This window comes from Stigmatopora argus, chromosome 3 (genome assembly GCF_051989625.1).
Source record: "Stigmatopora argus isolate UIUO_Sarg chromosome 3, RoL_Sarg_1.0, whole genome shotgun sequence".
Lineage (NCBI taxonomy): Eukaryota > Metazoa > Chordata > Actinopteri > Syngnathiformes > Syngnathidae > Stigmatopora > Stigmatopora argus.
In genome coordinates, this window is record NC_135389.1 from 12,698,868 (window position 1) to 12,833,604 (window position 134,737).

Sequence of the window (134,737 nt, forward strand, 5' to 3'; positions counted from 1 at the left end):
GGTTGCTGGAGCCTATGATGAGGTACTCTTGCTAGGTATCAGGGTTTCAAACAGTGTGAAGGATTAGAATTTTCTTGACAATATATTTTAAATAATAGTTTTTCATCATAGAAATTGTAGTAAAGGCGTCCGGTGGGTGAGTGGTTAGCGCATGGGCCTCACAGTTCTGGGCTCCTGGGTTTGAATCGAAGTTATTCTATCTGTGTGGAGTTTGCGTGTTTGCCCCAGGCCTGCTTAAGTTTTCTCCGGGTACGCCGGTTTACATTCCAAAGACATGCAGCGTAGGGTGATTGGACACTCAAAAAAATATGCCCGTAGGTATGAGCGTTGAATGGTTGGTTGTCCATCTCCTCGTGCCCTGCGTTTGGCGAGCCAAACAGTTCCAGAAGTTTCCCACTTCGTGCCTCAAGTCGGCTGGCAAAAGCTCCAGCACCACCCACGACCCTTGTGAGGATAAGCGGTTCAGAAAATGAATGAAATTGTAGGAAAGGTCCTATTATATAATTGTGGAATTTGGGGAGTTAACACAAGATATTGAAGGTATTGCATTTTTCCTGAAAAGACACTACATTCTATTGTTCTTTCAAGAAGGCTTTCAACCATTTTAAAAATACGAATAAATGTATAAGCTATTCACATCAAGATTTTATAGATTCCGAGACACTGTTTTAAATAGAGTAGAGTACATATTAAGTGGGACTTTCTTACATTTTCTGATAGGAAGTGTTTCTAGCATTTACTGACTGGAGCAAAGCAGCAAGCATCCATTGGCTCATTCTTCAGCAAGCCCTGACAAAGAAGGACTGTTGAGAAAATAAATATTGCTACACTCTGCTGTTAATGGCTCATCCTGAAACTATTTGACTCCCTTCTGATAAAGTGGTTGTGAATGTGTTGCACAGTTCAAGGAACTGTGTAGCTGCATCCACTTAAATGACGTACAAGGGAGGAATGCAAAATGATTTTTTTAAACCAAAACAAAACCCTCAAATCTAATACAATACTTATTTAGACTGATTTTTTTTTTAATTGAAAGAAGAATTTGTGGCCAAAGCGCTTTTGTTCAAATCCGCTAAGAAAAGGTGTCAGAGGTGACTGTCAAACCAAGCTGTTAAGCCATCTGTTTATGTGCTGTCTTGCTTCAACAGAAAAAAAAAATGTCTATAAATTAAAGAGTAATCCATTGTCCAACTCAATCACGAATCTACCGTTTTTTTGTTTCGTTTTTTGACGAGCCCTTTGAATCACCCTCAAATCTCACTAATGTCAGTACAGGACATGTCAACACGCATGATATCTTACTTTGGGAATTAGTCTTCAATAATCTGCGCTGTTATTATTCAACGTATGAAACTACCTGTTCCATTTTCAACCAAAAAGTTACTACACCCATATGAAACAACACTCGGTTTTCCAATAGTAACGTCAATTGATTCTATCAATGCAAAGTGGTTCGGCTCCATATAGTACTCTGAGAACATTTTGTTAAGGGGAACACAGTGCAGGTACCAAAGCAATAAAGGCGTTTATATTTCACTGTTAAACAATGGAAGTGCATTTTTTTGCCTGTAGAAATAGGTACTGTACAAATGGAATGTTAAACCATGATCTGGCTTGTGTTTTGACCACAGGGCATGCAGGGAGATGAGCGGCATCAGTTACATAAATTGTGAAATACCAGAAGAACAACAGTGTAAGCTGTGAATTCATCAAGGAACCATTCATTATGCAGTATTCAGTCATTTGGCTTCCCTGTAAGTGACTATAAAGTCAATTGCAAGAAGACAACTTTTTTTTTTTGAATTTGTCGATATTTAAACCTGACACAATCATGACATACTTCAATTGCTCCTTTCTTGGACTGCAATCTATCGAGCTCCAAACAATCAGTGTGTATTGCACATGAGCATAGACAGAAAAACATGCATTAAAAAACAACAACTGGGTAAGTAATATTTTTACTGTCTGGGATTGACTCACATTGTATTTTTGGTCTACTTCCTTTTTTTTCCAGAATCAAAATGAGATGTTTTACAGGGTATTTTTAAGTTATGTTTTTCCATCTGTTTCACTTATGGGTTCTTCTTTAGGCTTCTTTAGTTGACAGTTCAATCTATGTGTGTGGGTTTTCTCTGAGTAATCTGGTTCCAGCAACACCCATGACCCTTGTGAGGATAAGTGGTATGGAAAATGAATCTCAAAGTTCCTAATTTTTGGGTCCGTTTGTTCCATGACTCACATCATTTGTAGAGACAAATTCCAAAATTCTGGGTCTGAAGGTCAATTACTTTCAAGTGTTCCTTATTTGCTACAAGGGTTGGGATAACAAAGATATTCTTGTATTTTAAAACCTCAAAATCTTTGTCAGGGGGCGGTATTCAACAAAATGGATGTATTCAGCAAAAGAGTAGGTCAACTCTCCACCAGGACAATTATAAATGAGCAATAGTCTGTTGCTATCCAAATCCATTAGAGGCTTCCTCTGGTTCTCAGGGACAGATGTACCCAAGAAGCTTTCAGTCTCATCAACTACCCACACAGCACAAGAAAGGGACTAGCTAAGTGTTCTCATGTTTATCTATCCTTAGAGTTTTTTTTCTACCTACTCATTTGCGCTGGACGCCTGCTCTTACCTCACCCACCTACACATCCACGTGCTCTTCTTTCTAAGTCAAGAACAGGTTGTTACCTACTAGTGTTAGGGGAAAAACAGCGGCAGACAGCTGGGCTGCAGAAGTAACGTCATTGTAAAGACAAAATTAATTTAACAGAAAAAAGCAGTGGCCAGCACATTGTGGGAGCCTCTGTTCCTACTAAGCAATGACTCAAGAATAAAAAATGCATATATTTTCCCAGTATAAGCTCATCCTCAGGAAGCAAGTGACAAAGTGAAATGATGTAATCATCCTCTGGTTGTGTTGCTATGAAAATAAAATTACTCCTGTAATTCTAGGTTTGTGGTGTCCTCTGTCCAGTATAAAGGGGAGAAAACTTAACTTTATTATAAAGGTCAGATCCATCAAGAAAAACATGTATTTTTCAACTTATGCCAAACATATTAAACTGAGGTCATGTGAAAACGGAAGATTCCACAGTGTAACTGTAATTCATATTCTTATGATTTCTCATTATTTTGATTTTTTTAACAATTTCTAAGAATACTGCACAAATCATGTTTTAGGGCACATAAAAATCAAAGCAAACATTTAATGAAGTCCAGGAAAGTTGGTGCACAGTTCTTCAATTGAAATACAACATTGGCCATTCTCAAATCATGCAAAAAACACATACGTATCACCCTAGAACACCCAATGCTCTAAAACAGGGGTGTCAGACTCGGGTTGGTTCGCGGGCTCCGTTAACATCAACTCGATTTCATGTGGGCCGGACCATTTTAGATAGAATATTTAGATTTTTATATATGGATTAAATGAACTGGATTAAAAGCCCTGAATATTCCGTTTTTTATAGATCTAAAACAATGTTTATTTTAGCTTTTTTATATATTTTTAGATTTTATAAAATGATTTTTGAACTAAAAACAGAAAAAAATGGATTAAAAAATTACAATTATTGATTTAAAAAGGGGGAAAATCAGGAAATTTAATATACATCTATACTCTTCATTTTAATTTGATCCTAAAACAGAAAGTCAGCACTCATGATTTACTTTCCCGGGCCACACAAAATGATGCGGCGGGCCAGATTTGGCCCCCAGGCCGCCACTTTGACGCACATGTGCTCTAAAAGAATGAATAGTGGTATTCAAAGTAGCAATGCACATGTATTAATGTGACTTAGGATAGTACAAAACAGTAATCATTTCTTTTATATATTGTTAATAAATATTGTTACACTCCCCCTAAAAATACAGGAAATGAGTGCCCAGTTTCAACTTCAAAACAGCTGCTAATCTATAAAGATGTCAAGCAAGCATGAGGAACTGCGCTCTTCATTTTTGTTGTGGTGCCACTAATGTGGAAAGCCCATGCAGCACACACACAACATTGCAGTTGTATTCATCTTTTTTGGGGGGTGTACTCAATGTTTAGGAAAATACTTCAGCTGACAGGCTAATTAAATGTTGAAGAGGAACGCTGCTAATTTTTCACAATACATGAACAAATCAAGGAGGAAGACAGTCTCTACCGAGCCCCTGGTAGGGGATATTTTAGTCTGCTGTTACCCTACTGACGATAATTACATGCAGTAGCTAAAATCCCAGTGCTAATCACTCATTGAAAATCAATGGCCTGTAACCAGGATTTGAAACACACTGACAAACAATGCAGGCCCCCAAAAAAAGAAAAAAAAGAATGAAAGCACAGTAAATGTGTAGTTGCGAAATTTAACAAAGCTTCCAATGCACTTTTTCTTGCCAGTGGTCAGAAATGTCAGACTCCCCACTTTCCTGGAACACAGCGTAAAAAAAACTACAGGGACAGTGCGTGAAAATGTACGCCCTGGTTATTTTTGAGTTGAAACTGTGACAAGTATGTAGAGTCACTTGTGGTTATTACAGAATTTGTGGAAATCTTCATGACTTCCCCCAGCTTTCACATCCAGCTAGAAATAACATTTTCTCACTAAAGCAATCAAGCCAGTGCTCACACTCATTTTCAGATTCTTCAGATGACACGTGTTCAGCGTTTCTCTGCGTCTAATGACTCATCAACTCTTGTATTTGGCTGTAATTAGCCTGTAGCGGGTTATATGATTGATCTGAAAAGGGCAAACCCTATCATGAACCCATCAAGACATAGGTTTATGGTTCCAGTGAAATGGAAATATCATTTTAGCGGAAGAAACATCAGTTATAATACTTTTGATAAAGCTATACCAAGCAGAGTCAGTGGCTGGTAATGTCTCCCACAGAACAGAAGTCAAATTTACTTTCATTAACATTGATCTTTCAATGAAATCCACAGGGATTTCCATCCAACAACTCCCACACCACTGGAAGACAAAGTAGTCTTCCAATCCTCAATGACTAATTTTCCACAATCTGTTCAGTTTATCCCGAATTTCAAGATGTGAAGATGATCATTTTACAAACAACACAGTGGAATGCAAACTTACTTGCAGATTAAAAGCCTTTTCTTGTCTTATGTTGCAGTTGACACAATATTTGAATGTGACCATGTGTGAAGAAATAGCAGAATAGCACAATCCTACCAGGCAGCAACTAAGGGCATTGTGAAATGGGAGGGGAAAGAAAAAAACAACCAAACAAAAAAAAATGATTCAAAATGATCTTCTCTGGATTGACGATTTCTTTAAATACTACATCTCTCCAACACTTGAGTCAGATAAAAAGTCAATTTCTCATTGTGACATTTTTGAAGGATATTGTAAATGTATTTTTCCCCAAAAGGAAATTGAAAACATCTCAAACGATTCAAACCTCCAGCTTCATCACAACTTGTGATTTGGACGCTCGTTGGTCATTATGTGGTATAAAGAAAAATGCCTTAAAACTGCTTTGCCAGATGGAAAACCAACCCAGGACTGGTGGTAGACCCTCGGCTCTATGAAAAATTGGCTTGTGTTAAACAAGTGGTACAAAAAATGTGACCACAGCTGTATGCTATTTACTTACTTCCAGCATATTTTATGAACAAACCATTTTTTCCTCAAGAAAAAGGCACAAAAAAAGGGAAAAATACAGCTTTACTAACTCCATTATGGAGGCTGAGGAGTGACATTTTGATCCACCACTCGCCTTTGGCAGTTATGATCATGCTCAGTCGGACAGCCAGAGGACAGAAGTCCTGCTTTGGCCTACTTGTCCGAGGCACATAATGTCATGGAAACTGTCTTTAAAGTGAATGCGTGTGTGCACTAGTGACGCTACGATATGCTTGCCTGGCCTCAATCAGGGAGCACGCCACCATTCCATCAACCACAGCTTTAAGCAAATACATATTTCACTCTTGTGAATGATGCCATTGATCCATCTTCCAACTATATACAAGCACACTGCGGTTACTGGATTATACAAACAAACACTACTGGGTGGGGACAAAAGAAAACATTTCACTAATAAGAGCAATGAAGGGTCTGTTAAGCTCTATTTCCTCAAGACCCCAGGCTTTGCTAGTGAGCGTGGGGACAACCCACCCCTGCACACATTGACTCAACTGATAAAACGATGACCAACAGAAACGGGTCAACCATGAGTGAGGCACACTGCATAACGCTATACTAACCGAGTGGCCACAAAAGAATGTAAAAATAAGAGGAAATTACACGTACATACAAATGTAAAGGGGGACTGCAGAATGATCAATGATTACCGAATGATACAAAAAAAAAGACAGAACACTGATGTCACACATTATATTACACATATCGCACGTGTCCTATTGATGCAGATGAGTAAAGCCCTACTTACAGCTGGAAAGCAGGATTTCTAAGTGCTGTAGGAGCGCAGTGAAATTTGCTAAGTGTCATTATCTTGAGAAGCACAAAAGCAATCTGGGCCTCCACTGCTGTACACCGAATAGTCCATGTACATCTCTTCCGCTTCCATAAGGGACCATTATCAGTACTCATACACTCTCAACTCAATAATGTGAAAAATGAAGAGTTTTAAGACCCTTTTCAGCTTCTGTATTACAGAAGACAGCTTAAGCCACTAAAGCAGAATATTTTCATCCTGCCACAGGTATAAGCAATCATCACGTTAACATGTTAATGTCAAATATTGTCATGTGCCAGGTGACAGCAAACGTCAAAACAAACTGTTTTAACATTCTGATTTATCAGCTACGTGTTTGTTGTTTAAGCACATTGGCTTACATTTTGGATGTGCTCGTTTCTGCCATCTCGGTTCAAAAAAATTAGATGTCTATCGCTGTCAATCGCAGTGCATGCACATCAAAAATGTAAAGTTTGAGAACATGAGATTATTAGGCAATGAGAGTTACGAAAGTTCACATTGAAACTGGAATGCAGTTAAAATAGTTTTGCACATCATGATGTGATGGTGTTAGCAGATTTCAGCTAATCCATATTTAAAACGGGGGCAAATCAATGCCACGCTACAACAAGCACTAGGCGGTCAAAGAGAAATGCACAGATGACAAATTGAGGACAGCTTTCAGAGCTGGCCAGTGAGTAACTCAATCCAGTGAGAGAACCACAGAGGGAGCACAGAACATTCTAGCTTTTGTTGTGATGCTTGCCTATATTTTCCACATTTACACTAGATTTAATGCATTAAAACACTGAGGATTCCTGAAAAGCATCAGTCAGATACTGATGCTGATACTCCTTGCTTGGACAAAATTTGTGTTTCTATTTTAAATACTTCATTGGAGTAAAAACAAAAAACCACATTCGGGCAGTTTTCAAGGGAGTGTCTGCTCTTAAGTCGCCCACTGCTGTTTTTGTAGGTGGAGCTGCATTTCTCAAATCCACTGAGAAATAGAGAAACAAGTTTTTCGTTTTGATTAAATCATGTTCCCTTGCAGCTTGGCAGCCAAAATCACAGTTGTCTATTCGACATGTTTATTGATTAGGAGAGTTGCCATTCCACATTTAAACAAGCGACAAATTCTGTTAAGAACATAAAGGTTACTGCCCTTTGACAAACTATTGTAACCATGTATCAATGCAAAGTACAATTAACACGAACATTCACAGTTCTGTGGTATTTAGAGTCGACCATTGACCTAGCATGCATGTTTTTGGAATGTGGGAGTAAGGAATGTGAAAACGTGCTTAGCACTCTATAATGGATATCCACTGTCCTGCCCATAAGGGATCAAATATCAAAACAACTTTATTTTTTCCTTAGGTGATGGAAAGCATTCCAACTCTAATGTGCCTTAAACTGACCACTCAACTGTTATATAACTGAGAAATCAATTATACAAAAAACAACAACAACAAGTTTGAATTAAGTCTAAGAGTCACAAGGAACAAAGTTGGAAGAAGATGGCCACATTTTTGGACACCAACAGCACTGCAGACACAAGTACATCATAATAAAACCTGCTTGTCAATCCTTCCACTTCAACCAAGAACGCTTTTGTGGTCACTCTAAATTTAAAATGCACGAAGGTATATTTTATGTGGTGCAATAACAGAAAATGATAAAAAGGTGAGGCATGGAGAGGGTAATGTGATGGTCCACAAACTCAATTAATTTCTTTTTAATGGACCTTTTCTTCCATACGGTTGGATTTGTTTGAAGTGACACAATACTGTCCTCTTGTGGTTTTTATGGACGATTACAATAACATTCTACATCAGGAAAATGATGTTTATCACTTTGACACGTTGTGAAAGCTGATTCACCACTAATCAAAAAATAATGAGCCAGATCTAAATTGAATCGGAATTAAGTTGAAATATTTTTCACCATATAACAGCTAAATTTGTCATGCTCTAAAGCAACCAAACACGCACAAGGGACCCACAGTACACGTGCCGACTGCAAAATATAAATACCATTTTTTTGGTGTATGGGTCTGCTGTACAACACTGATAAAAATCTTTGTCCATCATCAATATTGTTGTTTCAACAATGCACCTAACATTCACTATGGCAAAGAATTCACAGACTTGATGGCAGTCTGGGGGATTTCTAGGTAATATTTTGACCTGGCAAGAATCTGTGACTTAACTGTTTGGGTAAGTGGGAGATAACATCCCACCCTTTTAAAGCTTGTTAATGCGCAACCTTCTTCTTGGCAAAGTGCAAACATCTTGTGCACATATTAGCATTGGCTCGGTGAATGACTAATGAGCCACTCTTCTCCATAAATACACAAAAAAAACCCTCACCGGCACAGAGGCAAGCAGAGTTCCTTTTACATAGCCTGCTAGAGCTGAGATTCAATGACCTTCTTCACTATTGTTGTTTTCTGGTTAAATTGACACAAAAGTCATGCACCAAAATATCACCATGGGAAGTTGTATCAGAGCTGTAATAGCCGCACAGTGAAACTTGCTTCTTTTACACAGTTGTGTTAAAAGTAAGGTTGTTGTCTGACAACTTTCAATTTTCACACTATTAGGTGGTTTTGTCATGCATGTCTAATTAAAGAAGCCACAGCACCACGTGAAAGCACATCCAGTTCCAGTCTTTAATGTGTCAAGGCGATAATTTATTCAGTTCCAATCCAGTTGTTATTGAGGATCCCTGTATGACATAAAACTGTTGAAAATAGAATTTTAAATCATTCATTGGCAATGTTGTCAAATGCACTTCAACGAGGAGGGTCGACAGTGAATGATCTCAGTGGAGATAAACTTGACATCCAAAATCGTCAGTGGGAGCCAATGTGTTAACCTTACCTAAAACTTGGAATTCACAGAACGTCATTCTTAGACATTACTATATCTTTCACCAGTTAAGAAAAAAAATAGCAATCATTTTATTCCATTCAAAGCTGGTGCACCAGCAGGAGTTTGAGTGATTGGGTTTCCACAAATCTGAAGCGGTAGCCTGCCTCCTCACACTGATTTGTGAAGCACAGTGGTGAGGAGGCCTCTTTTATTCATGCATTCTTAATAATCAACTATACTTGATATCTTGCAAGGTTGTCTCACTGCAAGCTGATTGCTCAGAGCTACAACTGCACTAATGAAGCACCTTGTCAGCTCACTTCACTGACATGTGCATACACAAACACATAATACTCATTTCAGTTTGTGTTTTTTTAAATAAACACTGTTATGATTTTAAAAGACCACATAAATAAGCTTGAGTACTTGACTGCTGGATGCAGATGTTAGACTCAAGGCAGTACTCTCCCTTTGCTACCTTCCTTACCAATAGAAGTTAGTTTTTAAAAATAATTTTCAGTGTGAATACCCCCGGAAACTAAATAACAGGCACTGAATAATGAATGAGCAATTTAAAAAGGTTAGCCTATCTAAAAGTTAAAAGAAAATAGACAATTTACTTCCTTGCTAGCTTCAAAAAATAAATGAACAAAAATAGATAAATGATTCATGCCATTATTTCAGGTGCATTGAGTTCAGACAAGGAAAAAAAACAATCAAATACAAAAAAATAAATGGCAAACAAATTCAAACCCGCTCAATAATCGAGTAAATTAAAACTCTTTCAACTCTGAGCCTTTGATGGTCTCTCAGAACAAAGAGTTCAAATTTACAAATATAATTTGTATCATATTTATGATTCATGAGTTTTTAATCAGAGAAAAATATATATCATATTGCTTAAATTTCATCCATTCATTTTCAACACCGCTTGTCAGAGTCACGGGGCGCTGGAGCCTATTCCAGCTGACCTTGGGCGAAAGGTGGACTACAACCTAAATTGATCCCCATTCAGTCGTAGGGTGCACACATTGAATGAACCACTGTACTATCGGTGACTCGCTCAAAATTCATGTATCAAATGCATGACATTTGGTCATGTCAGGTTAAAAAGGTAGGTATTCAATCTGTATGGAATAGAAACTGGAGAAAGACAAAGTAAATGAAGTCAGCCCTATGTGCATTTTTGCTTTACATCAGTTCATGTACTCATGTTGTTGATTCTCTGAGAATTCAATACTATCTTAAGGCATTCTTTCAGTAACTGCTGGTGATGCCGTGGTGAGAAACAAAAGGTACAATATCAATCAAGAACACTAGTGCACAGAGCTCAAATATTTGTTCGGCCAGGGACATCCAGATCTGGCGACAGAGCGTGAAAGACTCACACAGCAGGGACGTTGCCCTCAGCTGGGCAATAAATGCAATAGAATATTACCCAGCAAGCCTACTTGTCACAATTAATCCCTCACCAAGATTGGAAATAGTTCATGTATACTATGATATCTAAGTCGTGGCAAATTTGAACTATACAATTCTAAATAATGTATATCTGATTTTTTTTATATGCAGCAGTGAAGATTAATATGGACCTATTCATGAATGACCAGCAGCAAAATGTATCATAATATAATAAATACATTTATAAAACCTACAGAAGTAAATGGATGAATAGATGCAAAATATAACATAAAGAGCTGCATTTGTAACAATTTGTTAGAGGAAACAGTTGACTGCACCAAATTGCTTGGTGGACATTTCAAGACAGAGTTCCAGAAGCTCACAGCTGTGGAGTGTTTTTGCAAAGTAACGGCATCCAAAAGCTCCCTAATCAACACAGACCATCTGGAAAACAAATAGGCTATGCACTGTCCATTGGACCACGGGAAACATGGATGAGAAACACGGAAGAAATAAAAGAGCAAGTGTAAACATGGTAGGTTGTCAAGGCCAACTAGTACAGCTGTGTTAAGTTACAGACACATTTGTTACCCAGATCGTGTCAGAGCAGATGGTTGAAACTTGGGGGGTGGGACACACAATCACATGAACATCCATGGAAAGGTGCTTTCTACAAATGCACTTTAAAGGCAGCCAAGCCTGTGGGTGTTATAAACACGACAGAAGAGAAGACAAACTAATCCCAGATTTGTCAAACAAACACAGTTTATGATTAAATGCTGCACATTGATGCTTTCAAATATAATGCTCTGCTGAGCACCAACCTCATATACCAAGAAATGAAGTCCTACAGAGAAGATACAGCACACCCAAAGCAGCAAAAATTACTATATTGAGGAATGACATCAATGGTGCCAAGTCAATCAAATTCTTAAAAAAAAACAATGAATTTCTTGTGAGTGACAGTCAAGCAAAAGGACAAACCCCATGACGACAACTGTCCTTTAGTTCAACCTGGCACCACATCAGCAAAGGACAGCTCACTGCTGATTATTATACGGATTACTCAATGCTCTCGCAGCATTTAATACAAGATAGCACAAATCTAAGAGGCTTTCGAAACACGAATTACAGTATGCTAAATGTAAATCTTAGAGGAGGGACTTTATAGTGTGGCTGATGTGTTCATGTTCTTACAGTATATTGAACAAAATGAGACAACATATAGGAATTTTGCTAGTTTGATGGCATTTTTATCATTACACTATGTAAATTTAAGAGATTCAGCTGTAGTATTTATAGCGAGTACTTATTAAATAAAAAAAATTGGAAAATATGTTATGCACTTGACTGTGACTATATAGCCGTTTCCTTGATTTATTTTTGGACCAAAAGCAGAAAATCTACAGACATACACTTATGTATTCTAGTTGAGTCCATAGTCACATGTAATCCAATTTAAATTATATAATAACTGTAAAGCTTTAAAATGTAGTGTAAATGGAGACTGTGTAAAACGGGTCTAGAAACAAACCCCAATTCAAGTTATGCAGGACAAAATACACAGCATGTGTTACAGTATATTCATTTGAATACACCACTAAGACAAAATATTTAGATTTTAAACTGTAGGGGGGCTATAGTTCTAAATTCTTAACAAGTTCCAATTCCAATGCTAATATCTGTTACGTACGTGCAAGGCATGATATGTAAAAATTGCAGTTTGGATCATTTGCTGAATCCCATTTCATGAAATAGATGTAGATTAATGTGATGTACATATACATGGCACCAGGGTCAATATTCAGTATCTATAAGTAATGTGAGAGATTAATACTTTAGTTTACAATATATGCAAGAAAGAAGTGGATGATTTTTACAGACTAAATGGCCTTAATCATCGCTGGAGGGAACCACTGGCATCAAATAATCTCTGAGACATATGTTCACACACACACAACAACCAAACAATCACTGTTTTTTTTTCTCTCCTTGTAGGCCAGATGGCAGTTACTGCAGAGAATAACCTTGTCTTTTTCTATCAACTTTTACCAGAAAAGATGAGACACTCACTCACTATGAACCACTTTTCAATAGTTGATCATTCAATGTACATATTCCTTTTGAAAATATACCTGCATTAAAATTAAATAAAAATGTGGATTTTCTTTAAGTGTTTTAAGAGGCTATACTGTGCGTTTCTAATTCTTTATTGGAACTAGATTTTAGAATAAGGCAAGTTAAAAACTCCCCACTATAAAATTGAAATATCTCCCTCTATTACAGTGAAGGTTAACTGTGTAAATATTGGACACTGCAGCTGCAATCATGTTTTGGGAAGACAGAGCATGCAATCACAGTGAAATTTCAATAAACATTCGTGAGTGGTCACATACTTAACTTGCAGTGAGAAGCACTTCAACTGATGAATTAAAGCCTTAAAAAGGCAAGGTCCATATTTCATTGGTGCTCACTAAATAGAAAAAACAATTTGCTATGAATAAAGTGACAAAATGATAAGTACGACTGGACTGGATCTTTTACAGCATCAATTTAAAGTTTCATTCAGTTTCATTAGACTTCTGTAGTCAATATCAGACTACAGTCAAGTTTCTTGAAGAGAAATGTAAGATATGAGGATTTCCTTCTCTTCTCACCATTAATGTGCAAAATGTATTCCACTAATGGTAAAATTATGTATTCAATTTTACTGAACCACTTAACAATGAAATAGTTTCTTGTGTTTAAAGTCAGTGAAAAATAATCTATCCTCTGTGCCCTTGACTTCATGTCAGTGATGACTTCAAGTGTCACTGAAGTGCAGGCAACAAGGCAATTGATGGAGACTTATGAATATAATCATTCCGACGAAACCAATATTCTGTAACTTATTGATGTCATTTAAAAAGAAAATCTTGCTCCCTTCTATATATTATTTCAAATCCCATGAGGAATAATCCCAAAATGCTTGAAAACGTCATAAGAAAAATAATAGTTATCAAATACCAAGAAGGAACTTTGTTCGAGCCATGTTTTGTTTGGAAAATATGCTAAACAATCTTTCCTAGCAAATATGAGCCAAAACCACACAATACCTGGATGGATTTCTGTTTTCTAATTTATCACAGTGAGGGCAGATCCAGAAACCACTGGATTTAAAAACATGAATACATTAGTGCTAATGGAAGGCCTACTATTGACTCATTCCCCTTTACTCAATGAGCTATAACAAAGTGAAAAATAAAGAGATACTTGCTACTGCACATTTGGCATTGTGACTTCCTAAAGTGACATGTATTTGGTATACCACTTTAACAATCATTAAGTTTAGATAACAGTGAGTAGGTAAAAGGCACTAGCTATGAGCTATAAATAAGAATTACTAGGTTCTGAAATGGAGATGTTTTGCGAGAGATTTGCCGCTATTTTAAACGAACTTTACAATCATAAATAAAGCAAAATCTAGAATTGGGGGGAATAATTTAATATTGCAAGTGCTGGAAAGTTTCTGGTTGTTGGGGAAATTAGTACATTTACATAAAGATTCAAATGCACCTCACTTTCCTGGGGGAAAGAAAATGCAGACCAGTGTCAAATACATATAAAATAATCAAATCAGATACTAATTCTATGCCCTGCACTCATCCTCCCCTTCAGAGGAACGATGACGTCAGCACAATCTGCTGCACGATGTTCACACTGTGTAACCCGATGATGACAGCCAAGACACGCGCCCTGCATCAGAAGGGGTCAGATCCTTTTACAGCATTAAAAAAAAATGTCAGGTCAGAGGGATACATGAATAATCAATTTGACTCAAAGTCTGAAAACAAAATAGTTGTTTGATCTGAAACCACTGAAATCATTCAAATGTGAAACTGACTGAATAGAATAATAAATCACGCAGGGTATTCCCAATCCCTGTTTTCATGGTTCCAGGCAGTTTTAGGAGGCTTTTACAAGCAACTTGGCATCCAGTACAGTCTAAAATTGTACACTTTACAAGATTCTCATCACATTGAGGTGACAACAAATACTGAACGAGTCAAGGTGAAATTAGCAAAATTGTTGGGCATGGTGTTTATGTACTACTTTACTAATTCCAATTACCGTTCAAGTTTTACATTTATCCCATTATATGCAAGTATTCAAATGTTGTTTGGATTAACTATGCATCAAAGTCTACAACATGGGATACTGTGATGATTTTTTTCATTAACTATTATTCTGGGATCCTCGATGTTACTCCGTTAAAATGAGAGTTGAGATTGGAAAAAATACACTGGATACTGTTGGTTTATAGTCCACAAACATATTTTGGTTATTAATTTGTCACATTTGGAGGTGCTGGGCCAAAGCAGGAAATTTTCTAGACAACCTCTCACAGGATTATAGATTGCCAAGTCGGTTAAAAGGCTGGTAATACTGACATACATTTGTCTGCTCCCATGCAAAATCCACACTAACCCACAACCACAACATCTGAAGTGTTATCGTGGACAGAAGTGTTATCATGGACAGAAGTGTCAACACCGTCAACAGACTGCAGAAGTGCACACTGGCAGAAAATGAAGAGGAAGTCAAGTGGCTTTCTGTGCTGAAGTAATGCTCTGCGTTTTCACATTTTAAAGACACTCTGGGCCACAGCGAGCAAAGCAGGCATCACCAATAAATAGCTGAATGTTGCCTGTAGGTCAGAAAATGTGTCAACTGAATTAGCCGTGACTGAGTTTTATGACTAATTCAATTGCATGTGATTTACACATTCACGTGTATATACAGCGATACAGCATTACTAATCAGTACATATAAATTGTGCTTCTCACTTGTCAAAAAAAATCAATACACATCCTCTTAGAGTAACATATGAGCCAATCCATTTCACAATCAATCACTAATTAAATCCGGGCAAGCTTTCAAACCTTTCAACTATTAATATTTAGGATTCAGGAAATGGACACTGCACACTGCAATGCTTTTGTGGCAGGGTATTTGTTTTCAGCTGATGTATCAATGTGGTGTACAGGAGATTCCAGGTGACTGACTGACTTTCATCTTAACTGCCAGACAGACAAACAAAGATAATTCATGAAAGTTAAAGCGCGAGAGTGATTCATGCTATCCTCTGCAATGCAAATTCGAGTTCCTTGCTTTTAGGAGACAACTAATACGACCAAGTTTCTCCTGTATGTTCTAATTCTAGTAACAAAAAGTTTCTCTTCATCATGATTTTACACTGTGGGCCCACATGGATGAGTGGTGGAGAGTTACTTCCTCAATTATACAAACTAGGGATCAACATTTAACACGTTTCTGGATTATGTGGGAAAATTCATTATTACTTGATCAGGGAAATTACTTTCTTCCTTCAACACTACAGTCATTTTTCATGTACAAGAAGCTTCCATTTCCATTCACGATTCCTGACCAGGGTGTCATTATTCTATACACATGCGTATTGTACAGCTCTAACAAGTCGCCGGGTGTTAGAATGCCGCATGAATTTCAAAAGGGTACCATGACGAGGACTGCTTCTGAAGGGAGGACACCCCAGCGTAGCTTGACTTGTCATATGTGGCATGAAAATATTTAATGCGAATGACAAAACCAAATTAGTCTGTAATTACCATTTATATTTTGAAGAAGCCCAAGCTCAAGGTGCAGGGATTAATGAAATAACCAAAAGACGTATTTTCTAAAAATGGATTTAAGATTAGCCAACCATTTGGATGGAAAACCTGACTGCAGCAAGCAACTGAAATAATTTATGTATATCCAAGTCTTTGAGCCTCGCGAAATGAACACCTCAACAGCTCTTCAATTTGCTGTAATGCTGCAGGCTGGCAGACAACCTGAGGAATGTTTTTCATCTATTTAAGACAAGAGGCATTTTAAAGTGTGAACATACACTAAATGAGAAGGTTAACAGACCTGATCACATAGCTCAAACTCTTTAAGTAGGCTAAGGGCAAAGAATTCTGCTCATAAAGACAACAACCACACTTTGCCCATATCTGCCATGTACTGTTGTGCAATCCTTCCGTGTGTAATCATTAACTGTAAAAAAAGGCCACCCATGAACACATATTGAGAGTAGAGGTTACAAATCCACAACAAGGAAATTCATGCAGAGATGTTAGGATAATATGTCATTGTGATATTCATTTGAGTGAAAATTTGGTTTGACAACTCACTTGATGAAGCATCGCGCACCCTCAAACGTATATCCTTCTTCCCATCCGGTGGGTAGATCTGTGGAATTGAGAGAAGATCATTTGAGAAGTTTTTACAAACGGATCAACAACTGCCTTTAAATAGGTCAATGTTGAGGAAAATCAACAGTAAGCACCAATCCATCCATTTCAACAGAGTCGTGTTAAGGTGCATTATGGCTTACATGGGACAGAAGGAAGACTATGTCCTGAACTCATAGACAGTCAGTTGGAGGCCACACAAAGCATATATACCAGGGGTGGGCAAACTATTCCAGAAAGGGCCACAGTGGGTGTGGACATTCATTCCAACCTCTGAAGAGGAATATTTTTTCACACATCTTAGAACTGCAATCAGTGGATTGCAGTCAGGTGTTTCTTGTTTCAGCAGAAACACCCACTGGTAAAACTGTCTGAGCTGGATCAGTTGGAACAAAAACCTGCACCCAGACCGGTTTGCCTACCCCTAATATATATACCAAAACAATCAATATAGCACCATTCCGTAACAACCATTTTTGATAAGCTATGTGTGATCATTAGTCAATTAGTACGTCAATCATGTTCTTGGATTTGTCTTTTTTAAATAAACAGGTCATTTTTTTTAAATATAATAAATTATCTGCGTCAATTAACACCTGGCTGATAAATTGATTAATTAAATGACTTAAAATTTATATTTTTTCTGTTGTGGACTCTAAAAATATTTATTCACCTCCCTTTCATATTTTAGTGTACAGTATACGTATTATGCGTTGGTTGTCTTTCTCGAACATCTCCCCTCATGCTGCCAACAAGCATAACAACAAGGCTACAGTTAAAAATAGGTAAAAATAAAACTTATTTAAATTTTATTTTATTTTTAGGTGGGCCTGTGACGTGAGTGGTTAGCACGTCGGCCTCACAGCTCTGGGGTCCTGGGTTCAAATCAGGTCGGCCCACCTGTGAGGAGTTTTTTTTGCATGCCGGCGTGGGTTTCCTCCAAATACACCGGTTTCCTCCCACATTCCAAAAACATGCATGGTAGGCTGATTGAACACTCTAAATTGCCCCTAGGTATAGGTGTGAGTGTGCATGGTTGACCATCTCCTCGTGCCCTGCGATTGGCTGGCCACCAATTCAGGGTGTCCCCCACCTCTGGCCCGGAGTCAGCTGGGATAGGCTCCAGCACCCCCCACGACCCTAATGAGGATAAAGCAGTTCAGAAAATGAGATGAGATGAGAGATTTTATTTTGAAGCAATATTTGCCAGCCGTAAATGACAGCGATAGACATATAGAGCTGGCAATGGTCATTCACTTCTAGTTCAAATAGATTGGACATCGATTACCATCAATGGCCGTGAATAAGTTAATATTTAACTCTTTATTGCTATGAATGTTTTAGGGGGCCCCCTGATGGTGTCGTGGTTCACTCGCCTGATTTCAGTGCGGGCAGGTGTGGGCTTGATTCCCGCTGGTGGCAGTATGCTTGTGAGAGCGAATGGTCGTCTATCCATCTGTGTGCCCTATGGCTGACTGGCGAATAATAAAATAAATACCAGGCAAGCAGTTGTGTAATCAAAAATACTTATCAGCTAACAGTAATGGAATAGTATAATATAAAACATAGGTCTATCCGTTTATCCTGACACGGGTAGCTGGGTTGCTGGAGCTAACATTGGACAGTAGGCAGGGGGTACATCCTGAATTGTTGGCCAGCATGTTAACTCATTCATTCATTTTCTGAACCGCTTAAACCTCACTAGGGTAGCGGAGTGTGCTGGAGTCTATCCCAGCAGACTTCGGTCCAGAGGTGGGGGACACCCTGAATCGGTGACCAGCCAATCACAGGGCATGAAGAGATAGTCAACCATTCCCTCTCACATCAGCCTACCATGCATGTTTTTGGAATGTGGGAGTAAACCGGAGTACCTGGAGAAAAACCACGCAGGCCCGAGGAGAACATCAACATGTTAACTCCTAAATTTTGAAGATTATTAAAGATAAATTATTTGTGAAATTAATTGTGAAATTAGTGTTATCGGCCACCACGAGAGAAAGTGTCACGACCTGGTTAAAGGTGGGTTTATGGGAGCGCCCACTCTGTCATTTTTGCCCATAAAAAAAAAAGACAGTGCGGATGTCACCGCCTCGCTTGAGAGTAAAATGCAAGTAATATTAGATTCAGAGGTTTGGGCATAAACAAGCCATGATGACATGCGTTAGAGCAGAACAAAGTGCAGGTTCACCTGGAGTTTTCCGGTGTCCGGTAATGACCGCCTCGCCACTGAGGGGATGCAGCCAGGTTGTACTCTTGGCTTCTTCGCTGTGGAGACAGCGAGACACATTACGACTTTATTTTTCTCAAAATGAGCCAAAACGGCGCCTTTTAATTCTTACTTGACGAAGAAAACACGTCCGTCACGAGTGATCCCGTAACTCCAGGAAGAAGGCAGACCGCAAATCCACTCGGGCTGGAGGTCCGCCGCCGCCATGACTGGCAATGGAGTGAGGCGCGCGCGGCGCGTACACGGTAACCTTGGCAACGGCAGAATGCATCGGCCAGATCCGCTATACGAGTTAGCCACGTTCAAAAGTTGGCCCTTCGCTGTCGACTTATGTCACGTCAACCATTCTCATTTTCATTTATTTTTTTGCCACATTCAACCAGCGAGCGCACTGCGTGATCTCCCAAACGGACGGGCGGGGCGAGCCAACCGTGACGCCCAGGGAAGGAATTGATGGACGTGAAGTGAAATTAAAACCTGTCAAACGGTAAATACAAGTTCACTGATGTCACCAGTGTTGTCCTTTTTCAAGAGCTATGCTCATAATGTTCACAAACACTGGAAAAAATTAGCAAACGACAGCTGGATGTTTTACATTTTAACTCATTTCCGAGTTTGTAGCTCATTGCCAGTGGACATACAAATCATTTTGACTGGAAATCTATTTTGATTGCCAGTAAAAATGGATTAGACGGATACTGCCATCGATACCACCATTCTGTCCGCCTGCCCACATCACTTCAAGTACCACGTGTCAAACCCGCGAATCTGGGGGAAAATCTGGCCAACCGCATCATTTTTTGTAGTCCGCCAAAGTTACACTTGTTTCTTGGTCAAATCAAATGTACAAATATTTCTCCATCTCCATTCCCCAAAAGGGTTGCAGGGGGATTGACGTCCAGTCCACTGGGAGTTATTGTTACTAATTTATGATTGTCTACCTCTCCATGCTTTGATATTCCTGGTAAAAACCTGTCAGCAGTAAACTGCAGAAATGAAATCTGCTAAAAAGAGTTTTTTTTCCCAAAAATGTTATTGCGATTTTGACCCTTTAATATAGTTTAATTAGAGGGTTGGTGTCTGGAAAGCTCAGAAAATGTCCTTTCGTGGCCCAGCGAGAACCGAGAGTTGAACCCAATTGACCATCTCTGGGGAGATCTAAAATTGGGCATGCATCAATGCTCTCCACCCTACCACATTGATCTCCGTTTAAAAGATGGGTAAAACAAGCAAATTCTTAAACACAAGTAATGGCTTTGTGTTTTTCAAATATTTCAAAATGGTGTAAACTTGTCATGTTATATCTATTTTCCATCAATCAAATCACTTCATCTATCATTGCTCCCTTTTTAAAACTGCCTTGCAGAGTAAAGTTTTTTTCTTCTTCAAACCCAGAGGAAATGAGAACTCAAATGAAATCTTCTCTTTGTCCCTCCTGATCTTTGTCAAAAGTGAAAATGAGATTTGGACCATTTTCTCACATTTCTTGAACAGACTTAGAAACAGCCCCCCTTTGTCAGTAGATCCAATTTAAGATTGGGAGACCTGCTCCCTTTCTATGCCAACATAGATGACGACCCACTACTCTTGCAAAAGCAGAAATTATTAAATATTTAGTTGACTTGATCATTTAGTCTTCCTCAGTGGCTAAAATATTTTGAATTTTACTAATGTTTATTCTGAAATCAAAGGCAGAAAAGAAATGCATCAATATTCTCAATTGTGGCCTATGATTTGGAAAACATTAAACTATAGTCAGCGTTGTATTTGACCACGGACTCGGGTTCAAATCCAGGTCGGGGCACCTGTGAGGAGTTTGCATGTTCTCCCCGGGTCTGCGTGGGATTTCTCCGGGAACTCTGGTTTCTCCCACATTCCAAAGACATTCATGGTAGGCTGATTGGACACTCTAAATTGCCCCTAGGTATGGATGTGAGTGTGCATGGTTGTCCGTCTCCTTGTGCCCTGCGATCGGCTGGCCACCGATTCAGGGTGTCCCCCACCTCTGGCCTGGAGTCAGCTGGGATAGGCTCCAGCACCCCCCGCGACCTAACTGAGGATAAAGCGGTTCAGAAAATGAGATGAGATGAGATGAGGTATAAGATGTGTTGAGTAAACTGATACTATTATTTAATACTTACAGTCTTGACGTACACACACTGCACATATATACTCTTTACACTAATTACCTTTAGGTTACTGGCATTTGTCTTCTGTCATTGAGCTGTGAAAGTGCAACATCAGCCTTTCACAGCAAACAAAAACAAGTCATCCAACACCCCTGTCCCTCGGTTGTTTGTTCTCATTGTTTTCTATTGTGTGGTGGACACATGGCACCTCACTGCTGTAAAGAAGAGGGGGAGTTTGGTGATGGGAAAGGCATAAAGCCACCAAATGCATGGTCACCTGCTTTGGGCAATCATTCTGAGCAAAGGGGAACCATGATGTCTGTCTAGTAACAAGAGAAAAAACAGCGAACAAAGTGGTTGTGAAAAAAAAATGTTTTGCCCGAGGTCAGTAAAGCAATAGTGTGTGATATCACAATTTTCATCAGTCCAAGCTTTGTGCCACTATAATTAGTAACCTTTTATTAGCCTTATATTGATCAGAGTTGCAGAAGCTGTGTTGCATACTGAATTACCAAACTTTTGTTTGTTAAAAACCTTGCTTTCAATCACTTTTTTTCTTTTTTCTTTTCTTCTCAAAATATTGACTAATTAAGGTCCCTTAGCATTGAAATTATTGGATTAGATCTCGATACCTGTGTGTGAGTGTTTATCCCTCGGCAATTTGGAGGGAGGTCACGTCTGGTAGCTTTTGTCATTATAATTACAATTTTTAACACGCAAGTTTGAATCAGTATTCAACCTGTTAATTAACATTCAATCAATAAAGCCAAAACTTATATGTCAAGCAGTAATAGGCAAGTCTAGAATATGCAAATAAAAATCATGATTCTGATTCTGAACGTACTGGTCAAGCTTGCATTAATTATACATTAACTGCAGCCTATGTCATCAGACTTTGGAGTCCTGATTCAAATACTGTACATAAGCAAGAATTCACATGTATTTTCAATTTACCAAAAAAGCATTGGTTGTGAGAAGAAACCAGAGTAAGACCCATAGGAGACTGATACTAGCATGGGTAGATGTATGCATCTTATTACAGCCAAATATCAACTTAAGTCTGTTGAGGTCACCTTTGAAATTCAGGCAAACATTTTTCACTTCCCAATAAGAATGATACATGATGTACTTGAGATTTTTTCCATCATCATTGAAGCAACCCATTACCATTTGGTTTTAAGTGGGAGTGAAAATGAGAGTGGGCCAAAGCGCTAGCAAGTTGGAAGTGGACTTGCAAATGTGGTCCTGGATGTCCATTTAAAAAAATACAATGGAACATCAAGGAAAATTTGAGCTAATTTCTCATTTACCCCTTATGCACTCTAATATGATCTCGGCCATTTTATCTTAGTCAAACAGGTTCCTGGGAAAAAAAAGTAGAAATATGACCACATCGCAAGTCTTTACCTGGTTTAATTTGCTCTCACATAATAATCTTCATTTTCAGTTAGTCTCTTTTCAGATACACAGTGCACACTTGAGCCGCCAGGAAGGGCAACTAATTAATGGTTGCATATCATCAAGCAATGGCTTTGTTCCGGTGCTTATTCGGAAAGAACCATGTGAATGTTTGTACTCTGTAAGAGGCATTTACAACTTGAGTCTGGATGATAACTTGGTGTCTGTGAAGCTCAGGACTGATATCATCCAGACTCTACATTTTTAAGGGGAGCTGTTGAATGGAGCCTGTTAAACTTAATTTAAATATGTGGTTTAGAGAGAGAGAGCATGGAGCAACTAAAGATCTCATTTCTCAATGCGTAAAGGTACTTGTACGACTTGTGATGGATAATTTTCTCAACAATATTTACCTGTGAGACATAAAACTTCAAAGGCATCTTTGGAGTTGCACCAATCAACTCTGTGCCAAATGCACTCTGCAAATCTGTGTCATAGTCAAACATTTGAAGTCTATAAGAACGATGGTTTCTGGCATTCATGTTCTCCAATCATAAAAACAAGAAGTGCTCATGGACATGTGGTAGATTCGAAATAGGATTTTGATTTAGGTAAATAGACTGGAGCAGGTATATTCCAGTCTAGACTTTTCTACATCTTCAAATGTAATGAAATCCAACCACTTTGTTCCGTGAGGTATTAGCAGATAAATAATTTTGTAATTCTAAGCCTCAAGAAGTCATACACTTTTTTAATTAAAAAAATGGATAGGAATTGAGCTGCCTTCCTTTTTAGGTACTAGCCTTTTTTGTATCTCTTTTTCCAAAATAAAAAAAGAGACAACTTGCTCTTTGACATTACTGTTCACATATTTATGTATGAACATCTGTTGTTTTGAATATTTTGGACATTGGCATTAAAATTCAAGGTCACAAACAGACACGCGGGCAATCTGAGTAGCATTGTTGCTACACTTGCGCCCTTGATTAAATTACCTCCTTAAAAAGCTATTGTGAAAAGGGATTTTATACTGAATGGGGTCTGTTTCGTTTCTGTGATTATTTTTAAGACTGGTAAATAACTGTTCTTTTGTTCGGCTTGCTTAAAAGTCATTCATTCGGAAAATGTGTGAAGGATATTTTATACAATGTGGTATTAATGCATCAAATCTAAATAAACCAAATCCTTTGAGATCTCAAAAAACGAATTTATCCAAAACACCGGGATATTCCTGCACTGTACATACTCACAAAATTAGAAGAAAAATAATCAGAATTCTAAATATTCTGAAACCATAACTTTTAATAAATGTTATAGTAAAAGAGTTGGCAAATTCTTTTATAAAAAGCACCTGCCAGAGTTACCGCATAGTTCTGGAAACAGCCTAGTAAGATGTACAATGAAATAATAGGTGTGCTTTTGGATGAGAATCAATGGGTTTGTTGGAAAAGACAGCTGAGCCATGTGGAGAAGTTGACCGTGGGCCACTAAACGCATCCATGTGCTGCACACCCATGAGAACACAAGGCCATCTGCTGCCTCGGCAGGGATGCAAAGGTAAAAGTGGCTGAGAGAGAGAGAGAGAGAGAGAGAGAGAGAGAGAGAGAGAGAGAGAGAGAGAGAGAGAGAGAGAGAGAGAGAGAGAGAGAGAGAGAGAGAGAGAGAGAGAGAGAGAGAGAGAGAAAACCCTCTTCTGGCAACTCCATGAAATCAATACATATTGATTAGTCACTTATCTCAAAGGCTGCTTGGCTGATGAGATGTTAAACACGTGCTCCTTTGCAGTCTAGGAAAACCCAGGGAAGGGTGTTGGTGGGGGAGAGGCCCCGGGATGTGAAAACCAAGGTTAAACATTTATAAACCCTTTGCCGCCATTAGAAGTCTAATTCCTTTGGATTGGTAAGACTGACAGTGATTGCTCACTGTTAGCCCTCGCAGTCAAAATAGATTGGACATGGATCGTCGTCATTAGCATTGAAACATGATCTTTTGCAGACTTTTCGGCAACCATGAGCACCAAGCTTTCTCCCTCTTCATTTCATTTCAGGCAGACAATTAATCAGTGGCTTCCACTCATTCACTGGATTTGCTGAGCTTTGCAGAAACCAACGAGATAGAGGGGGACTAAATGCTTAAAAGTGACAGCTTTGTGGGTGGCGGGTATGGATTGATAGATGGATGCATAAACGGATAGAAGGATGCTTATACAGTACAGCATAAACGTCTTATGCTACCGTTAGTTTTGTTGTGTAAGCATTGCTATAACAGCCTCATACAATGGAAATTTCACTCCAATGACCTCCACCAAAAGCAAGGAATTAACAAAAATGAGAGAGAAATATATTGCAGAATCAATTTTTTTTAAACCGCCTTAATTTCTGACCTTATTTGATGCTGTCGTTAACCCACGTCTTCAACAATCTATTGATCTGTTTCACTTCAAATGATTAGAGGCTACCACTTGAGTGAATGGCCAATGAAATGTTCACCACCTCCTCCTGGTAATTAATAAAATTACTGAAATGAAATATACAGGCGTGTCACCTTCAAGGTGGATCATAAAATGTCATTTTGCATTCGCTAAAAGTGCAATTAAAAGACTCAAATCATGTCGAAAGCACACAGAATTTAAAAGACTAAAAAAACCTAAACCTAATTGCATTTGTAGCGACTGTGCCATTACTATCATGAGCACTAAATGAGTTCCTTAGTCCAGCGTTTCCCAACCATTGTGCCGCTGCACACTGGTGGAGAAATTAGTATACATCATAAATTGGAATATTCAGAGAGAAAAAAATTAATATTATGAGATTAAGATCGACTTTACAAGATTAAAATCTGATTAAGGTTAAATCATTGATTGTACTATTACAAGATGGAAATCGTAATATTATTAAATTAAACTCATTTTGTTGCTTATTTTTATGAAACGTGAAGGGAAAGTTGTTTGTTTTCACGGGCTTCAACTTTTGTCGACGTTGAGTCTGTGTAAACACAAAACTGTTCTCTGCATAATGTTAAGGAAATTGAAGTTATACTGGGAGAAATCGTCATAATCATACATCACTCGAACTGAAAGTTGTTAGGGGTCCACAAACATGAACCTTTGGCGTGAAAAAATAGATTTTGGAATACTTTTTGGAATAATTTTGGGAGTTTATTTGATTCCTGGTGATAAAACCTTGATGAGAACGACTATTTATTGTTGATATAGGCGACATAGCTTTAAATTAGAAGATTTTCAACTGGTGATGTGTCTTGAGATTTTTTTCAATGCAAAAAGTGTGCCGCAGCTCAAAAAAAGTTTGGCTGCCCTTAACAGACAAGGGTGGTTAAATCCATTTTGAGTGGGACAGTGATCATTCACTGCCAGTTAAACTGGATTGGACGTCTAGCACCGTCATCAGCAGCATATTCGTTAAAATAATAAAGCTGAGCAAAACTCACCGAAAACATACTCGGTATTACATTAGCGGCATGCCGTTGAAAGGTCGAGTGCATTGCGAAAAGGACACAGACTTCTTTCTTTTTGCATGCAGACCACATCATTCTGGGAGCTTGATAGCAAATAACTGGAGAACCCTTCAATATTAACGGCTTTCTGAAGCGTGATTGAAAGAGGAAACAATTACAAAGTGACTAAGTCACACTCTATTTAATATTAATGTGCTGTGAGCATTTTGCTTCCACCACAAAATCGAATATGATTAACTGTGAAGCAGGAAACATAAATAAGACTCCAGTTGAAATATTGTAGTGCTGAGCCTGCTTGAATATGCAAATGTGCTTGTCAGGCTCATTGTTGCTGCCAGATATTTACAACAGGTCTGATGGCTCTACAATGACTTCAACTTGACTTCCATCCATCTTTCCTTAACAGTATTGGCATAACAAGTGTATAGTTTTCTTTCAGTGCATCACACTTGTCAGATATAGCCATTTTGCATGTGTTTCGACACGGTGCAGTACAGCTCATGTTGCAGAGCTGCAGTGGAATTGATGTGATTTCTAAGGGGAAGGGGGGGTTCAGAGCTGTGACACCTTGAGACATGAGTGGGCAGGAAAGAGAAAAACACAAGTAGCACTCACAACTACAAACTTAGAACTATCTGACAGTATGTAAATACTAAATGATTGTACATTTAACTTCTGGACTGAAATACATCCAAGCCATTTTAACTGGGAGGGCTGGTAGTGAAAAATTACTGGATGAAATTAAAAGCAAAACGAATTCAGAAGAGGGCTGCCAACTGGCAGTAATTTTTCACTGCAAACCCTCCCAATTTGAACATTTTGGATCCTCGCAATACATTTCAAGACAGAAATGATTAATATGTTAGAGGACAAAAGCACGACATACAGGTAAATTAGATAAGCCTCAAATCAATCATATTAAAAAACAGCTATGAACGAAATTTTGTTGATTATGCTGTAACATGCAGTCATCTTGCATTGTAATTATAGCCACACACTTTTTGCATAAATTCTTTTGGTCAATTAATTATTAAAAGTTAAACAAGTACAGTGCAGTATGGTGTACTTTGACAACTCCATCTGAAGATAATGGGGAAAAGATTGTAATACATGGGCTAATCAGAAAGTCAGTATGCATTTTTCAGCAAAAATAATGGCAAAAGCGATCATTATTAAACTGTTGCCGAGACGGCATCTTATCTCTTTCAGTTCTGCTCATAAGAGTTCTGTTATTTCTGCCTGAGTAACTGGCAAGTATGTCTAGAGGCAAGTGAGATGAAGTGAAGGATCTGACATATGAGGAGGGCGGTTTGCATTTATTCCTTTGATTGTACGTGATTCCGTGGCTTCTCTCTCCACTTTGAATTGAACAATAAAACAATATCTCTTGCTGCCATTTGAACTCAGTCTATTCCCTGAGCTGGCCAATCTGGCAATAACTCTAGCTGCCTTCCTTACTGGTCAGCAACATTATGGCAGAAAATGATGACTGCGGTGCTTCAAAAGCTCGTGTAATGCTGGATTAGTAATGTTTTTCTTTAATGGATGACCATTTGCTCAAAGCTGTGGCAATGACTATGTGGCCAAATAAAAATGCCAAACAGCAAGTCAGTTTGACAGCAAACAGCCTGTCATCACCTTAGGTTATATTTCAACATAAAAAAACGATCCAATGTTCATTGGATTAAACCTTTTCTAGGAATAGCTGGCATTAAACTCAGCATGTGTTGTAATATTTCAAAAGACCCTTGACAGAAATCATGTGGTAAGAACGCTTCAAAAGACCCTTGACAGAAATCATGTGGTAAGAACGCAATGCATTTTAGGTTTTCTGCATCCGCCATTCCCAGATAGCTTCGAACAAATGGCAGTGAAAATAGATGGCCGGATTATATTGCTCATTAACTCTACGGGGTAGCACAGTGGTGAGCAGTCAGCAAATTCACCTCACAGTTCTGAAATCAAGGGTTTAATCCCAGGCTCTGGCCTTCCTGTGTGGAGTCTACATGTTCTCCCCCTGCCTGTGCAAATTTCCTCTGGGTACTCCAGTTTCCTCCCACATCCCAAAAACAAAAGCGTCAATAATTACATGTCCATGTGCCCTGCGATTGGCTGGCAACCAATTCAGAGTGTACTCTACCTACTGCCCATTATTAGCTAGGATAGGCTCCTGCACCACTGTTATCCTTTGAGGATATGGGGCATGGAAGGTGAATGCATTAACTAAATTTACCCAAAGTTTTGTGCCACCTTTGTAATGCCAGAATTAGAAAGATTTATTGTGTTTCAACACTATTTTTCCATGGATTTTTGTAACTAAAACATTCATACACTTGACAAACACACTGACATCCACAAATATTTGGCTTCCTCTCTGACATAACATCACAAACATAACCTTGGCCAACCAGTAGTCCAAAAGTGTCTTAACTCACACTGTCAAATTTGAGCAGTGAAATTCAAGTGACTGAATAGCAACGCAGTGAGGCACGTGCAAGCTCCACATGCGAACGATGTTTCTACAAAAACACATCTGGACTGCTGATGTGCACATATCTGCACAAATGCACACAGAAGTGGATAACATACACACCGTGCGGGTAGGTGCGCCCATGCAGAGACGGAACCCGGGCCGGCTTCGTGTTCACTGGCCGGGAATGATCACATCAACCATGTACGGCCAATGGTTGCGACAGGCTTGGCGCTGAGCCGTTTCAGCCTAGTGCAAAGCAAGCTCTGTGACCAGCGTTGTGCACCAGTGGCTTCCCACCACACCAATAACATTTGGCTTGATAGACAAACCACGGAAGAAAGTTTTTTGCCGACTGCGCTGAATCAACAAACGACAGTGACACAGCGATCATATGTTGTTTGGGCTTTGCTGACATTTGCACACTAGTGCATGGGATTTGTTTGGATTTTAATCAGTGTTGCCTAGGAGATGAATATGGATTTTTGGAATGTTTTCTGAGTAAAGGGAGTGCTGCCTGACTGCATATTCAGATTTTGAATAGTCCTTTTAAAAAAAGTCCAACGTGTTCAGATCTAGATGTAAGGTTGTCATCAATGTGGTTGTTTAAAATTTAACCTGAACATCTACTTCAAACAGCTTCGGCAGAGGAATGGTTGTCACCATGGTAACTACTTAATAGTGTTTCCCAAGAGGCTGTTGGGAAAAGACCGGCCACTACATTTGTATTATGCATACTCTAATGCATACATTACAACTCTTTTGCCCATTTATATAATGAATTCATGGCGATATCTACCACAATTCATTGTGTATAAATGCTACAACAGAAATTCTCTCAATGTTACTATATCACTGAAATGATGCAACGTAGCAACACTTTGATGGTCTTGGAAAAAAGTTGCTTTGGGAAAGGCTTCTATGTTTTAAGCAGTTTGAAGATGTGAAGGCAAAGACTTAGACAACTTGAAAGGTGATGTCATACAGTAGCATTTTTTGTGGAGTAGAGTGTAGGGAAATAGCAATGAGTAAAGGCTTATTAGGTGTTAAATTGGCTGTATCTGCCAAGCAGGTGGAGGTAGGCATTCCCTGCTTTATAAAAAACTGCCTGTACACTTAATATTTAACATTTAAGTGTAGTGTACATGCCGAAGATAACGTTTTATTCCAAATCCAAAGACATATTGATCATCTATTTTCTTCATGTTGATAAAATGTTAAGTAGACCAATTTCTATCAATAGCGACTGCATACACTGAGTTTATTCATTTTAAACCTGTGCTCATTTAGAAAATATTGCTGTCAATAAAAACATATATCTGTAAGATTTTGCTTTTATGAGCAAAAGTACTGCTAAGGAGCCTTAAACAATGTTCACAGGAAATCACATAGTGACCTTGTGCTGTTTTTCCTTTAACATGAAATACAGTTTGGCCCTGATGACACCCGTATCTGTATTATATTAAAACTGGTGCTCTCAACAAAAAGGAAAATGTCAATTATTATAATTTTCCATGAATCAACTAATTCCACCAGTGTGTGTTTAGTATAATGATTTAATGTAAACGACAAAAATGGGAAAAGTCCACTTTGTATGAAACATGTTCAAATGTGTCAATGAGGGCACAATTAACAGTTAAACAGTTCAATAATAACAGGCCTTAAGAAATGAAGTCCCTCTGTCAATGGTTTGGGTGATTTGATGGGAATCTGGATATAATGATGTAAAGAACTTTAGGATGATGTCAACAAGAGGTTTTCTACCCAACTTAAAAGGTGATGTCACATAGTATAGGGCTCTGTGTCCTGGATGTATTTTTGTAGTTTAAACAAGTCAAATTTTAATCGCAGGTCTTAAAATCAAGACCCTTGCTATGTTGAAGAGGTATGTAACCATGCCAAAGGAAAATGTTGTGCTGCGGTGTATTATATGTAATATAATGTTAGGTCAAAATGATACATATTCAGTTTCATCTTTAGTTTTCACAGCATCTGAAGGAACAAAGATGTCAATTACATCCATCCATGATCATTCGAGTCGAGGGACTGCTACAGGTAAAGCTGTCAATCATTCAAGCCTTCACTTTCTTTTTAGAATTTTTGGTGCCATTGACAGCCTTACACGTCCAATCCATTTGCACGGGGAGGGCATGAAGTAAAGTTTTAATTAGAAAAAGTACTTCCTTTGACCTTTAAAACCACTTTAGCAACTGATACCCACAGAGCTTTTCAGTCAGCGGTTTGTTAATAAGTACAGCACATCCTGTTCTTTCATGTGCACTGCAGGCGCAGATGAAGACGATAGCAGAGCCTGTTCCGTTGCGTGCAGTGCACTGGGGACAAATGCAGTGAAAGGTCCGGCCGCTGCCAAGTACACATTAAAAGTTTTTAGTTCGAATCGGTGTCAAAAGTGAAAAGTGCTGAAGATCATAAAATGAAACATGGTTTAATAAATGGATAGGATTGATAAGCATCGCTTTGAGTCAATGACATTGACTTTTGCATTTGATGGAAAGGACTGTTCCATTTGTTTTGGTGCAAGTAAGACGGCATCAGGACTCTGAGCCTAGTACAAAGTCAGGCTATCCCAATTGATAAATCACGATGAAATTTGAGAATTTCTGTTTTAAAAACAATAGGAAAGCAAGCTGGGTTACATTGCATATAGGTTTCCTTGCTTTAGCCTTAGTTTTGACTCTTTAAATGTTTGTTAAAATTGGGAGTTATCAATATCAGTGTCAAAAGAATCCCAATGAATATGCATGTTCATAATTTAGGTAAAGAACAACAACAGAAGTTGAAGGACCTGTATATCATCAACAAGCTATTAAGCTCATTTATAACAAATTTATGTGAACTCGTTAGCTGACACTGTTGATGATTGATGGCAATCCATTTTAACTTCGCCGAGTAAAATGGATTGGACGTCCATTGCCGAAAATGGCTCTGCAACCTAATCAATTAATGCTCGCCTTTCCATTTCAAATGGATTGGATGTCTATTGCCATCAATGGCAGTCAAAGAGTTGAAAATACTTATTTTGATCAATGAATGTGATTATGTAATACCAGTAAAAAAAGAAAAGATGGGGAATCTAATGGCACAGTTATTTTTTTGCAGATCAAAATGAGAAAGAGCAAGGCCTCATCGACCAGAAGAGGAGAGATCCAGAACCTCTTTAACAATTATGCCTCAGGCCAGAGCACATTGCCTGCCTCCTCCCTACTGCGTTTCCTCCACAAGGAGCAGATGGAGCTCGAAGCTGATGAAGCTGCGGCCGAGAGTCTGATCGAGAAATATGAAATCGAGGAGTGTGGTGAGTCCTGAGAACTGTGAGGTGTCTGATAACTTGAGGTCTAATTATGACCCTGCTTTCTGGTGCTTTTGTAGCCGTTGAAAGGCAGTGTATGACATTTGAAGGCTTCCTCCGCTATATGGAGTCCAAAGACTGCTGTATCTTTGAGCAGACCCACACATCTGTCTACCAAGACATGAACCAACCGCTAACCAGCTACTTTATCTCGTCGTCACACAACACGTACCTAACAGGTGATCAACTGGTAGGCAAAAGCCACCTGGATGCCTATGTCAGGTAAGCCATTGTGGTCATTTTATTTACTTGTTGGAATTTTCTCAATATAGATTGGATGTCATGAATTTAGGACGACCCTCTGGGAATGATCAGATTTTTTTTCCTTTCTATTAATGGCAATAAAACTCCAATCTTTTTTTGACCGAATAATTACACAGGTCAAACCAACAAAAAATGCTGTGATTTAAACACTTGTTCTTAAATAATCCAATGCTGAACTATTGCAAAATCTTATTTTTAACAAAGTATAGCTGGCAATTAAAAATATCTCCAAGTAACCATTCATCCATTCATTTTCCATACTGCTTATCCTCACAAAGATCACGGGGGGTGCTGGAGCCTATCCCACCTCACTATGGGCCTAAAACAGACAACAATTCACACTCACACACACATTTAGAGTGTTCAACCAGCCTATCATGCATGTTTTTGGGATATGGGAGGAAACCAGAGAACCCAGTGAAATCCCATGCAGGCCAGTGGGAACATGCAAACTCCATACTGTGAGGTCATAAACACCTAGCGATTCCATCCTTGATCTCACAACTGTGAGGTGGACGTGATAACTGCTCTTCGACCAGGACTGGTTGCAACAATATCGGACACAGGCAACACTGCTGCTGATAAAGTGCTCTAATATGTCAAAATCCATCAAATATAACAAGCTAACATTGGCAAAAAATGAGAACAATGTATGTAACTATGCAAACCGAAAAGTTAAATTGGTATGGGTTGTCACCACTGTTCCCTCTAAGCTGCGCGCGTGCGCAATTGCGCACTACTCTCGTCTTCTCTGCGCAGCAGAAATCCTATGGCGCGCAGTAAAAAAAAAAAAAACAGATTTTTTTTTTTTTTTTTTTTTTTTTTTTTTTTTTTTTTTTTTTTTTTTTTTTTTTTTTTTTTTTTTTTTTTTACCCCTTTCTTCATGATGGGCTCGGTTCTAATGTCCAAAGAGCTCCAGTATTTGTATTTAATCATTAAACGCTGTTTTCGGCTGGATTTGACCGAATTTGAGAGCATTTTGAGCCGTTTGGCGAATGGACGTATATAGACGTTTTTTTGCCTCCATCGCGATATCATCACGACATTTTACCAAGGAATTCACTTCCCTGGGCTCGGTTCTAATGTCCAAAGAGCTCCAGTATTTGTATTTAATCATTAAATGCTGTTTTAGGATGGATTTGACCCGATTGCTGTCATTTTACGGCTCGGTTCTGCTACATCTGCCCGCCCAAGAGTGCTTATTCCCGGGCTGCCATTGATGGTAGACTAACATTGATTTTTACTATAATTTGGACAACACCGGCGGCGGGCCGGATTAAAAATCCTAACGGGCCGTATATGGCCCGCGGGCCGAGGTTGAAAAACTTGTACACACACGATCCGGGGGCGGGGCGAGCGCGCGAATCCCGTTTCGGCGAAACCTCCGTTCGGCCGAATGAACGTTCGGCGGAACGTCCATTCGGCGACCTGCCCGTCTGTCAAACGTCCGTCGGCGAAACGTCTTTAGGCGAATCATCCGAGTACCGATGATGTCGCTCACACTGGTACTCAGTGCGCTCAGGGAGGTTGACTTTCTGCTCAGACCAACAAAAAATTAGAGGGAACATTGGTTGTCACATTGAATTGTGCGGTCAAGTAAACACAGTATTTTACAGCAACTATTTGTTTGCCTATACATCATTGCCTGGAATCATCAATGGCAGCCAATGAGTTAGTAAGTGTTTGTTCGCAGTGCTCTGAGGAGAGGTTGCCGCTGTCTGGAGATAGACTGCTGGGATGGGCCAGGTATAGAGCCCATCGTCTATCATGGTTACACCCTGACTACAAAGATCCTCTTTAAAGATGTCATAACAACAGTAGAGCAGCATGCCTTTGAGGTAACACTTGAGTTGAACTTCTGCTGTCATCCACGTGTTTCCCCATTGACTCCCTCTAATGATACAATATGAATTCATAAGCGTAGCCCATGATTGTCTTTGTTTAGAATTAGTAGATTACCTTGATGTGCTGATTGTCTTCTCGCAGGTGTCTGTATACCCGGTTATCCTGTCTCTGGAGAACCATTGTTCCAAGGAGCAGCAGGAAGTCATGGCCATCTACCTCACCTCCATACTGGGGAACAAGCTGCTGGACGTGCGTTTGGACCACCAAACTACAGGAGACCTCCCGAGCCCGAATGTAAGATAATATGGAAACATGCCATGCTTGTCAATGTTGTCGTTTTGTTGGCGAGGCACTGGGTTGAACCAATTAAGACTAATTTAAGATATTTAGACAGCTTCTAAAATTTGTTTCCAAACGATGGATTCCCATTTAATGTTTAAACAATGTTTGGATTAAATCCATTTCAGTTAGGGCGAGTTTTTAGTGTTCGTCTAATTCAGAGTACTCCAGTAAAGCATTGATTCAGCCAATTGCTGAACAGATGATTGACAGGTGTGTGCGCTCTCACTTTAGCCTATTGTCAATTTGATGAGCTGGATGAAGGGCTTTTTTCTTAGAGAGCATGCTTTTGTGGGTCTAGGTGTCCAGGGGCTCCCTTTATTTCTTTTTCGAAATTTTCCGCAAAAAGTATTTTGATGGCCTGAGTGCTTGAGTCAGGACTCTCTAAAGCTTTTTCAGGCAATAGCATTTTTATGGAATAAAGTAAAAAGAATAAAAGCTTTAGTGCACCCCCGGTTTAAATTGTAAAATGTGCAGATATGGGTTATCGAAATTGATTCATTTTCCAATCTGCTTATCCTTACAAGCGTTGAGGAGGGAAACCAGAGCCCTAAATTTGTTGCCAGATTTATACAAAATCACATTTTTGATAACTTTGCAATACTTATGTCATGATAATGAGACTTTGAGTCAATAAAAGAGGTGTTCATGAAACATTTAAGAAGGGTTAATTTTGAAAATCATTATCATTAAAGGGTGGCCTGGTGGTTGAGTTGTTGGGTGCGTTAGCTTCACAGTTCTGGGATCGTGGTTTCGATCCCAGGTTGGTCCTCAGTGTGTAGAGTTTGCATTTTCTCCCTGTGGGTTTTCTCTAGGTGTTCTGGTCTCCCACATTCCAAAAACATGCATGGTAGGCTGAGGCTGGTTGAACACTAAATAAGCGGCTCAGAAATCTAATGAGTGATTTATCATTATTCCTTTGTTATGTCTGAATGTATCAGACTTCCAACTCATTTTGCTGTGCTAGGTCACACATTTGCATGTGTTCGCTTGTGCGTTTGTTTGTGTGTGTGTGTGTGTGTGTGTGTGTGTCTCTGTGTGTGTGTGTGTATAAATGGCTATGCAGGACCTAAAGTATAAGATCCTGATCAAGAATAAAAAGCTTAAGCCTCGTGCTAGGATAGAAGGAGTATCAGGAACAGAGGCAGAAGACAGTGCAGATGAGGGTGAGGAGGAGGAGGAAGAGGAGGAAGAAGATGAGGAGGAGGATCAACAGAGCAGATCAAAGTTCTGGTCCCCAAGAAAGGCAGGCTCAAAGAAGAAAGTGAGTTAGGGCCATTGAACCAGGTTGAAGCCAATACTGGAAAGCTAGGACAATATCAAAACAAATGTGGTGCAACAATGTATTAAAGTCACATTGGCCGCAAATAACTGCTCTGTTATTTCTGTCCTCCTGAACGTAATGAGCAGAAAAAGAGGGTAGTGGTGGCGGAGAAACTTTCTGACCTGGTCATATACACCGTGTCTGTCAAGTTCATCAGCTTTGGCCACTCCAAAGATAGTCAGAACTCCTGTGAGAACACATCGATGGCTGAGAAAAAAGCTCGCAAGCTGGCCAAAGTTTCCGGTAAGGTAATGCTTAAAAATGGAAGGCAAGCTTGGTTTCTGAAATGTCACTTGAGCGTTAAATAGACAAGGACAATGGAGTTTTTTGAAGTCACTTAATGACTATGTAAATATTTTTGTCACTTTATTGAATAGGTTGCGCTTTGTCCACAGGTAAAGACTTTATTATTCACAACCAGAGGTTCCTAAGCAGGATTTATCCAGCAGGGTCCAGGACGTCGTCATCCAACTACAACCCACAAGAGTTTTGGAATGTTGGCTCACAGCTCGGTGGGTCAAATAAGGCAGCTGGTATGAGCTGTGTGCAAAAATTGTCTTGATGGAGTTTGGTTCACAACCCACATACTCAACAATGGTCAAATAGTATTTTATAATTCTATCCGAGTCTGATAGCACATCTGTATTTGGCGCTTCCAATGTTTTGTTTGTTTCGCATCTGCCGCAAAGACAGCCTGACATGAAACCCTACAGAGTCCCAGTGCAGGTTGGGCAGATGGTGACATTTTGCTATGCGGAACGATGCTGCAGTGCCAGGCCGGCCCAAATGGATCAATCCCAGCTAAATCAGCAGAACATTCTCTAAAGTGATGCAGACGGGCGGTTACAACTGACGATTATAGTTACGCCGAAATAGAACCTTCTCCCCAAAGGGTCACGTCTGTTACTTTGTAGATTTTTTTTACTTAAGACATCCATTGAGCGGGCATTTTGTCTTCTCGAAAAGCACCCAAAGATATAGGACAGAGTACATTGTTGGAAATCAACTATCATAAAAAATTTAATACATGCAACAAAACTAGACATTTTTTTGTTTAACTTTAATTCTCTTACCTCTGCCCTGTTGTACTTTGCAGTGGCACTCAATTTCCAATCCCCAGGATTGCCCATGGACCTTAATGACGGCCGTTTCCAAGACAACGGAGGCTGCGGCTACGTCTTGAAGCCCCCCGTCCTCATGACCAGTGAAAGGAGCTTTGATCCCAGCTGCAGTCAGCGCGGTGTTCCACCAACACACTTGCTACTCAAGGTATTGTTTGGCTACAGGCAACAAATGTGTGTTAGGCAGCGGCGCAAAACAGTTTCAAACGCGTCAATGAGTGTCAATAACAGCTGAGCAGTCGTAGTATTTCCTCCTTGAAAACTACAGACGGAAATTACAAATGTTTTCTTGTCATATGACAAACAAATTTTAATCTGTTTCACATCTTCAAAAGTACAGTACATCTTACTGTATGTACACTGTGTATGCACGTCACCAGGTGATCAGTGGGTCCAATCTACCATTACCCAAGAGTGGCAAGACTCTGGACCCTTTTGTCAGAGTTGAGATCCACGGGATTGGATTGGACTGCAACAGAAAAAACACAAACACAGTAAAAAATAACTGTAAGTACATAAGAACTCAGTATTAATGACAGCTCAAATGCAGGATTCATCCAAAGGACATCGTCTTATTTTTTGAATGAATTTCAGTCTTCCCAGAAAAGTCAAAAACGGTTGAAGTTTGAGCAAAGAAAAATATCAAATACCAATTTGTTTCTTTTTAAAGTTTTTTTTTAGTTGGAGCGTTATTTAATGATTCAAATTTAATGGACAAAATGCGACTAGTTGGGGCCATTTTCAACAATATTTTTGGAAAAATATGACAGTGAAATTTGGAATTAGCTCATTCAGAACTGCTATTGATTGATTACAGCGCTGAATCCTTTTTGGGATACCGACATGAACTTTCGCATCAGCATTCCAGACCTGTGCCTGGTCCGCTTCTGTGTCCGAGACCAGATCGGCTTTCTGTCCAGTGACTTTGTGGGTCAGTATACGCTTCCCTTCAGCAGCCTAAAGAAAGGTCAGCAAATACTTGTTTTGTCAAGACTCCTGTTGATTACATTTTGGCCTATCTTAAAAGAAAGATTCTCCCCACCTCCAGGCTTTCGCTGGGTCCCACTTCGGTCCCGAGACGGATGCAGCTTAGATCCAGCGTCTCTTTTTGTTTTTGTCTGGTATTCCTAAAAAAACTCAAGTCGACACTCGTATAGATGTAGAAAAACAAGCGCCGAGTACAGAACGGGAACACAACAAAAAGATGCAAATAATTCAGAACGTTGCATTTCCTCAGTTAAAAATATCGGTTTTATTGCTTGGAAATAGATGTGTGCTATTCCTGCAAGGGAAAAGACCAGAACACTCCAGCAAACCAAAGTCTGTTTTACAGCTTGTATAAATTGACGCGAAGGTCAAAATCCCTTGAGTGTGATTGTAGTTTCTTTCTTGTGACAAAATTAGTATTTGAAGCCAGTTCAGTTAATATGAGCAATATTGTCCTCCCCCCTCAAAACGATAAATCCTCTTGTTTTGTTGTGGTTAAAGGCCTAACAAGTGACGCCAGGTTACACTAACACTCTATGAGTTCTACTATGAGAGAAGGGATCTTTTTTTCACCCTCCCAAGCATCGCTTTCTCTCCCGTGTGAGGAATCCAGCAGGGAATCATATAAATAGCATCCACAGGGGTATATATTATTGAAGTAAATCCAGCGAAGAAACGTCTATTTCTGTCCGGCTTCATCACCAAATCCAATAAATGAGAATTTGAGAGGAGAGCCGAGCGGGCCTGTCAGCAGGAGGATAGCGTCAAGATAACTTGAGGACCTGCCTGACAAACCTTCCACTTACAGCACTGTGGTAGTTGCGTGGGTAGGCCCCACTCAAGGGCGTGTATATAAAAATAATAGTAACAGTAATTATTGTTAGGCAAGCTAAAGTCCCACGGGCACCATATTGCCTTCATGATAGTATACTTTTTCCTCGTGGGTCTCATGTTCTAGTTGTACACAAGTCTGTTTTCAGTGCAGCTCTACTTTGTGGTAATCGTCGTACTTTTGGCACTTACTTGAAAAAAAGGATGGGTAATGCAGTTGCAGTATTGAACAGCCTTTAAAGCAAATAACAAATGAGGGTGTTCTAATGGTTCATAAATATATTTGCGCTGTTCTATTGTTAATGTGATTTTATCTGGTAATGTTGAACCATTTAAGTAAAAATCTAACGTTGTAGGAAATACATTTTTAAATATTAATTTAAAAAATTGAACATCTATAACTAATTTTACTAATCCTCTGAGCTGCCGTTAAGCAGCGATATATGTATATTTATATGTGCATATATATATTTGCTTTGTTTGTTAGTCCACAATATCAGAGTCAACAACATTGTGATCACCATAGAAAAAAGTTTGACCCGTCTCATTAGCTCCAGCCAATCACCTGTCAACTGCCATAAACATGTTAAATTATTCATTCATCAATTCATTCATCTTCCATACTGATTATCCTCATGAGGTCTACTCAGGATTTCTCAGTTGTAACAACATCCATCATAGTTGAAACAACACAAATTGTGTTTGCCTCCTTTTGGCCACAGGACTTCAGTACAGCGACTCAGCTCAAAGTGCTGCATTTCCGAGAATGAACCAAGTTTTCTTGTTGAGCAGCTCTTCGTCCAATTTGATGTTTGTGGCAGCTATGAAAGTCTTCTTGCTCTTTACGCTCACCTCTAGAACCATCCCATAAAGCAGGGGGACATTGACGTACTCCAGCTGTCAATGACACCAACATTTTGTCGGACTGAGCAGATTTGTATTTTAAATCTAGTTTTTTGAAATGCTACACATTTTTTAGCAATGCTTGTAGTTTATATTCTAACATTTATTGCGCAGTTTCAAGTTATCAAGGTTCTTTTTTGTTATTTATTTTTAATGTTTAGCATTTGTATAGCATATGAAACTTATTGTTGATGTGTAGAACCAGAGCTGATCAAGTCTAGTTGGCAACCAAATATTCTTTTGTACTTGAGTAAATGGCTGTACATTGTTACAATAACACCCATAACCCATATAAACAATAAAAGTACTGTACCAGTTCATTGAAAGTGGGGCTGTCATTATTCCGAACCATTTTTGTCTTTCTTTTAGACTTGTGCTGGGGGTCCGGTCTCAGATAGGTCACAACGTAGGCATCGGGATTGCAGCCGTTAGCAGTCTTCTGCAATAACAATAATAATAATAATTAGACTCAGAATTACTATGGAGGGCTTTTTTTCCAGTGTGGCAGGCTCACAATGTTCTTGAGGTGTTTTACCAAGACGGAAAGCTTGCGGTCCTTGTAAGATATGTAGAGCTGGATCTGCGGAGGCGCTGCTGTTACGGGAAATAACAAGTTTACACTTTTTAATCCAAAGTTTATTTTATATGAATTACACAAGGACAAGTGCAAGCGAATCGTGAAATCTGGCCCTGATCATATTCAATTTTGGTTTCTGGCACTTTGTTCTTCTTAGGGCAACAAATACTAACAACTTTTCAAATTGATGCAGTACAATGGACAGATGAGATCAAGTTCACAAGGACAAATTTACCTTGGACCACACTATCATGAACCATTTCAGGTCCATCCAAGAACAAGCTGCACACAAATTCATTCTGAAAGCAGAAAAGCAGATTTGCCTTTAGCCTTAGCCAATATACTAACTGAAAAGCTAGAGCATACAAACCCCTATGCAAGGACCCTCAAAAAGTTGTTTTAGGTATTTGTTCAGCAAAGTCATCTTCCTATTGGTGGTGAATGAGAGCATATACCAGGACGGGAATCTGAAAATGAAAAAAGTAAAAAACGTAGATAAGGTGTACTGCTGCTGTGCTAGAATGCTTGTCGGCTCTTCACCCACTGAGGCATAGCGGACTCAATGAAGTGTTTCTGCAACTGCTTGTGGATCGCCTCGAAGTCCTCATATGTCATTGTGTTATACCAAAAGCCATCGTCAATGGTCACCTTCAGGTTATAGATCTGAAAAAGGCACAAACAGATGAGTCTATAATATTGAAGATGAGAGTTCCTCAAGTGTATAACAGATCTAACTCAATTACTGCCTGGGTTGACTTGAGATTAAATCTATTTTGACTGGGAACTGCCAGACCTCTCATTCCAAATGGATTGGACATCTCTTGCTAGGGCAGCAGTGGCGGTGTACACAACAATATTAACTCTAAAACTCAGCCCCACCGCAACTTTGTCCTTCATGGTGAAGTCCTGGATCACGGCATCTTGAATGTTTGTACTTGGAGCAGCAACGCCATCGCGGATCGATGCTGCCTGCTTCTTCCTTTGGGCCATGCTGTGCGTCAGGAAGTTTAACTTGGCTGCTACAGAACCCATGCTCTCCTTGATTTTCCTAAATAAGATACAAAATACTGCAAAGCACTGGATTGAAATAGAGATGGTACCCCCCAAAATGTTGACAATGGCTTTACTCTGTAAAGTAAGACGTGGCTTCCAGGTCAGTGTGGTGCGGTCGGAGATTTCTCTGGACGTACTGCAGGTCATTACAGTCCCTCAGTTCTGGCATTTCCGCATTGATCATCTGGGGTCAATGCAAACAGCAGAAATGAACGAATGTAAAACTAATTAAGCACAAAAAGATGGGTTTGAGTCAGGGGTAGAACAAATGTGAACAGGGGCTGGATGGGGGTGACGGAAGCTCCAGGGTAATCACTCACGGGCCCCTTTCACACGGCAGTGGTAGAGATATTTGAACACCTACTGGAGTTCAGCGTCCGGGTGTGGCCCTACACCCAGCTCCACCCTAAGCGGAATGAATTCTGTTTGTCCTTACCAGCTCCAGCAAGCCGAGTATGAGCCCTGATCGGTGTCTGATGATGTTGTAAGCTTCACAGCAGACTTCTACAAAGCGATGTAAGCGTTGAGGTTTCTGACCACCGCCTGTGATGAAGTGCTGCATCTCTGACGTGAAAACGAATGGTGAGCGGTCCCTATATTATTTAAAAAATATATAAGAAAGAAGTGATTGCTTCGATTAGATTTCATTGCCACATTGACGTGCCTTTTAACATTTGCGATCTTCTGTGAGTTGCCCATGATCTTCCCGAAGTCGATGTGGAACATGTGTCCGGTGTGCTTTAACATGATGTTATCGTTGTGGCGGTCGCAGATCCCCAGGATGAAGGTGGCCACGCACCAACCTGCACATGAGTGAACGAAGTTCTTCACGGCCTGTAAACAACAAACAGAAGCAGATGTTCATAAGGAACTCTGGAGGTCCACTTATATCAGAAACTTTGCCAACCTTTTCATAGTCCTCTTTTGTTTTGTTCCACATGTGAAACCACTTCTCCAGGGTGTCATGTCGAAGGGTCCCCCCCAGACCCCACTCCTGCTGAATCTTCGCTAGAGTCACCGCCTCGGGAACCACTTCTATGAGGCCTGTCCATTCAAAAAGACAAACAGTGAAACAAAAGCCACACGGATGCATCTCTCTCCTCTCGAAAAGTTAGGATTTTTTCCAACAGTGACATAATTCGCCACAACAAGAAAACTATTTAGATGGTGCTATTCAAAGAAATGTTTCAATGCTCAAATAAAATGAAATCACCCTGACTGCTGCCAGTAGAAAGACATCTGTAGGTGACCATTCTCAAGTCCAACCCTTCTTGGAGCCACACCCTATCCATGATACGGACGATCTGTAGTACCAGCATGTCTTGGCGCAGGGTATCTCCTGTCTAGAGACAGCATGTCCTCATGAGTGATGAAAAACATTCTCAGGAAAGCTTAATTTGTACTCAAAGTGCCATGTTTGTATAAAAATCCATGAGCACATGCTTCTTCTTGATGGGACACAACACAAAATAATAAAGTTCTGCTTGATGACTAACCTTGCAGATCACAGCAATGTTCTTAGCACGAGGGTCAGTGCAAATGAAGGACACCCCCAGAGGAGAGGTATTGGAGTTGTAAAATTTACAGGCCTGAAAATGAAAGTTCACATTGTGAACAAAAATACACGCTTGGATTGTAATAATTATGATACGGAACATTTACTTCCAAGTCCACTCCCTCGACGCGAAATGCAATGTCTAGAGGCAGACTGCAGCTTCCCCCGTCACTGAAGAACTTCTCAATCTTCTCCTTTTCTTTGTTCAGAACATTCTAAAAGGAAACCAACACGGTTCTTCAAATATTAAATTCGGCTACCAAGTCCCAAATGGCAAACGACCTTCCGTCGCGTCTTCTCAGACATGCGAATCTTTTCGGCCAATTTCACGAGCACTGACAGCAAGCGGCTCTCTCGTTCTAGTTCCTCCCTTAGCGCTTGACCGCAGCAGAAACGCAGGGCCGCGTGCACTTTACTGAACCAGCTCTGGTAGTGCGGCTCACTGCAAGCGTCCTCAAGCAGCCTGCCAACGGTACATTATGAACAGAGAATAGGTACCAGTTAGTAAAGTATACAACCTTTATTAGTAGTGCTGGGTACAGAATATCTGCCAAACTAAAGTAAATGTTGTATCATCAGTTTAACAATTCAACAATTAACTAGTTGGTACCATTGCTTAGATTACCATGATCGCTAATCTAACGTATGCTTTTTAAATCCTCTGCCAATTAGTAAATGCACTTAACTTTGTAATACATAAATCCATGGTTGAGTTCTTACATACCAAAAGAGTTGATGGGCAATCCGAATGTTCTTTAGCGATCTCTCCAACAGCAACATGACCAGAGGCCCATCCAGCTCCCACTCATTCTTCAAAGCCTACACATACAGCAACAAAATGATGATGCTGATGATGAAGAACCGGAGATAAAGGAGCACCAGCTCACCTGAACTAGCTGCGGTAAAAATAACTCGTACTCGTCATCGGGTATTTGTTCAAAATACTGTACAGCACTTTGACGCACAGTCTGATCTGGAAAACTGGACAAATATTTTTTGTTTTTGTTTACTAGAGCAAATTGGCAATCATGGCAGGGATTTGTACCTATCAGTAAGCAGGAACAGAGCCTCTTCTGGCAGGTGGATGGCCCAGTGGTCCAGAACTGTGTAGATTTCTGTGAGGTCCTCAGTTTCCCACTTGGGGGCTCCACCCAACACGAGGTGGAGGAAGGTAGTTGCTTTGTCACTGCTGTGTCGCTTACTCCACAGGAAGTTCTTGTCATTCTCTGTCAGACTGGAGACGCAATTTGAACTGTCATCTTTTATTCTTTGGGTTGAATCTTCCCACCGTGGAATTGATTTTCCATGACTCACAGGCAAAGACACAGCTTCTGTGACACACTTGTCATTTTCTTTTCCAAAGCTTCGCAAGGTGACGAGAATATGAACGATCCAGGGAGCGCGACGGGCCTTTGGTACGTCCACTCTACCTCATCTGGGAACTCAAGCTACACGAGAAAGCGGATGACTCACGCTTTTGGTTTAGTGTGTTTAGATTATCGACTCCAGACATGACTGACCTGTAAGATGACCCCCACTGTTTGTCTGTGACTGTCAAACAGTGCTGGGGAGGGGACTGAAGACAAGATGGGCAACATGGACATACTGAGCAAGACTGTCCCTCTTACCAGAGTTCTATAGACAAACAGACTTTAGTTAGCAATGGGAAAGACCCTTGCAAATGTCATTCAGTTTCTGTATGCAATGCTTAACTCATACCTGTTCCTATAAAGAGGCAGGACAGCCCAGGCCAGCAAAGTGGGGGTTTTCCCGTTCCGTTTTGATCCCATTAGCTGGAAGGTCAGCATACACTCGTACGGCAACTGCTTGACTGGCACAGGAAACGCCATCCTGACATTCCAAAGCACAAACATGACTAGCTGGTGTGGTGGCACTTGCACCATGTTTAGGGCCCATTTAAAATACTACGAGTGGGCCATCCATGACACAAAAAAAGAGTTTAGACCCCTAATTGTAAACATATGCAGGTATAATAGGAAAAAGCGATAGGGCCACTTGAATGTAAAAATAGAAAATGAAACCAAACTCACATGCGGTTACAACGTAGTTTTTTCTCAAAGGATAAAGCCGTGCTGATGTTTTCCGAAAGCACCGTGGGGCAAATCTGCGTCTGTCCATACGTCAGCTCACAGGAAATGGAGAAGCAGTCATATCTGGAGAAAAGGAGAATGTAAAGATCAGGTTTTTAGCACACTGCTTTCATACTGGACTTCTCATGTCGTACGTGGTCACCCAGTACGGTTGTAGTTTATAGAGAGCGGCCACGTTGAACTGTAAGAGTTCACTGTTGCTCTCCACGTCACGGGTCTCGGGCTGGATGGCAACATCCTCTGTTCTGAAGTTGGACAGGAAGTTGTCAAAGAAACTCTGCAGGACTTTCAGCAGGGACATGTTAAGCACCTCCAAAGCTACAAGACAAAGCAGGTCATGGTTCTAATCTTCTCGATTCACAATTGAACATTTATTTTTAAAAAACGGGGTGGACTCACCACTTTCACATTCTGACATTTCCTCACAACTCTGCAAGAGAGAGGAGGACACACACAATTCATGCATCAGATTTGTATTTGGAATTTGAAAGAGGTGACATGTGGAGTTATCGGGATCAAGTCGATAGGTGCAACACGGACCAGTGGAATGGGATTGACTCTGTTTAGCCGACCAATGGCGTCTTCCAACTCCTCGCTCGAGAAGCCACACAGAAGGTCAGTAATGGTGCGAACGTGGGCCACCAAAACGTTGATATTCATCCCGGACTGAACACAGAGAGTCACTTTGAAATGCCTCTCTCCAACATATCTTACACATCCACCTGGATATGTGATCAGTCTTTACTGACTTTACTTCTCATCAGCATGGCCTCTTCCCTGGTACAGCTCAAGAGCACATTCTGCAGACTCAACCTGAGGGAGAAACAATTTCACGGTTAAACAAACACATGCACACACCTCCTTAGGTCAACATTTCCTGCAAAGTTTGTGACCTATTAAGATGCCATCATGACAGGGCGTGTCTGCAGGATATCTTACTTGCATGCATTCAAGACGCAGACAGGACGCACAAGCTCGTAGAGAGGAATTGAGGGTTTGTCATCCCCCTCCTTGGGAAAAAGAGGACAATTAGGATTAATGATGGCACTTTTTTTTTTACACCATAATCATTCAACAAGACTTTACAAATCTTTCTTTTAGCAATTGGAACAAATAAGAGCTTTCTCTACTTACAACTAACTTGCACTAATCAGCTCATTCATTTATTCTTTCATTTTACGTTCAATTTATATTCACAAGGTTCGCAGGGGGGTGCTGGAGCCTATCCCAGCCAACTATGGGCAGCAGGCCAGGGACATCCTGAATTGATTGCCAGCCAATCACAGGGCACAAGAACACAGACAACCATTCACGCTTACACTCACACCTAGAAACAATTTAAAGTGATCAACAAGCCTAGCATGGATGTTTTTGGTACGGGGGAGAACTAAACATGTATTCATTTTCAACACCACTAATCCATGTCAGGGCTGCTGGATCTTATTCCAGCTGACCTTGGGTGAAAGGTGACTACACCCTAAACTGGTTGCCGACCTGAACAAGCAGAGCACACAGAGGCAGACAAAAAATTGAATCGATCCTGGGCTGCCCACACCGAAGTCAACCAAATGAACCACGACAACACCAGTGACTACTAATTAAACATTATTATTTATTACTCTTCTCTGCCATTGAACCAGAAGCTTTCAAGAAAAAAAAACTGATCCTCTGTAATTTATAGGCAAGTGCCCAGTTTCAAATCGCCAGTGTATTTGAGAATTTCTTGAAAATATCAGTAAAAAACATGGCCTCCGGCAATCTGAACTTAGTATTCAGGGCAGTTGACTCTACTGAGGCAGCCCAGGCAAACATGACTCCAATTCTCTCCTGAATGTCAGCAGCCACTATGTGATTTGTATACAGAACAAAGTTTAAAATCTGCAGGTGGTGTTGCCAAAAGCAGCCATAATAAATACTCTGCATCGTAGGCCATTGACCAATGATTAACGTTTGACAAAGTTTGAAGTGACTCACAACCCTCGCCAGGCTGTGTCTCAATTTGCTGGAGTGCAGCAGTCGAAGGGGAAGATTCATGTTGAGCTTGCAGTGTGTTTGAACAACCTCGTGCATGCCCAGCATCTCGTCACTGTTGAGACGTAGTGCGTCAATGAGCAAGCAAGTGAGATGAACAATTATGGCCTTACTTAATGAAACTACTTACTTGTGGAGGTACTCCTCAGAGTTGCACAACTTGAGGACATAACAGCCTGTTGGTTTGCAAGTCAGCTCCAGCAACTGGAAAATCTCATTGATAAAACTTTGCACTGTTCTGTTCACTGGAAAAGAGAAACAACATTACCTGAAAACGCAATATCCCGAACTTTTTTGTGAGCAATGGATGGAATTTCTTATATCACGATCAGATGGATGTGATACCTGTGGTCGGGATCGAAAGTGGGTGACTTTGATATTCAGTCGCCACGGTGATGGTCAGCTCAACCTGCTGCAGCAGCGCTGGATGGATACGTGACATTCGAGCTCGCGTCACGCCACAATCGTGAGCGCTTTGTGCGGCCTTGTGACGTAAGATCAGACTGGCGACGGAAAGCGCAAAAACGAATCAAAGCAAATAAGGCAGGTATTCTGTTCAAAATACCGGTTTAATTGCAATAATTAAAACCGAAGAGCATGCCAAAATGTCATTTTATAAACAAAGGACACACAAAAGTTACACCTACAAAAGGGCGTGTATATTTTCATCCAGAGGAGCTCTAAAGAACCTCAACTATATTTTGGACTCCCAATGTTACATAAGCCCTTGTGGTCCCACCTAGGTATACAATTGTCCAAAAAAGTCTCCATTTATGAAATAGAAATATTTTGTGGCCTAGTCCAACACAAAGGTAGTGGTGAGGCATAGCAACAGCATAGCAACTAATATTGTTTTGTACTACAGTAATTCTCTGGTAAGATTTTTGGAAATTGTTTTGGGTTTTTTTTTCTCTATTTTTGCACCACCATCAACCATAAAATACCCATGCATTCAAACAACAAAGTGGTGGCTTAAGACTTTTGGTCAGCTTTTGATGCTTCGTACATTATACTAGAATGTGTTATCTTACTTGGATGTGGCCTGAGAAAATGCAGCCATGACTGAAGTACTTCCTTCAGGGGTGTCTTTCAGTTTGATGAAGCATTTGTCCTGAGGCCAAAGACAGGCCTTCATGGTGTCAATTCTCCCTCATCACGCAGATAGAAAAACAATGCAACGTACTCACCGGGTCATCTGATTGCGTGCTGGAACGGGTCAACTTGTAGCTGGGGTCTCTCAGGTCACAGGAGAACCTATGGCCGAGGGGCACGTGCCTCCTGGGGGGTACTGGTGGGGAAATGAGATCCCGTCCACTTGGCCCTTTCGCGTTCGGAACCGGAGGGGCGCTACGAAGCGGTCGGAGAGGCTCGTGTGTTCCCTTGAGTTGTCCTTGACTTTCAGCTTGTGTTTTCAAACTTAGCGACTTGTTTGGTTTGGGCAGTTGTCTATTATAAACATGAATATCGATGTACTCGTAAACATTTTCTGTGGCAGGCGATAAGAGCTCATCTTTTGCGTTTTGTCTTTGAATCGCTCCACGTGCAGGGGGTACTGGTGGCAGTGACCTGTTGCGGTCCATCGCATTGTCACTAAAAGAGGTTCTTGACACTGTCACTTTACAGCAGAGAACACTGCAAGAAATGACACTGAATATTAGGGAGAAAAATATATATATTCATTAATTGCAGGGGAACTTGATTTGACCGAACAATGTGGAGAAATGTTACAGTACCATTTTTTTTAACCAAGATATGCATTGCATGATTCATGGATCAAACATTCTCTGATTTTTGCTTTCTTCCTGTTGGGAGAGTGCAAGCACGACTGACAGATTGAACACGGTGAAGTCAATTCCAGGTGAATTTAAAAGTTTATCCAAGGTTAAATTAAGTTCACCTCTCAAAATGTCAAACCAAAAGCCAAATATCCCAGAATTGTGTTGTTGTGAATTGAAGCCTAGGGTTGAGTCTAATCATTAACGGCCTTTCAAATTTTAGCAGGAAATGCTGCCAACGCGCCACTGTGTCTCGCGGACTTTTCCGTACACAAACTATAAAATGACAATTAAAAAATACAACAATCAAACACTGGGTTTTATGGCAAAAAATTAAAAATACAAAAGTGCGCTTCAACCCCAAAATGTAATGTTGTATAATTACACATTTTTATGATGATAATAAACCTGTAGAAAAATAATTGCTCAAAATATCAATTAGATGCATATGATTCTTTCAAAATAGAGTAGTTTTTGACTTACCATTAGATCTTTCCTTGATTCCCCTTGTCTCTTGTAAACTGAGGACGTCATTCATGTCCAGCAAGTTAGACCTGAACATTTACAGGTGACACTCGTAAACCCCTCCCACTGGAAGCACCGCCCACTCACATGAAGCACACCGATGACACGCTCTCTACTGGAGAAAAGCTGTTATCACAGGAGGATATACCTGCGTACACCTGTCCTGGAATAGCCTCATTTAACCAATTTACTGCCATTAAAGGCAATATACATTTAATCCATTTGAAAAGCAAAAAAAAAAAACAAAGAAACAAATAAGATTGATGAAATGGCTTGGAAATCACCAATGAATTATTCCAATATAGCTGCTTCAAGCCAATTAATTTGTTGACTTTCTGTCTTTTCAAGCATGGCATATTGACACTTATTTGCAGATCCACCAATTTTAAGGAGCTGATTCTAGGAATTCATGCCACCCAAAATGGAATTTTACTGTTTGCAAATTGGAAAAAAAATGAATTGAAAATGCCAAATGATTTGCTCCATTGACAAAGAAAATGAACAAATTCATAATTTGTACATAAATAAAGCTTGGGTGCACCAGACATCCATGCTTCCTTTTGCAAGAAAGCTATAAAACTGGTTAAGGGAAGCACAATATTTGGAGAAAGTGTTATGTCTCACTTTCTTCAACAGTCCAACCTACTCAAAACATTTGGAGCACATGCATCAAAGTAGATTTCAGAGTTTTAATAAAGCTGCGACCCACTTTATAATGTTTAGAGTAAAGAGGTCACCTTTTGAAAAGGGTACAATGAGCGATTATAATCCAACAATACCTTGTAAAGGGATTACTAGTCTGTGAATAAGAGTCATTTGCGCTAATAAACCAATAGAGGATGCTATTGGCCTGCGTGTAAACTTTTGTCAACACAGCCCTGAGTTCCATGCAGCCAATTATAAATCAGGCCTTGTTTGGCCAAGGAAGCACTGAAGAGAAAAAGAGAGAACTGAAAAAATCCAACTCTAAAACACACCTGCTGCTGCTTGGCAATCAATGGTAGTATATAATCCTTAAAGGTTGGGAGTTGATGCATTCATTTTTGTTATCAGGGGCCCGTCGCATCAAAATGACAGCGCAAGGAACGCACAGGTAAACTACTGTTTTTTTTATTTTAATTGTAGACTATCTAACTAATAGGCATAAATATTAAAGTTTCATGCTGCACATGAGATCACTGTCTAAATCTTGCAATTTAAATGACACCACCTGGAGAGGTATTTAAGAATTTAAATAGGATTTATAAAATTCTCAGAAAGCACCACAAAGTGGGATGAAGAGTTTAAAGAGTATTAGAATAAAATCCTCTAACCTGCAATGATGCTGTCATTCTGAACACTAATAGCACTTTCTTACCCTAGCCTGGAAGTGTCTTTCATCCTGATGGCTGTGGTTCTACTCCTCCCAGCCTGTTCCCACCCGGGCACCCTCCGATGCCACTTCTGCCCCCTGCAGCCTAAAGAGGACCCATGCTTTAACATAACCACTGAGTGTCCCCCAAACTACCGCTGCGCCACTTCCAGGGGCTACTACGGAGCCTTTCACGCACTCTCCCACCAGGGCTGTGTTGAGCGCCACCTCTGCGACGGAGCCCCCCGAGCGGTTTACTACATGGGGGTTGAGTACAAAGTGAAGCGGGAATGCTGCTGTAGGGACGAATGCAACGTGGCGCCCGCTTCTGAGGGAGTCCTGAAGATGCTGCTGGACATTATGGCAGAAAAGGACGAGTACGCTGAGGCCGCTCAACTGCTGAGGAAGCGTCTCTGGGGGTCTTGTGAAGATGACCCTACTAGTCCTTCGCCATCAGTTTCCATGCCATAAGAGTATCCCGTGTGTGTGTGTGTGTATGTCGACTAAAGGAGAGAGCTGGTAGCCAAAAGCGCTCACCTAAGTATCATGGCATCATCATGTGTTTGTTTTAGCAGGAATCACTATCTTGATGTGTTTTGTTCCAGAGAGAAAAGAGGTGGATTTGTCAACCCTCCTCCTGGATTATGCAAGGAATAAAATAATAAATGTTGCACATTGGAAATGCTGTTTTATTTTTCGTTTCTAACACAGCGGTTCTCCATTGCTTTACTCAATGTTTTACTTGGACATGCTGTCTGCTGCCAACATTTTTAGAGGCTGGTCTTTTGTAATCCACCATAGTCAGTGTTGAATCGTTGGCTTTTAAGAGACTTTTTTTAAAAAGACACTTTCTGTCACCATCACCTTCATTTTTTTTTTCTTTTTGCTCACTCCTGTCTGTGTTTCTATATTAAAAAAATAGTAGATAATTCTGTCTTTGCAGTGCAGCTTTATCTCCAGCATGGAGGAGGGAAAAAGGATTCTGGAGTCATGTGTCTGTCCCACTAATTGATCTCTGCCTTAACCCATTACTCAAGTACAGAAGCTACTGATCACATCATTTTCAGAGGATTGGAATTGTGTAAAGAGTAATGTATTTAGGGCTACAAAAGTAATCCTAATGTATGTTGCAAAAATACATACAGTAATGTTCTGTTTTAGTAGTGGAATAAAAAACTTTGTAAGAACAAACAAAGTCCAGTGACAATATGTCTAAAAGTCCAGAAACCCACAAAAGGTCTGTCACATTAGACCATTTAGTATTTATGACAAGCGAATATTACAATTGAAAGTTTTTTGCTACCATATTTTGTATTCCACATAGTTGTGCAAATAAAAAGGCTATCGCAAAGAAACCCAAGGTTTTAAAAATACATTTGGATGTGCTATTTTCCCCTCAATACATTTCCGAGGTATTGCCAGAATCACAAAATCAGGCGAGGCTTGATTCGCATGCAAAAATATACAAATGAGACATCCAGCTACTCAAGTCATTTTCTACTCGCCATCAAAGTAACTTTGTTAAATTAGGAGTGTAAAGCAGCTTCCTTTAAAAGTTCAATGCAATAGTGCAATCCATCAAAGTTCAATATTTTGTGCAAATCCCCCCACCAAAACATTTCCTGTACCTACATGGACATGCAGATGCACAAATGGCCATATTCTAATTTTTTTTAAAAAAAGATGAATAATGACGGACAACCGTCCCCAAAAATAATTTGACCAGAATAATTGTTTCATTTTAAAACCAGTCTTGAACAATATTTGAAAGAAAGAAAAAATTAAGGAAAAGACAGAGTAAACCAGATCTAATCTAACCCTAATTCATGTTTTAAATTGCAAAGAGACTGCAGCTGCCTTGTAATTCAATCTGGTGTGTCAAGACGAAGGCGTGGCCTACAGCAAGACTTTCAGATCAGTTGGGCCTCAACTGAATGAGCTTGGCAAGGCTCACTTCACTCAACTTCCACATCCAAGTCCTTGTAAGTTTTGATCATATTTGAAAAGATGCTGTCACGTGCACTTGAGGTGAACACGCATGGGAGGCACAACACCTGTTTCCATCACACCATTGCACACCATAGTATTCTCATTTAATAATTGTAAGGTTCAGGGTTGACATTTTGCAGAATTTGCAACAAGCTTCAAAGAATTAATACGACAGTGAAAACATGACGCTGTATTGTGGAAAACTTTACTCATCTTACATTAGGGCGACAATGCGGCAGCTCCTGCACGCTGCCATGTTCATCTTCTGCCTCATGCCAGTCACAGTGTGTGGGAAGCTTCACTGCCTCTTCCGGCCCCTCCTGGAAAATGACTATAAATTTGAGCCCATTGTGACTGAGTGCCCCCCAGGCGAGGTGTGCTTCAAAGTGGAAGCTCGCTACGGCAACTACAGCGCCCTGTCTGGAAGCGGCTGCTTGCCGAAGACGGTCTGCGGCCAGGAGCGCCCGCTCACTTACAAGGGAGCTGTCTACACCATGAGCTACGCTTGCTGCCAACGGCCATATTGCAACGCCTGTGTAGGCCTCGTTGCCAATGCTATCATCACTGTAACACTTGTGACTGTTGCTGTGATGATTGTAACCTGAAGATATTTAGAAGGCCTTTTTGACTAAGCTGTTTTTAGAATTTTCAGAAAATCCATGATTTTAATAAACCACAAACCACTCTCTCTTTTAACAGGGTGTAGTAATTATTTTTATTTATAACTTTACCTTTTGAACTAAAGTAGGTCCTCAGTTGTTGTAACCTATGTGCCAGTAAAATCCTTCCATTTTTTTGTAAACCCTCCAAACCTCGGTTGACTAATGTGGTGTGCTATGCTGTTCTCTGTAGTCCATTTTTGGTATTGCAGTACAAGTATAATCCAATTGAAGCGAATATAAATAGCTTAATTTGCAGGGTGCCATTAGAATTTATCTAACAGACATAAATGTTACTTCCAAAAAATATATCAATTTTGATATTGAATAACTGTAATTAGCAATGAGTTAAACTTATTACCTAAGAAAAGGGAAATTCAGTTTTCATACATGAATATTAGATTCCCATTTTCTTCAAAATTTCACTTGAAAATGAAGGGACACAAAAGTTTTAAAGAAATCCCAATGAAGAGTAGCTTCAAATTGTGTACAATGAGGTTTGGGCAGTTTTTTATTTCCCTTTTATAAGGCTGCTGGGTCTCCCCATGGTGGGTATACATGTATGTACAGGAGCTTGCGAGACTTAAATTACACTGAAGGCGGAGGGTCCATATTACACAGACTTCAAAAACAACACGAACAGAGCCTCACCTTCAGGTATCAGTAATCAGCAGAGAGGGAACAGAGGAAAGGGGGGACAGCACAAGAGAAGAGGGGAGATGATGCAGGATAACAACTTGACTGGACTGCCTAATAACTTAACAATTTTAAAATAACATACATTTCACGTACAGTGCATCTTAAATAGGTCACGTGAAGAGCCATATACCATAAATATCTGTATTTTGGTGAGTCAACATATATAAAATGATTTTTTTTTTTAAATGAACCAAAAGCATTTTTCTCCCTATCCATCTTATATTTATGCCCCATAGTCATTCCACTCCATTCAAAAATTGGGGGGAAAGGAAAACAGAACCCAGCACCCCTTCTTAAAAGCATAAGAATTAGTAGAAAACAAATGAACAAACACCACAGTCAATTCAGCACAAAAGAACCTACAGACACAAAAGTACAGCAAGAACACATTATTATATAATCTTTTTTTTCTTTTCTTTTTTAGACATCCCATCGTTTCAAAACCGTTTGTTCTTCTTCGTGATCCGTGTCATAGTCGTGGTCTTTCTTGTGGGGTACGAAGCTGGCTGATTGGAGCCATCCCCCCCCTGTGGCTCAGTGGAATTGGCGGGAGGGCCAGTCTCCAAATTGGCTGGTCAGTTCAGCGCTGATATATTATCTCTCAATTTCACAGTGTGGTTGGAAAAGGGGGAATGGAAACAGGAGGGATTGGCAGAAGAAGAAGCCAGGTGGGAAGAGGAACCACAAAAACAAAACAATTTAAAATCCTAACCGTCCACAGTATAAAGTCGCCAAAATGGCGACACTCCCGTCTTCAGAGCTGCGTCCACACCGAAGCTTTTGCGAGCGCGAGATGGGTCAGATTTGGGCTAAAGCACGAACTTGATTTGGTGTTTACATCGGCGGGAGACAAAGGGACGAGTGCAGATGGGTCAGTGTGTGGTTGGGAGGTCAAAGGGTCCGGGGGTGAGGGCAGGGGTCCGTCTCCCGGAGGCTCAGGCGCGCTGCGACAGCGCCCTTCGCTTACGGCTGTAGTAGTGACGCAAGCCGCTTTGTCTGGCAAAGTTCATCATGTAGTTTTGTTTACGTGTGCTGTGGAAACACAAGCACAGTGAAAGAGGGATGGAAGAAAATTAGCACGAGAGAAATACATACATGCCTCAATAAAAACTCTAAATAAACAAAAGTGGCTTCTATTGTGATCTGCGCTGAAATAGGATACACTACAAGAGCTACAGCATATGAATGAATATACATGTATGATTCCTTCTCGAACCTTTTTATCAATTTTAGAGAGTTTTCTGAACCGCGTATCCTTACAAGGCTCGTGGGGGATGCTGGAGCCTATTCTGCTATCTATGGGCACCAAGTGAGAGACAATCCAGCCATTTTGATGATTTGTTTCTAAATATATGAAATGTGTTTGATGAAAAGTGCTGAAAATGTGCACAGATTGAGAAAAAATGAATTTTAGGAAGAAATCTTTCTGGAATTTTTGGACGGGCCTAAAAAGAGGTTTGGGTTATGTTACTTTCTACAATGTTTGCATTCTACCCCGCCACTGCCATTACATGAAACCTTTGGGATGCCGTCAGTAGCTATTTTTTTTTATATTATTATATCATTTTTTTTGTATTTTTGATGAATCTGTTTGATGAAGAAACAATAACAATTTTATCATCTTGATTTCGTATTGGAAATGGTCAGCCCGGATGTTACACAGTTTCCAATGGACCAACTGGACAGGACATGACACACAGACACACACCTACTTTGTTTTGGCAGTCAGAGTAAAAGGTGGGGAAAAAACCCACAGCAGACAGGTGATAGAAACTAAATGTTGGCGCGTGGCGCTCGCTTAGCCTGTTCATTGCCTCTTCCTTGCAGTAGGTCGGTGCCAGTCAGCCAGCTGTGCAGCCACTAAAGGGAGTGGGAGACTCCGCATAGCGGGGGCAGCCTGGGGTGGGTGGAAGGTTGCATGCTTGATGTTGTGAAGGTAGCGGGATGCGCACATGCCGACAGTCAGCCAAAAGCCTCAGGAAAAGGGGAGGTGATGTCCTTCATCACAACAGTATATGGGTTGTTCTCATTTGTCATATTTTCCCCTTTGACCTCCATCTCATCCGCAGAGAGCTGTTAAGCCGCCAAATTATTATGCTTGAAGTTGGACATTTGAAAGCATCCATAAGATAACGAATAGAATTGGTGTGATTTTGAGATTTTCAGAGCTCCAAGTCCATGTTTGATCATTAAAATATATTCATAATCTTTATGAACAATAGTTATTTAGTCATGAATGAAATCTAATGAATGTTCACAATTAATATGTTGAATTATTTCACCATTTATTATTACGCAACCATATTTACTTATAAATCACCCATTTTACTATTGTTACAATATAATTTTTTGGAACGATATATTTATCTTTATGCCAAAGGTTGCCACAATTTCATTGGATGGCCTTTGATCCAGTTAATAAAATATTCTGTACACATTTAACTCAAAAGTTTGCATTTAGCTGAAATATTTTTTTGGTTTGTTTTTACAATTTTGCGGCTGAAACATTTGATATTTTCTGATCAAAAACGTTTTTTCTTCTTCTTTAAAACAACTTTTCTGCAAGAGAACATTGTTTATCAATGTTTTGCATATTAATCTATTCCACTAACTCTAAAGAATAATTATATCAATCAAGATCAATGTGTTGCCACACCCCTATTAATTATTAAGGTAATTAAATCAACCAAACTGAAACCATGATCATAAGAGCAAACTGAGGATCGACGATGGTGGGCTGGGGTTTGCAAATAAGCAAAGGACATTGCCCCAATGCATTGAGCCATGCGTGGAGCACAATACAGCAGATGAAGTTCTTTAGCTGAATGTTCGATGCTGTAAGTAGAAGCTGAAGTTGGTACGTGGACTAAAAGAGGGTCACGGACACTCCGAGTCCGACGCTGAACCTCAACCCCTACTAAGTTGAGCAGCCAAGTCAAACAAAACAGATAAAGGTGTCATGATGAACTACTTTATCCATACATACAGTACACACCAATACAAAACCACACTGACATTTGTGTCACTTTGTGTTAGAACAAAGGACAATGCCTCGAGCGGTTATCCTTTAGTTTCTGCCTGTCAATCACCCAATTTGATTTGGTTTTGTTTCCTGAAGTTACGGAGCTTCCGCCTGGACTGCGTGGGACTTGAGATAAAAGCCAGCCATGGAGATGACTTCGGTGATTATGAGCGGGGTTTCCGGTGTCGTGTGAAACCGAGGGATAGTGTGTGTGTCTGTGTGGGGTAAGTGAGGGGGACGGGGTAGGTATTATGAGGGATGGAGGCAATGGGTGGGCTTCACTTGGGAAGTGGCGGTGAACTCACCTGACGCTACAGCCATGCCAGAGGGAGCAGAATACAGAAGAGAGCAGAGGTTAGAGCGCGAGAGGGGAGGGGCGGGTGAAGTGTACTGCTGTCTAGCAGAAAGGTGAAGGGGGTTGGGAGCTGTGGCCTGAGGAGGGATGGGGCGGGGGCCCCCCGAGGTAAGGAGAGAGAGAGAGAAAAAAGAAGATGAGACATGGGACCACGGGGGCACACGAGAGTGAACGGTTTGAAAAGTGAAAGAGGGAAAGAAAGCGAGGTCCGTCCATCCGTCGTGGAGTAGAGTGCAAAGGCGTGGGCGTGGAAGATGAGGAGGAAGGTTGGAAAGGATGGATTGAAGCGACACAAGTAGACAGAAGTGGCAAAAAGGTGTGTGGAGGAGAACATTGGAGTGTAGAGAGAAATAGAGAAATAGACCAGAGTGAGGATCACGGTTACACTTGTAAGCAGAGGCTGTTCAATGCCATGCAGAGAAGTGAGGAGACTTATGGGGGGTGGATGGCCACAGAGGCCAGGGGGCAGCTCAGATTTAAACACTAAGAGCAGTATTACAACAACACGACACAGTTCAGTTCAAACACCTGACCCAGCTTGCGCAAGTTCATAGTGGGACAACATAGCAGCGTTCTATGACAAATCAGAACGCAACATAAAGCATGCTTATGCACAAAAAGCCAATGAATTTGGAATCCAGTCAAAGTGTGCACCAAAACGTGGGATGGTTGGATATATTCTAGTGATTAATGATCACTGTTTTTGGCACTTTCAAAAATAATCATTGTTCATCGACATGGTGAAACACCAGAGGGCAGAAGGCTCAAGTATGTACTGCAATTCGTGAGGAGTCTACATTGTATTGAATGTTTGTGGGTACATTGTGACAAGATCATCATTTTCTCAATTATGACATTATGTTCAGATGAACTGGACTGCTCTGTTTAAAGGAAAAAACTGACTGACTGACTGTTAACTGTTTGAATTAGCAGTGAGCTTCCATATTAAACGAAAGATCATGCAGGAAATGCATGATTTAGAGTACCAAACGTTAATTTGTTAGTGGATAAGATTCTACCATACTTACAGTACTTTTTGCAATTGTTGGTAAACTTTTGACAAAATGAAGTCATCCAAAGTAGATTTAATGGTGTTTTTTTAGGGATTATCCCACAATTAGACGCTGAACACATCATACCATCTTTTCCATCCACAAACAGGGCATGTAAATGGAAAGCACACTCATTTTCTGGTTGCCTGACCTTAGAAGCGGTGATGAACTTCACTGTTGGTGTATTTGTATGTACATTGTTCCCATGCATGGAGGGAGGGTTATCAACATTTGTTGCGGGATCAGACACGGTAATATGTGGTCTCTGATTAAGAAGGGCTTGTGTACTCACAGAACAACTTCCACATGGTCCAGCGCCCACTGGTCATGTCCTGCGCCGCCGTGACGCGGCTGCCACCATCGCAGCATCACCCCCTTAACCCTTGCCTCTCTGAACAAAGTATAGAAAGATCCTAATTCAGTGAGCATATGATACTCTTTGTTAAGAAGCAAACAAAAAACAAAACATGAAATTAAGGTAAAATAAAGATAATAAATAATAATAATAAATACACAATACCTAATACGTAACAAAATAAACATAATATAATAATAAAATACAATATGTTCCTAATACAAAATAAAAACAGTTTTCAAATGAAAAACAAACTACTGTAAAAAGAACAATTGACATGACATAACACAGTCAATTTTTAGCAGTCACCTAATCTCAGAGCTGCTGTCATTACAATTGCATACAATTTCTGGGAGTCACAGTAAGTCACTCACAGTGGAATGTTGTAGGAAACCCTCTGGGCCTTGATAAAGTCTTTGGGTTGGTGCTGAGCGATGACGTGCCAGGTGACCCCATTGTTGACGCTGTACTGCAGCAGCACTGCTCGGTCGACCGTGTCGGAGCGGTCCAGAGCAATATTACAACTATCGGTTTGTGCTACGCTGCCAATCTGTAGCACAAACATGATCTTACTGTAGGGAGACAAAGAGGGAATGGCAGAGTGACAACGTTAAAGGGAGACTTCCATTTCAGGGTTTTTAGTACATTTATTTTAGGAAACACAACTGTGGAAAAAAAGGTTTTTTTTACCATTCTTATCATTCTTTATTTCTAATTCCAATCAAATACATCAACAAAGATTGTATGCATGGGAGTTTTTGAAAGTGTAAAAAACAACAATGCTGCAATCTTAATGATGCTAAAAAAAATTGGAGGAAGATTTGTGCGGATTGATGACAGAAACGTTTTTTGGAAGTTCCTGATTGGTTGCTTTTCTCCTTATGTCCTGCGATTGGCTGGTCACCTATAGTGTTCGCCACCTAATACCTATGCTCCAGCACCCCGTAGCCCTCGTGAGGAGATAAGATGAATGGCTTAGGGTTGCTTCGTTATTGCAGGAACTGGGCATTTTTTTGGCAAACCCATCATTCTGGGAGGCAATTACTTTTTAGCGTAGGGTCAGATATGTTAAAATTGATATTATCTGAAATATTTCAAAGTGCCGATTACAAGGGAAAAAAATGAAATTATGAAAAGGTAACATTCTTTTTCATCAAGTTACTTTCAGCCAATGTGATTTGTGTTTTGGTTGTACCTGTACCTGGCTCGAGTGAGGTCCAGCGGTTTAGTAACAGCTTGCCTCATCTTACAGCCATTGAAATAAAGTGAATCTCCGTGGGCATGTGGCGACAGCTGGCCACATCCACTTCCCACTCCTCCACCCTGGATAAGCTGCCAACTCTCCGCAGACACGCTGCCTGACTCAAAGTTGTCTTTGATTGAGCTGGGCAAGTCGTTGCTAGAGAGGGAGCAGTCGTCACCTGTTAATGTAGGCACAGAGGGGAGACAATGATGAACATCTGCTGGAATCCTAAATGAAATGAAAGGTTGCATCCTTTTGAAGCCACTGATGCCCTTTTTTTTAAAAAACAGATTTGACCCAAGTCATAGTCCAATATCTGTTTAAAAGCATAAACAAACGACACAAGGTAGAAAAACAGAGTACTCGGTTTGTGGCCCACCGTGGAATCCCTCATCACAGATGCAGACTACTCCACTTGTGCAGAAGCCCTGCCCGCTGCAGAGTCCTGGGCAAGCCTCTCCGATATAAACACGGTCAACTCCCCAGCTTTGACGCTCTCCCGTGCCCTCCTTTTGAATCCACCGGAACTGCGTTGCGCTGAAATTAACAACACATCACCATAAGTAGACAAAAGAAATGCAGCAAATGATATAGTCACTGAACTTAATTGCTCCTTAAAGAATTAACAGAACGTAATCACCCTGAAGACACGTGGTCAGGTAGTTGAATGGTGACCCTGGTCCACGTGGAGCTGTTAACAGGACTGAAGATGGTGGACTCGTGGAACTGGAAGGGAGAGCAGCCCACGTTGTTGACTGTTGAGGGAAGACACTCCGACTGGACCAACTGCCACGAATCAGACCTAGAACGTGAACGTGTCAAATACTCAGGTCCATATAAAACTAACGGAACACACTCGATTCTGTGTCAGTGTCTACCTTGCATCTTTCCTATACTGCAGGAGGACAGAATGATGGTCCTGACAAGTGTCCGTCTCACAGCCCACGACTATCTACAACAGTGAGAGATCCACACCAATCAGGCCAAAGTAAAACACAGACCTCAATTGCAAATGCAGATTTGGAATTGCATGAAAACCTTGAACTGTAAGACATATCCTGGCTGCACTATGAGTTCCCGAGTGGCAAGGATGTTATGGGTCCTGTCTTGACTCTTATTGGGCCAGTAAAGGTGGAAAGAGGGGTTTCCGCAGAAACCGGCAGTTCGCACAGCATTGGGGTAGAAGCTCCAACTTTCCTCATGAGATACACCTTCTAGAAAACCCGGAAAACTTGTTTACCTTTTGACTCATAACGGTTTCGTCATAACCTTACCGTCATCAAACGTGTCAAGCAGGGTTGAGGGGTTAATATCTGACCCTCCAACCAAGATGTTGTCTATGGCCCACTGGGCTCTTTCCATGCTGGGAGAGGCCAAGCCAGAGGAAATGGTAAAAGGCTGCCACCAACGTAGGCGAGTGGCATTGGTCAAGGCTCCCTCTGGCAAAACAATGTAATCCCTCCTCACAGATACGTATTTGAGATAGTCCATTTCGTGCAGGAGAACCCATGAAACACCTGAGGAGCATAGAGGCCCATTTACTAAGTGGAATACCAAAATGGAGACAATGCCGTGATATGCTGCAAAGCACACCTCCATCAGTAGAGTAGTCCAGCAGCACTCCCTCTTTCCGACATGTTGGACGGTGGCACATGGACATGTTATTTTCACTTCCGATCCTGGCCCAGTACTCCACAAACCTAAAGCAGATAAAGAACATTTTACGACAGTTTGTGCAGGCACATATACTGACAATCAGTCCAAAGTTTTGCTCCCTTCTGCCTTCAAGTTTGCAAAGGTCCTCCATATGGCGATGTTTGAGTTCACTCAACTTGGAATGATAAATGATGATTTTTTTTCTTGACTTTTCCAACAAAACTCATTAAAGACAGTGAAAATGGTGGTCTTGAAATTTCAAATACAAATGTTTTCAATGTCAGTGATAAAGCTAACATTTACAAACCATGCAACTTTTTCAGACTTTGATACTGACTTTGCACCGCGAAGGTCCAAGTCGGCAGTAACAGCTTGTCTGGCGTCAGATCCTCCAAAATATAAGGCCGTACCCTCGACCAAAACACCGCAGTCTGTACAGGGTCGGCCCCCCTCCAGAACCTGCCACTGAGGCCCGGCTGCTCCTTCCCAGTCAAAACGTTCCTTTAAAGATGCCTGAAGTAGACACAAAAAAAGGCTTGTAATTCCTCAAATGCATTATTTGCCACGCAACGGGCTCAGCGAAAATGTTTCAAAGGGAAACACTACCTTCAGAGATGTACTGGCGTAGCAGTTTGGCCCAGTGAATCCCGGGTCACAGAGGCAGCGTTGATCCAAGCAGTCTCCATGCCCACCGCAGTGGCTGTCACACGCTGGCCCGATGTAAAAGTTCTCCACACCCCATTGCAGGTCTGAGTGCTGCTGGTAGAACCTGAAGCGTACTGAACTGAGGGGAAAAAACAAAGAGGCAAAATCCTTTGGGTCGTGCAACAATTTAGTTGAACAACACGCATCTTGCTTTTTTAAGATTTAGATGAAAAAAGTTTTTTTTTTAAATGGATGCTCTAACAAAAAATATATCTATGAATAATGTAGCTGGTGCATGAAATATAAAGCGTGCGGCATGTTTAGCAACGTCTTGACCTACGCGCCAGCCAGGCCGTCGGGCAAGGGATAGACGGCCCGTTTCCAACCCTGCGCGGGGAAGAAGAGGGAGGGCGGCGAGACGTGACCTCCGCAGCGGGGATCGGCGGGCAGACACTGAGGAACCAAGTATTTCCAGGTCACACCGTAGTCGGCCGAATACTGGATGTGGACTTGTCTCTCTGCGGTGCGATCTGGCACGACGCAGCCCACTGCAATCTGGTAAACAGACAATTTTAAAAATTAACTCTTTTTACATTGACCACAGTCGATATGTCATTTTAGCACTTTTATTTAATCATGTAACAATAAGTTATGTAAAGGTAAGATTGCATGCTCGACATCAACCCCCATGATTGTCAAAAACATTAAAACATGATCATTTATCATGTCACTATTCAGAATTTCTAGTCACTAGAAATGCAGTGAATTTTATTTTTCCTTTTTTCCATTAAAAAGCTGATTTTTTAAAAACATTTTTCATATAAAGAAAAAAATGTAAATATACTTAATTGTCTGTTAAGCTTTTAAAGAGTTTACATTAGAAAACAAGGAAAAAACAATATATTGTTTATTTCAAATTGTATATTAGTTACATTTATAATCTGGCCAATTTAAAAATATATTTTAAAGGCAAAAACCAATTTTACTTTATTTGTTGTAAATATATATATATATATATATATATATATATATATATATATATATATATATATATATATATAAATATATATATATATATATATATATATATATATATCTTATTAGATCTATTCTTATTCAAAAATAAGGATCAAAGCTACATTATCTTAGTCTTCAGTTTGGAGACAATTCCTGCCATCAATTGAAAGTGTTTTTTCCCCTCTCATGATTCACCTTAAACTGCATGACCCAACCCTTTTCAGGGATGATGTCGTGCGTGACAGCATAGACTTCTCTGCCATCAGCGTTGCCGCATGCCATCACTCCATCAGGGGAGCTGCAGAAACGCTGTACTGCGCAATCTTCCGAGAACAACCAATGCTCACTCACTGATAATAAAACAAAAACAAAAAACAAAGCAACATTCTCTCATTTTCCAGTTGATTAGAATGAAGCTCCAATTGAGACAACCAATCCAACCGTGCCGTACCGATAGGTGTTTCCTCCAGCTCGGCCGCGTCACTGTTAGGGCCCGCGGTTTCATCGGCCGGAGCTCTCTCGTGGTTTGGGAGCGCCACGCCGCCGAAGGTGTCAGAAATTTGCGCCCTGGTGTCTGAACCGGCGATAAGGACGTTGTCCAGAGCCCAGTCACTCTGATCCACTCCGTCGTGCTGCGGCTGCCACCAGCGCACACGCACGCCTTCTTGACGGGCAGCCGGAGGCAGCAGAACATTCACAAACCTGAATAAAGACAAAGTAACACACAAATTGCGAGAAGGATGCTTTCCGCCAGATCTGGTGCCAGAAATGAGTGGTGCTCACCCGGGCTTTGTGTATAAATCATAGAAGATCTCTGTCAGCAGATGCCAGTGAATTCCTCCATTCAAGCTGTACTCCAGGAGCACGCCCTGATTCCGATTGCTCGGCGGAATCATGCAGCCGTACATGAAGTAGAACTGAATGAATTCGGCGTTTGTCAGGTTGAGGTCCACCGTCACCAACTGACGGCTGCAACTCTGCGTGAGGTAAAAGAGGCAACATAAAGGACATGCTCACAAATGTGTAAAATGTAAGGCTGTCACCGGTAAGCGATAAAACAACTACTAATCAAACGTGTCAAAAACGATTTGGCCATCAATTCATTTAGAGACATTGTTGAATTCAGAAATTCTCTCAATCTCTTTTTTTGGGAGCAGCCTCTTACCTCATCCGCTGCCTTTCACAGCAACCAAATGAGCATTGTCAATGGCAGTGAACAAGTAAAATATTGTAATAATACAAAATAGGAATAATGTAGTGACTGTTGTATTATCCATTTACGATTTCATTTAAAAATGTGTTATTTCTATTAAAAAGAATGAGAAAAATAAAGATTTCCTTATTCAATTTTAGGTTTAGAAATTGAAATTATGTGAAAAGGGAAAAGTCAATCGTATTTTTTATTTTATGTTTTTTTAATAAAAAGAAAAAAAATCCATAAATATTGTCTATATTTATGATTTTAAAATGTTATCAATTTAATAAAAAAATAAAACAGACTCATTTCTGTAATATAAAAAGTAAATAATGTTCTTTGTATATGGAACTCATTAGTTGACTCATCTCAAGAATAAAAAGTGATTGAAATAAACATTTGTGGTAGCTGTAATTCACAGATTCCAAAATAAGAAGGGTGTTAGGAAGTACTTACACCGCTAAAGTGCAGAGCAGAACCAGAAGCCACGGCGCCACACACGGTGCTGAGCTTTCCTCCAGTGAGCGTGTGCCAGTGATTTAGTGAGGGAGTCCGACTGAAGCTGTCCTTCAGCTGAGATGGGAGAGGAACCACCGCCTCATCGCAGTACTCCCCACCCCACTCTGGATCACACCTGATGAAGGCACAGTACATACTTCATCAGCATAATAAAGCTACAATTGTAGTGGTTCACAGATTTCCATCTACAATTATTTGAAGTTATCCAAAGCAATGCAATTTTCTCTTTAAAATTTCATGTGAATTCTTTCATTTTAACCATGAATTTTTGTTACTCACACACAAGTGCTCTGTTGGCACCTTCCGTGTCCAGAGCACATATCTGGACAGCCATCTCCGATATAGAGATTGTCCAGAGCCCAGGTCTGCTGCTTGTCAAATGGAGCCTGTTGGAACCAGCGGAATCTTGTCGCTGGAGATCTACAAACAAAAGACATCCAATTTTCAGATCATCTGAATGCTATTCATTTTAAGGATAATGAAAGATGAGGTTGAATACAGGCTTGCACAAATAATCACTCAATTGACAACTATTCAGTTATCAAATTAGTCGACAACTATTTTATAGTAGGTTATATCTATAGAGATATTGATGACCTTGAAGTTTTCCAAACTTTTTTTTTTCAGGCTCTTAGTAGTAAACATTCTCAAACTCATTTCATTTTCAATTTATTTTCTATACTCAAACAAAATGGGAAAACCATACATATTTTGTTGGTTCTTTTTTTTCAAAATGTAGATTTTTTAATGAAAAAAAGGGGTCAGAAAACAAAGAATACTTCATATGTCATTTAAAAAATATTAATTCATCATCTGAACCACTTATATAACTAATCAGACAACTATCAAATGAATCTTTTGTGGCAGCATAAGTTGAAAGAATATGAAGTTATATATATGTATAAAGATTAAGATTTTCAACCCGAGTTTGTGGTATATTTATGGGTTAAGCCTGTTTACAATGGTTTTAGTTATAGAAAAGGAAGAATACTGACCTTGCGTACGATGGGATATGTAGAGTCACCCGACCCCACTTATTGTATGTATCAGAAATGAGCAACCTCTGCAGGGTGTAGGAAGAACAGTCAGGGCTTGTGGGTAAACAGTCTCGAACGACAGGTTGCCACGTCAGACCTAAATCCAACGAGTACTCAAGCTCCACCGCTATCAAGAGATTACAGACAAAGCGACATTGAACATGTTGAGCTTTGATCATCTGTACAACTAATATCATTATCTCCACATTTGTCCTTGCTTACAGTAGCAGGAGTTGGTAACAGAGCAGGATGCCGAAAAGTCAAACTGGATGAAGGCGTCTTGGCCCAAACTGATATCGGTGGTGACTGCGTAGCGAGTGTTAGACTTCTCTATGAAAGCAAAAGCAGGTCCGTCCGAACCACAGACTGGCATTCTGGTTCCTCCTGGGTGGAGGAGCCACGAACGTCCATCGATAGATGAGAAATCATCCTCGAGAGGGCCCCATCCGCTGGCACTACCACCAACCACCACCTGTTGTTTAAAGAAAGTGGCAAGTTGTTCTTAGCAAATATGCTGAATGGGGCAGACAAAGACAAAGACTTTTTCCACACGGTACCTGGTCAATCACCCACGGACTGTAAAACTGTCCATTCTCAGAAGGTTGCCACCAGCGCAGGCGAGTGGACAAAGTGCGTGCGCGCAAGGGGATCTCCAGAGCCACTAGGCGAGCCTGATTACTGCTGTTGCTGAAGAGAAATTCCTGGAGGAGACCCCAGGTCAGACCTCCATTCAGAGAGTACTGCAGCATAACTGGTTGGGAGCGAGGGTCCGGGGCTGCTTTACCGCAGCCGAGACGTAAGAAGAACTGAACAAACCTGGCACCATTGACAGTCATGAACTATTTTAGAACATCTGTTATCATCAGGACATAATGAAATTATATATTGTCAAACCAAGGATACCTGGCATTAGATAAGTCCAATTCACTGGTGACCAACATGCGCAGACCATCCTCACTGAAGAACAGATGGTTCCCACTGGACATGATACCACATTTTCTGGAGGGTTTTCCACCACTCAGCTGTTTAAAAAGGTCCACGTCCACTGCTCCGCCTAAATGCAAACAATAGCTTCCATCACATCGTGACAACACAACTCATGATCAACTGTTTTGAGTTCCAAATTCATGAGAAATAAGACGCAACTTTTCAGATTTTCTGCTACATATCCATCTATAATACGTAATAAACTATGAAATGTGACGGTGGGGCAAAAGGAAAATGGCATTTCAGGGGGCACACCAGACAGTTTACTCAGAAACTGCAAGTTGCAGTATTTTGTATGTGGCTTATATAAAATCTGAAGGGTTGGACATAAAAAGTCCTCCAATTCTAGAATGACCCAGCACTATTCTAGGTGCCAAATTAATTGTGACGTCCTCATACCGTACCTTCAAAATCCTCTTTGAGGAAGTCCGTATTGGGAATGTCGGGCACAGAGCAGTCACTTCCAGAGTAGCCGGGGTCACACGTACAATGAGTGCCCCCAACGCAAGCTCCATGTCCACTGCACATGTCCTGGCACTGAGGGCCAATGTACACGTTGTCCAGAGCCCATGTTGGAGGAGCAGATCCAGTTGAAAAGAAGCCCTGATACCAACGGAACCTCACAGAACTGCAGTGATAAAGTACAGGAGCAAATAGATGAAGACGAAATATAGAGCTAGATAAGGCAAGAGAGGACGCTCACCCGCAGAGGTGCAGTTTGCCAAAGTGTATCACTTCTCTTCTCCAACCTTGCGTGGTGCCAGGAAAATAGACACTGGCCGGGTGGAGCTCGGTGGAGCACAGGGAAGATGGCCGCGGCCCGCCGGCACACAGCGGCACCAACAGGTGCCAAGTGGCACCGAAGTCCCGTGAAAACTCAAGACGGACCGGGTGGACGGAGGAGCTTTCAGCCGTGCAGCCGACATTTATCTGGGGATGGGGAATAAGCAAGATGTCGGACGAGTGATTCATATTTCGACCGAGAGCGCTGATTGTTACTGTGGGAAAAGAAGTCATCAAGACTGTTCGAATACCTCAAACTGGATAATTGTGTTCTCATTCACATCAATGTCCCTGGTGGTGATGGAATGCTCCCCCAGCTCGCTAGAGACAAACACCATGGCTGACTCATCCTCCTCTCTGCGAGGCAAGCAGATAAAGGAATAGATAAGTCAAGGTTTCAATCAGCCAAGTCTTTGTTACATTTTAAGTTTTCAACTTTTCTTACAAGCCGGTCTTCTGGTAGGGGCAGTAGAGGCCGGTGTTGCCCCCCGGGTAGAACAGCCAGTTAGACTCCTTTGGGCCTTCTTCAAAGCTGTCTAAAACTACCTGGCGGTTGTGTAAGGAGCTACCATCGATGATGAGATTGTCTATCACCCACACCTCCTCCTTCTTACCTGATGGACACAAAATAATCTGATGAGAAATGCACTGACTAGCTCTGCTCAGTCAGTTTTTATTGTTATTAGAGATTTGCAACCATTTTAAGTGCAATCTTGCTGCTGCCATTATGCCTTTTGAAATAATCAAAAGTAACGTTTTCCGTATTGTGTTCAGGTCAAAATTGAGTCATTTTCATTTTTGGATTTGCAAAAAAAACAATACATAGTGGTTTTTACAAACCTGGAAATGAATCACTCTTTACCCCTCGAAAACTATACGGTAAAGGTTTAGCATTATCCAACTGATTTAAACTAAAGATTTCATCCACTAGTAAAAATGTGGACACAATTCTAGGACAAGAGTTAATGAAGACTTGTTTGATTATTACCTTTTCTTGGGGAATCTGTGTGATGAGTAAAGGCAAATTTCCAAGATTTTTTAAGCCAAAGCGTCCTCCAAAATTGGATTGACTCATAAAACCATTTGATATAAATAGCAACTGACTGAAAATTTCATGTTCTGTAGTATTTTGAAAAGTATTGCATCTTCTCACCACTATTGTAAGGTTGCCAGAGTCTGAAGCGAGTGGCGTTTGTCTGGGCAGTAGTAGGCAGGGGCAGGTGGAGGAAAAGTGTGTCTGTGGAAGCTGGGAAGTAGAACTCATCTAGCAACACCCAGCTAATTCCACCATTAACTGAGAACTGCAGGAGCACTGAGTGGGAGCGCTCAGGGACTCCTAAAAAAACAAACAAAAAAACATTATAAATATACATTACAGTACTCTCCCTTAATTTGGACTATCATGTACCTTTTGTGATGAATTTGTAGGAGAATTGAATGTAGAGCGTATTGGTACAATCCAGATCTCTTGAAACCATCATACGCAGACCATCCTGCAAAGAGGAAGATTACTGTGATGACAATTTTTTTTCTTTTATCGCAAAACTAATTTTCAAGAGAGCTACCCCTTTAAAGATGAGGGCAGTTCCAGATTTTAGAGGCTCTCCGCTAAGAGTTCCCCTCTCAGCTCCATAAACCTCAGGCCAGGTCTCCTGCTGCAGGTGCTCATTGAAATCTTCCCTCAGCACAGATGGGAGGGGTGTTGCTGGTACACAGTGTGCACCCTCATAACCTTCGTCACACCTTGGACAGGAACAAAACCCACGTGAATTTTACAACTGCAAAACAAATATTTAAAAATGTTTGTGTTTGACATACAGGCAGCGTCCATTGTCACACAGACCGTGACCTGAGCACATCCACGGACACCCGGGTGCGAGTAACACATTATCCAGAGCCCAACCCTCGGCACCGGGGGTGAAATGGGTCTGGATCCAACGGAATCGAGTTCTTGGAGAACTGAGGCAATCAGGGGTGAAAATTAAGTGTTAACACATATGTAAACAGGCTTGGAATGGGTGTAGTGCATACTTTGCAGCACTTGGCAAGTACACAGTGATCCTCCGCCAGCGTTTATACTGCGTGGATGTATAGACGGAGCTCTGCGTATAAGCAGCGCAACCGATAGCAGGGGGGACACACTCCGGGGTGATGAGGGACCAGTGGCGTCCACAGTCCGTGGAGTATTCCAGACGCACGCCATGGGAAAAGGAAGTAGACTTGCTGCAGCCCATACTCAACTCAAACTGCAGGAAGGATGAACCCGACACCTCAAAGTCCCAGCTCTCGGCATACCTTGGCTTCTCTACAATGCAATAAAATGTCATTTTGCAAATATTTTTCTGCAGACAGTGGACGGAACTGAGGGAGAAAAGGGTTAGGTAATACGAATTTCACCAATGGGATCCCAGTCAAAATGTAAAGTTGTGGTGGTAGATAAATCACCAAACAGCGCAAAAAAATAAATAAATGGAGCATTAAAAATGACTGTCTATCATCCTCAATGGCAGCCAACAAGTTTAGAACATTTTCCAATCCATAAATTACATTCATTCATTCATTTATTTTCTGAAGTGCTTTATCCTCATTAAGGTCACAGGGGGTTCTGGAGCCAATCCCAGGTGACTCCAGGCCAGAGGCGGAGGACACCCTGAATGAGTGGCCATCTGATCGCAGGGCACGAGGAGACGGATAACCATGAACACTAACACCCATACCTAGGGGCAATTTAGAGTGTCCAATCAGACTACCTTGAATCTTTTTTTTGGAATGTGGGAGGAAACCGGAGTACTCGGAGCAAACCCACGCAGGCCCAGGGAGAACATGCAAACCCCACACAGGTGGACCGACTTGGATTTGAACCCAGGACTCCAGAGCTGTGAGGCCAACGCGTTAACCACTCATCCGCTGGGCCGCCCCATACATCACAAATATAGTAAATCGTCGCATGCTCTTATTCGGATATAAAATGGACCAAATCACGCTATAGATTTTCCCATATCTCCCAGCACTAATTGGACATCTATCGCTGTCAATGGAAGTGAATGAGTTAACTTGTTTAATTGCATCTGGCGAGTTTGCATGCTCTTTGTGTCTATAGCTTTGTTTTCAAAAACTCCTGCTGTGCACTCTCAAAGAATAAGCCTGCCTAAAAGCCTTATTTACAGAACATAAATGCACTCACAGCTTGCTGCTCTCATAAAAAATGAAAAAAAAAACTGGCAGGATTTTCAATCAAGTTTGCCCTCATTCATAATGGGCCATTTATGGTGCCAGAGTAAATGGGTGATTTAGTTTCAGTCTGTTGTGAGTTATGTTGCTCTGAAGCCATTTTACTGCTATTCTCTCTCTCTCTCTCTGCTGTATGAATAGAAAATGTAATTGCAATGTCTTCTTTATGCCAGTGTGAAAATTGGGTGTGTTTGACTCACTATCGATGGCTTCAGAGTTGAAGGTCAGAGCTGTGTCTAGGGACAAACAGTCCACAGTCACCTCCCCTCCCTGAATGCGGTACCAGTTATGTCTCAGAGGTGTAGTGCCGTCAAACTTGTCGTGGAAACCAGTCCTGGAGCTGTCGTTCAGACCAATTAGGACATCATCCAGAGCCCACTGAGCTGAGTGCTTCCCTGGAAAACAACGACAACACAATAAATCAGGAAAAAGAATCATTTGAGTGGGCCCATTACCGCAATCTGTGCACCAACCTTGTTGAGGCTGCCACCACCGAAACACAGTGTATGGTGATTTGGCATGAGGTGGCAATTCAACAGTCACCACTTGGGGCTCCAAAAAGGCGCTGAAGTCCAGCTCTCGCAAGAATTGCCACTCGACACCATTGTTGGTGGAAAACTGTATAAGGACACCTGAAGACAAACATGGGTCCTTTTTATTTCATTTGATCAATAACGGAAAAGTCATTGAAGTGAATTGAATGCTTTTATTGTCATTTTACAAGTATAATGAGATTTAAAGCTTCACCACGAAGTTCAAAAATACAGTAACAAACAAACAGACAAATAAATAATAAATAAATAATCAATAAATTAGAGGCTTCTAGAGTAGAGTACTAAAATTTATACCAATGTTACCTTCATTGCGTGAGCGAGGCCTGGTGCAAGTGGGTCCCAAACTTTTACTACCTATTCGAATGTAGAATTGCACCAACCTGTGCATTAATGAGAGAAGATTTGAAGATGGTATTGAATTTAGTTGACTCGCAAATACCCCAAAAAAAGTTGAATTCACTCACCGAGTCTTGGTAGTGTCGAGCGGCACCGTACGAGCCTCCCTTCTTCCGGGGCTACTGAAATAAAGCGCCTTTCCCTCACTTATTATTCCGCAACCACCTCCTATTTGGCCTCCACTTATGCTCTGCCAAAGTGGACTTAACTTGCCCTCAAAGCCCTCAGCCAGTTCAGTAGGAGTGGCTACAGATGGGACACAACTATCCTGCTCAACTGAGAGGAAAAAAAGAAGAATCCAATAAGGTTTATTATTTACCATTTAAAACATCTTTCAAAATGGTTATCAGCTACTTTACCTGTGTACCCCATGTCACAGAAGCAGACTCCAGAAATACAATCACCATGGCCGCCACAATGATTGGGACAAGGCTCAGAGATGTAAACTCCATCCAGGGCAAAAGCTGGAGCATCTCGGTAAATGCTGCTCTCCTGGAACCAGCGGAAGCGGGTTTTACTGGGGAAATGGATCAAATAGGAAATGAGATCAACGACAGGAACCTTTTGTTTAGTAGTACATATACATTTTAAACTGTATTTTGACCCCCTGAATATTTGGTAGGCCCAGCAGAGCCAACTTTAACTCTTTGTCTGCCATTGACAGGGCTAGACACAATCTTTTTTTACTGGAAAAGGTTTGAAGCAGAATAAAACAAGTATCTATCTTTTCCCTTTCTCCCTTCTTGTAAACTGAACTATGGATAATAATTACAATTCTTTGATGTGTATAATTTAGTTTGAAAAGGGTCTTCTATTCTGTTAAAAAAATCTGTTAAATCAATCAATTAACATATTCTCTGATACCTGGCTGCAACATTGCGTGGAATTAGCACAGTGACCCTGGTCCACTCTTCATAATCTCCAGTGTTGTAGACGGTGGGCTCCCTGAGCTCCCGGTTACTGCCTTCACAGTTCCCAGCTCCCGGAGACCCGGGGTAGCAACCCTCTTTCACCAAGGCCCAAGTACGACCAGCATCGTGGGAGTACTGCAGCAGTACTGGTGCAGATGCACTAAACTCTGACTCACAGCCTATGTTTAACTAGTAGAGAAGAAAAAGAAATGATTTCAACAGATTTCAAAGAAAATGCACATCCTGTAGGACTGTGGGCGTGTTGACTTTCCAGGCTTTTCACCTTAAACTGGAGAGTGTAGCCTGGGCGAAGGGCGAGGTCCCTGGTGACCGCCACCCTGTCCCCATCAGAGCGCCCAAACACCATAGAAGATGCGGTGGGAGCACAGAAGCTGTCGTTGCTGTCCCTCTCCATGCCTTCGTTGCCCAGCATCAGCCACACGCTCATCTGGTTTAGTGGGTAGTCAAAAGCTGGCTTCTCATAGAAGTTCTGATGGATGGTTTTTAGCCATTGGCGTCATTGTGTATTGACAGCACTTGAATGTGTTTCACATTTCGAAAAGGCAAACCTGTGGAAGAGTAGGGCTCGCCATGGGGATGATGTGCTTCTCCCGCTCAGATAGAATGATGACATCATCGATTGCCCATTGGTCATAACCTCCTCCAGAGTGAAGAGGTTGCCACCAGCGAAATCGAGTGCAGGGTGTCTTTGAGGCCAAAGGAAGCTCATAGTGGACAAAACTGGTGAAGAAATTATTGAAATGATCTATTTGAAAGGAGGACTCACTCATTGTTGCCATTAGCGCTAGCGGACTCACCGAGGCTTGGTGAAGTCAGTGAAGTACATCTCGGCAATGAGGCCCCAGGTGATGCCTCCGTCGTTGCTGTACTGCAGCAGCACTCCCTCCTCTCTGCTGTCCGCCTGGTTACAATCTACCCAGTCTCCACCGACACGCAGGTAGAATTGGACGAACTCCGCCCATTCTGTGTCCAGGTCCAAACTTACAAGCTGCCGCAGGCCAGCCTGGCAAGATACGTGAATTCAGCTGAGAGGATGATTCTTTGTGACACCACAACTGTTTGGGTTCAGGTATTATTGTCCATGGCGTGTTGTTTGTGAAGTGCCTAGTGCTGAAAATAATAGCACCATGCTTTCCCTTTAAGCTTCAAACAATATTTCTATACTTATACTGAATGTAATTTATATTAATTTATTATTTAAGGATAAACATGTAATATTTGAATTGAACTATTTAATAGGTATATACGTGTATGTTTCGAAATACGGTTATAAATGTAAAAACAAAATGACTCCAATCTTCACATCATGCTTAAAACTAATTCCTCTACCTTGCTGAAGTACAGGGATGAACCAGATGACACCACCCCGCAACCAACATCAGGGTTGACCACCTCGCCACCAATGGCTTCTTGCCAAGTGGCTTGCAGTGCATCCTGGGACTCAAAGTCTGAGAGGACACTCGATGACAGCGGCGAGGAGGGCAAGCAGTCTGTACCAGAGAAGCCATCATCACACCTGCCACAGAAGAGATTTCAGGGTTCTCACATTTCAAAAATCCAATTTTTCCGAATGTTGTGACCTTAAAGGCTGACCTGCAGTGTCCATGGTCACACCAACCGTGTCCGTGGCACATGTTGGGACATTGCTGGCCGATATAAATGTCATCCAGGGCCCATTCATCTTGCTCGCCGTAGTAGTTCTGGATCCAACGAAAGCGTGTAGCACTGGACCTGAAACACAGACATTTTTTACTTAACACCTGATAGACAGGCAAGTACATCATATTATCAAATCTACAGCTTCTCATTGAATTTAATATATTTAAAGCAGAACATGAGTTGATAGTAAAGCATACGCAGAGTGTTTGTGCTTGTATTTGCAGCTGCACAGCTGTGACAAGCAGTAATAAAATCACCTCAGACCCCCTTCTGGCCACCACTGCTATATTTCCAATTACAGCCTTGACCCCGTGACCTTTCACCACACGGCAGAAGATAAGTGCATGCTTATCTAAAGTAATAAAGAATTGAAGGTCAAAATAATTGATGTGTTTGATGTGCACTGGTGTATGTTCAACTTATGGCTGATGGCACATGCAATCATCATATCTCTGGGGACATGATAGGTTCATAATACCAAAGGGTTTGGCCATGTCAACCATGAGAGTAATGGCACTTCAGCAATTGTGGACGACAAGTCGCATACACGGTCAAAAAGAGAGTCTTGTGTCATGTTGATAATTCTTTAAACAAATAATAAGTTTTGGTACTTTATCACAGGTAAACTATTTTATTGTAGAATAAGTTAAAAAGAAAGTAAATTAGACAACTAAATGGTTTGTCCAAAATATATATGATTTACAATTGAGCATTTCTTCTACTTTAACTGGTGTGTTACCATGTCTTTTGAGGGAGAGACAGAGTGATGCGTCTCCAGTTTGTAAACTCCGATGGGTGGTACACACTGGGAGCGGTAAACTCTGAGCAGCTTGGCATGCCAGGCAGGCAAGCCTAAATGGAAGAAGGACAAAGTTGAGAAAAGTTGCCATACCTTTTCTTTCACCGGCAGAATCAACTATTTTGTGAATTCGTGCACATCAGGAAACAAATTGCAATCACAAAAAAAGAAAAAAATCACTGCTCATAAGTGAGAAGATAACCCTCATTAAAGATTACAGTCTTTGCATTTGCCTAGAGGAGATGGATTAAAAATCACTGTGATAATTTCTGTTAATCAAAGGACTGCATTTTAAGCATCTTATTGCTTAATATTGAGGGGCCTTCATACAGAATCCTAGACTGATAAATGTAAATCCATGACATCGTTCCATGCTCCTCTAAGATATCTCTCAAGCTAAATCCATCCATCCACCATATTTTTGGACTATAAGTTTTCCCCAGACAAAAGTACACAATAAAGAAGAAAAAACTATATAGTACAAGTTGCACCGGAGTATCAGTCACATTTTTGGGAGAGCATCTTTTTATCTTATTAGACATGCCTCTTTTCACTTACCTCTTTGACCAGATGCCAAGTAAGGCCATGATTGGTGGAGAACTCCAGACGGACTTGAGTGTCAATGTGAGCGGATGATTCACGACCACAGCCCATAACCAGTGAGAACTGGAGACTGTAGGAAGCTCCAATCTGCATTGATTGCGTCTCCACGTATCGAATACTGGAACCAGGGCTGGGCTCACCGGAGAAACTAGAAGCCAAGATGATTTAAAAAAAAACATGCGATGAGAATCATGGTGTTTATTGGCTGACTCCTTATAAAGCTTCTTTGCCAACCTGAGGGTCCAGTCATGCCGACAGTAGGGCTGGACATGACCAAGGTAAAAACCGAGACTCTGCGTGACATCCAATACATTGCTGAAGTCAAGACTTATGGTGTTGAAAAGCACAGAGGTCATGCTGATTTCATCCAGGGCCCAAACGTCATGACCACGTCCTGAATGGTATGGCTGCCACCAGCGGAATTGTGCACCGAACTTTCGTGCACCAGTCGGGAGCTCCACAGACACGATTCTAGTCAGGAGAGTGAAAAATATTGTGATTCAAAATGTTTTTTTGTTATGTGATCTCAATATGCAAAAACTGGTGTTTCACAACAGACCACATATTAACCACTTTTCTTCATCTTTTATTTTGTTACTGTCTCCAGTAAATGTAAACTGAGCGATATATATTTAAGATATTAAATAATTGTATTCCCTCCTGCTACTTTTTATTGTCACATGTGAGCCATTCCACCAAAACAAGACGCTTGGGGGTGAAATTGGAAAAGTAGGTTTTTAGCCATCCTTATTGATTTGGACAGGCTTTCCAAAACTGAAAGCGATTTTTTTAGTCCTTCAAAAATCATCATATATAGAAAAATGGCCAAAGAAGACGAGACAGGCAAACATCTTTGAAAAGTCATTAAAACCAGCCAATCTGCAGGATACATGCCAGTGCCTGGTTTTGTTCCATTTACTTTAACTACCTACTAAAGTCGGACATCTTCAGACATCCCCGTCTGGCTGTTTTTTGGGCCCCACTTAGTCTTCATTGTAAACAAAGATGGCATTATTGTCTCAATGGGTCCCAGTAGCCCACCCATTCGGCACAAGCTACAACTTTCTACGGGTATGAATGCTAATAAATTCTTGGCATCCCCCTGGAATTTTAAACACACACAAACCTTGGCTCATGGAATCCCTGGTATGCGTAATGCTGCAACAGAGTCCAGGTTATGCCATTGTCTGTGGAATAGTGCAACAGGACACCCTCTCCTGCCTCATCCGGAGCAGGGCAGGAGCTGAGGGTACTTCGGCTGCCCAGTCGGAGGGTAAACTGGAGGTATCTGTACGTACGAAAGAAAAAATAAGCTCTGCACTGCAGTCTAAAATATAACATAGCTAGAGCGAAAGTCAAGTTGATTAAAGGAAGGGGAAAAAAGTGATCAAATTTGCGCAGAAAGGAGGAGGCTTGCATAAACAAAGTTAGAGGCTTTGCGGAGCATTGACATGATGGATGAGATGATTAGATAAATGAGGGCCAAATTAAAAGAGCGAGGGCAAAAGCAAGTGTGTGAAGTGAGCAAATTTCCATGGTGTGTATGCTTTGTGTGTATATTTATGTGAGGCTCAGATTCCTATTTGAGTAGAGATAATTATCTTGCCATTCCTGTTGCCAATATTTATGATAACATCCAATCTTCTGTCTGAAGCCAACACTCCCTGTCCTTGATCTGGACTTTCATTATCAGAACCATTCATCCTTTTTAGGAAGTTGCAGACTTGATAATTCACCAAAATGACATTATAAACAGCCATCAGCTGGCACACAGAGGCCAGCAACAACGATTAATCTAACATAGTATCTCTAACTTCAAATGTTTTCTGCCTTCCTTTCCTTTTACAGCTTTTTCAACTGTAGGCACAATTTTTCTCCCCACCATCCACTGAGGATGAAAGATGATATAAAAGAAAGAGTGATTCAAAGGAGAGTGGATTCTGAACAACTAAAAGATCTCTAGGATCAATCGCAGGTGAAGAGACCTAAAAAATCAAATGGGATAACATTGTGACCACTTCAATTACCTGGCCTGAGAACTGTCCAGAGGTGCTGTGACCAAGTGCCTCCTGCTGTCCCTGTTGAAGACCAGCGCCTTTCCACTTGCTAGAACCCCACAGCCAAAACTGACTTCTGCTCCACGAAGAGAGGAGAAGCTATGGTAGGAGGAAAGTCGCGGGCTGGAGAAACCCTCGGACAGGAAGGCAGGGAATGTCTGGGAGGCCAGCTCACAGGCTGGACCGCTGAAGCCGGGGTCACATCTGAGAATCAACGATTACAAAACTATGAAGACTAATCAAAGACAATCCCTTGAACAACCACAGTGGGATTACATCAAACTCCCATGTGGCACATTATAACTGTTCATTCTGTAAAGACACTGCGATTCTCATTATCAGTGTCACCTTAACAAGGACATGTTAAAAAATAGAGAGAGGATGATACTTTTGCATCATATATGGTATCTAAACAAGACTTACTTGCAGCCTGTGCGGGAACAATGTCCTCTTCCAGAGCAGAAGCGGAGACAGGCTGGACCAATATACACTGAGCACAAATGAAAATTAAATCATGTTGCACTACAATCATTTGGGTTTGACTACATAAATGAGTCTGTACAGAAAAGCTTATTATATGGCCTTTTTTTAAAGCTAAAGAAGGTGGAACAGTAAATTAAATGATACTGACCATTGTCAATGGCCCACATGTTGCCCAATCCGGTGCCAGACTGTTTCCAGCGAAAGCGTGTGGTCTCAGTCAGGGCGGAATTGGGCAAAGGAATAGAGATCCTAGTCCATCTACAGAAATGCAACACAATGCATCACGCATCGACATCGTGTACATGCAGTCAGCCCTGTGTGTCCTACCCGCTGTAGTTGTCAGAAGAATAGATGGTACTGTGCGGAAGGTGAGGTCCCGCGCAAAGCTCTGGCAGACACTCAGTGTGGAGAAGAGACCAAGAACGACCGTGATTGGTGGAAAATTCCAGACTCACGCTGGGGAAAAAAAAAATATTAATTTTAAAACAGGTACCTCATACTAATATACTCCACAGGAGGTGTTTACACCGCAATTTTTCAAGAACAGTTATCGCGTTGATACTTTTTCAATTGTGCAAGAAAAAAAATGTTTAACATACCACTGTTCTACCCTGTTTTTTAATGTAACCCACCTGTTAGCAGGCTGATAGGAGCCGCAGCCGAGGTTGATGGAGAACTGCACAACATGCGTGTGCGTGCCAGGCAGCACAGGCAGCAGCTGCATGAAGTCCATAGCCCACACGTGGCGGTTGGCACCCCCGTGTGAGATCTGTTCCAAGCAGATCTGAGAAGCTGGTGTTTGGAGCTCAGAAGGAAGTGCCACTGAAACCACTGCAGGTGTCTAGGAGGAAGATTGACAGTAGAGGATGGTCACCCACTCTCTCTCAATTGGCTCAAATCCATTCAAGAGATACTTTTAAATGAATAACCGGCCATTGCACAAGTCTATACCCATTAGTCAATTGGTTTCTACGTCAGTGGTACCATATTTGTCAATGTTATGTGAATGGAGTAAAGATTTTTTTTGATTTTAACAGAAACATGTTTAAGTTAAATGTTTTTATGTTTAAAAAAACATTCTTAAATGGATGATCAAAGAGTTAATGAATATATTAATAATAATAAAAATGGTAGCCCTGGGGATTCTGTTTGCATATTTAGTCTCCAAGGATTTAGGAATGTATAAATACTTTTTGCCAGATCCAAACTTTTTACTGTACAAGTGTTGAACTCAAAGCTTAGGGGAACAAATTCAAACTCTTGTAAAATCCTCTCCTACGTAGAGGGAACAGTAGAGGTGGATCTAATTTATGGCTGCATCTCACTCTATAGGAAGAATATGGAAGGGTGTCCAGGATGACCCGTTCCCTTTTGCCTTCTGACCTTCCGAACAGAATCACATTGTGATCATGTGACTCTCCAGGATCACATTCACCACCACCTGCAGAAAGAACACACTCTTCAGCAATGGGGTTAAAGCCAAGATCAAATGATAGATAGCCGATTGCTGTGTACCCATAGAAAAGTGGAAGCGGAGGTTCCCGTATGAAGTGGTGTCAATATACGGCGTACAGACTCTCCTTCGTCCGTCCATCTCAAACACCAGCGCCGAGCCCGCCTCGATCTCACCACACTGGGTCCCATAGACAGCTCCTTGAATTTCCCAACTGAGGAAAGCAAACAAATGGTTAGTTTTGTCAGTTAAGTTAGAGACCAGGAAAGCCTCGGAAGCTTTGTTTGTCCTGGATGTGAAGCGCTACACGCAGACATGTTTGTGCAACACTCGAGAGATGATGCTCATTATTATGGACAGAAGTTAACTCAGTGTGTCAACCCTCTCCTGGGTCTCCTTATCCCTTCTGTTTCGTTATGGGAATGTAAAATAATCCCAAGCAGTTTGGTGCTTGTTTGTGTTTCTCAGGGCCATCGTGTTGGGGTAAAAAATGGCAGTGGTGGGTATCATTAGCACAATTCTGACTGTGTGAGCCCATGACAGCAGACAACTATGACAGACTCGCTGCGAATCAAGGTGGTGAAAGCCACACGAGTGTCATGCTTGCCTCATTCTGATGGAAAAAATGCACAGGTAGTGGATTGGTGTGTGGGAGTAACACACATGGCTATTTTTTACTCTCAGCTATTAGACATGGGCCACCGCCAATACTTTGGCTCTATGCTGGTAGGTGTTTCTCACTGTGAACAGATGGATTGCTGTCTGTGAAACAGTCAGAGGCACGACAAATACCTGCACGTCACATCACATGACAGGTGCACGTGAGAAAGGCATCTTTGCTTACTTATCATCAGTGCCGATTGGACTTCGTGTAAGTGGCTCTAATTTAAGACTCATCTCACTTCAAGCAGATTGGTTAATCAAACACATAGCTGTCAGAAGTTAAGTACAGCTTTGTGTGCCTTGTTCTTTTATCACAAAAAAAAATCTAAGTTGGGATAAAACCTGGAGGGCACGAATGATGCTTCTGCAGTGATCTAAGGTCCTCAGGATTACTTTTAAAGCTTCCTGGAGGTTTATCTGGTAAAAATAGCTCTGATCATTATAAGTGTCACAGGAATGAGCTCATAATTCACTTATTTAAAGTCATTGAAGCCGGTACATAGATGTCCATTTTTAAAGAAAAAAATATATATATCAGCGCAGGGGTGCTCAAGTCCGGTCCTCGGGAGCCCCTATACAGTCTGTTTCCCATGTCTCCCTCCACCAACACACCTGAATCAAATAATCGGGATCGGTATGAAGCTTCTGGACAGCTTGCTGATGAGTTGATCATTTGATTCAGGTGTTGTAGAGGAGAAAGATATGGAAAACAAACTGGATAGGGGCTCTCGAGGACCGGACTTGGCCACCCCTTTCTTAGACATTAGTATGGAATGTGGCCTCATCACTTAAAACGATGGCAGGGCATTTTTTTCCTTTCCAAATTCTTCCTGCTTGAGCTGGTTGGGTGTTATTTGCACACTTTTCCTTACTACAAGCCAAATTGTTATATGAGGAATCTGGGTTTCTATATATGATCTTTTTTCCATTTTGATTAGGAAAAATGCATAGTATGCATACTCTTTTTTTCAGCGCAGTCTTTACTCCTTGAAATTTGAGACCATTGGAGTGAGGACAAACTTGTTTTAAAAAAGCCAGCAAGTTGATTTCTTTTAAAATATCAGTCAGTTGAAAGTGGTGTTGTGTATGACCATCATCTTGACTTACTTTAAGGGTGGGCTCTCAAAATCCTCTTCCCAGTAGCTTCTTCCCTCTTCTCGATGTAGGTCGATATCTCTGCTGGAAGCGAAACTGTGCCCCACTGCCTCACCGCCATGAAAATACAGAGAATTCCCCTCTGACTGGCAAGCGTGCTGTAAAAACAGTTAGTTGCGTAAGATGATAATAGCCTTCATGCATTTCAAACCTATGATTTGTGAGGTCTGGGGACTTCATTTATGTAAGCATACTTTAACAGTAGCACCGGGGAAAAAGAGCCAATTGGCAGTGTCTGGGGGGTCCAGATTGTCCTCCATGAGGGGAACTTGATGAGCAGCATTGACAAGCAGCACATTGTCCAGCCCCCAGCAGGACTCGTAGCCTTCCGGGTCTTGAGGAGCTTCCTGAGACCACCGTAGGTGGACATTCTCGGCCCTGGACCTCTGTGGCATTGGAAGAAGGTGGACGAAGGTGCTGCTGTTGGTAGGAGCTCTAAAAAGACACAGTTTATATGATTTAATCATTTCAGCTTGGGAGAAATATTTGCAAATCCAGTACACAAAAGGTATTGAAAAAAAGGTAAGGAACCTGATCTTCTCCAATGTGATCCAGTCAGAGGCGTTGGTGTTTCCGTTGAGGCTGTACGAAACTATAATTCTGGGGTCTGAGTAACTGAAGCGACAGGAGCCTGAACCTGAGCAACACAAATCATGAAAAGAAGTCAATGGTGACTGAATATAGAAAATGATTTTTTTTTTTAATTTCTTTATTTTATTGAAACTTTAACTTTAAATGTGTACTCCTGTGAATTTCAGTACGCTTGCTATGGATATGGGGCAATTTGTGGGTCACTCCCTATTGAACTTGGATCACTTCCACTTGATTTGGGGCAATACCCTGCTGCTTTCTGTTGATTTTTGTTGACTTTTCATAAAATTTTCTGACATTCCAGGTCACTTCATGTTTATTTTGAAGCAATTGCCGGCCACTTGCTGTTAATTTCACATCCCTTTCTGATGTTTCCAATGCATTTTCAGGATTTAAAAAAAAAGGTTTTATGAGAAGTGGTTCTAGGTAAATGTCAGAGTAATTTAATGATCAAAGTGTGTCAATCTTTGTCATAATATGTTGAATTGTCAATTATGCAAATTGGTAAATGGGCAACATTCTGTTAACTATTTTTCATTGTTGGCAAAACAGAAATTCTTCAAAACACAAATATGCCACCATTGTTCTTGAAAACCGCAACATGAGACGACTGTGCATTTGTGACATGTTTGTGTGTGCTATGGGATATGGCGGGTTCAAAGGTCGCTAATGGAGGATGCCAGCAACTGCATCCCCAACTGTTTACTCCCGCTGATGGTGTGCAACATCTATGTTTTGGCAATGACCATAAGTACTCCACTGGTCCCTACATGAAGCAGCCTTCACTTAACCACACAGCTTCAACTGTATAAACACACATGTACGACAAAACAGTCATGCTTAAAACAATAGTGAAAGAGGAAAGGAAAAAGGGAATGATGTGTTCAGTTGTACCTTCCCATGAGAACCTCCAGATGCATATAATGGCCATGAAAAATAGAACATCTCTAAAAACTCTGCCTTGGCCTTCTGGGTGCTTCGAGTAAAAGATTGATAAGAGCCTCAGACGTGAACTGTTTTGTGTACACAAAGGCGGAGTGGTGTGACCATAAAATATGTCCGTTTCCCAGAGATACACGAGTACTCATTGTCCAGACTGCAGATTGACGCAAGCAGTCTCTTCGATGTTTGGACAAATTTTATGTACCTCATGCGCACGCTTGTTCAATACAAAATGTATGGCCATCAGCAGTAGAAAAGTGATTTTGATCAGACCCAAAGAAAGACTTACCCAGGGCAAACTGAAGGACAGAAGCTGTGCTGGTATTAAGAGGGACAGTGGTCTGTAGGACGGAGAAAACGGGATTTCAGGACATTAAAGTGTTGCTGTCAAATTAGAAGCATCAAGATCTTACCAGCTCTCGCTCTCCACGGGACTCACAGAATGTGATTGCTCTGCCATGCATGAGAACCCCACACTGCTCACCTAGCTCACAGTTTGTGCACTCAGACCTAAGCAGGAATCGTAACAACACAAATGTGATGAAGAGAGTGACTCACACCATGGGAAAATGATCCGAGATATACCAGATTGTTGAATCCAGCTCCCCTTCCAAATTGGAATCAAAGTCGTCACGCAGGACAGCATGGTTCGCGTGGACTTCCACTACACATGCATACCATTGACTTCAAGTTAGACACTATTTGCATTTCATAATTTCCTTAAAGACAGGAAAAGTGAAGAAGAGACTCACATAGACTTGGTCTCAGTGGGGACTCCGTTGGAGCTGAAACAGAAAGAAACAGTCACTATCAGGAGTAAAAAAGATCAATTAGTCCCTGACTAAAAGTGATTTATGACTAGTGTGTGTTAAGTTTCTCTTGAAACTTTATACCTGGGAAATTACATTTGGAATTTTATAAAATCAACAATTCAATGAAGCAAGAAATTGTTTAGTTTTTTCCCAACAAGGGAATAGAAAGTTTATCAATGTTGATAATAAAGTATTTTATCCAAATAAGTACCTATTATCATGTATCAGTGCGTATGTGTCTGGGTTTACATTATCACTGTGATTTGGAGCAAAGTTTTGTTTGTTTATTTATTTATTTTTTTTAAATTACATTAGTTTCTCAATTAGCATATTTCATCTGAAGGGAATTTATACTCTGTATCGCCAATCCCTTTTAACAACATGATTCAAAAATGCAATTCAAGTGACATATTGTAAGCCTAACTTTATCAAAATTGAAGAAAGATTCTTCCATTGATCTTCCATGTTGGCAAAAATACAAACAGATAACAGGTATGAACCAAACCAAAGTTTCCGTCAGCGAGATATAATAAATGTACTGTATATTGCTCAACGCGACTCTACGATAACCCTCGAAGTACTTGATGTTGCGCAATCCGGCGAACAGAAAAACATGCTCTGTGTATACAAGCAGTCACAAATTGCATACATATTTGTAGGCCCGGTCTTAAATCACGGAGTCGCCGAACAAACTTTGGCGTTGTACCGGCCGGCCGCAGCTGCGGCCTTCTGGCTGCCGTTGCTAATTCCTTTCAGTCACGACGGACTGGGCAGCCGTGATTAAAAGTTCACTGCCAATTAACCGCCGTCCTCTCCAGAGGCAACCTTGTGCTCTTATGCTGAAATCTGTGGCCCGGGCCAAACTCGAAGGTGTCCCTCTCACCAAGGATAAGCGGAAAAGAGTTAGGGCTTAATGAATCAAATTAGTTTATTTTTAAAAAAGTTTGGAAATATGGAGTCTGTTGTTAGAGGGTTCAGTGTGTGCATTGTGGTTTAACCCTAGCTAGGGCTCTCATTGATATAATTGTCTGCCATTGACGGCACTTGACTGGGAAAGGTTGACCTCCCAGTAAAGAAAGATATCTGAAATAGTGAAATATGATGATGCCTTTGGGCTCGATGAAACAAAGCCACGTTCAAATCCCTCAGAACGTCTTTGCTCGATTTTGGTATAAAGCCATCTATAATCTGCTTCCATTTTTTTCAATCCAGGATGAGTCCAGCCATCTGATAAACCATTAGAACCAAAGGAACTAAAGTTAAGTACCTCTCTAAGTTCAAACTGTTCATAATGGAATAAAGTAGGGGAGACAACTTTCTCAAATAGCACGCTTTCCTTTACTATTAAGTCAGCGCATATAATTTCCCTAATGCAAATCATAGTATACAAAGATTCACAAATTGCGCAGTGGCGCTATGATGTGGTACAGAGACGTTGAGTGGGTGCTGATCTGGGGGTTCTTTGCTGTTCTTTCCGCTTGACGGTGGCAGTGAACTCTCCACGACCAAGCCCATTAAAAGCAGATCAAAGGCCTCCCCGCTTTTAATCCTGCAAATTCCAAACACCCTCAAAAAGGCTAGTGGGACTCCCAAACTGTGCATTCCTTGAGCATCTTATTTATGTCCTTCCTCAAGTGTTAGGAGAGGGGATACATAGTTGTGTCGGCAGTTTACATTCAAAGAGACATTCCTAACAATCCATCTGCTCAAAATCCTGTAAGGCAGCATTTTAGTTGACATTCTGCTGGCTTCTAAATTACAGAAGTAAAGCTCAGATATTTGTCTTTACTTGTTTTTGAGGGGAGCGAGTAATCCTTCCTTTCTTCGGCAAAACTGACTCATTTACAGCTTTCCTTTCCATGCTTCATCAAGCTCTCCCTCGCCATCCTATCACACAGAGCCACTTCAACCCCATGGCTTCCAGACCAGACATTGCTGCTCATTTCACTGGGATTAATCCCCTCTCACTTCCTTAAAGACTTCAATTACAGACTCTTCTATTAGCAGCTCATCTTGGCTAATGCCTGTATCTTCTGAGCTGGGCTTATAATGGAACATGTGTGCACACAATCCCTGCCACCAATTCACAATCACACAAACAGAAAAAATGGATGAGTAAAGTTGTGGAGCAAATAAAAGCAGAACAGTGTCTATGGGCCTTCTTCTGGTTGAGTGAATGTAAGAAGTGTAAACTTGGGAAGACTTAGACACACATGTGCAAAAGTCATGTTAAATCTCCTCCTCTCCACTCTCTAATCTCCGCTCTCTTGGGTTTTTCTCCCCACTCAGTAAATGCCATCCGTCCTCCTCACCCTCCTTTTTAACTCCGTCTGATTCACATTCTCAGCGAGGCGAGCCGCGTTTGAAGTCGCGCTGACTGGCGCTCGCAATTACATTCTTCCCTGGACTCAGGATGCTGTTGTGTTAGCTTTAATGAATTACTGGGTCGGCTTGCAGCCACTCAAAGCGGCATTGGGTCAAGTGGCCTTTCTTTGCGGTTTGGCGTCATTATAGTAAGTAAGCATAGACTGCAGGTGAGTGGAGAAGCCACTAATAATTTCCTGTCTTATCTTTAATATTTTTTTCAAGAGGAGAGTTTTCAAGCGCTGCCAGAATGACAATAGACATCCATCACTTTTCAAGCAGAAGGGCTGGCAGGGAATGATCATGTTTTAAGTGCCATTGACGGTGCTGGATGTCCAATTAGGCATCTGCTGATGGACTATACCGAGGTATAAAATAGTCACAGTGTCACATAGCGCATAAACTTGCTTTTCTGAGAATGAGCTACTCTTGGAGTGTGCATGCAATACGATTGGCTGTTTGCAAACTACACTTAGCAATCATTGCGCTGGTGCATTTAAAGGAAACAAGCAGAGCTGCAGTAGAGTTCTTAACTGCAGATATGTGGATGCTTTTCTTTCCATTTTTCATTTTTTTGCTGTATAGCACATATATATCAACATAGTGCCTACAGGCATCAGGTAGACCCCAAAAAACACAAAGTAATGCACTAATTTTAATATTCATTCATTAATTTTCCCTTTGTATAGAAGGAAATTACCTCAACCAACCACAGGCACAACTCTCGTACCAAGTATTCTTTGCTGTGTAAAAATTAAACATCTTTACGGGTAAGTTTGAAAAGTTCTTTTAACCGCAAGTTTCAAAATAATATATATTTTATGGCATTAATTTTGACTTTGTTATATCGCCATCTTTTAGATCGAGGTTGTTGGCCTCAAGCAATCTCAGGAAGAAGCAAATTTACAATTTGGTTATTGGTCTTTCATTTTTCGGGATTCCAAACTAAAATCGTGAACAATGTTCATTTCAGCTTTATTGAAGATGAACAGCTCTAACAGCCAGGTGTGTGTATGAGTGAGGCGGCGAGAGAGATGAGGAGGTCCTCAATCACTCCTCTTTTGCACCGTGATCAATCGTCCCTAGGGGTAGCAGTGGCCTCTCTGAGTTATAAGTCCCTGTAATCATCCATCTGGGTTGCAGTGTACTGGTCCGGGCTCATAAAGAGCAGATTTATTTTTCTGCTGGAAATGAGTACCCGAGAATGCCAGCAGAATGCTGTCAGGAGGCTGAACTGATGGACGGCCTGCTGGCACCACAGGCGCGACCGCTTTACCCTCTTCACACCAGTTGCGATGGGCGAAAATGTCTCGAAGCGCAACACATTTGAAGGGAATGGGAGGAAGCGGTCTGATTGGCCACCTTGTCTGAAATAGTACCATTATTTAAATGGACCGCATCGCACACAAGGCGAAATTACCAACACCGGATCTAAACTGACTTTGTGAGAATTTTTCTCTAATTACATTATATATGTAAAGTTGCTGCATTTAGGAATGTGAGTTTAAGTTTATGAACAGCATTCAGTGCTTGTATTCCAAATGTTTACCCTCAAGTCAAAGAAAACAATTTTCAATAAAACCTGTATCCTGAGACACAACAATGAAAATGTTTGTCTGTTGTATCAAGCACTTTATGATCTTTAGGGTTATAAACATATTTTTCCAAGACAATTTCAGTGGAACAACAAATTGTATTAATTTTAAGATGAAATAATTTGAGGCTAGAAGACGGGAGAGATAACATAAAATTAAGTGCATCAACAGACACCATTCGGAGAATATAATCACTTGTTGACTGCCATCAAAGGGCACAAAGAGAAAAAGAACTGCTCGCTTATCTTCATTTATAAGTAAAATTCCAAGTGTTGGGAGGAGTTCACAAGTAAACAAGGGGCTTCTTTGCTGTAAACAAGCGATTAGACTGATTCGGCGTGCGGCGTCGAACTGCGCTGTCTGGAAAAAGCTACTTAAGGCTGTCACAGAGAGTGGATTTAAGCGCCGTGTGCCATAAAGTATAAATCTTTGACAGCGAGAAAGAGCAAAGGAGAGGGTTAAAAAGCTGACTGGAGTGTAAGATGAAATTAAGCTGGCAATATAAGGCCTCTAAGCGTTTACGACTTCAGACGTAATTGCAATGCCGGTGGATTGAAGAAAAGTTTCTATATACACAAACAATGAGGGTTGCAACTTTCAAGATTGCTCTTGGTCTCAACCCCCAAAAGTCTTTCTACTTTCCTTCCTAAGTTATGCAACTGTGTCTTCATTTGTGTGTGTGTGTGTGTGTGTGTGTGTGTGTGTGTGTGTGTGTGTGTGTGTGTGTGTGTGTGTGTGTGTGTGTGTGTTTGTGTGTGTGTGTTTGTGTGTGTGTGTGTGTGTGTGTGTGTGTGTGTGTGTGTGTGTGTGTGTGTGTGTGTGTGTGTGTGTGTGTGTGTGTGTGTGTGTACTTATACTTACCACCCTGTTCACATAATTGCTGGGCCAGAGCATCTTTGAAAAGGATCTGTCCTCGGTATGTGGCTGTCGCTCTGAAAAAATGATAAAAAGCACATGTACTGATTAAATGAAAAATATATATTTGTTCTTGTGGCAAGGCAAAATTGACATGATCCTTAATGATGAGATTGTTTCAATATTTTGGTGGGGTGAGGTATCCCATTGCTAAATTGTTGAATGATGAATTTAGAAATCAGAAAAATAAATATCTCAATGTTTTCAATTACAAAACAGGATTATCTGAGCATTTATTTGGTAATGACATTTCATCAATTTGTAACACAAAATTAAACGTTTAATATGACCTATTAAAGAGTAAACAGTCAGTTTAATATGTCAATATTACAAACAATCTGTTAATGGTTTGCCACTTGTACTATAATTTGAACTATTTGTGTTACACAGTGCCACCAAATATTCAGTGCAGCTCTACTATTTTTCTATTTTGGGCTAAAAGGAGTAACTGCTCATATTTCACAGTCCTCTTATGATTCTGTATGGAATTTTGCAACATGTGCACCTGCCCCATCATGCAGACCTTTTGTAAGCTACGGTCGTCTCTACTCATGAATAATGAAAACAACCCTCATTATTTAGTAATGGCTCCTCTGCGGGTGCAGAGCTTAAGGGAGAAAAACATGTTTAATTATAGTCATATTTCAGAATTGGTTGAGAACTAATTTGAGTTTGGTATCTATAAATAAAAGATTATGCATCTCTAACAGTGGGTCGCAATGTAGAAACAAGCCTCTTAAATATTTACTCAACGCAGGTTCACTAAAAATGAAAGCACGAGTTAGCTGTAGGATCATTTGAACAAAAATAAATGAGTTGTAACCTTTGTAGAAATAGTGCCCTTCAGTCTATGGAAAATAATCATTCATTTTACCAATAGCCTTTTGTGTATCTCGCTTTTCATTCATTGAGTGAACAAAATGAATTTTACCTCATCCAGTCATATTTGTCCAATTAATATTAATTAGAATGTAGTCCTGAATTAACAGTATGTGTTTCATTAAAGTGATACTTACAGGGAGCGCATTAGTCGTCAAGTGTGTGTGCCTGATTGTTGCAGTGTGACACTACCGTCTGCCCTGCTGTCACACTCCAATGCGTCGGGGTGTGTGTGGTGGGTGTGAGGGGTCCTCATTACACACACACTCACCCCCACATACATGCACAAAACATTTGTTGAACATTTAAATGTTAATTGGACTTTTGCTACGAAGAAAAAAGCAATTAGGGGCCTAAATGTTTCCTCTTCATCCTTAACCAGGGGCTCATTCATCTTGTGAAAATAAGTGTCATTTTATCCTTTCTCATTAGACTAAAGGAGATTCTTAGAGGGAAAAAATGAAGACAGAATGGTGACAAAATGTGGAATATGTACATGAAGAGAAGCAGATCAAGGTTTAGATGGCAAATATTTTTATCGCACATAAAAGCTTGGAATTAACAGACATGCATACACACAGACTCCGAGGCATGTATGCGCTTTAACATGGATACAGATGGACAGCCTGTCACTCACAGAGCTCCCAAAAGGGCTTGGAGTGGGTAATTACGAAGCATGTCGTCCATGTTAGATTACATGTTGCTGTCGGCCATAAGCATCCCCCAGGAGCCACTTTGTCAGCCACCCGCCCCCTACACACCCAACACACACTAGCCAGGAGCTTTGCCTACTACAGACAAATTACACTCAAGCCTCGCATGTAGTATATATCTACATACTATATAGAAAAACATACATGTTCTGCATTAAAATAAAAATGAACCTTTTCTCGTGAAACACTGAGCAAAGCAAATCCTGATTCATTTGTTGTCCCTCTATCCATCTCCCAATATTTAATCATTTAAACAATAAACCCCATTCTTGGTTAAAAGAAAAAAAACTTGAATTGAAACAGCCGAGAGCATACCATTTTTAATATTTTCTGAAGAACTCAATTTTTTTTATATGGAATGACACCAATGTCTTTGCAAACAAGGTCATGTTTTATATTCAAGAGGTACCACATAGGTCACTAAAGTGTGATGTGTTACATATAATTTCATCACCATCACGATGGTGAAACATTCTTGAGATGGTTCAAGAGAAAAAGGGGAGCCCCCCCCCACTTCCCCCTTTTTCTAATGCCACAAAATTAATTGAGAAGGTCTCCTGTAGCAGATGTAAATGGAATGTAGCTCAACAGAGAAGAGCTATGGGAGCAATTTGGCGCATTACTTACTTGTTAACATGGGTCATATAGAGTAATCGCCTGAGTAATAACGGTCTGGGTTGGGGAAATGTGGGAGTAAAATATTACAAACTTGAAGGTCAAATTAGGACAAGTAGGGAAAAGAAATAAGATTTGTCAAAGAGTCAACCACAGCAGAGCATCACATATGCCATTGATCTTGTCTCTGCGAACAAGGCAACATTATGCATGAACTCAAACACATCTCAGAGTGCGTCATTTTACACAAATCTCAGGAAGAAATGAGTTGTTTCCCATGTGGAATAGTATATTACTTTCTTGCATCTAAAATGACGTGGTGTTCTTATTCCCCATTTCCACGCTCCATTTCATTTGGAATTCATAGTTCCCAGCAGGTGGGCATGTGACACCCTGGTGAGATAGTGTGATGTTGGAGTGAATAAGACAACAGCGTTTGGCTCCGATATTGATCACAGAATAAAACAGCAATAAAAATAAGTTTGGATCGATGTGTGTAGATGTGCAATTAGTGGGCTTGTGGATAGATCCCTTAGGAAATTCCCTGAAGTCATAATTCAATACAAAATGTCCCTATATTGTTGCACAAAACATAGAGACGTCTGTATCATATACCACAGACCTAAATTCTCGTTTGAATTTATCCCGATGGGTAAAAGGCCACAATATTACAGACAGGTAAGAGTAAAGCATTAAAAGAATCTTCTAAAAGTCTTTTTTTAAAAGTGTAATTTGTCTATGTTCGATAGAATGTACAATACAATTTTAATCACAAAAAAAACTAAATATGATACTGTGTATCTATCCTATACCACAATCTTATTCATTTCAGTGGAGTTTTAATAAAGAGGGGAGCTCATTAACCACTGATTTAATTTCAATATAGTCCGAGTTATTGATTGGAATACATGGGAAATCAATGATAAATGGAGCAATTAGGTGTGTGATAGGTCATCTCCCAGTTTGCCGCCTGAACTCTGACCTCAGACTGGAATTGGAAGCTGTCTATCATTACTCCTGTCAGGCTGGTAGCGGTGGGTCATCATATAGAATTGATTAGAAAAATTGAAAGGTCAAAGGAATACAGACATGAATTGATCATTTGATTCTCATTTCATGCATTGTATGTCAATGACATGTATGAACAAATAGAGACCCGATAGAAATTGCCTGCAGGCTGCAAGTGAAGCGGAATCGAGCTGGAAAGAAAGGAGGAGACAGCGGAGTGTGTCAAAAGAAACCTTGAACCATTTTCACCTTTGTGGTGTTCAGCTAAACATTTCATACAATCGAAAGAAGTGTTCGCTCACGCCAGAGGACAAAGAATAAAATATGGGTTAGTGCTGTGTTTTAATGGGTGCACGCTTCTATTTCAATGAATGTATAAAAGAGGCGACCACTTTTCAGCGAACTTAAGTGGATTTCTTATTGTTCTTGCCCTAAACACAAGAAAAGCAAAAATGCTGGCATCCGTCTTTAAAAACTAGGAAGTTCCACTTGACTTGTTGAAGTTGTGTATTGATCTGTATATATGTGGATGGATTCCACTGTTCATCTTCTACCTCTACTCCAAGGCCTCTCCTTACCTCACCTCGGTAATTTACAGCCACAAAGAAAATGAGTTCTTCTGGGTGTCCACGTCAGTGCACTCCATCATGCACAACTCGGTGATGTGCAGCCACCAGCCTTCCCACAATATCAGCCATAAAACTGCTCTGCTGCCACATTTTAATGCTCGGCTCTGGCCTTTTGAAGGACACCGTGTGTCTGTGGCTCTAATTCAAACACTCACGGACGCTCCATGGACACTCAATCAGAGCCTGAGCGCTACAGGCAAGGGCAGGGCATGATCAAGTGTTATTTGTGTTATACCCAGCGGACCCCCCTCCCCTTTTTTAATTCATTCTCACCCCAGTTTGCTTTTTTTTCGTACTTTAGGCTCTATTTTTATAGGTAGTTCAAGCACAGGAAGCGGTGCATCTTTCTGTTGCCACTGAAAAGTTAAATTAATATGAAATTAAAGTTGTCATAAATTTTGAAAGGGTGTCACATTGCTGGATGATTTTTTTTTTTAAGTAAAAGATTGTCAGTATTAGAAACATTGTCGCTAAGGTCAGATGCCGACACATCATTGTGGGGGACCATTTAGTGGTGAAGGCGGGCGCCATAAAGTGGAATTTTTGTGGCTGTTGGTAATGACTGTATGTGACTGGCGGACATGGATGAGTTCAGTAAGGGGGGCTCGTGTTGTCACATGGTCCAGTGCGTGTTGCTCTAAATAACAATACACACAAACACAAAAATGGACCATGTTTGTAAACTGACACACGTTCAACAGTAAATGAGGTTGCTGGCAGACACCGAAATCCTGTAAATTTGCTTGGCTTTGTCAGTATTGTCTAAATAGCAGCTTCGCTTCACCAAATTCCCCTGCTGAATCCTTTTATGTTGGTCGGACCATAAAAGTCTCGGTCTGTCAGTTGGCATTCATTGGGGGTTTTTGCCATTACTGCCAAAATGCTTCATCTTGTTGACATTTTTGTCACACACTGATTTGCAATTGGCGGATTTTTCTTTTTTTCCCCCCAAGAGGACAATTACTTAGGAAAAAGAAAAATAGCTTTTAGCCATTCTGACGTAAAAACATTTACACATGGATAATGCCTATGTTCATCTGTAATTGAGTAGCTCCCTTTTTTGCTACTTGATATATCATGTTCTTTGCACTTACCACTTGACCTGTCTCCTTTTTTAAACCAGGTTTCTCCAGCACATGGTTTTTATCACATGTAACCAATAAAAGGCATGTGGATTTAATTGAGAGCAAGCTCGATAAAGATTTTGAGGCCAGTCTGAGTTCGGAGACAGCCAATAAGAGACCTGTGATGTGTTTGGACATAACCAATGGGAGAGCAACTCTATCAGGACAATTTTGAAATAAAATACAGAATATGTACAGGAACTTTATTTGATTTTGTGGATTTCTTTTCCCGTTTTATAGCTTCAATTTATTTCATGTCTTGGAACAAAAATGTCCCATTGAGGCTTTCCGTAACCTGAAGATTTCATAAGTAGAGGCATTTGTATGTAGAGATACCACTACACTACTACACATAGACTCATTTTTAGTTCATTGCCCTCCAAGTGACTGTATAGCCTGCTTAGCATCCAGTCTTTGCTCCATTTGAGCTCATAAAGTATTCTCGCAGCCAGTAGGTCAAAACAAGGCCACGCAAAGTGATGAATAGTACAGTCACTTCTGTCTGATGAGTATATGCATGTCTGAACAAACCTAACCATTCATTTGACACAACTCTTTCCTCCATTGAAAAAAAACACATACACAGTATGGTACATAAAATGACTTACAAGAAGTTGACGCAGCCAGTGCCAGGAGGTGGAGCGATCCAGACAAAGCTGAAACTGGTGGAGGGCTGGTGGCTCACATGGGAGGCGACCACGCTGCAGACAAACTGGGTGCCACTGAACTGACGATCTGGCATCACACCTGGAAGAAACAGACAAAACAAAATGAGGTACTAATCAGTGATTTAATGGATCAGATAGAAAAAGCCTTACTTTGTTTCCAATTATCAGTCCATTATTTATTTACCATTTGAATTTATATAGCACTGAAGCTGGCCGTTCCCCAAAAAGTAGTCGGCATCATTTATCTATCAATGTGTGGTGTGAATCCCTTTTTAGTCAGTCTTGCAGATCATAAATATTTCATTTGTACTTTTCTTTGTCTTTTCTGCATCCATTCAGTCACAAAAGTCTCCCACTCTGCAATACCTGACATGACCATGCTGTTATTCATGAGGCCCATGTTCGCACCAGAGAAATTACATCACGTACATAATCTTCAAATCACAGAAGACACAAGCGTGACACTGGCTGATTCATCAACGAAGACATTCAGAGTACTTTAATATTTTACTGAATCTAAATGGCTTTCTAGTGTCAGCATAGAGGCATCTGGTCCATGCTGTAAATACACTGCACCACTGAATAATTCATAGGCAAAGGTAATTGTGGGATAATCCTGTAAATTCAACACTAAATCGTCCTTTGCCGACCAGTGTGCACACCTAAAGCACACTTAAAATGTGCACACCTAAAAAAAAAAAGTGTTACAATTATGTAAAGATGTACTTGTGCTGTCACAGCTGCACACGCAAGAAGGCCTATTGCGTTGTACCATAACTCAAAACGCTGAGATCATAATCATTGTCAAGAAAAGATTTATTATGTTGAAGCTGTAATGTTCCCCTGAATTAATTATGCAAAATTGTGTGATAGACCTAAAACAAATGACTTGCAGAAAATACTTCTGGCCGTTGCTGCCTGTAATAAATGTTAACATTGCAGTTTACATATGTAATAACGCTACGTTGACAACATTATAAATGTTCTAATATACGTAACTCATCTAGCCATGTGTAAGCACAGATTCAGAAATTCACCAACTCAAACTTTACATTTTTAGGAGGGTCTGGCATAATCAATAGGTGCATCATTTTAAAAGATTTCAGAATGATAAATATGAGTTCAGGGGGTTAAGTTCCAGTACACCTCCAACCCAAGTGAGTATATGTGACATAGGGAATGGTAGGATAGCTTCACACAAACAAACTATGTTTTTAAATAGATCAAATATACTGTAAGTAGACACCAGGGGTGAGGAAACACTTGGGAAAGTGATGCTGGGAAAAAAAATAGGAATTAAGTGGCTGCAGAGAGGCGAGGTAAAGATGAAAAGGTAGGCTGATGCACTCCAGGACAGCTCACAAAAATTCAATTCCCATTGGAAAAATACACACAGGCATAAAATGCAAATAACCAAACTCGTCTTCTTTCATGTTGAGGAGTGAGTGGGAGAAAAGATCGCTATTATTCAATGAAATCCAAACAGCAAATGTTTTAGTTCAACAATCAACTCTGAACGGGCAGATGAACAAAGAAGGAAGGAGAGAGGTACGTTTATCTCTGTGAAATGCAAATATGTAACAAAGTGTTAAGCCCCTGTGACCATCCGCTTTTCATTCACTCTTCTATTCACTAGTTGGATAACTATTTCAACAACTGATGCTTAAATCTTTCGCCTTTTTTTCCTGAAGATATTTAGTATTCCAAATTCTGGATCCAGGATAGTTTTTTTAAAATGTTTTGTTAACACAAAGATGATGTTCCTTCCTTTCTTATTCAATAATGCATAACTTGATCCCTCATATGCAAGAGTTGCTCATCACTGAAGACTTTTCACTAGCCTTAGGGAAACTGGAAGATGTTTTGCAAGTTTTAAAAAGTTTTTGAAAACTGGATCTAAATTGAATTTGTTTAATGCTATTTTCCTTCTCTTCAAACATATATTGGGCTGACTGTCGCAGTTCGTCTGGCCAAGGAGGATGGTTTCATAAAAATGTACTTCACAACAGCATGCCTTAATCCACCCCAAAGACAGAGAAAACAGTTTATTTTTAGAGAAATGCAAAGAATTAATTTCGTCTTTTCCAGTTCACCTTTGGGTGTCGGCACATTAATTAGTGGGAAGACTTATTTAAATATGGCAACACTTTCCGCTACTGCACATCTGTCTTGTGTGACACAGTATTTCCATCTGACTTGTTTTCCCCTCACTCACTTTGCACAGTTAATGAGTGTTCCACAGCCAGGCGCAGATCAAGCCAACTAAATGGAGTAAGTATCTCCCCATTGAGCAGATGGGCGACTGGTGGCTCAGCTTGGCACTGGCTTCACATTGCAAGAGCAGCAGGAGGCAGCGCACTGGTGCTAGAAATCATCGTTAGTGAGAGGCACATTCAAGTCAATGTGCGCAAACGCAAATTATACAGCAAACACCATTCTACATCTGGCCACTAGCAAATAGGATTGATCAAGGTCAAACGCTCTACAACCACGCATTTATGGTGTAAATGGCAAACAGTAAAGACCAGCAAAAGTGAATCATTTCACATCACAATAATTCCATTTGCCATTAGAGTATGGGCGTATTCGCCCCACGAAAGTGACCGGGAATTTGACAACAAACCTACACGTGCAAAAATCGCTCAATCATTGGACAACGTGGTCTGGGAGGGGTAACGCTGTAAAATATCCAAGTACTAAAAATGTACGGAGCACTAGCCTGCAACACTCGGGCTCATATTGATACAGTTCATCCAACAACAAGTGTTACAAGAGGTTATTGATGCAACATTGATTTTATGTATAAATTTCAAGAAAACCTGGCTTGTGTTAACCAACCTACTGCTAACCAAACAAGAGTTCCCATAAACCTGTGGCTACGAAAGCCTGTTACTTGTAAATAGTTGTCTAATTTCAGCTTTGCTGTCCTTGAAAGCAAGCTGAGCCCACATCTCTAGGAAGGTCTCAGACCAGCTATTTGGTCCACACGTGAGTTGGCAGGTTTGAATTCACACAAGCAAAAAAGGTCCGCACCGCATACTTTTTAGGTTTGGTCTGGACTGAATATGGCAGGTGTGAATACTCCTTAAAAGGATGCAAAAAGGTCATTGTTTGGAAAGACTGGAGAGAAGGTGCTTACAATATTATTTATAGAAGAAGCAGACAGAGCCAAAGCTTTTATAATGCATGCACTCATACGTAAAAATCACTCATTGAATAAATAATATGGGCTTAATTTTGAAGTCAGAGGTTAATGCAAATATTTGTATATCATATGCCTCGGGGTCTATGTGTTAGATCATTGGCAGCACAGCCCCCCCACATAATCAACTCGTAAAATTTCAGACCTATTGGGGCATTGTGATTATTAAAAGGCCTGTGGCTGTATGGGAATACGCCAACAGGGCAGCAGAAGGAACCTGTCGACATGTTGATGGGAGCGCCACAAAATGCTGATATAAATGATTCATCACAAAAATTCTGACGGCTTGACAAAGGCTTCCCATACGCTTTGGTGCGACTGAATGAGCTTATGTGAAACATGTATGGCTTTGTAATTGTGTTGCAGTCAGCTATTCTTTACTTCTCATGGTCGTGAATTTGACTCTGCCCTGCCATTGGCTGGGACCGACATCCATCTCTGTTTGTCCCGTAGAGATGGCTCACTGTTGGTATGGCCACGGCAGGGGTTGAGCACGTTGTTGCCAGGAAGAAGCTGTGCATTCATGTGGGTGGTGAAAGATGCCAGTGATCAGTGAAAGAAGGGGATAAGACACATTGTGGGAAAATGTGAATCCAGGGGCACGAGAAAAAGACACCTGGGGGTAAGCAATGTGTAATGTTTTGTGGTTTTAAATGAATTTCCTATCAATGGATATGAAACATGTTACAAATGTTGTTTAATCAGTATTTACAGGCCAGACAAGAAGGCCATTCTCTAGTTAATTGCTGTGAATTAGGTGCCTATGTCTCAAAACAAGGCCATGCACATATATATTTCCCCCAAAAATATAAAAGTACAATTCAAACAATACTGCATACGTTGTGAGTAAATGTAAAAGTCTACCACCTCTACAGCTTTGTGAAAAAAAATCAATACCTGTGCCTAGTATTTAGGGAGGAAATACTTTTCCAAGGCACCTCATTGAGGTCACAAAAAAACCCAGGCAATTTGGCAAGACTAGAGTATTGCAGTTATTTAACGCAACCACAAAAGAGAAATGGCAATGGCAAAGACAGCTTATATGCACAGGTGTTAAGAGAAAATGTGGGTGATACAAAAGGCAGCTGATTGATAGACACAAGGGCCAGGCAAGAACAGTTGACTAGAAAATGTAAGGACAAGTGACAAGAAACATCAAGGAATTAAACCAATATACCCGGAACACAAAACAGACCATGACAACACCGAATTCGAGAAAATTGTGTACTTGTTTCATAATATTCATGCATTTGTTCTGTATTTGCTATTGAATAGGAATTTCTTTTCGGAAATCAGAAGAGTGTCCTAAAGACTCCATTAGGGCGAAGTGTGACTGAAAGGCTTTGTTATGACATGACTTGGCGATGGTGGACAGACTAGAGCCTGTGGATGAGCAAACACAGACCGTCAGCCAACAGGCAGCCGAGGAGAAACTTTCCACACAGGGTGGCAAAGTCACCAAGTTGTTATGCCCGTCGTCCTTTTAGTCCTTCAGCACCCACTTTTCCTCCACTCCTTAATCTCTCAACCCACTACATGTCCATCCATCAGTGACAGCTATGAGCTTTCCGTAGATGTGTGTCAGCGTGGCTTGGCAGGCACATATCAGGGCAGCTTTACCGGCAGGCGCCAAGGCTAATTTGATTTTTAATTCGACGTGACTCTTCAACTAATATTTTGAGCCAAGGATTAATTAATCTGATTTGACATGTGCTAATTTCTAGCAGCCAGGTCCAAACGCTGAGAGACAGCATATAAACAAACTGGTAAGGCCAAGCTCTCTCGGGCTGTGTCCTGACACACATGTTGCGAAAGAACGACACCCACGGCGACAGATGTAAAGCCGAGGAGGGGATGCAAAGCATGTCGTCCTTGTACCGCAGCATGTATTTGACATGGTACTTGAGTTCAACATGAGTGATAAATGGTTACTATAAAGGAAGTTTGGAGCTGAAAGGCAATGGACTCACCAGAGCCTGCTTATGGAGGAAGGCGAAAAACAGAGAAGGTTAACAATTATTTTTACTGCTGAAATATGGGTCAAGTTAAATCTGGGAGAGCTGGTCGCTCTAAACTCAAGTCCTTTTGGGGAGAAGAGATGAGTCGAACACATTGTCCCCAAATGTCAGAATCAGAAAGCGCTTCTGCTGGTTTTAACACTCCTATATGGGAACTCGAAACATGAATAGAGCTCAGAGGCCAAGGAGCCTTTGTAAAATCACCGTTTTCTGCACACCGAGCTCACCACTGCCCACTCGTTTTGCAAGGTGCGAGTGTAGGTACGGAAGATGAAGACACACAAGACACACTTCAAAGTCAACCTGCCCTTTGTGCTGAAACTGATGCAAACTCGTAATAGCGCACAGAAATACGCCAAAGCGAGTGAGTCAAATGCCATTGAAATTTCTACCTCCCCTCTTTGGCACTGAAACAATCTCTCACCATGTGCAGATAAAAAAGCTGTGCTCAATACATATTTAGATATATATATATCAGTGGCGGGCCCTCAGGGCCTTCAAGGCCTTCTCTGCTGGCCTAAGAAATATCTGAATCATATTATATTTTGTCCATCAATACTTATTATTCCAAATGGTCTGTTAGCTTCCTTTCATTGATTTTCCCCCTGGTTGCACTTTTTCCAGATGTGTGTTTTCATATTGAAGCATTTAACCAATCACATTTCAGCCATTATTTGTTGCCAGATCAGATCTGCCTCAAAGCTTTCACAATCATTTCTTGCGGGCTCTGCTGCATTAAACTAGACTGTTGCTTTTAACCAATCAGATTTCGAGTTGGCAACCCAACAATGATTTTTCATAGGCGTTAGCATTTTGCTGGCTGGGACATGTCATTGCTTTCACAAACTATGATTGGCTAGTAGGCAGCCCAAAGCAGTACCCGAGGCAGCCGAGATCGCAAACTCCACCCACAATGGCCGACAGAAGCAAAAACAAATGGATTGTTTGCACACAAAGCTATTTTCCAGACGGACTTTTCCAGAAAAAAATGGACATCATTAAGAAAGGGCGGTCAACTCCGAAGCCAGCACTTTCAGCGCGCTAACTTAGCTCCACAAGCAAATAGTATATTGTTGTGTTGATTTAAAGCTATTTTCAAAACGGACTATGCCGGAAATATGACAGGACAGGCTCGACTTTCATCATTAGCTTCGATGGCGATGGGAAAGAAGGAAGAAAGAAAGGAGGATGGATATTGTGTAAAAAGGATTTTCGGTGAGTAAAATTACAAATATGGCTATATTCCTAAATAATATTTCAATTGTGGGCCAAGTTCTGATATCTGAAAAGCTCCAGTGTTTGTATTTAAGCTCCAGTGTTTGTATTTAATCACAAAATGCTGCTAGGAAGTGGATTTTACCCCAGTTTAATTTTTGGCGTTTCACCATTGACATCCATCGCTGTCTTTTCCCGGGAAAAATCACCCCCCTGGCCTGGTTGTAATGTCTCAAAAGCTCCAGTATTTGTATTCAATCAATACATGATGCTAGGAAGTGGATTTTACCTAATTTTAGTGCATTTTTTGTCATTTCACGTATGGACGTATCGACGTTCATTGCTGTCTTTTTACCGGGGAAATGATACTCCGGGCCCGGTTCTGATGTCTAAAAAGCTCCAGTATTTGTATTTAATCAATAAATGCTGTTTTCGGCTGGATTTTACCCCATTTTCGGGCAATGTTTGCCTGTACGCCATTGACGTTCATCGCTGTCTTTTCCTGGAAAAATCACCCCCTGGGCTGGTTTTAATGTCTGAAAAGCTCCAGTATTTGTATTTAATCATGAAATGCTGCTAGGAAGTGGATTTTACCCCATTTTTGTGCATTAATGTATTGATTATTTTTTATGTGTCGCAGCTGTAGCTGCAGTAGAGGTTTTATAGCCATAAAATAGTTTTTGAGGGTTGGATTGATACGTTGAAGGCGCTACCAGAAAATGCACCGCCCGCCACTGATATATATATATATATATATATATATATATATATATATATATATATATATATATATATATATATATATATATATATATATATATATATATAAATAGAGAGAGATACTATATAAATAGATAGATATAGATATATAAATATGTACTTATTAGAAAATGGACAACACACAAGGGTTTGAAATCATGCTTTGAATGCATGCGGGAAAAACAGCAATGCTGCAACTAGGAGAATGGTCGCTACCACATCTCCCACTTAAAATGGATTGGACATCTAATGTCCTCTGTGGCAGCCAGTGAGTTCAACTATATAAAATAAGCAAGGAAAGCGAAATACTCAACTCCAACTCACCTCTGAGGCAAGACCTATTCTGCTAGGGCTTAAATCCATCTCTAATGCACTAGTCTGGACTCCGCTCCTGATATCACTTGAATTAATAATGGAGGCTGGTTTTCTTTGAATTCTTTGAAGGTGGTTTTGCTTTTAACTTGCAGATAGGGTATCTTTGTACATGGACGGACTTGACTTGAGATGCATCATCACGTAAGGATACCTGGGACTGGGCAAGTTTGTAATCATTAGTTATCAGCCTTTCACCTTTGATGGCAGAAAAGCAGCTAGTATTACAACGAACCAGCTCAGTCAATCTCCATTCCGAAGGGCCGCAAATTTCCATTTCAACCGAAGAGGATACATTTTCACCAATCTGGTGTCTTTAAAGTGAAATCAGTTGACTGCCATCCCTCACTCACTTTGTGGAAGTTTCGACACCCCTGGTCCAGTCCCTCAATGGCAGCCAACGTGGCCTCCAACAAAGATTTCTTTGGCACCCCTGCTTTAAAAAGTCGCAAAGGTGCCGATGTCCAAGGTTATTGTAATGAAGGACGTCAGAGCGGATGTGTGCATCTTGAATACGATGATTGTTTTTGGGAGTGAATAGATAAGTCAGTGACTGTGGGTGCTCTCGTGGCAGCGAGTGAATATGTGTGCGCATCTACTACATTGAATGTGTGCATGTATGAAGAAGTGTAAGTGGCACAGTCAGGGAGCTGTCAGCAGAGAACCAGAAGCAGGCTGATCACAGGAAGGCAACTTGTTTGAAGTCTCCCAGGAACTGACAGCTTCTCACTCCGATGGGAATGCCTTCCCTCGCCCTGCACCACCCTTTCACTACAGCATTCCTCTTTCCCCTTCTACACACTCAGAGGGGAGGTAGATGATGAGAGGTGTAATACCAGGGCTGCTATGTTGGGTATGAGGAAGCACATGGGCACTCTCTGGGGACTCTGAGATGTGTGTGGGAATAGGTAGAAGCTGGAAAACAAGGCCGTCATCACCACCGCTTGTGTGTTTGCATAAACATCGACATGAAGATCTGCCATCTCTCATCATTGGACATTCAATTGGATCAGTGCTGAGAAGGCAAAGATAGCCATAGCTACAACAAAAAAAGGTGATTGAATATACGACTATACTGCGCAATTAGTAATTCCATTTTAAACGAGATCATTATTTTGATCATTTCATTTAGATGAAGGTGATGGATTTTTACGTTTAAAATGTACGCTCGCACCAAATTAATCAAACACCTTCTCAACAAGTATTTACAAAATGAATAAGTATTTTTATAATAAATGATAACTCATTTATTTTAAAAGTTTCATCTTACATGGAAAATTGTTGACATTGTCGAAAAATAGCTCAGTAAAATCAGATATTAATAACCATGTTTAAATTACATGCCATTCAATTTGTGATTACAGTGATTACAAAGTTGATTAGGCAAAATGATTATAATTTGGCAACTATACAGTGAAACCTACATATTTGGATTATCTTTTGACTTTCTACTATACTGTAGGTTTCTGTCTATTTATAGCATATATCTTCCTTGTTTCCATAACAATGTTATCCAGAATTTGCCATGCTTTCTGACAGCAAAATAGAAAAGTAACAAATACCTACATTAAAAAGTTTTTTTAGTGTGGTTTATTAAATGAAATCATTGAAAATAGAGGTAAGAAATAAATGTCTCGGTGTGCACTTTTTATGCAAAATGATTGCCATTTTGACCATATACACCCACGCTGTTACCCTCCTCCACGGGTCAAGGTGCAGTCAAATTTCATCTCTAATAGCTCGTGTGTTAGCAGGAGGCCATCCGTCATGAGGACAGACTGGGGGTTGGATGTGCCTGTCACTAAACTGTCTCTTTGTCAGCTAGCCAGTTCCATCATACTGAGATGAGGACAGGCTTTTGCTGGCAACGGGAGCCGCGTCGCAAATGTATACCAATATGCAAATGAGCGACAAAATAACCATCACCCTGTGCATAAACCATCCATCAATGACTGTGTTCTCAGAGGCTTAGCATCGGCACGGCAACACCAATCAGCCTCTTGGACACAGGGTGCGATGGAACCCCATCCCATCGTGCTCCGATCCACCGACTCTCAACCCCCTCCTCGTTTTCGCCTTTCATTGCTCGATTTTACCACTTTTCATGCACATGTACAAAATCCCTCTCTTGCTCGGCAGTCATTGCTTTTGCTTTATTCCCACTACTATTCTAGGCTGTCTTCAATTCCAGGCTTTTTTAAAATATTTTTTTTATCCATCCCATATAATTTCAAAATTGAGTTCACTTTTCACAACGGATATCCATTCTGCTTTTCTATTTTAACATTTTGATAGAAAACATTTACCCATTAATGCAGCAATTGGAAAGGTTAACATTTTCAACAAGGTTCCTGCCTGACCGCACAATTGCAGTGTGGCACTACAGTTAAATGCTGTTGCATATAAACACTGATCAACAGACACATCAACTTTTCCTTTTCCTTGATAGAACTCTTAAGATGATCATGCTTTAAAATGCCAAAGGGCTGGAAAAGAAAAAGTACTCAGAATGGACTAACTGTTGTCAAATGGGGACAAACAAAATGTCGATGGATGGTTCCAGGAATTGAGTCAGGCAGGCCACAATGAAATTGCTTTTCAGAAAAAGACTCCACTTTTCGAAGAAATAGACCAAAAGAACCTCTTTACACACTAACCCACATAGCAAGTGCATATATTGAATGTTAGACTCCTAAAATACTACACTCCCTGGCACAGTGATTCAGTCTCACTGCTGTGTCAGGCAATTTCATTAGAAAACAAAGTCATTCGACACCCAGTCTTAAGCATGACTGGCTACCACAAACAATGTTTCTCCAGTTTGACAGTTTACACACTTGCCACAGCTTAGTAATAACATTGTGTCTTTGTTCAAATTACCCTGACTAAAACTCCAACTGCACCGTTGGGCTAATTTGACCATGAGTGGGTGTTTAGTTCTGATGACGCAGTAAAAAGTCGGCATCCCAACAGCTTCCCACTTACTTTTATGACAAATTCGGTGTGAAATTCCCTAATATTCTGAGTGAAAGAAAACCAATAAATTGGTCCCATCACTGTCTCCATGCTTTGGCGTCTGAATACATGTGCGTGTGTGTGCCCTCACAATCAACAAGACAGAACCCACCGCCATCCACCCATAAAACACATAAAAGGCCGTGTAAGAAGAACAGTGTGGTATGCAGCACTGGTTTTATGAGTTTGGGTAAGCGTGATCTCATAGGCCCTTCTGACCACACCAACCACTAAACAACACACCCTTCTCAACTGTTTAAATATCTATCTAGCTTGCCTTGTTTATCATGCAACCAACAATCACTGAATACAAACTTAGGCACGTCTACAGCACAAGTCAAACGTTGGACACTGTTTCTCATTCAATAGAGTAAGAAATTACATCCAAGCAATTGACCGGTATAAAACAGTTTATGTATCAATGTGGTTGTTGATGTCTAAAACTGTACTGAATCATGCTGAAATGGGACTACATTAACACTTTGTCTGTCATTGGGTGTCGTGTCACCACCACATCTCGGCCGCTCCACCAGCAAATCCCTGTCCCTCAGGAGGTCAGCAAATGCCCATCCGCTGTCATCATCAATCAGTTGACTCGAGGGGCCCGTTTATACTCATTACATCTGGGCCCTGCTCACAATTGTTCCGGCACTGTATCCAATCCATTTGAACTGATAGTGAATGACCATGTCAGGGTCAGCCCTCTCAGTTTCAATTGATTGGCAGTTTCTCCTCATCAGTGGCATTGAATTGAGTTTATTAACTCATTGGCTACAATTTAGGGGGTGATAGACGGACCAGATATGTTCTGAAATTACTGTTTTTGCAAAGCACATTAACCTTGGCATATTTCCACTTACAACACTAAAAATAAGGCAAGAGTGCAACAACTTCCATAGTGTTTGAACTGCTTCGAAGTTATTTAAATGTACTTGTTGAGTCCCATTGATAATGATAGACAGCTAATCCATTTGGCTTGAGAGAAATGGCAGCAAATGGATCAATGCAAGCCTCTCCCAGTCTATCACCATTACTGTTTTAATATAAATTTAACTATAACTATCACCACACAGTGTGAATACTTGAAAGATACCTGGGTTGGCAGAGAGTGTGTTAAACACAAAGAATTTCAAGTGAAGCCAGAGCAAAGAAAAGATGTTTTAGCCTTTCTGTCCAAAGGTTCACTTTACTTCCATCTGTCAGCCACATGCTCCCCGGCCAGTGGTACGCAACTGGAGTGTGGATGTGCATTTCTCTGTCAAGTTTTTTCTGTTCGTACATCCATATGTGTACCGTTTGTCTCTTGCACGCTACCATTAGGGAGAGAGGGATTAGAGGCACACCCCTTCCGAGGCGCAAGACATGAAACAACAGGATTGTTAAATTCCCTTGTTGAGTTGCGTGACCTTCCCGGGGCCACTCAGATCCTTTAATACTTGTCACAACAACAATGCAAATCATGATAGTGCTGTTCCACAGCTTGTTCTTCAAAGTCTTTTCATCTCTGGCTTTCTCATTAATAGCTATGTCATCAATTTTCTTTTAGAACACTGATGAAGTATTGTCAATGAGGTAACTATTTTTTTCTGAATAAATGATAGACCCATTCAAGTTACATATACACAGTTGAATCTTCCCTCCATGTATTATTTGATGAAAAATGTAACATCAGAGGAATTCCTCATTTTTAGGCTGTTGCGCTATACAACAGCATTAAAATGCCTCGCCGTTGTCTGGTCACCTCCCAACAATGAATTTCTGCATCCTCGTATTGCTCATCTGGCTGTCCATATTTTCGGAATACCAGTTAACTATTATTTAACCAAATGCTATGAACTATGACCACTCTGTGTTCCCTGTGTGGTGCTTCATAATATTAATAGCAGTGTTCATATTCTGGCAACCAGAAATGTTTTTTTTTGTAATAGTGCACAGGTTATTGACTCTGGACCAGTAGGACTCTCCTCCTTCTTTGTTTTTGGTCCATTGCCTAGAGAAATCTCCACTGCACTTGAGAGCTTCTTCCATTCCATTTGGACTTTAAGCATTCTCTTTGTTGTTCAGAAATCGTGGTGGGGTTTGACTCAAATGCTTCTGGCTGCATCAATACATCCATTCTGAATAAATCCCCCAGGTTGATGCAGAAAATGTTAAAGTATATGGTGTGCACATGCGTAAACTAAAATCAACTATTGTTTTATATATGTCCTAATAAGGAAACAATACAATTTTATAACTTAATGAGATTTTTTATCACAGCAGTCTCAATTTCTTTTTGCACTATGAACCAATTTCTCAAAAAGTCATTTTTAAGATGTAGCCTATCCCGGATGACTTTGGTCCACTGGCTACACCCTAGACCATAAACACTAACAACAACATCTTTGGAAAATGTTGAGCTTTCCATAAAGTGGAAATGCATTTTCGGAGAATGTGAGATCAAAGCCTGAGTACAGGCAAGCCTGGGTACAAGATGTACACGGGAGGACTGGAGATTCAAACTTGGAACATCAGTCCTGTGACACAGGCCTGCTAAACACAAGTACAATATCATTCAATTCTCAAAAGTCCAGTCATCCAAATCGATCAAGTCTCTCAAATCCCCGAGATGACATAAAACTCATCTGGCAGTCTCCACTTTTCATTTATTATACCCTGCCAAAACAGGACCAGGAAAATGGTCTTATACAATCTGGGAACGGAAGTGAACTACTGAGCTGGGTCGCGCACTCTGTGAGACTTCATCATTTCCGTCTGCAGTTGAGCGTGCAATGAAGAGGTCACATTGGCTAAGCGTTTTACATCTGAGACTTACCGAAGCCAAAAGCAGCCGGCGCAGGGATGGGAGCCGACTGGACGGGCGTGGAAGTGTACAGGCCAGTCACCAGTAGTCCGTCGAAAGACACGCTGGTAGATATGCTCACTGTGGGGAGAAAACAGTTCAGGTTCAGGAGTGGAAGACTAACCAATGTTCATCTAACTAAGCTTTGTTACAGGAACGGATGATGCCTGCTTCAATGAGAGACAAAACATCTTTTTCAGAACAAAACAACCTCTTTTCAATAGAAAAGAACAACATCATGAATAAATAAAAGAACATCGCTATACTTTGATCACAGCCTGACAGGAACAAAACTTATGAGCCAATTAACAGTACTCCTTATGTTGAGGCCTGTAGCCTTTTTGGGTCAGCATCTAGGCTGAAATCTACCACAAGTTTATTTTTCAGTGGTTGAGATCTACAGCTTAGTGTAACCCACAGCAAGTTAGCTATTGATCCTCCCTGTAAACAAAAGCTTGAGTGATGGGACCACAGAGCCAGTAGATTTGCCGCTGGACAGCTTCCAGCCAGACAAACATAGCTGAACACGGGGGAGAAGTCTAGCCTCTTGAAGAACCCACTCCTACAAAATATACTTTTACAAAGGGAGGAGTAAAAGCAAATAACCTGGAGTCAGCAGTGACCCCGGAATCCCCCTCTGCATTTCGAGGAATAGGAAAACACAGTGACACCCACAGTGTGTTTTTATTATGGAATGGCAACAAGTTTGGTGTCGGGCCTCTTCTTCTTTCGGGACTTGCTGTGTTTGCGTGTGGGATTCGAGGCAGAGCAGACTGTGTGGCCCAGCCTCCCACTCTGCCTGCCTGTCTGGGGGACTCCATTAAGACTTAAACACGCAAGGCGCCTGATGTTTGTGTATGGGCGCGAGTGGCTTCGAATGCGTGCATCCTGTGTTTTGTTTGAATTTCTGATGTGCTGCGCCCTCTCTTAAGAGTGCAGCACCCTTGTTCCTTTATATCAAAGCCTCAATAATTCAGCTCATAACTCATTCTGTTTAATGCAAATGGATCAACCTCTCCTCTTGTTCTATTAATTCAAGAGTTCAGTGTATGGTGCCTTCCAAATATACCTAAAACATTTTTTCATTTTTATTTTTTACATTTTTCTCTATCAGTCTATACCTCATTTAAGAAGCTAGTGAAAAATACTCTCCTCTGCACTTGCCTCTCTCTCCCTGTTTGATGTGGAGGTTGAAGGGTGGTTGGGAGCATGCTACGATCAGGAAGGGATGAAAGCAGTGGTAAAAGGTATGAAAAGATGATGGTACCTTCAGCTGAGGGCTACCTGATCAATACAAATGTTAGAACTAAATTATTCACACACTCATCAACTCCCATCTCACACTTAGTCGATCAAATGAGTAAAATATGATCAAATCCAGGTGTTGAAGGGGTCATATTCTCTCACGGACATGCACACGTATGCTTTTGTAAATCTTCAGGAACAGGCTGGCCACTTTAGATGGTTGCTTTTAACATTGGTATTCATACCTGTATTTTTTTTACTACTGATGGCCCGAGGGACCAAGCAGACGTATTGAAGTAATATCAGCCAACACTCCTATTCAACATAGAGAACGTGCATGATTTCGTCATGAAGTTATTATAGCAGGCAAAAACCTGGACTAGAGCTGAGCCTTCATTTGAAAAATGGCCCAACCAGGCCGAGAAGTGAAGTGATGCTCCGTTCAGAGCAGACTATATTCATAGTTAGAATATTGACTGCTATGAATGGAGCGTCACTTCTAGGATAACATTTCAATATACTTTCAAACATTGTTCCCTTCGCACATAGCAGAGAAAATATGACAATATATTCATCATGTATAAGTGTAGTCATGTAAGAGTTTTGTAACGGTAACTTGTACATTTATGACATACACTGTTTTTTATGGTATGCAAGGTAAGCACAGAATGAACAGACTCCATGCCACTGACAACCATAATATTATGCTCATGTCATTGACAGCGATAGACGTCCAATGCCATTTCAACGGCAAGTGGCTGGCAGTGAATGATCATTGGTCCTCTTTGTCATTCAAATGGATGTTGTCTATCTACCAATCAACAGCAATACAAGTGGGGAAAAAATAGAAATGCAATTTGGCCATAACGGGGGGGAAAATCCTTCAGATTTTGAAGTCTGTGAGAACAGGTAGCGTAGTCTCAATGCTTGTTCCAACTCTAGTCGTCATGGTAACAATGGCCTATTGACCTAGGAAACTGGGGGTGGGTGAACAGAATGAAGACAAAAACCGCTTTACAGAGTAAAGTAAAATGTTTTTCCTTGTGATCTTTTACTATCACAAAAGAGAGTAGACTTAAATTGTAATTTAAAAAAAAAGTTTCTTATTTAATCTAAAATCAGCACAATTATCAATCATAGGTTAGTAGCAAGGGATGGAAACAGCTGTAAAAACTGTTTTATATTTGAACACAACACAGAGGAAAACCCGTGGCCCCAAGCCAGTATGTAATATTGATGATGTGATGTAGTGTGCCTCATTACAGAAACACAACCGTACCGCAGTTTGAGTATTGACGGGCCGTGAGATTTATTTATTTATTTTTTAATACCACAAGGAGTAATAATACGGCATAAAATACCAGCTAGCTTGCTGATGCATGTAACAACCTTTGATCCCAACCCTTCATCCGAACACCTTCTGAGATCATTTGGACACACAACACAATCAAATGTCAGAGTTGAATGCCCAAGTCTGGTTCTGTTGTGCTCAAGACCAAGCTATCCAAGACTTGTCTTAGACCAGAAATCACAGAGACCAAGACATGACCCGTGAAAATACATTAGGCTTATTTATTTATTTATTTTGTTTGTTTGTTTTTCCTTAAAATCACATTAATGTTGTTAAAGTGCTAGCCTTGTGAGAAAATTCTGAATTCACCACAGTGGGCAGTCTGAAACAAAGACGTTGAGGAGTCAAGACTGAGAAAAGACCAAGACTAGTCCTGATGTTACACTAGCTCCAAAAGTGATAAAGATTTGTGGGAAGACACTGTCATGACTGCATTCTATAAAACAATATTATTTGGATCACCCCTAAGCGAAGGTGTAGTTTCAATGCAGAATGAATGCACACAACTGCATTCAAACATGAACTATACATACTGTAAATAACCAAATCTGTAGACCTATCCAAAGAGGGCTTTACTAATTTGATTGGATCACTGAATGCTGGGTAAGCAATCATTTTTGAGCTCCCAGTAATCCCAGTAAATAGTGCCTAAAGGCAAATTAGAACAATCATGTCTCCTGATGGTGTTGAGAAGCTTTCTCACCACTGCAGTTGGCAAGGCAAGCTGGCACAGTCTAATTCTTAGGAATCAGCCTGGCAGAGGATTAGAGCGATGCTGGAAAGTAAGAAGAACTGATTTACGTTTCAACCTTGCCTGCTTTCATTGAAGTCCTCTCGGCGTGGCTGGCGGGGCCTGAATGGTTCCCTTTTTAATACTCTTGTGTACAAACACGCCCACTTTCATAAGCTTCACCGCAGACGGCGCGTTCGGGGTTCTGCAAGCGCGATGTGGAGCGAGCCGCAAAGTAACACGAATTTTCTCAGACGGAAAACCCGCAAAAAAGGGAGGAGGGGGGGCCGGAGGACACCGTTTTCATTTCCAAATGAATGCTGCTTTTCTTGGCAACGCTTTTGATAAAGATAGCTGGCCATCTGACCCATATCCCACAGGCAGACACACGTGCCTGTGGAGGACACGGAAATGAAGACCAGGCCGTGGGGATGCTACAATTCCATCTGTTTGCCCGTGACACTTAAATGTGATCTTCCTGAATCGCTTCAACCTGTGAGTCCCCCAAAGGCATTGAAAAAGGATCCAACTAGTCCTTTCCGCAACTTCCATAAAAGCCACTTAAACATACTTATCATTAGGTCTCTATCTACCTGCTACATTATCAAGAGATTGTGTGGGAAGTGTGTCATTCGCTGTTCCAGTGAGGTTTGGGAGACATCAGTCTATTGCGTAACCTTCTGGCACCATACTGGCCTGCTGGCACTGCCATCTGCTGTGAGACGCTCCATCAAAAATTGTTCACTAAAGCATCTACAGGTCTGCTTAATCCTAACATATCCAACACCTTATGCAAATGCTCCCAACAACTCATCGCAGGAGTCCAATGTATAGCTTTAACAAATGCTGCCAAGGTGGAGTTGTAGCATCATAGTTCCATAGCTCTATGGGGGTTGCTGTCTCACTTAGTTTGGCTTCCCCCCTGCAACAGCCGTGAAAAGCAAGAGGCGTGCGCTTCGCTTCAGTCCCAAGCATCCTGTTCTTCACACATAATCTGCGTCAGAATAACACTTCCTTGTGCTACAATGCAAATGCATGCATCCGTCTGCATTCATGTAAGGCTATGCACCCAATTTTCTAACGTGAGTAAGCACAAGTGTTTAACAAAATACAAGCTAGACCAGTGGCTCTTAGCCAGTGTTCAATCGAACCCTAGGGGTTCGGTGGAGCCTCTGCCACGGAGGTCAAGACATAGAGTCCAGATGATCAAGTGACATTGCTTGGCCAATCAGTGCTACGAGGAATTTATATATCTTAAATTTGAAAAAAAATCCTATTTTATTCTACACTAAAGCAGGGTTTGGTGAATGCGCATATGAAACTGGTGGGGTTCGGTGAATGCGCATATGGAACTGGTGGGGTTCGGCAGCTCCAACAAGGTTAAGAATCAATGAGCTAGACACTGTTCTATTTCACCCTAACATCATCTTGGCTTCAAGGGGACAAATTGTTGAATGCATATTTTCTTTTTATCTTCATACGAATAGTAGAGTCGCAGGAATCCCTGCCCACGTAAGTGTGACATTAGTGCAACTCCAAAAAGTTCCAGATTGTGACTTGACCTTAAGTCTCCAGAATACCTTTCCAAATGATCAAAAAGAAATGGTAAATATGTCCCATTTAAAACCTGATAGAATAACATGAGAATTAGGGGCTGAGAAACTGTTATACCAAAAGGCAACAGAAATATCAAGGGTTAGAAGCAATAATCCTGTACATCAAACAGAAAAATCTGTATATTACTCAGCATAAAATGTAGTATTATCAGTTATTTCAAACAGTCATATTGGATTAGGGTTCAGGAACGCCATGATTTTTTTTTCCTTCTGTTGTCTGGTGACTGCCAGGCCTGGAGAGTGAGCTGTCCTTATGATCAACACCATGTGTTCTTTAGACCAAGACATTTGCCTCACATATTTAGTGTTCACAAGCACCCTTCAATCATAAAAGCAAACTTGTTGAATATGTACACATCCCTACATTAACATAACCAATCAGAATGAGAACAGAAACGCACTAGTGGCAAAAGAAAAATTTGAAACAAAGCAGAGACATAAACACAAACATTCAATTTTGAAATTGGCTTGAGGCATGAAAACATAATCCTGTGCAAATACAGATTTCAGCACAAATGCGGTAATATCATAAATTAAATTTACAAAGAAATTATAGTACATTCCGGCTAGATTGACACTCATGGGATATTGGACCACCATTAAATTGTACAAATTCACTGCAAACCAATTTTCTGGAATTTGCATTATGTGATCGTGATTATGTTTCTGTGCCATTGACAATGCTAGACGACCAATTGAGCTAATAGATTTGCCTCCATAGCATTTAGGTATTTAACAATTGAGTTATTAGAAAGAAATACAGAGGTAAAAAATGTGAGAAGAGGGTGTGTCATAAAATCAAGGGAAATTATTGATTTCTAATTAAAGTATGACGTGGAGTAACTAAAAAGAAATGCTCTTCTTTGTTAATGGATCATTTAAAGATATTTAACTTAATTGCACTCATTAAAAAGCATCCTGTTATTCAACATGCCTTTTCTTGCAGACTTTAGGGGAAAAAAGACACACTGAAGACGAAAAATGTCGCACTCAAGGACACACTGCATTTATTTTGGGAGTTTTTATAAGGCAAAATGTACAAATATTACACTGCTGTAATAATAATAAATAGGAGACCAACATTTTCAATACAAACTGATAACTATGCAACACTCCAATTCACAACCAAAAGACACACAAAGCAAAAAGCAATAGTCTCAATCATTTCTTATGTTACTATATGAAGAACCTACAAACAATTTTGTTTTAATATCATTAATCTGATTTTTTTTATGTGGGCATTTCATAATAATGTATTAGGAGAATTGGGTATGTTCAAGGGTCTACAAACACCAACACCCTCACCCATGCTGTCACTTTGGACAGGAGGATGCTTGAGCTCTTCATGTGAGAGGCTGTGTAATCTGCCGCTGCCAGCCTGCCAAGCTGAGCTGGAGCGGGCCAGTGCCGGAAAAAGAGGGGAGCAGGGCTGAGGCTAATCCCCCTGAGGCACGCGCCGAGTCACCAGCACTCTGCTAGTTGCACCACGTCGCCTACGCATTGGAGGGTCTCCTGAAGAGCCACAGGGCCCATTGAATGCTATCAGCACAGATGATACTTTGCCACACCCTTCCCCCCACTGGGGGATTACTGAGCTGCCAAACGGGGCACCAGGCAAAGATTCCAGAACGGCAAAAGAAGTGGCAAAAGGAGCTGTTCTCTGCCAGAAAGAGGCCGTGGATAAGGTAGATAGGCCAATCAACAGTTCCTGGGAAACCACGCAATATTAATGAGACAATTGGCTCCCAAGGCAAAAGTTTGATGCAATTTTTTTTTTTTATTTTTTTTTTAACTAAAAATGGTTGGCATTGGGAGTTTATGACCAACGCCAATGCTTTTTAGCATTCAAATCATAATGTGCTTTAAACAGTGTAAAATATTGTATCGGATGTTTTATTTATTTATCTTAATGGCCTCTTCTGCAACCACAAAAAGAAAAAGGAGAAGCAAGTGGCCTGGAGCAGTGCAGGTTCATATCCACTACATCTGTGCAGCCCAGTTATAAATCAAGAGACACGCATGCTTTTCAACATCTTCAAACTACTCGCGCCCACTCATCTGCCCACTCATAAAAGTTACTGAAAACACAATTTGCGTTTGCTTGATAAGAGCTTGCATGCTTTATCTTGGAGGGGGGGATAAATCCATTGAGGAAATGGTCAATAAAAAATGTAAGAGTTCAGTGCCGTGTGCCAAAATAAGACTGGAGGAGGAACACACCTCATCACACAGATGCTCTAAATGGCTTCTTGCTTTTCAAGCAAACTTTCAACACACAAGCAGGATGAGATTCTTCGTGCTCAGGATTCCGGTGACGCAACATCAACTTTTCCAGACCAGAGCCGACTGACCGACTCTTTGCATTATTTTCAATCAAATTCAACTTGGGCGCCAATTCCCATTTCTATTCCCATGTCATATTTTATGTTAACGCTGAACTCGTCAAGTGTAAGAGCCTACTAATCGGGACATGTTTTTGAGCTAGTGGAACATCTGACCTGTCTCTTTGTAATGATGGATCACCCACAATGAGCGGAGACCTGCGTGCACAGTCAAGCATGGATGTGTGACAAAAGGGGAGATTCCAAATGCATATCCATTCTCATTTCTTGCCCATCTGCTCTTCCATACAAAAGAAACGAACATATCTCAGCAAACACAATGCTCTTTAAATGGTTCATCAGTCTTTGTCCACACACAGACGGAACACCCAAACATGCAGAACGGCCATGACAAAAGTATTGCACTTGACACACTTCCCGCTACTCAGTGAAGTGACCTATTCAGACAAAGCAGCGGGAGCCTGAGTGACTCAAAAGCTGGAAAGTTAATGAATTCAAAGCGTTCGCCACACTTTAAAGTGCGACGATGCACTGCTTGTTGGTTTTCCTTTACTCACAGCAGAGCGCCATTAAACCATCAGCCCCCATCCACTTGCCCCCCTTTAAGTTTCAACAGTTCTCCAAACTAGGCCAGGTTTTCGTTGGTTCACAAACCAATTCAAGCAACCGCTCTATTTTGGTGCGTAGGTGCACTGAAAAAGCTGGAGAGAGAAATATGATTGGCATAGCTGAGCAAAAAAAATAAACGTAATACATAAAAAGGGCGACTGGACAATGTAGCCCTGGTATTTATAAAAAAACATATGAAAAGCTTCAGAATTTTCATTTAACGGGTCTCAAGTTTGTTCGGTGCTACGTTGGGCCACCATGACATCTCACAGGATACTGAAGTCACAACAGACTAAGGTAAAACCATTTTGGCATGTAACAACTTAAAGATGGGAGCTGTGCTTCCATGACATCTTTGTGTTGCTTTCTCGATAAGAGCAAGTGCCTGGTCTGATAACATCTGCCTTTCCAAACAAGGCCTTGCGCTGCTGACCTTTACTTTACCGTGGTTGGCATGTTGTTCAACAGAATGTTCGCAGGATAAAAAAATAAATAAATAGGGAGAAGCGCATGACACAATGGTGGTGGTTGCTTGGGGAACAGCCTAAAATACTTAAAAGCACTTAACAGGAGGGAAATTAGTGCTAACATATTTCTTTTTTTTTTTAAAGATGGATTCATCTTCAAGTTACCATTACAAATGTAATTTTGTGGAAAAATACAGTTGGCCATGTAGGATTCAATAAATTCCAAGCATCTAATCTAATCTCTCCTGTAGTATAATAATGGGTGCCTTAATATTCTGAAAGGACTTGGACCCTTACAAAAACCACCAGTCGGGAGTTCTTTCACATGAGACTTTGAAAATGGGTCTGTTTGTTGTCTTTGCAGACATTTTGCACAAGTCAGAAGAATGTCCATGGCAGATATTTTCTTACACAGCAGAAATTGTATTTTTGTTGTATTTTGAAGGCGTCGCCAGTGTAAGCACGGATTTATTTTGTGGTCAACCAGTCTGTTCATGATTTGGACAAAAACAATAGGGCCTATGCACTTCCCAGCATTTCTTGAAACATGCAGTTCTTCCAGTTTTTCTTTTTCAATGTTAGTTTGAAAGAAGCAACAGATTACTCATGACCCAAGAGCTCCTGTACTTGAGATGCACTGCTGGCTCATACTTAATGTGTGGTTGTGGAAAAATGTACAATGTAAAAATGTAAACTGCCAGACATTCTCATACTGTTTACGGTAGAGCAAATGGGCCGTACAAGTTATGAAATAAAATTAGTTTCCAATAATAAGGTCAGCGCAAGTATATGTACGTTTCTTTTTAATGTCATTCAATCAACATGCAAAAAAAATCTTACTTCACCAATATTGGATAAATTGATAGCACGAGTATTTATCATACATTTTGTTTTCTTGGATTCGTCTAATAATAAATTCTTCAATGGGACATTCTACCCAGATCTCCAAAATGGTGATTATTCTTCAGTTGCGGCCTTTAAGTCTAATCGAGAGGACACACTGAGCAAAGTCTTTTCAAGTACAGCAAGTGCATCTCCAATGGACCTGTTGGTTATTTCGAGGAGAGTTCAGATCTCAGAGTGACTTTACCCCGCTTCCCCGCTGAAGATAAGAACAGACATACCAGGGTGTGTGATTGTACATACGAGTGACACACGCTTCTGTCATACACGAACCTAAAGTGCACATAATCTTTTCATCGCACCTACTCTTCAGTTTCCAAGAACGGCATTTACGTATTAGGTTTCTCCATCACAATCCTGGCAACAGTTGCAGCACAAGCAGTAACCTTTCCTGCCCATTGCATTCTGATAACTTAATACAGTAATCTACAGAACACGGCCCACACAAGCCAGTCTTATCACTCCAAAGTAACTCAGGAGGAGGAAGTGAGGTCAGGTCAGAAACTCAATTAGAGTAAAGCAAATAGGCCACACAGAATCTTACTTCTGCTTGGCTCTGAGAGCTTAAATGTTTTCGTGAGACTTTCACCTCTTTTCTCTTCCATGAAAAGGTTCACCAATTCGGTTGTGTCATCCAAGTTGCTCTGTAAACATAGCATTCCTTCAACATTCTGCTTTAAAAGCCTTCGCCAAACACATGGCCAGCTTCTCCAATGCCTGCCACCCACCATTTCCTCATGTAGTTTGCTCAACAGTTACATCATTCCTTTTAGGAGATTAAACCAGGGCCACCGATATTGTGAAAATAATTAGTTAAAGCAATGTACTGTACACTCAAATTTAAAAAAAAAGAAGGAAATTTTGAGTAAAATACTAACAATTGTGGTTCCCAGAATATTCATGTTTAAAAAAAAAACAATTGATACCATATCTGTAGCTAGGATTAAATAATCATCTTGCAGTGCATTTATGACATTAGAATTTTAATTCATTTTGAGTGGCAGGGGCTGACAGCAAATGATCGCTGCTAGGCTTAACATTCAAATGGAGTTGGACGTCTATTGCCGTCAATAGCACCTAATGAGTTAATTTGTGAAATAAAATAAGTTGTGTGTGGTCCATATCAAAACAGTTAATTTTTAGAGCTGTCAATGGTTTTGTCTGTAGGAAAGGATTGTTTTCTGCATTTTCAGGCAATGAATTTATCACCTGGATGAAGCCGTCAAACCACAATACTCCATCTACTCTGACATTTGGAAGCGAGAGCATGCAGTTATGATCGGTTATTATCGTTGAACTTAGTACACGGGCAGCCATGTTTCACTTGTTCACTTGCCATTCAGCCTTCCACCCTCCCTAGTCAAAACCGCAGATATTTAACAATGAGCCAGCGTCGTGGGCCAAAGCACGGGACGGAAAAGAAAAGTGAGCAGCTTGGAAGCCTGTAATTTTTCCGTGGAAGCCACGCTGCTCCTCTTATCTGCTCAAGCCTCTCATCGTCATTCAAATCTCCCCCTCACTCCGTATTTAAAAACCCTCTCCCCTCCCGGTCCACCACGTTTCAAATGCTAATTATTTAAACCGCTCTGTGTGCAGCATCCCTCCCATCCAACAGCCAGTTATTCAAATCTCTCAGCTAAAAAGGTCCTTGACACAAAGCTTGATCCATGAGTAATTTCCAGAAAAGGATAAAACTGACTTTCACAGTTTAGTGGCTTTTCCGGAACGATTCTCTTCTCAGCTTTCATCTGCTCTTTCCCAACAAACTGTGTTGGACTGATCCTATTCGAATTCAAGAAGTTTATTTGTTCAAATAACACTGCAGCTCATCAAGCGAGGATGAGCGTTAGAGGTCAGCCACGAGGAACGGAATGAAACCAAAGATGAGAACACACAAAATGTGTGTATTATTTCACTTTGAAGGTGAATTCAATCAGCAAAATTAAACCACATTTGATAATAACAATAGCATGGGAACATTTCCCCTGCAGAGCTGCTGGGCCGTGAGGGTCACTGTCCTCAGTGTTAAGTAAGTTAACAGAGTCTGTGAAGAGGAACGGCGAAACAGTTGGAGTGATCATCACTTTTCCACAAACAGGTGCCAGTGTACGAGCGGGGGGAAAAACGAATTGATGTGCGTCCTCTCACAGCCCAAACACACTAGAACAAAATCAAAATCTTAAGCATTTTATGCTCCTTTTGTTCCTAGTCTCTCCCCATTTTTGCATAAGCACTCCCTCTCGTTCAGTCCTCTGATCCTGACGAGAAGCTGCCTACGCGCGGAGTATATACGGACCACAGCTTAGTCAAACACCAAAGATGCTCAACACTGAAGTCTATCAATCGATAGGACTATTCTGTGTTTTGCAGTTACATAAACCATGCTTCCACGCAACAAGCGTGAAAAACTATAGCGAGCTGATGACAATGTTTATTTTGGACTAGAAACAGAAATGTGTGTCAGATGTGAAATCTTGCTGGAGGTGTGTTGATGTCAATCCTTTGTCCTTCCAATAAGTTGTTGATATCTCTCTTTTTGGTTACTGACAAATTACCCATAAGTCTACATAGGTTTGCTATTCAGATAACAGCAGTTTTAATTATCTAGAATTTTTTTTTCTAACTTAATTTACTGAATTTAAGAATAAAAGTAACATTCAGAATCAGAATAAGACAATGCACACAAACTGCTACAGAAACAGGAAGTTTTATTTTACATTATTTTAAAAATGATGATAAATGGACACACCTTGGTATTCCTGTCCTGGGGTGTAGGCAGTGGGGTTACCCAGAATCTGAAGGGTAAGCAGCACCTCACCCCCACCTTCAGCAACCCCAACTCCATCCAGCTCTGCATGATGGGTGCATAGGAAGAAAAAGGGGTTGAAGCGGGGGTAAAAGCTTGCCGGAGGAACCCCAAAGTCCACGCTGCTGCTGCCCAGAATTAGGGCCAGCAGGGTGAAGCCCAAGGCGCCCCCAAGAGGAGCCCACGCCGCCACCATTTGCCCTCAAAGAGTGAGGGTGAGGGCGGGTGAGAAATGAATGGGAGCAAGAAGGAATCAGAGAGATGGATTGCAGGGGAAATCGTCTGGAGTCCACTGATGGGTCAAAAGTCCAAAAGTGTGTGCTGGAGTGTACGTGTATTGTCTCAAAGTGTGGAAAAAGTGTGGCAGAAGCTCCGTTTCTTCTGGTGCTCCCTCTCCCTGTCCTACCTTTGCTCAGGGAGTTGAGCGCTCAGGCTGTGCTGTCCTGCTCCAGCGTTTAAATACCTCAACACCCCTCCCCGTGGCTCCCTCTCCTCCCTCTCTGCGCTCGCCTCACTCCAACACCAGTTTCTCGCGTGGTGCTAGAGTTCCATGAGACGGCCTCCCCTCTCCACCCTCCCTCTGCTCTATCATCACTCTATCTTTTCCTTACGCCCTTCCTGGTCCTGTCTTTTCCAGAGTTTTTTAAACCTCGCAAAAGCAGCATTTTGGCACCCTTGGAACACTCGCTTGAGACTCGAGATCTCCATGCAGATCACCCCGCACACTTTCAATCTCCTTTTTTTGCAACATATCCATCGCTCCTCCCTTCTTAGACAAGACTGCAGTTTGTTTTTCCTCTCCTCTCTGTTGCGTCTTTCTTTGGTTTTCCATTAGAAGCTCAGTTTCCACAAAATTCTCTAACATTTTCCCCTTCCCTCAAATGAAGCCCCACGAGCATAGTTGCCCACCTTAATTTCTGCTTCGTAGTCCCCACTGAGTGTGGCTGATGGATGAGCATTTCACATGGACAGTGTATATATCCACCACGTCTTCATTCCTCTTTGTATTCCTCCCAAATGAGGACACAACAAACTGTGGAGTTCAAGGCCACGCACAGAAATAAGAGCCCTCGATCAGCCTCTGCCAAGTCTTGAATAGCAAAATGTGTCAACTCTGAAACCATTGATTGAATGGTTGCGATTTTTAGATATGTTGGATCAAGTAAGAGGTAAGTTGTTGTATTTTTTTATTTTTTTATTTTTACAACTCAACCCAAGCCAGCATGACATTGGGGTAGGAATTAAAAATGTTGCTATTATTCTCATTTCTTTCTCAACCTTGGCATGTTTGAAGCATATGTTTGACGGTTATAGTCACTGACTACTGCCAGGTCTCCCAGTTCATTTGGATTGGTCATTTTTCACCATCAATGGCACCAAATGAGTTAAATGGCCGGTATGGTGGTGGCTAACGCTAAACTGGACTGTTAGCTCAGTCGTCAGCACGGTTGATGGCCACGGTGACAATGTTTGACCTCATAAACACATTTTATAGTCACTTGCTGTTAAACCACAGTGAAAATGTAGTTTGGATTTATTTATTCATTTGTTATTCTAGCTTATTTTGTCTGCTGTTCCTAATTGTAATATTACTTTAATGTATAATGTTTGTTCTTGGTTCCCGATCAATAAAAAAATGCCCCTAAAATGCAATTTATACTCCAGTGCAACATATTTTTTCTTTGGCTAGTGTGACTTATACTAGATACTCAGGTGTGATTTATAGTCCAAAAAATACGGTAGGTCGTGCATAATGGCTAAGAGTTTTCAAGATGGAAAAGAATGAGTTTGTTTACTAACAAATCACATCAGATTGTTGACTGCCTACTCCGTCCAGCATGGTTAAATACAAACACACAAAGCATCAAGCTGGACACACACTTTGGCTTGCTGTTTCTTGTCCAAACAGAGGGACCCACAGCAGGAGTGCATTCAGCCCAGATGCTTTGACATGGCTAAAACCCCCCAGCACACCACATGCAGACAAACACGGGCTAAATGCATATGTAATCTCAAACAAACCACACACTGTAACCTTGTCTGTTTCTTTTTTTCCCTGACAAAATAGAAATGGGTTTTTTGTTTGTTATTTTGGTTTGAGTGAAGCAAATCACCTGCCAGACAACCACTTCGCCAAGACAAGCCAGCATGTGCGCAGGCAAGATTGAAAGCAGACGCCACATTTAGTGAACAGGTGAAAGCAGTCGGCTACGGGGATATCATTTAAAATGTCATTTGTACATTAAGTTGAAGCTTAATTTAGGCTCCAGCGTCATGGCATTAGCAGATTAAATAAAGTGCATTATAACAAGGAGTACCTGAGCAATTACAAGTTTTTTTAATATGTTGTTAACCCATATTAAGCCTGTGTACAGTACTGATGTGATGATAAAGTGACAAATGGCTAATAGGTGCAAAGACGAGCTAACTTTTTCCAAGGATGTGTTTTCCCAGTAGGTTGCGGAAGAAGGACCATTGTGTTAAGATTAAGAAGAGGGGTGAATGGTTATCGCTCTCACAACCAGCCCTGAGGCCCTTCATCATTAAGCACTTTTAATTAACTTGCTGGCAGACTTCTTATAGAACCAAGGCTGTAAGTTTTTCTTTTCTACTTTTTTTAGTCTATATCAATATTCTTCAACTATCACAGGTGTATAGAATGGACCGGCCATGAGTTTTATGTTGTTTCTGTTTAGAATTTAGAATGTCAAAAGAATACCTTGGTTCGCTGAAAAAGATTAGATTGGGTTCAAGGGAAATGTGTGGATTTTGATACCAAAGCCAAGAAAATAATAGCGTTGTAAATATTGTGTTGTGAAGCAATATCATTCACAGAGAGTGGTATATTTGCTACAATGGGCTTTTTGCAAAAGCCTAAGAAAAAATAGGTGCAACCACCACTGACATCTTAATTTCCAGTCTTCTCTTTTTGTTTGTTTGCATGTGTTTTACCTCTACCGACTGCTAATCTTACTAGTCTAAGAAGATTAAACATATATTACTATTTACCCAAAAACTGGGCAATTACTATCTTGCCAGGTGTTGATGATAACCGTTTCCATGTACAATAGGTCCTGTCCTACGATTATGTACACCATGGCCACTCTTGGACATGTGCTCACACACAGACACATTAACACTTAAACACACATACATAGATGTACGACTAGGGGCGATCGTTCTCCATTATGAAAACTAGGTCAGGGAGGAATGGGGCAGTAATTATTTTTATCATTATTAATTTCCACCTCCAGGTTCCGCCAGGGCTTTTTTGTTCACTTCAATCTTTATTTGAGACCCCCCGCCTGCATCCACATACACACACACCACAACTGCTAATACAGGCTGCGTGCCAAACAAGGCAGAACACAGGGCGGGGGCACAAAAGTGGAAAGAGCTGAAAGGGATGCACAGAGTATGACAGTGAGAGAAAGGCAGAGGAGGCAGGAGGGGTATGATGTGTCGCTTCATCACTCTCTGGACCTTAATTTCCACTAACAGGTTGTTTACTAGATATGGCAAATGTTAATAAAAGCTGGTGTTGGAGGAGGGTAGCCAAAAGAAAAGAGAGAGCCTGGGGGAGATTTTCAGCTGCACTGGTTTGCACACTTCAATTAGAGGAGACGGCAAATTAGGTGAGTTTGGTAGCAGGCAGATGTGGACGTCTTTAAGTCGAGGTCTTGTTGCCAGACAAACAGTTGAAGTCAACATTTTTTTAAATGCATGCTTGTCTCTCAAACTGTGGTTTTTAACTTGATTTGAAAATAAGAATTATTATTGTGGTCTGCCTGCTTAGAAAATGACAATTTGGTGAAAAAAACATGCTTTCTAATATAAGTCAAGTCGCAGGGCTTGTTTATCTACAGGCTGGCAGCAAATGGCGAAGAAACATGGCCCGGCACTATTTAAGCGCCATTCATTTTTCATCAGCTGTGAGTCACCATTGCAGGCACTGCGCATAGCAAAGTGCGCTTCTCGGGCCCTGCGTTTTTGCATTTGTTAGACACAGAATTGCATATTTTCAGTTCCCTGCTGCCACAGCGCCCCTTTTCACTTCGCAGTCATGGTAACGAGAGCCGAGGAAGTATCGGCTGAGAAAAATGAAAGGAAAACGACCTACACAAGGCCGCATTGTCACACTGGCAAACCAAGAGCCATATGGTTTTACCTAGTTGAGCATTCACGCCGAGACAATTAGGGACCACAAAGAATGTAAGAGCCACAAAGAGTGAAACTCATTGCTGAAATTAGATCCAATTTGTTATGTATTTTTTATTTATAAGTCTGCAAAAAAACAGAAAACACAATTAATCAATGTAAGGATTCTCTTCATGTGCATCTATTAGAAATAATAGCAAAGAGGTTCATACACTTATAACCTCATTAATGCAATATTGATTTTATTGTGGTCAGTGCATCTATGAATATCTGTCACAACTACTATTTATGTCTGCTTTTAGGCTTTGTCTCACTCCACAGTACAAAAAAATGCACAGTGACAGAATGCAATGGCAAAATGACACACTGCTACAATGCATAGACACATATGGAATTGAGAGAACCAAAATCCAAACAGAATAATCTCAAGAAATAAAAGAAGAAATGTAAATAGGCACATTTGCACAAACACATACTAACAATTGGATCTAAACAGAGAGAAGGGAAAAGGGGGGAGTTCAGTCCAGAGAACATACAAAACAAAACAAAAAGCAAGCCCACGCCCTCGGGCTGGAAGCCCGACTAAATGTATAAATAAATGAAAATCTCATTTTGAACCTGTGGCTAAAACCCCCAACCCCCTTCACTCCGATGGATCCATGTTTCATTTTGGAGAAGCACAAAGAATGCTTGCCATCTCTTTATCTTCTTCCATCCTACCAAACCTATTCCTCCAGAGATTGGGATTTATAGAATTCCCAAAGGCACCCTACTTCAACCTGGAACATGACAATAAGCATCCAGTAGGAACATGGATTCATACAGAATCCATAATTTACAAGGAACAGTCTGCAGGTGTCACACTAGATCCAGCCCATTGCGTAATTTGGTACGACCAGCACGTGAATTTTGTCCATCAACTTCTACATCAATTCCTATAATATTTTCTAATTTAAAATTACATTTAAAATAAAGGATGGCCAGTGCCGTCAATGGCAGCGAATGAACGAAATATCTGTATAGGATGAATTTCCCAAAAAAACTATAACTGTATAATGGAGCCCACAACAATGTTTTTGGCACCCCTAGATTACAGTGAAGAAGTGTGCTAATACTATATTTTATTTACTACCAACCCATCCACAAACTCCATTTTTTATTTTGATTCATTTATGATGCACAATTCAATGAACATTAAGGGGTGTCATGTGGTGGACAAGAAGAACATTGAATGTTTTGGCATGAAAAGCCAGACCGACGGATGCGCATTTCGTTTTTGTCAGTTGTGCCATAAACGCAACAGAAAGCGAAACACACCCAAGTAGCGGATGGCAACAGTAACGGATGACAAATAGATGTTACAAATGATAATGTCCCTTCATCTTAGGAGCAGCAAAAAGATGGAGGTTGGACTTTACCCTTAATCATATGGGTCAGCACACAAGGCACTTACTTGTGTTCTGACCTGCAATATGGCAACCCTTCAAACAAATGCACCGACACACAAAGAGTGAGCGCTTTGGTTTAAATAGTGGATCAATGGACAAAGAAGCCTGGCTGAATTTCTGAAAAATGAAAGTGCAAATATTAGGGGAATTTCCGAAATCTGCTTATTTAATTTTAAATGCAACATGGAACAAGGAATGAATACTGAAAACAGACGTTCAATCGCCTCTTTTAGCCCATTTTCTGCCATTGACGGCAATCAATGTCCAATCCATTTAGACTGGGAGTCTAGTAGTGATCACTCACTGCATAATAGTAAAACCTAACTTCAACTTGAGGTCAAAGAGCACAAGACAGAGCAATCCAAGCAGTCTTAAATGAGGCCTGCCATTCACTTGCCCTCATGCTCCCAGCCTTTTTCTCTTTCAGTCTTCGCCATCCCTTCACACCCTCTTCCTTGGCCCTCATTTTTCAATTCATCTCCTCTAAATAGCCATTGACTAGGCTCATCCAGCTTGAGCGCATTGTCCGTCTCCATCACCAATGTGTCTGCCAATCACATGCTCTTCTACTACGTTCCCAAGCTCAGAGTAAATGAGCAGGAAAATTCTTGTCTTTATGAATGAGTTTTTTTTTTTTTTTTTAAGAAATACTTCTCTTTTGCACGTGGCCATCTTATGTCCTCTAATCGTGGCTATTTAGGGGCTGGGGAGCTCATATAGTTTTTTCTTCACTATTACCCCCTAGACTCTCATACACATTAGTGTGGATCCACAGGAAGAGCTCTGACTCCCAATTCTATTTGCTTCCAAAACTGCCTGTCGTAAATTTCATTTTGAGCTACAATGCCCAAATGGTAACTCTTTGATACTGGTTGACTCGCGCCAACTCACGACACTGCTCAACATGACCCTTTTAAAGCATTTACATCTGCGTTGGCATCAGCTTTACGGTTGAGAGCTCATTGCGACGAAACAAAAGCCTAAAAAAAGAGGATTTGTACAATTGTAAATCAACCATCTGGTAAACGACGACCAAAATATTTGACGATTGGGTTGGTACTCAATTAGTTTTTAATTAGTCAATTAATCATGTCTGGCGCCATGAAGAGAAAGCAGAAATATAAAAATATTCTGCAAACATTATGGCCATCTGAAGGAAACCATAATAAAGATGAGTTTGTCAACCCTGATGAAGTATAGCGCAATCTACATCAGGTCAATTATGAGCATACTCAGTGTTTTAAGAAATGGAATAAATACCAAAAGTCACATAGCTTGGATCAGTCACAGGAACATGTCCTGAATTCAGAAACCACAAAGCCCACATAGCCAAGCCATGCCTCATTAATCCATCAAGGCAACAAGCATCACCCCCTCTTTGCTCCTCCTCTAAAATGCATTTGCTACTTGTTTCACTTGAGTGCTTCACATTTACAGATGCCCTACTCACCATCTGATTAGAGGAGACCTTCATATACAGGAAGCATTAAGAAGAGAAATGACAAAGATGAGAATTTTCTGATGAGTTTAGCTCTCCTGGCATCATTCGACAAATAGCAAAGAAACTCATCAACGCTCCTGGCAACAATATTATAATTATGAGTAGTGGAGTGAAGATTTTTTATAGCCAAACATGGGCCTGACTGCAATTTGCGTTTGTGACGGCATAAGCAAGAGAAGTACACTCTGTTGAATTGGCAGAAGCTTCACACAGATGTGGGATCAAGGTCACCTCAGCGGATCATCACATTGTGTAAATGATGTTCAATTAGCCAAGACGTTAATGGCTGCCAGCTAATGAGCGGGACCTACAATTGCCGCTCAGTGATGGCGTATGCAAAACAAAACCTTTGTATAGCCTACAGCGCTCAAACATAGATTTCGGTCCGTTTCTTAGCCGTTTTGATCAAAACAAAATCTGTACATACTATGCTTTCTGTTTGAGTTTCATTCATTCCTTCACCCAGGATACCACTTAGAACACATTTCAAATCAAATTTCGATGAACTCATTGAAAATTCTAACCTCCCAATGAATCTCTGCAGAGGATAAAGAGTATTATTTACTCATTAACTATGAGTATTATTTTTAGTTTGTCTGCAGCACAGTTGGTGTTCTGATATCTGATGATAAAATGTGTAAAGACACCAAATGGCAGCTGCAGTGCAGTGCCTTGAAAAAGTGTTCATTCTCACTCTTAATATACATTTTTTGCCAACTTGATCCCTCAAACTTTCTGTTTTTTTTTTTTTTAGATTGGAGATGATCGACCAAAATATAATAGACAAAAAAGGAAAAGCTCAAACCCACTTAGATACTGTTACTACTCCATTAATCTTGGCAAAAGAGCTCGCTAGTTAGGCTCCGGTATTAGTTTAAGAGAACACCTACGTCTGCGTGTTTATTATGTATATCCATATATATTCATTCATTCATTTTCCACGCCGCTTATCCTCAAGGGTGAGCCAATCGCAGGACACAAGAAGACGGACAACCATTCACCCTCACACTCATACCTAGGGGCAATTTGAAGTGGTCAGCCTACCCTCCATGTTTTTGGTAAGTGGGAGGAATACTGATTACCTGGAGAAAACCCACGCAAGCCCCATGAAAACATGCAAACTCCACACAATGAGGACTGCCACACAAACCACACATACATACAATATACAGAAATTCTTTAGAATGAGATTAGATTTCTTTCAATGGGGAACCCTCCCATGGTATAAATGATCAATTTTAATCATGAATGTCAATTGGGTATCTAGCTCCTCATCAGCAGATGACACATTATGGTCATGAGCCCGCACACGCATTCACCAGCAGGCCTGCATTTTCACCCCCACCTCCCTTCTGCTCACCACCATTTTCCGCCAGGCTATTTAACAAGCCTTCATACTGTCTCACTACATGAAAGATCACCATACAAAGCTACAAACGCTTATCCTCACAAGGGTCGGGAGGGTGCTGTAAACCAATCCGGTTAACTATGGGCAGGAGGCAGGGCACAACCTGACTTGGCTGCCAGCCAGTCACAGAACACATTAAGACAAATAACCTTTCACACTCACCATCACGCCTATGGAGAATTTAGAATGTTCAATCAGCCTACCCTACATGTTTTTGGCATGTAGGAGGAAGCCCAGAGTACCCAGAGAAAACCTACGCAGGCACAGAGAGATTATGCAAACTTCACACAGGAAGGACAAACCCCGGGGATGAACCCATGGCGGCTGTGCTAACCACTCAACAGCCCTGGTTCGACACTTCTTAAAAAATATATATATATTTTTTTATCCGATAAAACATAAAATTTACCGTAAAACACCAAATCAACAACAAACTACCTCGAAAAGAAGAAACCAGCACATTTGACAGCCCATTTACGAATAGATTGCAGCATAAAGTCATTTTGATTTTAAAAAATTACCTTGATTTAAAAAATAATAATAAATCTACAAATTTCTGCCTACCGAACCACTTGCTCGTGTTTTTTAGCGTTTCCCATTTTCTTTTCTACTTTTAAATTCCGGCATTCACACTGACACACATTCTGGTCGTCGTTTACCAAATTATTGATTTAAAATTGTCCATTTTAGTGTTAATTAAAGGGGGATCTTATTCTTCTCCGTTTTCCATCTAGCCTGACTAGAAAGTGAAATTTGCTTCCATTTTACGCGAGGGGAAAAAGAGAAAGCACACACAAAGGAAAGAACCACAGACAGTCATAGAGTAGCGCTTGTTCCCTTCAAATGGTGTGTAACTGGATTTGAACGCAACATACTTTTTCTGTGCCTCTGAATGTAGGTCCCCCGTGTGCGCCCTTCCCAGTTGTGTCTCTGTGGCTTATTGGGGCCAAAGCTGGGCTGCTGTTTGCTGGCCGAGCTCCGGCCTCCCGCGGTCTCACTGCCCACAGTAATGCTGGCAGATTACTGATGCCAAATTTTTGCAAGTGGATCCTGACAAGGACACAAATGTTTTCCAAGTCGTCCCTTGGGGTCCGAGCCACACTCCATGGATGAAGAGGCAGAATAAATCATGCCAGTATGACTGGGAGTGTGTGGAGCCAGAATGCCTGAAGGAACAACAGAGTGGCTTGTGAGCTTCTTTCATAAGAACAGACTTGCCAGGCTCATGGCTGGGGGAGCTGAGCCCTTCCAAGCTCAGGCTGTTGTGAGAGTAACACTGAATTATGTATCCCCTACCCCTTCTTTTTTTACCTCCATTGCCATTCACTGACAGATGAGAACAGCGAGATCAAGTTTCGCAGGAGGTCAGGATTGATAGACACTGCGAGGCGTGTCCTTTCTCTTGTTTTCTGCACCATTTCACAGAATTGGAGGGTGGGGGGTGCCTCTCACTACGGCCTCCCCTCCGATGAAGGCCGGGTGAGGAACATCCTCTCGCTCCCGGCGAAGACATGTACTCAATGACACATTAATGACACGTTTGGGCCCGTGAAATCAGCCGGGGGTTAGGGGCTTCTAAAAGGTCTTCCGCATCGATTCTCAAAGAGGAGGACCATCTTCCACTACGCATCCAATGAGGAATGAGGTCAGGAGGTTGTGCTTTGGGGATAAAATCGATTCCTTGTGCAAAATTCATTGGAGGATTGTTTTAAGATGGAAGACCTTCACCTTTGTCAGATAGCATTATGAATAGTGGTTTATTTCCCTCCTGTTGTTATGGATGGTTGATCTTTCTCTCATTAGATGCTCATGCACTGTTCCTCCTCCTCCTCCTCCTCCTCCTCATTTGAACCTCTTGCTCCGTGTTCTCTTGACACTTCATTGACAGGCTGTTGCTTCTATTTCTGTCTTTTGCCTGGGGCTATCCATTCTGCATATTGTACGCGAAACCCACATTTGCAGCACCTGCTTGCTTTACACATGCACTGTAAAATATGACTTTTTTTATACACAACTATTCCTTCATCATTTCGAGGCTTTATCAATGTTAGAGTTTTTTTACTTTGTATGTATAGAATTTGTGCTGAAAAATGCCTTGGAATAAAGATATGAATGACCTGAATCACAAGATACAAGATGTTGTTCTCAAAAATTACTATTAGCAATTATAGTAGGTGAGATTAGACCAACCTTCATCGGAAAAATCATCAATATCCTTCAAATGTTTCGTCCAATTACAAGAACATCACCTGGGGCTAAATTGGATTCACAGAGAAGTGACCGTACTACATGAAGACACGTGCTTTTACAACTAACCAAAGTCAGTGTGACACTAACATTGCTCTGCTGGGATACTGGAATAATTTCAGATCAGAGGAAAAACGCTAAACCTTGTTCATCATTATTACAACCATTTCCTATCAAAGTTACTAATGCTATTTTATCAATCAGGTCATTTATTTTGACCATACGTTGACTTAAGGCTTTGTCCATGTACGGATACAAACAGGATACATATGACATCATGCAAGAATTATTTAGAATATTCTACTGACATTAATTTGATTGTGGTCCCGAGCTGACACAAACCATTGCTTATTTCCTGACAAAAACAAGTAAATGAGTGCAAAAATATAAATGGTATGCTGCAGGCCCGTGGCGTGAATATATAGCGTGACCTCCTCTGAATATTGATCCATTTCTGTTTCTTCCCCTGCCTGCAGCTCAAATATATGTATGGTTCAAACACAGAGGGTGTTGATAGCTGAAGCTGTTAAGATTCCATTTTTTTTTCATATATTCCTATGCAGTCATAAGCATTATATTTTTTTGTAATTTTCTCTCCTCTGCCTACAATTCAAACGGTCACTGTACATTAACTTCATTCTTGTACTTATAGATCGTCGGTAATGTTAGTCATTGATGTTATGTCATTAAATTTTTCACAGTGCAGTCTGATCTTAAGTAGTTCTTTAAAAATGATATTAATATCAGTGAAGAATATCTTGGCCTAGCCGGTGTTTTGAAGAGCATGCTCTTTGGAAAATCTAAGTAGTGGGGGTGGGTCACTCAAGGGGAATATGCAGCAGTCTTTTAAGCTAAGATTACTTGAGGGTGCCTTCTTTTTGTGGGCTTTACTCATTCCACGAGGATTTTCAAGCTGTAATACTGCTACATTCACATTATGGTGTCTCACCTGTGACATTTACAATTTCCTAAATTATGGCCCAATGTGACCTTGTACTTTCTTTTGAACATCACACTGCTGCTTCCCAACAGGCCCATTTCTTTCCCTTTTGCGAAATGTTCACTATTTCACATTGTTGAAAATGACTCATGGTACATTTTTCATGGGTACTATTAAAAATTCAAAAGATTTGTTCCCCCCTTCTATATTCTGAAACTGGAAGGAAAAAAAAACAAGTTTCAATAATGAATGAGAGATTTGCTTGGAAAAGACAGTAACAGAGCAACGAATGAAAAAGGTGACATGTATGAAAGACAAAGTTAGTGATTAGTCACTCACTTCAAGTATAGTGGCATTTTTAAGAGCATAATTGTGGTCAACAAGGTGTGAAGCGTTTCCACGAGTTGTCGTGGCCCTTGTGTGCACTCAGCAGGCTGCTCAATTAACAAACGGAACACCACAAAGCCAAACATTGAATAAACACTATACTTGAATCCTAATTTCAGATCAGAGGAAAAACGCTAAACCTGCTCAAATTCAGCTTTTTCGACTTTCCCTAAGGTTCAATAGCATACCTGTCAACCTCTGCCGATAACTGCCCTTATAAATGATTATGATTCCCCTTACAAACCCCCCAAAAACCTTACAAACACCGTACGGTGTTTGTAAGGTTTTTTGGGGGTTTGTAAGGGGAATCATAATCATTTATAAGGGCAGTTATCGGCAGAGGTTGACAGGTATGCATAGTGCCATCAGATTTACCTTCAAGCTTTTACATTAAGATTGTTTAAAAACAATTGTGGTTATGAAAACGTTTTAATGGGGGTTTTACATAGGTAAATGCTTTCTGAATTAATTTCATTTCAGATCAATCTTCTGAAAAGTGAAAGCAATGAAGCCTTCTGTTTTGGTTCCACCTAGTGGATGATCAAGAGACATGATAAAACGACCTCAAACCAGAGCTTTGTTGCGCTAAATTCTTGACAGTAGACCATTCATCCAGCAATTTCCCTTATATTAAATTAAATATTTACCAACTATTTTATGTCTAGTAGAATAAACGAGTAACCTTGTCACAAATGGGTGAAATTAGTCACACAAACCCCTAAATTCCATGTTTGTAGAGGTTCAAATAAGGTCAAGGAAAGATAATAATTTAAAAGGAATCCAAATTTATCGTAAGACTCTGCCGTGAGACTCATCACAGCATCAGTAAGCAAACACAACACAATTACAAAACTTGCCTAACAATGAGATGAAAAGTATGTGTCAGGATGGTGATGGTGCCTGCAAGGGCACAGTTGGAATCAGCGGTGAAACAAACAAAACTGAATGCCAAATGGAGAACAAAAAGTCTGGAAACTTCCTCGTAATCTAAATACACCCTTTCAGACACTCCGGATGTGAGGGGACACTCAGCGGGTAGATTTTCCCTCAACAAAATACGAATTTTGATGCAGATGGAAAAGGGGAAGGGGGTCATTATAGACAGAGAAAGGCTTCTTTGTTCAGCAAAATTACTGTTGCAACCGTTTTCCATTCATTTCCATTGAAAAGCGTGAATAACACATCAGGGCTGCGACTTAGTATTAGTTCTTGATTGTAAAAATGTTGGTAATGGACTGCTTGAGAAAAATGCCAGCTTACTTACAGGGAGGGCACTTGTAGTAGTTTACTTAGGGTTTGAAAAGTAATTTGATCAAACAGACTCACAACTTGCCAGGCCGGTGTCAACATGTCAGTGGTTTGACCCAAAAGTCATGAGAAGATAAACAGCATGTGGCCACTCAAATGAGGTAAAACAGCAATTATATTCTAAAATAATCCCTAATTGTTTGAAACCATTGTTAGTCATATATATCAAGTATATCGTGTGTCGTAGCAAACTTAAACAAATTGGTGTGCTACAGAATGAAAATTATTATTAGCAAATAAACAGAAACACACAAAAGCAAACCATGCTTATCTCAACACATGCAGCTTTTCTCTTTGGCATTTACTCATACACACACACACGCACACACACACAAACGTCCTCAGACGGGCCTGCCTCTCATCCCCAAATTCCTGAAGGCAAATCTCTCTCATCCTCTACCAACTATTCTTTCCTCTTTAACTCTTAGCCACTGCTCCCTGCTCAGTCCCAAGAGTGTCTAAAATCTCCCTTCTGACAAACACTCAACAGTTGCGTTTTGCAGAGTTGTCAAGTTCCCATTTCTAAAAATAAAATAATAATATAAGATGCAATAAAAATTCCTTTGATTCATATTTAGCCATTAATATTCAGTGGTTCGCATTATATAATTGACAACTTAGTAGATGCACACGTAGATGACAGGTAATGCCACAAACCTCTTATGTGCTGAGTCTGTATTTGGTAAGGTGATTGCTTCTTTCACCCACAGTTGGCTGGCACCAATCCAGGGCATCCCATGCCTCTTGCCCCAAACCAGCTCTGATGAATCCCTCCAGCAACTCTAGTGAAGATGAGCACTGCAGAACATTGCTGTATTGCTTCATTGACTCATGACATGTATTTAGCCAAAACATTGGCTTAGTTCATGAGTGGATGTCAAAGCCAAAAAAAGACAAATTAATCAATCAATTAATAATCCCAATCTTTTACTGTTGTAAAACATCCCAATCCTGGAATTTTTTTGTTTAACAAATAGACATTTTTCTAATTATTATCTTACACTGACCCCTGCTGAGCAGCTACATTACTACCACAGCTACTATTTTGGAGCACATTTTGTCATTTTAAATATGTATAATGCAGAAAAGCCTTCTCAAAGAGTTGTCAGCAGAAGGCGACCCCTAGTGGTCCACAAGATGATATGTAATAAATCACATTTTTTCATAACAGCCATGTCAGAGA

At 40.8% G+C, this 134,737-nt stretch overlaps 6 protein-coding genes and 1 long non-coding RNA gene across 22 annotated transcripts in view; 4 read left to right on the top strand and 3 right to left on the bottom strand.

The window, feature by feature from the left end:
- LOC144071086 (pleckstrin homology domain-containing family A member 5-like) overlaps window positions 1-19,528 on the bottom strand; it is a 50,480-nt gene extending 30,952 nt beyond the window's left edge. For 6 of the 15 annotated variants that reach the window (XM_077595876.1, XM_077595882.1, XM_077595878.1 and 3 more), the window contains exons 1-3: window positions 19,292-19,527; window positions 19,141-19,217; window positions 16,893-16,950 (exon numbers count right to left, since the gene is read on the bottom strand). In XM_077595876.1, the coding sequence (XP_077452002.1) occupies window positions 16,893-16,950; window positions 19,141-19,217; window positions 19,292-19,386 (230 nt within the window). In that variant the 5' untranslated portion in view covers window positions 19,387-19,527. Of the gene's footprint in view, window positions 1-16,892; window positions 16,951-19,140; window positions 19,218-19,291 lie in introns of all 15 variants that reach the window. The other 9 variants (XM_077595880.1, XM_077595875.1, XM_077595885.1 and 6 more) reach the window with 5 other exon arrangements.
- A 10,998-nt stretch (window positions 19,529-30,526) lies between these two features.
- Window positions 30,527-39,954, top strand: LOC144071400 (1-phosphatidylinositol 4,5-bisphosphate phosphodiesterase zeta-1-like). The gene is made up of 13 exons (XM_077596466.1): window positions 30,527-30,535; window positions 30,631-30,705; window positions 31,771-31,966; window positions 32,041-32,242; window positions 33,978-34,122; window positions 34,271-34,423; window positions 35,535-35,732; window positions 35,879-36,035; window positions 36,188-36,304; window positions 36,889-37,061; window positions 37,294-37,420; window positions 37,731-37,880; window positions 37,962-39,954. The coding sequence occupies exons 2-13, from the start codon at window positions 30,676-30,678 to the stop codon at window positions 38,042-38,044; spliced, it is 1,731 nt and encodes a 576-aa protein (XP_077452592.1). The 5' UTR covers window positions 30,527-30,535; window positions 30,631-30,675; the 3' UTR covers window positions 38,045-39,954.
- On the bottom strand, window positions 38,142-49,323 carry pik3c2g (phosphatidylinositol-4-phosphate 3-kinase catalytic subunit type 2 gamma). Of its 2 annotated transcripts, none has more exons than XM_077596464.1 (33): window positions 49,220-49,323; window positions 48,149-48,593; window positions 47,993-48,072; window positions 47,307-47,464; window positions 47,092-47,206; window positions 46,905-47,016; window positions 45,870-45,940; window positions 45,680-45,743; window positions 45,471-45,596; window positions 45,330-45,360; window positions 45,065-45,248; window positions 44,871-44,993; window positions 44,539-44,670; window positions 44,340-44,454; window positions 44,134-44,267; window positions 43,865-44,053; window positions 43,707-43,800; window positions 43,544-43,638; window positions 43,102-43,282; window positions 42,927-43,034; window positions 42,761-42,853; window positions 42,478-42,607; window positions 42,172-42,308; window positions 41,929-42,098; window positions 41,701-41,857; window positions 41,339-41,448; window positions 41,091-41,259; window positions 40,756-40,874; window positions 40,582-40,678; window positions 40,447-40,510; window positions 40,149-40,225; window positions 39,948-40,073; window positions 38,142-39,628 (listed from the first exon to the last, which is right to left on the bottom strand). In XM_077596464.1, the coding sequence occupies exons 2-33, from the start codon at window positions 48,539-48,541 to the stop codon at window positions 39,476-39,478; spliced, it is 4,107 nt and encodes a 1,368-aa protein (XP_077452590.1). In that variant the 5' UTR covers window positions 48,542-48,593; window positions 49,220-49,323; the 3' UTR covers window positions 38,142-39,475. The 2 variants fall into 2 exon arrangements, with proteins under 2 accessions (XP_077452590.1, XP_077452589.1); XM_077596463.1 differs by having other exon boundaries at window positions 40,149-40,228.
- An 872-nt stretch (window positions 49,324-50,195) lies between these two features.
- LOC144071545 (protein Bouncer-like) lies at window positions 50,196-51,294 on the top strand. Its single transcript, XM_077596748.1, has 2 exons — window positions 50,196-50,354; window positions 50,624-51,294. The coding sequence occupies exons 1-2, from the start codon at window positions 50,293-50,295 to the stop codon at window positions 51,081-51,083; spliced, it is 522 nt and encodes a 173-aa protein (XP_077452874.1). The 5' UTR covers window positions 50,196-50,292; the 3' UTR covers window positions 51,084-51,294.
- A 1,537-nt stretch (window positions 51,295-52,831) lies between these two features.
- Window positions 52,832-53,206, top strand: LOC144071985 (protein Bouncer-like). The gene has a single exon (XM_077597525.1). It carries the CDS (start codon window positions 52,832-52,834, stop codon window positions 53,204-53,206), a length of 375 nt encoding a protein of 124 aa, XP_077453651.1.
- Window positions 53,207-53,743: 537 nt separating this feature from the next.
- Window positions 53,744-120,595, bottom strand: reln (reelin). The gene is made up of 65 exons (XM_077595892.1): window positions 120,101-120,595; window positions 108,062-108,169; window positions 94,606-94,744; window positions 88,976-89,046; window positions 84,096-84,128; window positions 83,929-84,007; window positions 83,757-83,853; window positions 83,633-83,684; window positions 82,342-82,447; window positions 82,005-82,245; window positions 81,763-81,908; window positions 80,055-80,206; window positions 79,865-79,980; window positions 79,172-79,380; window positions 78,867-78,995; window positions 78,688-78,797; window positions 78,480-78,546; window positions 78,027-78,260; window positions 77,126-77,287; window positions 76,234-76,470; window positions 75,955-76,147; window positions 75,337-75,449; window positions 74,532-74,669; window positions 74,268-74,454; window positions 73,736-73,941; window positions 73,487-73,658; window positions 73,201-73,407; window positions 72,871-73,106; window positions 72,366-72,523; window positions 72,075-72,282; window positions 71,914-71,990; window positions 71,530-71,688; window positions 71,257-71,451; window positions 69,857-70,130; window positions 69,644-69,784; window positions 69,391-69,568; window positions 69,234-69,318; window positions 68,979-69,161; window positions 68,271-68,439; window positions 68,077-68,182; window positions 67,746-67,972; window positions 67,447-67,670; window positions 66,959-67,109; window positions 66,613-66,871; window positions 66,278-66,527; window positions 66,014-66,182; window positions 65,298-65,438; window positions 64,956-65,133; window positions 64,088-64,281; window positions 63,756-64,006; window positions 63,500-63,654; window positions 62,628-62,842; window positions 62,249-62,426; window positions 61,980-62,155; window positions 61,580-61,686; window positions 61,261-61,503; window positions 61,025-61,200; window positions 60,865-60,938; window positions 60,627-60,788; window positions 60,366-60,523; window positions 59,945-60,164; window positions 59,118-59,315; window positions 58,681-58,779; window positions 57,287-57,413; window positions 53,744-54,991 (listed from the first exon to the last, which is right to left on the bottom strand). Exons 1-64 carry the CDS (start codon window positions 120,351-120,353, stop codon window positions 57,293-57,295), a joined length of 10,452 nt encoding a protein of 3,483 aa, XP_077452018.1. The 5' UTR covers window positions 120,354-120,595; the 3' UTR covers window positions 53,744-54,991; window positions 57,287-57,292.
- Window positions 86,510-88,116, top strand: LOC144071088 (uncharacterized). Its single transcript, XR_013299545.1, has 3 exons — window positions 86,510-86,887; window positions 87,209-87,289; window positions 87,381-88,116. It is a non-coding gene; the product is annotated as an uncharacterized LOC144071088 (long non-coding RNA).
- Window positions 120,596-134,737: the final 14,142 nt, after the last annotated feature.

Excerpts from the sequence above, each read along its gene's own strand:
- LOC144071545 (XM_077596748.1), top strand. The coding sequence starts at position 50,293 with ATGCATTCATTTTTGTTATCAGGGGCCCGTCGCATCAAAATGACAGCG. Across the intron at positions 50,355-50,623 it reads ACAGCGCAAGGAACGCACAG|CCTGGAAGTGTCTTTCATCC; the intron begins GTAAACTACTGT and ends TTCTTACCCTAG.
- LOC144071400 (XM_077596466.1), top strand. The coding sequence starts at position 30,676 with ATGATCATTCGAGTCGAGGGACTGCTACAG. Across the intron at positions 36,305-36,888 it reads GAATGTTGGCTCACAGCTCG|TGGCACTCAATTTCCAATCC; the intron begins GTGGGTCAAATA and ends TGTACTTTGCAG. Across the intron at positions 37,062-37,293 it reads CAACACACTTGCTACTCAAG|GTGATCAGTGGGTCCAATCT; the intron begins GTATTGTTTGGC and ends GCACGTCACCAG.
- LOC144071985 (XM_077597525.1), top strand. The coding sequence starts at position 52,832 with ATGCGGCAGCTCCTGCACGCTGCCATGTTCATCTTCTGCCTCATGCCA.
- pik3c2g (XM_077596463.1), bottom strand. The coding sequence starts at position 48,541 with ATGGACCGCAACAGGTCACTGCCACCAGTACCCCCTGCACGTGGAGCG. Across the intron at positions 43,283-43,543 it reads ATTGCCCATCAACTCTTTTG|GCTGCTTGAGGACGCTTGCA; the intron begins GTATGTAAGAAC and ends TACCGTTGGCAG. Across the intron at positions 40,074-40,148 it reads TAAAACACCTCAAGAACATT|AAGACTGCTAACGGCTGCAA; the intron begins GTGAGCCTGCCA and ends TTGTTATTGCAG.
- reln (XM_077595892.1), bottom strand. The coding sequence starts at position 120,353 with ATGGTGGCGGCGTGGGCTCCTCTTGGGGGCGCCTTGGGCTTCACCCTG. Across the intron at positions 69,319-69,390 it reads CTGCCCTCATCTTTAAAGGG|GATGGTCTGCGTATGATGGT; the intron begins GTAGCTCTCTTG and ends TCCTCTTTGCAG. Across the intron at positions 62,156-62,248 it reads ACGCCAGTACATCTCTGAAG|GCATCTTTAAAGGAACGTTT; the intron begins GTAGTGTTTCCC and ends TGTCTACTTCAG.